A 144,179-nucleotide genomic window follows, 5' to 3' on the forward strand; every position below is an offset into this window, starting at 1 on the left:
GCATTCACCATGTAAGCTAACTGGACCTAGAATTTTATTCCTTGGAAGACTTTACTCCAAATTTACTTTCTTTAATAAATATTGGACTATTCAGGTTACCTGATTATTGTTGAATGTATTTTCGTAACATATTTTACAATGAATCAGTCCATTCTAAGGTGTTAATTAATTTAATGGTTATAAAGTTCTTCATACTATTTCCTTATTAGGGTTTGTGGTGATGCCCTTATGTTCATTTATGATATTTGTAACTTACATGTTCTTTCCTTATTTTAAGTTAGAGTTCTATCAACTTTATACATCTTTGCAAAGAACCAGGTTTTTTTTTCAGCTTTATTGAGATATAATGATAAATAATATTGTATAAGCTTCAGGTGTACAACATAATGATTTGATATACATATATATTGCTATTTTATTGGTCCTGCTCCCCACATTAGTAAAGAGCCTTCTTAACCCCTCATTCTTTTAGGTACCTCCTTTTCTTTTCTTCTTACTCGCAACAATTTGCAATTGCATAATTAGAATGGCTTTTTCTCTCAGCATCCCAATCCCTTGAAGCCATATCATTGCCTATTATCTAATTCTGCTTTACCCTTTCAACTTAAAAAGAAATGCTAACTACTATTAACCCCACTAACCTAAGACAATTTATTAAATGGACAATGTTTTCGATTGATCGCTGTAGCCCTTGTCCCTGATACACTATGTGATACAAAGAAGTCAGGAAACAAAATGGGAAATTAAGAAATGAAATAGTTATTGAGTATGAACTAGAGATAACTAATGTTATTCCTAAATTTTACCTTTCGTTATATGCCTTAGAGCAGAACTCTTTCTACACAGTCATAATCACATCCTACAGAAAATTTTGCATTATCCTTTTTTACTTAAATTTACCATAAACATTTTTTTTTATTTTTTCATAAACATTTTTTATATTCATACAGATTTAATAGTTATATTTAATGGCTGTATAATATTTAACTGAGTGACTATGGCATAATTTACTTAACTACTCTCCAATCCCGATTTACTTAGAATATAGCCAGATTTTCTCATTTACAGACAATGTCATGAAAATTTTACTGTTCATACCTTTTCATTTTCATTTTAGTTATTAAATCATGATGAATTCCTAGGAGTGGAATTTTTGTGTCAAGAAGTTTGAATATTTTTATGAGTTTTGATATATATTTTTGTGCCTGTTTGTATTTTCTTTGATCTCAAAAAAGTAATCATTCTCAAAGACTCTAGAAGATCCCCTGGCTGGTGTGGTTCAGTGGATTGAGTGTTGGCCTGCAAACCAAAAGGTTGTCGGTTCGATTCTCAGTCTAGGGCACTTGCCTGGGGTGCAGGCCAGGTCCCCTATAGGGAGCATGTGAGAGGCAACCACACACTGATGTTTCTCTCCCTCTTTCTTCCTCCCTTCTCCTCTCTAAAATATAAATAAATAAAACCTTTTTTAAAAACTCTAGAAGATGCCTCACTTTACTTAAAAATCTCATTCAGGCTATAAGCAGTGGTATGACGGCTTAAAAAACAGCTCTCTGAAAAAACACTTAAGCCCTGGTTTATAGTATTTGCCCTTGTTCATGGAGTAAATACTTCAACTAAAATTGAAATAGGCCATTTCAAGTACCAATGTAAAGTTATTGAACACAATGTTAAAAAAACCATGTATACAATTAGCTCTCACAAGTCAGCACAAGCCAGCTCCAGTACAGCCACTGATATAAGGCACCCTAACAGAGTATGGTTCTTTTCCTCTAAACAGAGGTACTTATTGTATGCTGACATGAGGTGATATCTCATTGTGGTTTTAATTTGCATTTCTCTGATGATTAGTGATGTTGAACATTTTTCTCTTTTTATTGTATTTTCCCATTACCATTTATCCCCCTTATGTCCCCTCCCCCTACAATCACCACACTGTTGTCCATGTCCATGAGTCCTTTTACCTTTTCCTCTATCCTTCCACCCTCTAACCCCACCCAGAGCTGTTGGCGTGCTCTCTATCTATGAGTATGTCTCTATTTTGCTTATTAGTACAGTTTGTTCATTAGATTCCACATATGAATGAAATCATATGGTACTTGTCTTTCTCTGACTGCCTTATTTTTTTTACTTAGCATAATGTTGTCTGGGTCCACCCATGCTGTCAAAAAGGGTAAAATTTTCTTCTTTTTTAAGACCATGTAGTATTCTATTGTGTATATGTGCCATGATTGTTTCATCCACTCATCTATTGATGGACACGAGCTGCTTCCATATCTTGGTGATTGTAAAGAATGTAGGGATGCATATATTCTTTTGAATTAGTGTTTTGGATTTCTTCAGCTACATTCCTAGAAGTGGGATTGCTGTGTATTAAGGCAGTTCCGCTTTTAATTTTTTGAGGTATCTCTATACTGCTTTCCTCAGTCCCCATTTTCTATCCACTTTCATTCTCTTGACACACCTTATTTCAGCCTTCCTCTTTTTAGACAGATGAGAACTCACCTTTCATGTTAAAGCTGAGATAAACCCCAGCATCATCTAAGATCCTTTGTACCATTCTGCCTCAGCCCTACCAGGCAGCTTTGCTCATATGGCAAACAACTGGGATCTGGATTGGAAAAATTGAGCAGTTTTCTAAAATTAAGGTAAGATTGGTTAACAATATTATATAAGTTTCAGATTTACAATATTGTAATTCAATATGTGTATACACAATAATTTGCTTGCCACCAAAAGTCTAGTTTTCATCCATCACCATAAATTTGACCCTTTTCACCCATTCCTCCCTCCTCTTAGCCCTTTTCACTTCAGGTGAATACTCATCTGACACCTGTATCTATGAGTCTGTTTCTGTTCTTTGTTTGAGTGTTTCTTTTTTGTTTCTATTACAAGTGAGTGAAATCCTTTGTTTTTTTTTTTTTTCTTTTCTGCCTGACTTACTTTACTTAGCATAATACCCTCAAGGTCCATCCATGTTGTTGCAAATGGAAATATTTTAACTTTTTAAGTCTGAGTAGTATTCTGTTCTCTGTGTGTGTCTGTATATTCCCATATTCTTTATCCAGCCATCTGTTGGAAACAGTCATATACTGTTCATGGGATTGTAAATTGGTGCAACCACTATGTAAAACAGTATGGAAGTTCCTCAAAAAATTAAAAATAGAACTACTATGTGATCCAGCAGTTCCTCTTCTGTGTATTTATCCAAAGGATATGAAAACACAAATTCTAAAAGATGTATGTACCACTGTGTTTATTGCAGCATTATTTATAATAACTAATACATGAAAACAACCTAGGTGTTTATTCAAATGGAACAGTTTTTATTAAGAGAATAAAACCCTTCCCTTGGTTTGCCTCTCCTTCTTAAGAAGGCCTGGATTCAAATTTGCCATTATGAATTTAGCAGCATATTAGTCTAGGGATCCATTTTTCATTTGTTTATTTATTCATTAATTTAATTATTCAATAGTCGTTTATTGAGCACCTGTGCTCTTAGCTTACCCTTTCCAAACATTCTCAGTCTAGTCAAGAAGCCAAGCAAGTATGTGAACAGCCAAATTATAATGCTTCTAGATAATTGGCACAATCAATACATAAACAGAGCATAGAGGGAAATCATTTCAGCCAGGGAAATTTTGGAAGTTTTCATAGAGAGGAAATAATGGGGTTGAGTCTTTGGAGTTTTCCATTATTTCATGGAATATAAGCACATTTCTGGTAGAGAAAAAGAGCATGTACAGAGATAAAAAAAGGGAGGGAGCTGGTGTGAGAAACCATGAAAAGATGTTAGGAATGGGCTCTGGAATCAGACAAACCTAAATCTGGTTTACATGTTCACTCTGTTTTCTCATTTATAAAATAAAGGTAATAAATAGCACCTTCTTCATAAGTTCTTGTGAAATTAAATAAAATAATGTAGGGCAAGTGCTTAGTGAAATATTGAGTGTGTAATGAACATTCAGAATGTTAGCTTTTATTGTAATAGTGCATCCAAGGAACACCAAGAAACTTATGAGATACAGTGGCTGAGTCTCTGTAGGGAGAGGAGTAGCAGATGTAGTATAGAAGCAAGTTGAGACCTTCCCCCCAAGAGTATTCAAAAGCCTAGAACTCAGCATTCCCTTTTGGTGTTGAAGGGATTTTTACATAATGCAGTGACTGATGTCTTTAAACCTCTAGCTCAATGAAGATATCTGGCAAATAAAGCTACATGCTCCAGTTTGCTCTCAGAACAGCTGAATGAATTATGCAGATGCTGTTTTGCTTTTAAATAAAGGAAAATTAATTTATCCCATGGAGATTATTTTGTTTTTCCTTACTAATAGGTCCTCCATCTGTGCCTTTACACAACATCACTAAGGAAAGCAAGAATGGAAAGCACTTCTCAAGCTACAGAGTCACTCATTATTGATGTTTCCTGAATTTAAAAAAGTGTAAGATTTGCCTCCAAGGCATTTGGACTTTTTCTAAGTAGCCTTTCATCTTCTAGTTGTGGAGGTCAGGAAAGGATAAAATCATTGTAGTATCACAATTCCAAGTTTGAGTTTGTACTCATTACCTACTGCATAATACTGAGAACCTGGAACGAGTCACCACTGCCTATGATGCTGTAGTTGCACAGGGATCATTGAATGAATAAATGTCTCTCTTCTGCTCGGAACCTGCCAGTGGTTCTTAATCTCAATCCCAGTTAAATCCCAAACTCTTGTCATGACATACAATGACTCCTGCTCTTTTTTTCATATCATCTCTCACCGATATCTTCCTCACTCAATTCTAGCCACAATGGGTTCTTTTCTGTTCTCCAAACAGTGCAATAATGCTCACAGTTATTACCCCAGATATTGGCATGGTTTTCATCAATTCATGCCTCCACACAAATATAGCCTCCAAATGAAAGGAGTTCCCTTATTGGTACATGCCACCAATTTCATTGCATTCCCATTTATTATTATCTTTTATTTTTTTAAATCATACCTTTAAAGAGAACACAGAAATTGATTTACTGGTTTATAACTTGACTCCCCTTACCACATTAAATTGGGAGGTTTTTTTTTGATGGCAGAAACTAAACTTGATTCTAAATTACTTTCAAGCATACAGTGGGTGATCAGTTGACTTTATGTCCTTTTCTCTTTATTTTTTCTTCGCTTGATGTTTTCTACAGTAAAGTGTCTGGCATCTTGGATGTTGTCAACTTAGGTAATTCAATTATCAGCATCTCCTGGTCAGTTCTATTCCCTTCATTGCCTAAAAAGTTTCTTCCCTTCTATTATTTTATGTCCTAAACCCAACTATTTCATTAACCAGAGTAACTAACAGTTCTCTTTCTAGCTGTCCTTAGACAACCTCTAAACCTGATTCCAGGTTTGACTTTGTCTTTTCAACAAAAATCAGCCCTCAGCATCAAGGCATCTGGCAAAGAAGGCAAAAGAGACAGATTGTGTTTTCCAAATCCCAGTACCTGATCAACATATGGCACCAAAACCCATTCCCAAGTTCAATCATAACTGGAGTCCCAGGATGATTACATGGGTAAATTAATGTAAAATTACTCCAGAAGTGGTGAATTATTATTCATAGGGAAGGAATTTGGGGTATTAAAAAAGCCAAACTTCTCTTCACTTACTTCCATGATTGGCATTAATCCTCTCTGTATGCTGTTTTTTCTAGCTCCCTTCTCTGGGGCACTACTTGTGGCCATGGTTAATATTCATACTAAACAATAATCAAGGTGGTTGGCTCAGAAAAAAAAAAAAGATCAGAAAAATTTTAATGGTATTCCTCAACCTGCCCAAAATGTTTCTGGTCATAACCTAAGGAACTTTATAATCTTGTTGTGTATATTTACCATACACCTGGGGAGGCCCATCAACATGAATCCAGGTTCTGAGGCAAAAACTCCTGAAACTGAAACCAGATCCTTCCTACTCAGCTAATAAAGGGCTTAAATTTGGAAAACATTTTATGGTCCTTTAGGCACACTTGGTGCTGCCCTTAAAAGAAGTCCAGCAAACCTTGGGCTGTCATACCATAAAGCAGAACCATTCCCACTATTAAATATAGGTGAATGTCATTGATATAAAAATGGAATTTAGGAAGAGCGATGTAACTTGCTTACTTGTCTTTGTCTTGGTCAGGCCCAATCTTTGCTACATATCCTGTTCTGCACTCTAGGTGTTAAGGCAACAACAGGTACCCCGGGGAGTGTTCAGAGGTGGATAAAAAGGTCGGGGAGTGGGTGATAAACTACCTGAGAAATTATGTTAAGGGACCTAGGGTTGTTTTTCTTGGAGGAAAAAGAAAGAGACAATTTTTTTTATTATCGTTCAAGTACAGTTATCTCCATTTCCTCCTCACTACTCCCCCAACACTACCCATCTCCACCTCTCCCCCTTGATCCTACCTCCCCTTGGCTTCATCCGTGTGTCTTTTATATATGTTCCTTAATGACACTTTCCCTTTTTTCCTTTGTTATCCCCCCCTGCCTCTCTGGCTACTGTAAGTTTGTTATTTATTTCAATGACTCTGGTTATATTTTGCTTGCAAGTTTGTTTTGTTAATTAGGTTCCACTTATAGATGAGATCATATGGTATTTTTCCTTCACCACCTGGCTTATTTCACTTAGCATAATGCTCTCCAGATCCATCCATGCTGTTGCAAAGGGTAGGAGCTTCTTCTTTCTTTCTGCTGCATAGTATTCCATTGTGTAAATGTACCACAGTTTTTTGATCCACTCATTTACTGATAGGCACTTAGATTACTTTCAACATTTGGCTATTATAAATTGTGCTGCTATGAACATTGGGGTGCATAGGTTCTTTTGAATTGATGTTTCAGGATTCTTAGGGTATAATCCCAGCAGTGGACTCAGTGGATCAAAATGCAGCTCCATTTTTAGTTTTCTGAGGAAATTCCATACTGTTTTCCACAGTGGCTGCATTAGTCTGCATTCCCATCAACAATGTACTAGAGTTTCCTTTTCTCCACATCCTCACCATCACTTGTTGTTTGTTGATTTGGTTATGATGGCTATTCTGATTGGTGTGAAGTGTCATTTCATTGTGGTTTTAATTTGCATCTCTCTGATGGCTACTGATGCTGAGCATCCTTTTGTATGCCTCTGAGCCCTCTGTATGTCCTCCTTGAAGAAGTGTCTGTTCAAGTCCTTTACCCATTTTTTAATTGTATTGTTTGTCTTCTTGAAGTAGAGTCGTATGAATTCTTCTTTTATATTTTGGAGATCAAACCCTTGTCTGAGGTATCATTTGCAAAAATATTATCCCATATCGTTGGTTCCTTTTTCATTTTGCTGATGTTTTCTTTAGCCATGCAGAATCTTTTTATTTTGATGAGATCCCATTTGTTTATTCTTTCCTTTATGTCCTTTGCTCTGGGGGACACACCAGTGAAAATAGTGCTGAATGGAATATCTGAGATTTTCTTGTCTATGTTCTCCTCTAGGACTTTTATAGTGTCATGACTTATATTTAAGTCTTTTATCCATCTTGTTTACTTTTGTGTAAGGTGTAAATTGGTGGTCGAGTTTCATTTTTTTTTTTTTTGCATGTAGCTGTCCAGATCTCCTAACACCATTTGTTGAAGAGGTACTTTTCACCTCACTTTATGCTCCTGCTCCCTTTGTCAAATATTAATTGACCATAGAGACCTGGGTTTATTTCTGGGCTCTCTATTCTGTTCCATTGATCTGTGTCTGTTTTTATGCCAGTACCAGAATGTTTCAATTACTGAGGACTTGCAATATTGTTTGATATCAAGTATTGTATTCCCTCCTATTTTGTTCTTCTTTCTCAAAATTTTTGTGGCTAGTGAGGGTCATTTATAGTTCCATCTAAATTTTTGAAATGTTTGTTCTATATCTGTGAAATATGTCATTGGCATTTTAATAGAGATTGCATTGAATCTATAAATTGTTTTGGGTAGGATGGACATTTTGATGATGTCAATTCTTCCAGTCCTTGAACACAGTGTATGTCTCCATTTATTTGTGTCTTCTTTAATTTCTTTGCTCAGTTGTGTAGTTTTCTGAGTACACATCTATTACCACCTTGGTTAGGATTATTCCTAGGTACTTTATTTTTCTTGTTGCTATATCAAATGGGATTTTTTTTCTGATTTGTGTTTCTGATATTTCATTGTTGGTATACAAAAATTCCTTCAATTTCTGAATGTTGACTTTGTATTGTGCTGCTTTGTCAAATTCACTTATTAGATCAAGTAGTTTTTTTGGTGGTCTATGGGATTGTCTATGTATACTATCCTGTCATCTGCAAACAATGACAGTTTTCCTTCCTCCTTTCCATTTTGGATGCCTTTTATCTATTTTTCTTGTCTAATCACTGTGGCTATGACTTCCAATACTATGTTGAGTAGAAGTGGTAAAAATGGACACCCTTGTCTTGTTCCTGATCTTAGTGGGAAAGCTTTTAGTTTTTGTCCATTGCGTATGATGTTGGCTGTAGGTTTCTCATATGTGGCCTTTATTATGTTGAGGCATGCTCCCTCTACTGCCACTTTGCTGAGTGTTTTTATCATAAATGGGCGCTGTACCTTATCAAATGCTTTTTCTGCATGTATTGATGTAATCGTGATTTTTGTCTTTCCTTTTGTTTATGTGATGTATTATGTTTATTGATTTGTGAATATTGTATCATCCTTGCATCCCTGGGATGAATCCCACATGATCATGGTGTACGATCTTTATAATGTATTGCTGGATGCAGTTTGTCAATATTCTGTTAAGGATTTTAGCATCTATGTTTATCAGCCATGTTAGTCAGTAATTTTTTTGTTGTGTCTTTATCTGGTTTTGGGAGTAGGATGGATACTGGCTTCATAAAAAGAGTTTGGAACTCTTCCCTCTTCTTAGATTTTTTGGAATAGTCTGGTAGGATAGGGGTAATGAAAAGCAAAAGCTTGTAAACAAGACTACTCTACTCAGCAAGGCTCTCAATTTTTGTCTTTAGGTTACTAAGGGTCTTGTAACAAGACAAAGGGAACTGACATGTTTCAGGTAGTAGAGCTAGAGCCTCTGAGTGGTAAAAGCCTCTGAGTGGTATAGGGAGACAGATTTCACTTCAACTAAATTAAGAACTATCAAAAACTCAGAGCTGTCAGTGTATGGAACAAACTGCTTTGGGAGGAAGCATGTTCTCTGCCTTTGGAAATATGCAAGAAGAAGCTACCAGCCAGGTATAGTACAGAGAGGAATCACACATTAGGTATCATGGTTATGCTATATGACCTTTCAGGCTCTTTCTAAATATTAGGAATCTGCCATGATCTACTCACTTCATCTTTTTAAAATTGATGTAAAATTTGCATAACATTATATTAGTTTCAGGTATACAACATAATGATTTGATTTTGTATATATTATGAAATTATCGCCACAATAAATCTAGCTAACATCTGTCACCAGCATCTTCATATTTGACATTTCTTCTGGCATATGGAGAGAGGTCTTAAATATGAGCAGGACTGTACAGAGTAGAGAGGGGAGAGAGAAGAATTTTTAATACATGGCATATGAATGGAGAATAACTTAGTATTTCCAAGGCATGGCCAGAGAAATGCTCAGGTCTTTGACATGTATATATGATGAAATTAATGCTATCAGGCCAAAAAAGCTTTCTGAAGCTTTGAGATGTAGCCCATGATAGGGATGATTGAGGTACTTCGGCCTTAAACCAAGTATTTCTTATATGCCCCTAGGCATTCTTTCTAGAGGCTTAGAGCCAGAAGAAAACATCTCACCCATTTCTTGGAGTAATCAGTCACCAGATACCATGGGGATCACTCTCTGTTTCTGAACTATATGTGTTGTTAAAGAAGATACAAGTCAAAAGGTACCTCAGAGATCATGTACTCCAGACCCTTTCACCACATGACATAGTTGAGAAGGTTGGGGTGCACAGGGGTATTTGTTTTTGTCCTAATGCCACACAGAAAGTTTAAAGCAAGGCCATATCTAGAATCCAAGACTCCTGATTCCATAATTACCTAACAACATAGCTTTTCCTCAGGTTTTTGAGGGATCAATAAATTATCCCACTCCTAAACCTCTAGCTAACTTTTTCTGATACCTTCCCTCTCATATGAGCTCATTCAGGTGGAAAGCTGTAAAGCTTAAAAATTAGAAGTGTGGGCTCCAGTTCTCTATTTCACTATCTTTGGTTATATTTTGCTTGTTTGTTTCATTGTTTAGGTTCCTGTTAAAGGTGAGATCATATGGTATTTGTCTTTACCGCCTGGGACGAGAGGGGAAAGAGGAGGGAATTTCAGGGGAAAGGGGGAAGGGTTTGCAGGAACAAGTATAAAGGACACATGGACAAAAACAAGGGGGGGAATGGGAGAGGGGGGAGCACTGGAGGGATGGGCTGGGATGGGAGTAAAAGTCAGAAAACTGTACTTGAACAACAATTAAAATTTAAAAAATAAAAAATAAAAATAAAATAACATGTTTAGTAAATTTTTAAAAAATTGTGGACTCCAAAATTTGCTTGTGTTCAAAGTCTGAATTTGCCATTTATTTATATCCCTGGGTAAGGTACCTAACTTCTCTGAACCTCAATTTCCTCATTTCTAAAGTAGGAATAATAATAGCTCACCAGCCTTACATCCTAGGATACTTGTGGATTTTGAGTTTGGTAATTTATGGCAAGAGCTTAGTAAAAAGTCTGATAACATGTATTCAGTAAATGGTGGATATTATTGTTTATGCAACTGCTATCCACTGTATGCCTTTTTATACCAAGGACTGGGAAATTGATGAATAATTTAAAAAATTATTACTACAGTATAGTAGTAACTGCTACCATAAACTTTGTCAGAGGCTATGATTACATAAAGAAAGTAGTATAAGGGCTTGTGTGGAGGTGACTCATCAAAATAGCTTGAAGTGAGGAAGAATGTTCTTCCAGGTAGAGCAACCAGAGATTCAGAGGCTAAGGGTTAAGAGCACCACCATGTTTCCTTTTTACTATAGCCATGTGGTCCTCAACCTTAATCTAGCTCTGAGCTATGTCTACCTCAGTTTCGCTCCAAGGTTGACCTCAATATTTTCAGATGAGTGTTGAAGAGCTGTAGTTCTTCACATATTCTGAGACTATGATAAAATAGTGGCAGGATAGTCTAGATATAAGGGCCATGTGGTCAAAGTCATATGCAGGCTGAAATGTTTCCCTCCCTAGAATACATCAACATGATTGCAGGAGACTGGCAACAAAAAATCTAGAAATTTTACCATAGTCAGGTGCATAGAACTAGTTTGCAGACAGACTTGGTATTTACAAATGGACAGAGCAGCCATAATTAAAATACAAAAAAAAGTTATCTTAAAACATCCTAATAGTGTCAAACATATGCCAAACATTTACTTTATGGTGGACATTGTTCTAAGTACTTTATACATGTTAACATTTAATCCTCACAAAAATCCTATGAAGTTGTAACTAATATTTTAATTTTACAGTTAGGAAAACTAAGGCATCAAGTGGTTAGGCAATTCTCCCAAGATCTCACAGCTAGGAAGTTCCTCAGATGAGGCCATTTGGAAACTAGAGTCCAAGCTTCTAACCAGGACACTATTCATTTTATTCTTATTTATTTAAAAAAATATTTTATTCTGACTTCCAGCCAAGATGGAGGCACAGTTAGATACACCGTACCTCCTCACATAACCAAGAGAAGGACAACAACAATTTAAAAACAAAAAAACAACCAGAAGTGACAGAAAATCAAACTGTATGAAAATCCAACAACCAAGGAGTTAAAGAAGAAATATCCATCCAGACCTGTAGGAGGGACGGAGACGGGCAGCCAGGCAGAGAGGACTTGCAGCAAGGTGGTGAATGGAGGACTGGAGAGGGCAAGGGGGTGGTTGGCAGACACAGTGAGGTGGCGGATTGTGGAGTGGGGTGCACAGGGCTGCAGTTGGCCTTCAAGGCAGCAGCAGGCAGACCAGCAAGGCATGGGATTGAGGACTGGGTGGTCCCACATTTGTGTGCAGATAAATTAGGAGAAATAACTGGGGAGCAAGACAGACTGCACAGCCCAGGGTGCCAGGGTGGGGAAATGAAGCCTGAAATCACTGATTGAAAACACCTGTGGGGGTTGAGGCACCAGTGGGAGAAATTCCCGGCCTCATAGGAGTTTGTTGGAGAGACCCATGGGGTCCTAGAACGTACATAAACCCACCCACATGGGAATCAGCACCAAAAAAGCCCAATTTGCTTGTGGGCAGTAGGGAAAGTGACTGAAATCCAGCAGAGATGGAGCAAGTGTTATTGTTTCCTCTCTAGCCCCTTCCCCACATATAACATCACAATACAGCGATGTGGGTTACCCTGCGCAGGTGGATATCTAAAGTTTCGCCCATCACTATGCAACAGGTGCGTCAAGACAAAAACAAATGGCCCAAACTAAAGAACAGATCAAAGCTCCAGAAAAAATACAACTAAGCAACGAAGAAATAGCCAACCTATCATATGCACAGTTCAAAACATTGGTAATCAGGGTGCTCACAGAATTGGTTGAATTTGGTCGCAAATTAGATGGAAAAATGAAGGCTACACTAAGTGAAAGAAAGAAAAATGTACAGGAAACCAATAGTGATGGGAAGGGAACTGGGACTGACATCAGTGGAGTGGACCAGAAGGAAGAAAGAAACATCCAATCAGAAAAGAATGAAGAAACAATAATTTAAAAAAGTGAGGAGAGGCTTAGGAACCCCCAGGACATCTTTAAATGTCCCAACATCTAAATGATAGGGGGTGCCAGAAGGAGAAGAACAACAGCAAGAAATGGAAAACTTATTTGAACAAATGAAGAAGGAAAACTTCCCTAATCTGGCAAAGAAAATAGACTTCCAGGAAGTCTAGGAAGCTCAGAGAGCCCCAAAGAAGTTGGACCCAAGGAAGAACACACCGACACACATCATAATTACTTTACCCAAGATTAAAATGAAGGAGAGAACCCTAAAAGCAGCAAGAGATAAGAAGACAGTTACCTACAAAGGGTTCCCATCAGACTGTCAGCTGATTTCTCAAAAGAGACCTTACAGGCAAGAAGGGGCTGGAAAGAAGTATTCCAAGTCATGAAAGGCAAGGACCTACATCCAAGATTGCTCTATCCAGCAAAGCTTTCATTTAGAATGGAAGGGCAGATAAAGTACTTTTCAAATAAGGTGAAGTTCAAGGAGTTCATCACCACCAAGCCCTTATTTTATGAAATGTTAAAGGTAAATAACCTTTCTTAGATAAAGGTTTCTTAGATAAATGTTTTATCTAAGAAAAAGAAGATAAAGAGTATGAACAGTAGAATGACAGCAAACTCTGAATCATTAACAGCCACACCTAAAACAAAACAAAAACAAACTAAGCAAACAACTAGAACAGGGACAGAACCACAGAAATGGAGATCACATGGAGGGTTATCAATAGGGGAGTGGGAGGGGGAGAGAGGGGGAAAAGGTACAGAGAATAGGTAGCATAGATGGTATGTAGAAAATAGAAAGGGGAGGATAAGAATAGTATAGGAAATGTAGAAGCCAAAGAACTTATATATACAACCCATGGACATGAACTAAATGGGGGGAAATGTGGGTGGGAGGGGGTGTGCAGGGTGGAGGTGAGTGAAGGGGGGAAAATGGGACAACTGTAATAGCATAATCAATAAAATATATTTTTAAATATTTTATTTTATTATTTTTAGAGAGGGGAAGGAAGGGAGAAACAGAGGGAGAGAAACATCAATGTGAGTTGCCTCTCCCATGCCCCCTACTGGGGACCCCACTTGGCTCACAACCCACGCATGTGCCTTGACTGGTAATCAAGCCAGCGACCCTTTGGTTCACATGCCGGGGCTCAATCCACTGAGCTACAACAGCCAGGGCTATGTATTTTATTTTTAAATAAAATTAATAACTTATGAGAATAACAATGAATGATTTATATTATGACACACCACTTCACATTTGTTATTTAATTGAATTCTCACAGCCATTTGTAAGAGTGACTTTAATATTTCTTTGTATATGAATGAGGGACCCAGGAAAGATTGAGGAGATAATTTTCCATGGGTCATACACCTAGAAAGTAGCAAATTGTAGACCCAAGCCAGGTCTTTTGATGTTGCCTGTAGATCATTAATGGGTTTGAGAAAAGGATAGCAAAACACTTGGACTGTGTGTCAATCATGGTACTTAGTTACAAACAGGAGAAGAAACATGTTAAAGAATAGTAGGCAGCTTGCAGGATCTCTTGGAATATGTGTGGGTAGGGAGAGTATAAGGAGCCAGGTTGAGAGGCGACCCTGCCATAAATAAGGCTGAGGCCAAACCACAAGACTACTGAGAAAAAAACCCACAGGGAACAGAAACTGCAGGTCACATCACTGATGTCATGTTTTCCCCAACCACATGCTACTATTGCTACCTCCCCAGAAGGAGGTTCCTGCTCAGCACCTATGTCCTCATAATGACCTTTTCCAAATCACATTTTCAACTGTGTACAGCTGATTAATGGATTTTAAATTTTATGTTTCTGCCCTAGCTGAAAGAGAGGATAGGAAAGCAAGTATCTGGCATATAGATTGGAGAGTTAAGACTTATTGTGTAAAATTCTCCACAAATATAGGAACATCTTGAAAGTGCTGGAAAACTGCAAAGCATGACAAATGCTTTGTCCAAGGAAAAATATGGAAAAGGACATGTGAGTATCAGATATATGGTAGAGGATAGAGGTAAGCAGTAGATGGATCATTCAAACCAAAGACAGTGTGTGTGGGGGGGGGTGGTCTGCAGCTTCTCTCTGGCCCCTATGAATTCAAATCTACAAACCCCCTTAACTCTTGATAGCAAGCACCTGATCCAGCACCTCCTGTACCCAGGAAACCAACAGTACAGAGAAAAGCTACAGTTAAGTAAAGAAATCAAGTGTCTGTGAGAATCCTTTTTGTCTCTAGGCAACCAATGTCTAACTTGCGCAGAAGGGTTGAATAAACATTATGTGTTTATGGAAAGACATGGAAGTACAATATTAACTGTCTTTAGGATGCAAATAAGGTATCACTCAATCCTCAAAAGACAATTCTCCATATTGTCTAGCTTGTACCTCTCATACAAAAATTAAAGCTCGGCACAAGAGGGGACAAGGTCGCAAAAAAAGGTCTTAGTGTGGTAGCGCCATTTTTTCTTTCAGTTTATGCCCGTTTCGCATGGCTTCCAACAGCGAAATGTTGGGACAGAGCATTCGGAGATTCACAACCTCTGTAGTCCGTAGGAGCCACTATGAGGAAGGTCCTGGGAAGAATTTGCCGTTTTCGGTGGAAAACAAGTGGCGGTTACTAGCTATGATGACTTTGTATTTTGGATCTGGATTTGCTGCACCTTTCCTTACTGTAAGAAACCAACTGCTTAAAAAAATAAGGATGCTTTAGTTAATCCATAAAACAGATATGAAGAAGAGCATTTTAGGAGGTGCAGTCTCTTTGAAAAAATGGATCAAACTGTTGAACTCGACATACTAGATGTGTTTGTAAATAAACTTAATGGCATGAATCCGTAATGCTTCTGTGAAATACAAAATGTGATAATTGGGCATCTGTGTACTTTTTTTATTTGGGTATTATTCCATTATCAAAACCTATGTGATTTAACTTGTTACTCAGTCTTAAATTCTGAGATTTTATTTAATTATTAATTGTCAGTCATTAATTACAATGTTGGTATTTCTGTTATGAAAGAGAAATGCAAACTTGACTTGAAGTCTGCACTGATTCCCCTTTTATGTAAAGGGGGAGGAAAAAGTTACTTTTAGTCTTCCCCTCTTCTTTGAAGGAGTAAATTGCTTTTTTTCATGAGGTTTTTTTTTTATGGAAAAAACTGTACAAAGAAAACCAGTAGTGTATACAGCTCAAAGTACAAGAACTTCATTTTTTTTAATCCACCTATACCCTAAAACTGAAACTTTTGTCTTAGTAAATGTGCCACTGACCAATGAGCCTTGTTTAGACTGAATAAAAGGACAATGTTTAAAATGGAAAAAAATTAAAGCTCATCCATTTCTATATTGTCTAAGAAAAGAAATGATAGCCAATGCTATTCATTCTTCTTTATACAATAACTCACTGTGAAAAACTCACAGACGACCATGAAGTTACTGAAGCTTATTACTTTCCTCATTTAAATGAGCCAGTTCTTACTCTATTGAAATAGTAAAGCACAAGCCTGAAGATTTAGCAAGGAAATTTATCGCAATGTTATTTATGTAAAGAACAAAGTGAAAATAACCTAAATGCCCCCAAATTGGGGAAATCTTGAATAAAGCATGAAAGATCATTAGGATGTAGCAAGGAAATAGAAATTTAAGTTAGGATGGTAAGTCGGGGCCTCAGTGATAAGATGGTATTTGAGTGAAAATTTGAAGGAGGTAAGAAAGTACACTATGCGACTAGCATGAAAAGAGTGTCCTGTATAAAAGGAATAGCAAGTTAAAAAAAAAAGAATAGTGAGTTCAATCCTTGGGAAAGAAGGTGCCTGGAATGTTAAAGGAACTGCAAGGAAGCCAGGGTGGCTAGAGTAGAATTATGAAAGATGTAACAGATGGTGTCAGAAAGGTAATGACACACTGAAGGAAACCGAAAACAAAAGGAAAAGACAACCTGCTGCATGGGAGAAGATAATCAGCCAGTGATACATTTGATAAGGGGTTAACATCAAAAATATTTAAGGAACTCATATAACTTAAGACCAGAAACTCATAATCCAATTTTAAAATCTTCAGAGGACCTGAATAGACATTTATCCAAAGAGGACATACAGATGGTCAATAGACCTATGAAAAAATGCTCAATGTCACTAATCATCAGAGAAATGCCAATTAAAACCATAATGGGATATCACCTCACACTTGTCAGAATGTCTACCACCAATAAATCAACAAAGTCTTGGCAAGGGTGTGGAGAAAAGGGAACCCTAGTACACTGTTGGTTGGAATGCAGACTAGTGCAGTCACTGCGCAAAACAGTATGGAGATACCTCAGAAAATTAAAAATAAAACTATCATATGATCCAGCAATTCCACATATGGATATTTATTAAAAGATCTCAAAAATAGAAATAGGAACTTATATATGTCCTGGCTGGTGTGGCTCAGTGGATTGAGTGCCAGCCTGTGAACCAAAGGGTCATGGGTGTAATTCCCAGTCAGGGCACATGCCTGGGTTGCAGGCCAGGTCCCCAGTGAGGGGCACGTGAGAGGCAACCACACATTGATGTTTCTCTCCTTCTCTTTCTACCTCTCTTCCCCTCTGTCTAAAAATAAATAAAATCTTTTTAAAAAAGAAAAAAATACATGCATCTCCGATATGTCATGGTGCCCATTTTATAGCCATACCCACCTCCCTCCCACAAAACTCACTCCCCCTACCCCATCCTAACCACTGAGAATCAATAATCTGTTCTTTATTTCTACGATTCCCTGGAGATTTTTCCAAGTAGTTTCATGAATTCCTTTTGTATTGTTGAATCCAATAATCATGGTATGGATATACCAGTTTAATTAACCATTCACACATAAAAGGGCATCTGAATTATTTTCACTTTTGGGCTACAACAAAGCCATTATAAACATTTCTGTGTAGGTTTTTGCATGAACATATTTTCACTTCCCTGGAATTAATGCCCAAGAATGTAAATAAATTGTATAGTACTTGCATGCTCCATTTCTTAAGAAATTGGCAAACTGTTCTCGAGTGATTGTACAATTTACGTTCTCAGCAGCAATGTATGAAGATGCAAAGAAATCTTTGTCCTCAGTAGCACTTGGTGTTTTCACTATTTTGTAAAATATTTTATTTATTTATTCCTTTATTTTTTTTTAACAGAGGGGAAGGGAGAGAGAGAAACATCAATGTATGAGAGAAATATCAATTATTTGGCTCTCGCACCCCCCAACTGGGGACCTGGCCCACAACCCAGGCATGTGCCCTGATTGGGAATCAAACCAGTTACCTTTCTATTCACAGGCCCGCACTCTACTGAGCCACACAAGCCAAGGCTATTTTCACTATTTTTTTTTTTACTTTAACCATTCTGATAGTTGTATAGTTGTATAACATTATAATTTTAATTTTAACTTCTAGATGCTGCTGATGTTGAACATCTGTTTATATACTTCTGATTTGTATATCCTGTTCAGAAAATCTCTGGTCATGTCTTTTGCTCATTTTCTAATTAGATTTTTAATTTTCAATTTATTGTTTCCTTTTCCTTTTTAAATTGAGGTAAAATTAACCATATTAAAGTGAGAAGTTCAGTGATATTAAGTTTTTTTTCTTTAGAATATTTTAAAATATTTATTTATTTTTAGAAAGAGGGGAAAGGAAGGAGGAAGAGGGAGAGAAACATCAATGTGTGGTTGCCTCCTGTGCGCCCCCTACTGGGGGCCGGACTTGGCTCACAACCTAGACATGTTCCCTGATTGGGAATGGAACTGGCGATCCTTTGGTTCACAGGCCGGTGCTCAATCCACTGAGCCACACCAGCCAGGGTTCTTTAGAATATTTTAATGTTTATTGAAAAGTAGAAGCATAGGGTATGGGAACCTAAGCATTCTTAACAGTCTTTAAAGTAACCAAATTATTCAGTCAGGGTTTTTTTTTATTTTTTTTTAATTGTTCAAGTACAGTTGTCTCCATTTCCTCCCCACCACTCCCCCCACCCCACACAACCCCACTGCCCACAATATTCAGTTTTTATTGAATTAATTTTTATTGAATTTATTAGGTGATGGTTAATAAAATTATATAGATTTCAGGTGTACAATTCTATAATACATCATCTGTATATTGTTTTGTGTATTAACCACCCCAAGTCAAGTCTCCTTTGGCCACCATTTATCCCCCACCCTTTACCTTATTCTATCTCTCCCTGGCTCCCTTTCCCTCTGGTAATCTTGTTTCCCTCTGGTAATCAAGATAAAGTTGCCTGGATCTATGAGTTTCTTTTCTTAATCCATTCACCTTTTTCACCCAGCCACTCAAACCTCTTTCTTCTAACAGTGGTCACTATGTTTTCTGTACCTGTAAGTCTGTCTCTATTTTGTTTGTTTATTTTGTTCATTAGATTTCATAAATAAGTGAAATCACATGGTATTTGTCTTTCTCTGGCAGGCTTATTTTTTAAAGATTTTATTTCTCTTTAGAGAGAGGGGAAGAGAGAAAGAGATGTGGAGAAACATTGATTTGTTAGAGAAACATGGACCAGTTGCCTCTTGCACTTGCCCCAAACAAGGACTAGACCCACATCTCAGGCATATGCCCTAACCAGTAATCAAACCAGCAATCTTTTCCTTTGCAGGATGATGCTCAGCCACCTGAACCACTCCTGTCAGGGCTCTGACCAGCTTATTTTACTAAGGATAATACTCTCCAGGTCTATCCATCCTGTCACAAAGGGTAAGATTTCCTTCTTTTATATGGCCAAGTAGTATTCCATTGTGTAAATGTACCACAGTTTTTATATCCATTCATGTACAGATGGGCACTGGGGCTGCTTTTAAATCTTAACTATTGTAAATAATGCTGCAATGAATATAGGAGTACATGCATTCTTTCAGATTAGTGTTTCTGGTTTCTTGGGATAAATTCTTGTTTTTCTGTTTCAAGATACATATATGTACTCAATATAAATTTTCAGTCAACTAAATACAGCCAAATTATTTTCTCCCAGGCTTTTTAATAATTCATTTCAACGTAATAAACTGAATAGTTCAAACTACCAATTTATTAAGATGACTGAAAACTCCTCATCAATGCTTACCAAGTAAATATTTTTTGCTTATACAGCATAATATGGTATTGCTTCCAACACTGCTTTAGGAAAATATACCACATTTTCAAATGGAAACTTTTATTTTGTTGATTGACATATAAGGAAAAAGGAGCAAGATATGATTTTATTTCTGTATCGTATGTATTGAGTCATCTTAAATTGGTCTAAGACATTTCATTAACATAAAAATTGAAATGATTTCCACCATATATATTATGTTGATTTAATATTCATATATATAATAATATATATTTAAAGGACCACAGAAATTGATGGTTAAAAGAGTATATCTTATTTTCCTCCTCAATATAGCCAGCCCAGTTAAATATGCTCACTGCCCTATTGAAAGTGGTACCATTCCCATGTAGTAAGTTATTAAAGAAGGAAGTGATGCTTATTTTTAATCTTTTTTACTGTTATTTTATTACAGTTTTCCCAATTTTTCCCCCTTTGCCCTCCTCCACCCATCCAACCCCCTGCTCCCACAGTCAGTCTGCACACTGATGTCCATGTCCATAGGTCATTCATACATGTTCTTTGTCTAGTCCCTTCCCCTTCTTTCCACCATTGTCCTCCTCCCCCCTCCCCTCTAGTCACTTTCAGTCTCTTCCATGTTTTTATGCCTGTGGTTCTATTTTGTTCATTATTTTGTTCAATAGATTACTCTTATAGGTGAGATCATATGGTATTTATCTTTCACTGACTGGATTGTAACACAGCATAATATTCTCCAGTTTCACCCATGCTGTCATATAAGGTAGGGGTTCTTTCTGCTGCATACTATTCCATTGAGTAAATGAACCACAAAAACTAAAAATGGAACTGCCTTTTGATCCAGTGATTCCACTTCTGGGACTATACCCTAAGAACCCTGAAACACCATGGGATGCATAGGTCCTTCCAAAGGACCTTCAAAAGGACCTATGCACCCCAATGTTCATAGCAGTACAATTTACAATAGCCAAGTGCTGGAAGCAACCTAAGTGCCCATCAGTAGATGAGTGGATCAAAAAACTATGGTACATTTACAGGATGGAATTCTATGCAGCAGAAAGAAAGAAGAAGCTCCCACCCTTTGCAACAGCATGGATGGAGCTGGAGAGCATTATGCTAAGCGAAATAAGTCAGGCAGTGAAAGACAAGCACCATATGATCTCACCTTTAACAGGAACCTAATCAACAAAACAAACAAACAAGCAAAATACAACCAAAGACACTGAAATAGAGAACAGGCTGATAGTGACCAGAGGGGAGAAGGGAGGGAATTTCAGGGGAAAAGGGGAAGGGTTTGCAGGAACAAATATAAAGGACACATGGACAAAAACTATGAGGGGGTGGAAATTGGAGGGAAGGGGGGAGGGATGGGTGTGTGGGCCAGGATGGGAGTAAAAGGCAGAAAACTGTACTTGAACAACAATTAAAATAAAAAAAACTATGGTGCATTTACACAATGGAATACTATGCAGCAGTGATCCTTATTTTAAAGGAATAATTATCTGGAGGCCATTGCAAACATTCCACAGGTTTCCCATAAACAGTTATACAGGTGAACACATTCAGACATAACATAGTATCATTACAACAGAGAGCTCCTTCACTGACTGAATCAAGGTTCACACAGTGGTCTTGAGACCTACATAAAATCAGAGGGAGCAATTTAAATACACTATTCAATAGCTACTTTACCAACAAAAACATAATGAGCTTGTCCTGGAAAATAAATGTCAAACAGAATGCCAATAATATTAGTTTAATGTCTATGATTGAGGAATATTTTCATGAAAGGCCTGTTATCTACTGAATGTAAATGAAAGCAGAACTTGTATATGAAACCTGTCCATAAAGTATCCAGCCACATGCTATGAAAAATAGAGCCATTTATTGAAGAAGATACAAGATAGAAGAAACACTGTACATAAGACAATGACACCTCAGTCCCCTTCAAAGTAGGCACCTTGGGACCTCACACAGTTCTTCCAATTGTCATCAGCTGCCCCATCGTATTTTCCTGAATCTCATCAACTGTCTGAAATCTCTTCCCTTTCAAAGGTGATTTTAGTTTTGGGAGAAGCCAGAAGTCTCATGACACCAAAACTGGGCTGTAGGAGGGCTAAGTTACTTGGGTGATTTGATGTTTTGCCAAAAACTCTACATGAGACATGATGCATGAGCCAGTACATTGTCATGATGAAGCTGCTAATCACCAGTTGCCCATAGCTGAGGCCTTCTGAATCATCTGAAGAGTTTCCAGAGGAAGGTTCAAGAGTCATACAAAATTTGATGCAGATTTGTTGCTCTACTTGCTCAGTCATTTTGAATGTGATAACTGCACAGTGCACATACTCACTCAACGGCCTCTACCACCCCCACTGACTAGTGCAGTGAAGTCACCATTGTTCATACATGTGCATTCCAGTCCATTCTCCTTGTCTGCCAGGTTACATCCATGTCATACAAACCATTGTCATTATAACAATTGTTGCGCGTGGGTCACTGGCCAGCAGTGACCACGGAACGCTGTGGATGGCTCGCCGAAAAACACGCGAGAAAAACACAAACATGCACAGAGACAAGATAGTTTCTGTGGGGAAGTAGGGACAGAATGGCCACCCCCCTAGTGGGGAGGGCCCTGATTTACCGTCCATACCTGCTTTTATTGGGCTCATTTTGCATAATAATTCAGGTAAAGTACAGGACTCATTAGGGGGAAGTAAGGAACTATAGAAAACAAGGAACTCTGCTGGTTTATTGAGTCGGGGTCAAAGAGCTGTAAGACTTTGAGGAACAAACTTCCTCCTTGGACCCCTCTCATTCAACTGAGAGCATTCTAAACAAAGAAGGTTTCACAGTAATTTACATGTTCTTTCTTAGGCCTGATCACCCGGGGAATCCACTCTTCTTCAGCACAGAGCTGCACCACCCTGTCATTGTTTCAGGCTTAGCTCGGGAACTAAGGCAATAAGGAGATTTTCTCCCAGACGATGAGAACTCAGGCTATGTCAAAGCCGAGGAGCGAGGGTCCATCACCCTCTTTTGCTGCAGCCCCCCAAGTCCTTCTTTTGGGAGGGCCTCCCAAAGTGACTGTGCCTGCCTTAGGTCGTTCCCCCCGTGGGGAATCTTACCCATCTTTGGCTAACCGACCAAGCTTTTTGGAGTTCAGTTATGAATAAAGCAGCAGAAGCAGCATTCCTGCCAGGGAGACAAGCCCTTGTCTCTTTGCTGCCTTACAGTTCTAAGGGCGTTCCCTCAGCCCTAGCCTAGGCGGGGGTTTCAGCTTCTGATACCAGTCAAGGCGGTTCCCAACAACAATAGCTGGACTTTTTCTGGACAGACCTTGTACTATAAGTTTTTTTTTTCCTTTGTGATCACCATGAGCTTGTATAAAATATCTCATTATAACAACCTATTTTAAACTGAGAACAACTTAAGTCAATAGCTGACAGACACTTTACTTTTACTTCTTCCACCACACATTTTAGGTATTTGATATCAACATGTATATCTCCTTAAATATTTTGTATCCAATAACTAATTATTGTAGTTATAGTTATTTTTCATTTGTTTTTAATCGTTTTTTAAAGCTAGGGGAATGGAGGGACAAAGAGAGGGTAAGAAACACCAATGCATGACACCTATCACTTGCCTACCACACGCCCCTAACCAAGAACCTGGCCCACAACCCAGGCATATGCCATGACTGGGAATCGAACTAACAACCCTTCACTTCATGGGATGACACCCAAACCATTGAGCCACACCAGTCAGGGCTGAGTTTTAAACTAGAGTTGCAAATGACTTATGCACCATTTAATATTAGAGGTTCTGACTTTGACTATGTATTTATTATTACCAGTGAGTTTTACACATTACACATTTACATGCTTTTACAATATTAATGATCACCCTTTTAATTTAGTTTGAAAAATGCCCTTTAGTATTTATTCTAAGGCAACTCTAGTGTGATGAATTCTCTCAGTTTCTGTTGTTTTTTGAAGTCTTTGTCTTACCTTAATTTATGAAGGAAAGATTTGCCATGTGTAGTATATCCCTGGATGAAAGTTTTTCTTTCAATATTTTGAATATAGCATCCCACTCTCTCAGGCTGCAAAGTTTCTGCTAAGAAATCCACTAACAGTCTTATGGGGTCCCTTTGTATATGACAAGTTATTTTTCACTTGCTGCTTTAAATTTCTCTCTTTATCTTTTACCTTTGACAATTTATAATGTGTCTTGGTGTAATGCTTTTCTAGTTCACCCAATTTGGGGTCATTTGTGCCTCATGAATCTGGATGTTCATTTATCTCTCCATGTTTGGAAAGTTTTCAGACACTATTGCTTTAAATTGACTTTCTGTCCAATGTTTTCTCCTCTCCTTTGGGATTTCAGTGATGTATATTTTGTTTGTCTTCCTGATAACCCACCAGACCTATAGGCTTTCTTCACACTCTATTTTTTTTTATGATTTCCTTCTCTAACTGCGTAATATTAAATGATCTATACAAGTTCATGAATTCTGTTTTAAGCTTTGTTATGTCTGCTCTTAAAGTCCTCTATTGAATACTTTAGTGCGTGCATTGTACTTTTCAGCTCTATGATCTCTATGGTTTCTATTTCTTTGTTGATTTTCTCATTTTGTTTATGCATTATTTTAAATCTCCATTTCTTTAGGCTCCATTATGAGAGCTTTACTAATTTCCACTGGTGGTGTCTTTTTACTTGATTCTTTGTGATCCTTGTATCCTTACTTTGTATTTCCACATTTAAGTAGGTAGTCTCCCATTCCAAAATTTATAGATTTACTTTGGCAGGGGAAGAACTGCACCAGTTAGCTCTGCTTCATTATTGCATGTGTCAGCTGGTAGCATCTACAAGCAGATGTGCCTTGTGACTCGTGTACCTATTATGATGAGACCACTGCCTGTTTTCTGAGGGGGATACCACTGGCTGAGCTCTATGGTTGTGTGGGCCTGCTGGGCTCTGTAGTCAAGTGTGGCCATTAGCTGGGCTCTTTAATCACCTTTTTGGGGGCCCTGCTTCAGGCTGTGTTCAGTAATCAGACAGGATTGTAGGTGAGGCTCTGTGGCTGGACAAGACTATAAATAGGGCTTGAAGGATACACAGAGTCTCTGTTTAGGTTCCATGGTTATTCAGGGTAAGAGGCTGTGCTCAATAGTTGAGAAAAGCTGTTGGCTTTCTTCCCAGTATGAGTGGGGCTAAAAGATGGTCTCCTTGACTACTCAGGTTCTTTGGCCAGGCAGAATTGCAGGCTATGTTCAGCAGTTAGGCAAAGCTGTGAGTTTGCTTTCTTGCCCAGGAGAGGCTGTAGAATGGGCTTCATGGCCAATATTCCAGATACCCAATTCAGGGAGAAGTGCCAACCAAGCTCACTGTCCACATAGGGCTACCCCTTAGCCCTGCAGATGGGCAGAACTTCTGGCTGGGGTCTCGTTAGAGTGGTGCCACAATTATGAATATGGTATACCAAAATCTAGCAGCTGGTTGCTGTAATCCCCAGCCTTTCTTTATTTCTATCTGATCCCTGGTGGTTGAGCCCCACAGATTCTCCAGTGATCTCCATGAGGCCAGAGATTAGTGGGCTTTCTGGGAAGAATCTCCAAACTCTGGAGTAGCTGGATGTTTACCTTGGGCTTTCTTTTCTCACTACAAAAAAAAGAAAAATGTAGACCTAGAGGATTCTGCTCAGTGTGGTGTTGTTCCAGCTTGGGGGAGAGGTGATATGGTCAAAGTGAAACTACTCCTTTTATCCTTCCAATACAATCCTTCTCCATCTCTTTGGTCCATTGTGGTGTTTCTGCCTCACCTCCATTTCTGGGATTTTCCAGTGGTGTCTTGTCAATGGGACAGAGGTTGGAATGACCTATGTTTCCATCTTAATAATGTCACCTTCCATGGAGGCAGGATTTGCAATGGTAACCCATTTCAGTTCTAATAATGGTATTTTGTGTCTTGTCTATTTTTATCTTTGTCACTTTTGCTAGTTTTATCAATTTCATTTTATTTGTATTGATTTTTTAAGAAGCTGTTTTTCGCTTCATTTGTTTATTATTTTTCTGCTTTGAGTTTCATTGATTTCTATTCTTATCTGTATGCTGCCCTTCTTTCTGCTTACTTTGGATTTATTATCCCTTTTGCTTACAGTTTCTTTATGTAGAAACTTATTTTAGTAACTTAACATATTTTCTATATTCTAATGCATTTTAGTTCTATAAATTTTCCTCCTAGCACTGCTATAGCTGCTTCTCACAAATTTTGAAGTGTTTTGTTTTCATTTTCAATCAATTCTCTATTTTTTAAAGACTTTATTTATTTTATTTTTTAGAGAGGGGGAAGGAGAGTGAAAGAGAAGGAGAAAAACATCAAAGTGTGGTTGCCACTCATGTGCCCCCTATTTGGGTACCTGGCCTACAACCTAGGCATGTGCCCTGGACTGGGAATCCAACTGGCAACCCCTTGGTTCACAAGCTAGCAGTCAACCACTGAGCCATACCAGCCAGGGCCAATTCCATTTATTTTTTACAATTTCCTTTGAGACATTTTTGATATATGGGTTATATAAAAAATGTGTCATTTAAAATCTGAGTGTCTAGATATTTTCTTGTTGTCTTTTGGCTATTACTTGTTTGTTTTAAGATTTTATTTATTTATTTCCCCTTTCTAGGGGAACGGAGGGAGAAAGAGAGGGAGAGAAACATCAGTGAGTGGTTGCCTCTCACATGCCCCCAACTGGGGACCTGGCCAGCAACCCAGGCATGTGCCCTGACTGGGAATCACACCTGTGACCCTTTGGTTCTCAGGCTGGCACTCAATCCATTGAGCCACACCAGTCAAGTCTGTTATTACTTTCTATTTCGTTCCCATTGTTATGAAAGAACACACATTATATGTATGACTTAAATTATTTTAAACTTGCTGATATTTGTTTTAAGGTCCACTATAGGACCTATCTTGATGAATGTGGTTGTTTAAAATATGTGTGTTTTTGGTGTTCTTTTTTTCTTTTTTGTTTTTTCATATATATATTTTTGGCCATTTTTTTATTGTTGTTAAAGTACAGTTATCTCCATTTTCCCACCACCACTCCCCCCACCCCATCCACAATCCTTGCCCTCCTTGGCTTTGTTCATAGGACCTTTATGCATGTTCCTTGACGACCTTCCCCTTCTTTCTCCCATTATCTCCTCCGTTTCCCCTCTGGTCACTGTCAGTTTGTTCTTTATTTCAATGTCTCTGATTATATGTTGCTTGCTTGTTTGTTTTGTTAATTAGGTTCCACTTACAGGCAAGATCATATGGTATTTGCATTTCACTACCTGGCTCATTTCACTTAGCATAATGCTCTCCAGTTCCACCCATGCTGTCGATAAGGGTAGGAGCTCCTTTTTTCTTTCTGCTGTGTAAAATTCCATTATGTAAATGTACCATCGTTTTTTGATTTGCTCATTTACTGATGGCCACTTAGGTTGCTTCCAGCACTTGGCTATTATAAATTGTGCTGCTGTGAACATTGGGGTGCATAGGTTCTTTTGGATTTGTGTTTCAGGATTCTTAGGGTATAATCCCGGCAGAGGAATTGCTGGGTCAAAGGGAAGCTCCATCTTTAGTTTTCTGAGGAAATTTTATACTGTTTTCCACAGTGGCTGCACCAGTCTGCACTCCCACCAACAGTGTACTAGGCTTCTCTTTTCTCCACAGCCTTGCCAGCACTTATTGTTTGTTTGTTTTGCTGTTCTTGGTGAAGTGTTTTATGTATGGCAGTTAAAGTATTTTGATTGATTTTTAAATTTTATTTATTTATTTTTAGAGAGGGAGAGAGAGAGAGAGAGAGAGAGAGAGAGAGAGAGAGAGAGAGAGAGAGACATCAATGTGCGGTTGCTGGGGGCCATGGCCTGCAACCCAGGCATGCGCCCTGACTGGGAATCAAACCTGCGATACTTTGGTTCACAGCCCACGCTCAATCCACTGAGCTACACCAGCAAGGGCCTTGATTGATATTTTTAACATTATTTTTTCAATTACAGTTTACATGTAATATTATTTTGTGTTAGTTTCAAGTATACAGCGTAGTGGTTGATTGATTGTTTTGTTAATTTTCTTTTTTACTATGGCTCTATATTTTCACTTGGACAGGTCAAAGGAAGTCACCAGTAGCTTTTGTTTAATGTAAAAAAAGAAAAGAAAAGAAAAGAAAAAAAACATACACACAAAAAACACACAAAACCTTGGGCTTAAAGGAAACCCATGTCACTAGAGAGGATTCATATTTTTAGAAAGGAAATACAGTGTAGAATTCTCTAGAGAAAAATGGCATTTTAAAGCTAGTTTAGGGGGCCCAAAATGATTTGGGGAAGGTATAAGCTTATACCAGCTAGGTATAAGGTGATGGAACAGTTGTCACTGCCCAGGATCTTGGAATGGATCTTGCTGTCACACAGTGCAAGTAAGATAGAATGAGATACCAAAAAGTAATCAAGGCACCAACCAATATTTTTGGATTAAGCATTTGTCATGTAGGTCTAAGAGGTGTAGGCATAAGCTGAGTTGGGTAGAGGTGCCAGAAACTGTCAAATAGTGGCACAGCTTGCAGCAATTTCCCAAAGCCTTGTCGCTCTTGCAGAGTGAAGCCAGCATTCTTTTTGCTTCCCTTGGGGTTGCAAAGGTCAATTTCTTCATGAGCCACATTGAGGTCCCCACATAGCACAAGGGGGCTTGTGGGAAGCCGAGCCCTTTAGAAACTTGCAGAAGGCTTCATCCCAGTGCTGTCAGTACTCCAGGCACACCAGACCTTGACCTGCGTACATAGGCTGTTACCAGCACAAATGCATCATATTCAGCCAATCACTTGGCCTTCCTGATCATATTCCTCCTCACCAATGCCATAGAAGACTTTGAGTGGGCACTGGTGAGAAAGTAGGCCCATGCCACTGTACCCTTCCTTGGCTGAAGGAGTGGACCAGTACTGATGACATAGTCCAGGCAGTTCTTGAAGCTCAGCTGGTAGTTTATTCTCTGAACATTTGGTTTCTTGCAAGCACAGGATATCTGGGGCTTCTTCCTTTACCCAATCTAAACCTTTGTACTGAATCCAGGCTTGAAGCCGATCCACATTCCAGGAGCAGATCTTGAGGGTAGCTGATTTGCCACTGGGTGAGGTCTTCTTATCTGTGGGGGATCCTCATACAGGACTGACCCCTTTCCTGCTGCCTCCTTTTTGTTTTCCTTTGTTCTTTCTCTTGCTTTACTCTTATTGGCCTCTGGCTCAATCCTGGGTACTTCTCGGTCTTCCGCCACTGATCCTTTTTTCCCAGCTTCTGCATCACTGTAACGAATGCCCTCCTGCACCATGTCACCCAGTGAAGCAGTATTTTTACTGTGTTGACTGCTAAAGTTGAAGTGGGCATCCTTCTTAACTGAGCACAAAGAATGGAGCATGCCATGTTAATTTTTTTATATTATCATTTATCCTTAGTTTTGCTTTTTCTGTATTTATTCATTTCTGATGTTACAGGATTTTTTCTTTCATTATGTTATGTTTGATCGACTTTATCTGAGCCACCCTTTAAGGGTGGGTCTGTTAGTAACAAATCCCCTTAGTTCTCCTTAGTCTGAGATTGTCTTTATTTTCCCTTCATTCCTGAGGGGTAGATTCACTCAATATAGATTTGAGATTGACAGCCCTTTACTTTCAGAAACTGAAAAATGTCATGCTACCTTTTTCTCACCTCCAGAGCTTTAGCTAGAAACCCAGTCATTCAAATTTATGTTTCTCTATAAACAATATGTTGTTTTCCTTGGAGATTTTAAGTTTTTTTCTTATCTGTACTATTTAGAAGTTAAATAAATATACTATGCTTTGGCATAGATTTCTTTGGCTTTTCCTATTTTGGGTTTACTCAGCTTTTGCATCTATAGACATTTTTTGCCAAATTTTCAACCATTGTTTCTTTGAATATTTTTCCAGTCCCTCCTTCTATTCTGTGAATCCTGATATAAATGCTGGATATATTTCTTTTGTTGTATAAGCTACTGGGATTCTGTTAACTCAATTTTGTTTATTTACATTGAATAAATTCTATTAATTTATCCTCAATTTCATTAATTATATCCTATGTCATCTCTACTGGTGAGCTCAGCCAGTGAGTTTTTTAAATTAGTTATTCTCTTTTCCTGTTCTATAATTTTCATGTATTTTCCTTTTATAACATTTCTTTGTTAAAATTTTCTATTTCTCAAGAACATTTTTTATTACTTGTTGCAGCATTTGTATGATGACTTTTAAAGTCCTTTTCAGATTATTTAAACATCTGATTCATCCTAGTGTTTGTTTCTATTGATTGTCTTTTCACATTAAAGTTGTGATTTTCCTTGTTCTTGGTATAATGGAACTCTGGGTCACATTCAAACCATCTATTTTAGGAGGTAGTCACATTATTTAAGTTTAGCACAGGGTTCTGGCATAATTTTGTATGACACTGTAATTGTCATTGATTTTGTATCTTTTTTTGTTTTGCTTGGTTTCTTGGGTGTCACTGAGGCTCCTATTGATCCCTGCCAGAGCCACTTATTATTTCTGGATAGGAAAAGGAATATTCCAGATTGCAGGCATGAAGAGTGGTTCTGGGCTTAATATGTTGAAATTTCCTTTGGGGTAGAAGAGTCTCTGGCCTGCAGAGGTAAAGAGCAACTTCCATGGTCACTTGGTGTCAGAAGGGCTTGTCCTCAGTCCCTTTTTCCAGTGTCTCCAGGCCCCCAATGTGTTGTCACTAGGATTTCTCTTTCATCTTTGGATGAATTCTCTTTGGTTGGGTGTTGGCAAGATGCCCATTTGCCCTGTTGCTTTATTTTTCTCCAGGATGCCTACCTCTCTCTATACTTTTGAGTCCTTGTTTCCTCTTTCATTATTTCTAGGCTTTGTTTATCTCCAGGGAGAGATGAGTCTATTGCATCTCATCTGAATGGGAAGCCTAATTTATATTTTTAAGACATCACTTTTCTGCATAGAGTGCTAGAGTGAATGTGAGGAAGGAGGCTACCACACTAGTGCAGATAACAGATGGTTGTGTTTTAGACTGGTGTGGTAGCAATGAAGATAAAAGCAAATGAATTAAAGATATTTTTGAGGCAAAACAAACAAGAATCACTGTTGTGTTGACTTTGAGGATTCCTGGTTTGAGCAATTAAATGGATGGAAGTGTCACTTAATTGTGGGAAAAACAAACAAACAAACTTCTCCTACATCCTCATTGGGAGCAAACTCTGCACACACACACACTATATATATATATGTATTATATATATATATATATATATATATGGCATGGGATTGAGCTTGCATTCCTCAATCTGGAGCAGTATTACATATTCAGAAAAAATATAGCCCTATCCCACTTACCTTTCTTTCCTTGTCTTAGATTCATGACCAGGCTAACAACCTCCCAGTTGAATATAAGTTATAAATATTGTTGACTGGAGTCCCCAGAGTGCACTGGGTTTTCAAAAACCTCCAAATTAATAATAGGCCAAAGTAGTTTTCCTGTTATATGCATTGATTATGCAATGGATTAAAAAGTTTAACAGTTGAGAGGAGAGGGAATTTCGGGGGAATTTCAGGGGAAAAGGGGAAGGGTTTACAGGAACAAGTATAAGGATACATGGATAAAAACTAGGGGCGGGTGGAAATGGGAGGGAGGAGGGAAGGGTTGGGTGGGTGGTTTGGGATGGGAGTAAAAGATAGAAAATTGTACTGCAACAACAATTGAAATAAAATTTAAAAAAAACTAAAAAAAAAGAAGACAAAAAAAAAGTTGAACAGTTGATTTTATAATTAGCTATCCAAACCTTCCCCTACTTCCACCACCTGCTATGTTTCTGAGATTTGCAGTAAAGTTCCTCAGAAAATTACTGACCCACTGTAAACTACAATGCATGATAGGTTATGGTCTGCATTTTTCCCTTAAAACTTCAAAATTATATGAAAACTGAATACCAGGCTTGTAGGTTTGTACATTTGATGTGTAAGGGATTGCTAACTATGCAGACAGGTTGGCTCACAAGATAGGAAAGTTGGAGTCGATATGGACACAAAAGATGGAGATTAGTGGAGCTCTCCATGTTATAGGGTGATCAAACAGGTATTTGGGGTCAAATAGATGAAGGCTTGAATCCCTGCTGAACTTATAGCTGAATGTCCTTAGGTAAAATCACTAACTCTCTGACTCTTTATTTATTCAAATGTAAAACAAAATAGTGCCCTTAGAGAATGCAAGAAGGTCAAATGCAGTCATGTATTAGATTCTTTGTAAAGTATAAAGCACTGTGTATTTCAGGGTATCATCTTCGCTGTTTCTGTGGCCCCTTCTGTTCTCTACTTGCCATGCAAAATGTTAATATGTATATTGTAGTGAGGGTAGGCCATCTCATACCATCCCTACTTTCTTGTCTGTGCTCTCTTACCAAGAGTTCAAATAGGCTTGAACTTGTAGGTAACAAAGAAATAGTGCTTTAATGTGCTAGATGGAAGGACTCTGTGTTTTAAAGAGGCCCCCAAAATTTCAAGTAGACCTTTTATACTCCCAACTAGCAAAAGATTCCATGAGATCTGTATCCACCTTTCCTTGCCCAGGGGACAGCTTTGAGCCTGGTCTTAGCTCTCTATTTTCCTCTTGCAACTTTTTTTTGGCATCCAGAAGACTTTTGGCATCTATAGGACAAAAGATGGCAACCACCATTCTGACTTTGAGGCTTCCTCTCAGACAGCCTTTTCATTTCTAAAACACAAGCTGGCAGGCTCCACAAAGGATTGACCCATTCTATATCTACTCCTCACCCCACCATTGAGTGGCCTTTGTTTCAATCACAGTCACAACCTTCCAGAGGCCAGAGGAACCATCAAAATCATCAAATTCACCCTTACATTATTCTAACAAGTACTTTAATATACAGGAATTTCTGCTTATCATATGGAGAAGACACTCAACATTCTCTTCAATGTGATTGTGCCAGGAATTTTGAGGACTGGCTTCCTCAGGAGCAGAGCTCTGGGCTCAGAAGTTAAAGTTGTTCATGGCAACCACCATCCACCCACTTTCCAAAATAGTTTCTTTCCAAGGAGAATCAAAATACATTTTGGATATTCAGATCTCACCCCACCCATTTCCTCATTGTACCCATGTTCTTTATTCCTTAGTTTAAGTATGGATTATCCTCATAGCTCACTTAGCCTTGGTTCAGATTGAATTTGCGTAGGTCCTGGAAAGCAGTAGAAGCCTATTCAATGTGTTTTACTCTTGGTATGTACTTTGTGAGAAGGATCAGTTTTTAGAAATTTCCACATCTTCCAAGTGTCAGTGAGTGATATAATCTAGCCATTGAAATTTGTGATACATAATACTGAGGGACTCATCTAGCTACAGGTTCTCAAGTAGAGCAATGAAAGTTAAAGGAAAAGAGAATGTATAGCATTTCTATGTAAATAAATAAGTGAAAAAATACCCAGACAAGTTTGATTCCCTCCTCTGTCTGCCTATCACCCATATCCCTTTTACAGTAAGGTCAGCTGCTGGTCCATGGCCTGCTGAGAAAGCATTCCAGATGTGCAGTTCCAAGATCCAGCTGTTAGTTCTTGAGAGACAGAAGCTTAAAGCTGTCATCCAGGATTGACCTCCTGTTGCGCCGTAGCTTTTTTTGACGATGTTGGTACCAGACCACACCACCAAGAACCAGAACAATGAGCAAAAGAACGACACCCGTAGCAATTAAGACAGAAGCCAGCATCTCAATATCCTTTACAGGAACCTGCATGCCCAGCATCCTCACATTGTCTTCTCTAAAGTCTCTGGAGACTGCTGTTGAAATGGAACAAGAGGAAAATGGTCACCCTGTGCTGGAGCATACTCCAAAAAGGACTTACAATCTACTCCTGAAAGAGGAGAAACAGCTCTATCCAAATATAACAGAGGAACTGTCCCTATCCTTTAAAATACCAGCTGATAAAAGCAGATTCAGAGGTCTCAGTGACTTGGAATAACAAGATGTCATAGCTGAGGAAGTCCTTATTAATCACCAAGGTCATAATCCCCCTATGGAAAGAGCTAAGGTTCAGAGTAGAAAGAGCCTTGATATATATGAAAAAAATATATCAAGGACTATAATATTTTTAAAAATCTGGATTTGGTTTGCATGGTTCCAGAAGGTATAATTAAGAACAAAAAGTAGAAATTCCAGGGAAGAAGTCAGACTCAATGATCTAGCTTATCAATGCTCTCTTTGACCATTGGACCATGACAACAGCCTGCCACTGGGCTGTCTAGTCTCTCACCTCTTTGAGTGTTAACTCTGATGTCACATTGATCTTTCAGGTGAAATAGCTAATTGTTTGAGTTCCTGGCATGCAAAGTTTTAATGATCTCCAATTAACCTAGGGAGTAAAGTTCAGACTCAAGCTAGGCATTTCAGCTCTCACAATCAGGTTCTAGCAACTCATTCTTTGTTCCCCAGAATAGGCAATCCTCTTTCTGGCCTCCAAGACTTTCTCATGCTGCTCCATTTGCCTCAACACACTTTCTTCTTCCTCATTTTTCTATCCCCAGTTTAAATGTTACCTGTCTTTGTAAAACTTTCATCAATTCAGCTTGACAGTTAATGAATGCCCTTCTTCTGTTTTCAAAGTATCTGTACCATTTGTACTCCCACAATTTACTTGCTTGGACCATGTTAGTTAATCCTCCCTCATTTCTGCACTTCAGTCACCTCTTTTTGAAAAGGGAGATAATAGCCATACTTAACTCAGAGGTTTATTGTGAGGCTTAAATGAGTTAGTATTTATAAATATTTAGCATAGCACATGGAAGATGGCAAATGCACAGTAACTGATAGCTGTTATTACTGTTTGCCTTTTTTTTTTACAACATCTAACACCACAGTTGTTTCTCTAATTCATTTTTAGACACAAATTCCTTGGAAGGTAATATCTATGTCTTGTTTCTTTGGTGTCCCTGACACTCAGAAACTGTTCAATGAATGTTTAACTGGATGAACATATGTTCTTATAGAAGTGAGAAAAAAAATGAAATACATAAATATGTATGCTCCACTCTCTCAGTCTCACCTTACCTCTTCACAACCCCTTCAGGATATACCCTAATTCCCTGGTTGTCAGTTTATAAGGTACACAGGCAGATCATTAGGAATTTTTGGAACACAACTGAAAAACTTTCAGACTAATAATCTCTAATGTCCTTCTAGTGCTCATAACTTTTTTAATCTTTCTGAGTCTTAGTTCAGGTACAAATGGGGTAAAGAATGAAAGCACTGTTTGGACCTAGGCTACATAGAACAAGGATCTATAATTTCTTGAAGGTAAGAAATGGCTAGTTCTAAAAAGCCAACTATTTGATATTTCATAGATACAAGAATAAAAATCCCTGGTGTAGACTCCATGGTATTTGTTGTAGTTTTATACTGTCCCTACAGGAAATTATGTTTGTGCTACAGCTTCTTTATGCCCAAACCACCAACAGCTTGAATTTTCTTGCCACCCACACAATAGATGGGAGGCCAAGATATCAGCCTTCAACTGAGGAAGTTGGGGGGTGAGACCAGAGTGAATAAACCTATTGAGGGAAGCTGAACCTGGGATACTTTTGAAGTCTCACAGAAATCTCAGAATGCTTTCTGCAAGTATTTTGGTCCATCTTTCAGCCATGTGAATCACATATTTTAAAGACACCACATCTTCTCACAAACACACGTTGCATACAACTACCCAGTCTGTGTATCACTCTTCCTACCTTTTCCAATCTCGTTGGTGATGGTGGTGATAATGCTTAAGTGTTCTAGAGAGAAAAAAAAAAGACAAGAGGTTAGTCCTGTTTTCTTACTATCAATCCACAGGTTCACTATGGGAGGCTGGCACAGGTTGGAGGAGGAATCTCTGTGATATAGTAACCAAAAATGAAGATACCTGGAATTAACTGACTTACAGTCAAAGTCAATATTGGTATGTAAATTTGATTTTGAGTAGTGACACAAAATTTGAGCTAGAGCATAGGCTTAGGAATCCAAAAAGTAAGCCATCCCTCTGCATTACTTACGCACTCATTGGAACTTCTTCAATCCCTGTTATTGCTCTCTTTTTTTATTGTTGTTGTTCAAGCACAGTTCTCTCCATTTTCCCCTCCAGTCCCACCCACCCCAACCACCTCCACCTCCCACCCTTGATCCTACCCTCCTTTGGTTTTGTCCATGTGTCCTTTATATATGTTCTTTGATGGCCCTTCCCCTTTTTTCCCCATTGTACCCCTCCCTCTGCTCCTCTGGTTACTACTGTCAGTTTGTTTTTTATTTCAATGTCTCTAGTTACATTTTGCTTGCTTGGTTTTTGTTGTTGTTGTTGTTGTTGTTGTTGTTGATTAGGTTCCACTTATAGGTGAGATCATATGGTATTTGTCTTTCACTGTCTGGCTTACTTCACTTAGCATAATTGCTCTCTTTGCCACCCTTTCCACTCTCCCTTCAGGAAGTCCCTACATATTCAAACTATACCCATACATACTCAACCTGTTCTCAGAATACTTCTTCCTCTCCTTGCTTTAATGAGGCTGAATTCTTCTCTAAGGACTACAGTTCCTTTACATACCCTCAATAGTGCTTTGAGATTATCATTCCTCTCCTTTTTCAAAAATTATCTTTTGAGGCTCATATTACTTAGCTAGAAAAGTCACAACAACTTCTTGTCATTGTTACCTAGCAGTTCTTTTCATTCATGGAAGTCTTTGATACCTGGCTAAGTCTTCCTCCTCCTCAGTTCTCACTATGGGTATTGACCCATCATCCAACATTCAAGCCTCACAGTTTCTGGAGCTCTTAACTCCAACAAATTTTTCACATCTACTCCAATGCTATTACTACTCCCATGGTCACACTGGACTTTTTATGCAGAACTGCTCCATCTCATAAATCTAAAATTTAACAACAGCCTTCTATCTTTTTTGTACTCTAATGCTATTTATTCCATTTCACTTGTTGTTTCTTTTCCATGAAGACCTCTAGCTACTGGACTCTTCCATTTTTTTTTCAGAACCTCCCAGCTTTATCCTATCTTTTCTTTCATTCTTGGTCAGGGTAGACTCCATGTTCTGTCACTTCAACTACAAACTTACCAGGAGCATTATAATTATATACAAAAACCCCAGTAATTATAATTTCCCTGTATTTTGTCTGGTGGATGCTGGTAGAGAAAAATCACACAGGTATAAAGATCAGTATACTTGTGTCCAATTTTAAGCCCTCACTGCTGCCTGGCAATAATTAATTTCTCATTATTCAGAGTAAACTTTTATTTCCCATTTCCCAGAGTTGTTATTTCAAACATTTGTCTACTCTTGTCAAGCCCATTAACCAACCACCTATCCTTCACTCCAAGCAGATGATTCTGTCTCCTCTATCAAAGATAAAAAAGAGGCTATAAAAGAGAAATATTCTACATTTCTGTAAAGCACCTCACCAAAACCTTGATCTTTTTATTTTCTATTTTCTCTTTTCTTTTAGGTGAAACAATGACCTTACTCCAGTCTAATCTGTCATTTTAGCTCTGGTTTTCATCTCATGTTTCCTCATCAGGAGCCCTCTTTCAACAATAAAGTCTTTCTTCCCTGTCTTCAACACATATGTGGTTGGAACAATATTGAATTTGGCCATAGTAGGTTATATATTTTAAAAAGTCAAATAGGTAAGATTTATGGGCTGGCTTATTTTCATAGACAGAAATGAACTATCCTTGTTCATGGAAGTTCCTGGGTCACATGAATTGAGATGGTCTCTTATCTATTAGATGGTCTGTATTTGAGATGATCCATTATTAGACACGAATACCTGTTATCTTAGATCTATGGAATCTTGAGGACACATCAATTCATCACTTGACTTTGGTTCTAAGGACTGACAGAATACAACAAAGAATTGTGTGCTTATATTGGTGGTGGAAAATAGTACTAGAGTAGTACATGGAAGCCACATTTTAGCTCTATGGGTTACCAGAGAACAAAGCTTTTCAAACATACAGGAAATCGTAATGTGCAATTATTTGTCCACCACCCCCAGAGGGTAAATAGCAGAATTGTAATCCCTACCATTTTGCTAAGTCTGTTTGTATGCCTGAAGACTTTCTTCCACTTTCTATTCCTGCTGACAAGAGTGCTGCCATAGCTAGCAACCCCAGAATATCTACCTGAATGCCAGCACTTTTCAAAACCATATGACACTTTAAAAAAAAAAGCACGGGGAAAAAATTCCTGGATTCCTGTGGGCCCCACCAGATTTTATATGGCCTCTTGAAAGGGAGATAATGCTGAGAGCTGGACTCAGGTCAAAAGGCTTAAAAAGTGAGAGACTTAGCCCTGACTGGTGTGGCTCAGTGGGTTGGGCACCCTCCCACTAACCAAAAGGTCACTGGTTCCATTCCCATTTGGGATACATTCCTGGGTTTCAGGCCAGGTCCCCAGTTGGAGGTGTGTGAGAGGCAACCCATTGGTATCACATCGATGTTTCTCTCCCTCTCTTTCTCTCTCCCCTTCCCTCCCTCTAAAAATAAATAAAATCTTAAAAGAAAAAAAGAAGTGAGAGACTTAACCTTTTAATAACCCAAAGGCATAAAATCCAACACAGCCTACATTTCTACATTCTTGGTGATTAACAAAAATTTATTGGTAAAGAAACTACCACAGCTATTCTCTTTCCATATTAAAAAATGTAAGAAAAAAAACTCTTTTTTTACTCTTGGTAGTAACTCTATCTGTGATAAGCTATATCAAAGGCTAATATTTCTTTCCAGCTTTAGTCAGAGTTGTGCCGGGTCAGAAAGAATTGCCTTTCACAATCCCACAAAGAAAATCAATTAAGGGGTGATTATTAGAATTATATTTCTTCTTATTTTTATAACCTGGATTCATTAGCAAAATTCCATGAAATAGTCTGTGACTCTAATTAATTATAAATAATAAATTTATACATAAAATAAATATATTTCAAAGGAAGAAAATCTGTACTAGGCATCAATGTGAGAACCCAAGCAATTCCAGACTGTATTAATTGATTTGAGCTCAACATGTGTCAAAGAAATTAGAAGGAGGGAATAGCAAGGGGGCAATGGTGAATAGGAAATATTAAATGGGAGAACACCTAGGGGATATGTTCTGTCTTAAGTTATGGTTCTTCTAGGATCAGAAGGACAGGTGAGACTTTTTAGGATTATGTGGTTTCAATAAGCTATACAAATGCTAGAGGATGGTACAGCTTGGGTAGTAAGTCCTCACCTCTTTGAGACAAGACAGTAAAGAGGGTCTCCATGCCAGCATGGACATGGTCAGCAACATGGCAGTGCAACAACCATGTCCCAGGGTTGCTGGCCACCATCTCCACAACCTCAAAGGTCCCTGGGAACAGATCCACCACATCTGCCCGGTAGCTCTCTCCATTCTGCAAGAGAAATTTGGGGTGAAGAGGAAGTGAATGGTATAGAGATCACATACCAGTTTTAAAAAACCAAAAGGCTTGGAAATCCACATCAGGGACATGGAACTCCAATTCATAGATCAGAGAGCTGTTTAAAAATTCTACCTTATTCATCTTTCCAATGAACCTGCCCACACAAACTAAATCAATAGAGGGTACCCCCTCTCTCTCCTCCTACTTATTCTTAAAGTATCCCAAAATAAAAGACAGCACAGTTACTTCTAGGAAGCTAAAAACTAGTGTCTCCATACTTTTCAGCAGGCTGATATCTGGGGAGTTTAGCTTAATCCTTGACCTGTGGGAAAGAGCCACATACTTTCTTTAGCAATGAAACTCAAACTATTTTATCCTTCATATCATCACCTTTGTCAGCACTTCCAGATCTTCATGTCTATATATCAATGACTCTAACTTTGCTCCTTCTCCTAAAACTACATGTTTTTCCATGTAGCTCCTGAACAGAAATTCTTATAATGGACTAAGTGTTTTCAGAGATTTAGACAACACCCTGAAATTCCTAGACCTTGGAATAACTGCTCATTATGTGTCAAGTACTTACTGAGACCCAATTATATTGATTTCTTCAATCTCCTTCCCCATTAATAAGTCACTTATTTCTTCTATATCTGAGTGTAAAGCTAAAGCCTAGAGAGAAGAAGTGACACTAGGATACACAAAGTAGAATTTCCAGCTTAATGCTCCATGTACAAGACCTCTCCTCTTTAAACTGATTATTATCTTATTGTCTGTTATTCTGTTCTTCCTCAGTGTCTATTAAAGCACTCCTCTAATCACCCCTGAGGGACACAGCCCTCTTTCCAGCTCACCCGATAGAGGAAGCTCTCTGCATGGAAGTGGACAGTATGCAGGTCAATATCTTGGCCCATGGCTAGCATGTACCAGGCCACCCGTTCTCCTTGGTACATGGTAAGACCTTTGAGGTTGGCATAGAGCTTTCCATTAATGGCTGTAAGAGAATACAAAGTCTTATCTCTTTTATTTTGACTTCCCATTGACACTGTCCTAAGGTTAGCCCCTACCATCTCTGATAATAGCAATAACTTCCTAAATGTTCTTATATCTGCTCTATTTGTAGTCTTCCAGTCTATCTTCCACATTGGTATTATAAGAGTGGTCTTCTAAACAACTAATATGACCATGTCATTCTGTTGTTTAAAATATCTCTCTCCTGCCCAAAAGATAAAGTCCATGGCTCCTTAGCTCAGAAAACATGGTCTTTAAAAGTATAGCCCCAAAACATTTTCCAAGACTCTTTTCCCATTATCCAACACACTTACTCCAATTAGGGTAATTTATTCATCATACCCCACATGGCTCAATATGCATGTTCTTTGTGTCTTTTCTCATGTTTTTGATCTTCCCTCCCCAAAAACCTGCCTCTTTTTATCCATCTGTTTAAAGCCTAGTCAAACCTTCACCTCTTCCAAGAACACTTCTTTGATGAGCTACTCTCAAGCACTTCCCATTTCCTGTGCCCATATTCCCAACTAGACTCTAGGTTCCTAGTAAGCAGGGAATGATTGTACTATAGCACTCTCATTTCCTTACATTCCTCAGAACACCCAGAAGACACCTGAGTTTATAATAAATATTTTAAAAGACTTGTCACATTTCTGGAATTAATAATGATATTAATGCATGGGCCTCATCAATTGCCTCTTCCTAGGCTACACCCTATATTCTAAAAATAATAAACTACTCATTGTCATATTAATTAACACATCCAGGACTATGCCCAGGATATATTTCTCCACTTCTCATTTTCTCAGAGAAGAAAGGTAATTTCCACTCTACACCTCAAGAAGAAAAATAATAAAAGGAGTATTTATAGCCATCTCTGTTTTACTCCCTCCAAACTATGAATTTGAGAAAAGGAACTAAACATGCACAACTTAGCCTTTTCTGAATCTTCCCTCTCTCAAATCTGTCTGACCATAGAAAGGGTGCAAATAGATTTACTATTTCATTGTGGGGAAGATTTTGCCCTTGAAAAAGAAGGATGGCTAATGTTGGCCACCTATGTCAATGATAGGGTAGAAAACCTATCCATTACCAGAGGAATATTAGCAAGGCCATTTAATTAAAGAACTAAACTCAGTTTTACAATTAGTCTTCTCAATAAGCCCACATTTTATCTCAAGCATCTCTCTCTTTCTCAGTTGGTTCATGTATCTGAAAGGGAAGGGAAGGATATTGTCCATTTGCCCTCAGACCCCAACATTAATTAATTTTGATCTCCAGTGTCAGCACTCAAAAAGCGCTCAACCAATACCTGATAAACTGATAAGTAGAGCAACTGATGCATGAAGACTTTGGATGAATGAACATATAAACAAGCAGATGGAAATGGGTTTTAGCCCAACCCCTGCACTAGTATAATCTAACTGTGTTTACATCCTTTTTGTCCTGGACAATTTATTTCTCTGATTTGACAGGACATAAAGTTCACTTTGTAGTTTGCAAAATACCTGTTCTAGTGCGAATTGTTTATATATCTATCAAGCAGAAATAACTAGAATTCATGTGGCGATATAATACTACATTTGAATTTCATTAGAGTCACTATCAGTGTTACACCTTATGCTCAGATAAAAGAAATATTGTATTAGAAGGGATAGTGAGAAATCACTTCATCCATTTCACTGCATTTAAGTTCATCTTATTTGAATTTTTGTCTTGTTTTTGTAGAGATACACATATTTCTAGTACAAAGGGAGGCTTGCATGCACAATTTCTTTCTAAAACCTACTCAAGCATCAAAAAACTTTTCCTTGTACATAATATAACCAAGTATGTTTCTCTTTGAGGCTATCTTTTCCAATTCTTCTATCTGTAAATTGAACTTTATTTTAAAAAATAGACTAAAAGACAAGCTGTCCACTTGTCTATATTGAAAAAGCAGATATCAGATTTATAATGGTTAATAAATACAATGATATTGAAAGACTAAATCCAGGATTTTCAAGCAGAGGACTCCTCAGCAGCCAGTTCACCAATACATTGAAGGTCACAAATGTCCATCTTGCCTTTTGTAATATGTTCAAATGTGCTGGTGTCACCACAGAAACTTTACAGAGTTAGCTTCCTGCTTTCTGGGCACCTGATCTACTATAGATCACATATTTGCTTATGTATATTAATGCAAAATAATAGCAAATATTTCTTCCACTTTGTCCTTATTCCACCTTCCTACCTTTACATATTTTCAGGAATGATGCTCCCTTAGTAATGGGTCTATCAGGCACCCCTATATAATTAGTAGGTACTTCTATGGAAGAGTTAGATTATTTTCCACAGACCATGCATTTTATTACTCTCCAAAAAAGTTTCATCCTGTAGGTTGATGCGGCCTGTCTCCTGGGGCGCGTGGGTTGCCACATTCTCATCCAGATACCAAGACTGGTTCTCATCAAAGATCAAGAATAACAAGGCAAATTCTCGGTCCATGTCATTCCGTCCTCCATGGGGCTCCAAGATGCCCCTTCTGCAGATGACCAAGGGCCCCACCAAGCCACTATACATGTCCTGAAAATAGGAAGAAGTGAGAGATAGTGAAGGATATGAGGTTGTTCCTGGGTGGCAGTGCTGCACAGGAAGTCAAACTGACATCCAAGCCCCTCTGCCCTGAGAACTTCATCATAATGTGCTACATTTATAAGCATCTTTACCATGTTATCTAAATTTATCCTCACAACCATCTTGGGATACAGGTAAGATGTGCTATATAATCTATGTTTTACCTCGGCTAGACTATTCATTGATCTCTAAACCCACCAAGAACTTTCAAAAGTTCTTTGAAAGAACTTTCTTTTTTCTCATGTTGTCTCTTCTTCCTGTAAAGTCCTCCCCTCTGCCATATCTCTTATCTTATGGTATATTGTTATTCATCTTCCAAGACTGAAAGTACGTGCAACTTCTATTCATTATGAGGCTTTATGCAGCTTCCCTCTCATTCATCCCCTTCTCCAAGCTGAAGAAATCACTGTCTTGTGGACTCACATAAAACTATTATGTGGTTTTCACAATGAGATACCACTTCACACCAGTCAGAATGGCCATCAAAAACAAAGCAACAACCAAGTGTTGGAGAGGTTGTGGAGAAAAGGGGACCCTAGTGCACTGCTGGTGGGACTGCAGACTGGTACAACCACTATGGAAAGCAGTATGGAACTTCCTCAGAAAACTAAAAATGGATCTGCCTTTTGACCCTGCGATTCCACTGCTGGGACTCTATCCTAAGAATACTAAAACACCAATCCAAAAGAACCTATGCATCCCAATGTTCATAGCAGCACAATTTACAATAGCTAGATGCTGGAAGCAACCAAGATGCCCATCAGTAAATGAATGGATCAAAATACTATGGTACATTTACACAATAGTATTTTATGCAGCAGAAAGAAAGAAGGAGCTCCTATCCTTCGCAACAGCTTGGATAGAGCTAGGAAACATTATGCTAAGCGAAACAAGCCAGGCAGTGAAAGACAAATACCATATGATCTCACCTTTAACAGGAACCTAAACAACAAAACAAAGAAACAAGCAAAATATAACCAAAGACACTGAAATAGAGGCCAGGCTGACAGTGCCCACAGAATAGAGTAGAGGGAATTTCAGGGGACAGTGGGAAGGGTTCATGGGAACAAACTTAAAGGACACATGGTCAAAAACTAGGGGGAGGGTGGTAATGGAGGGAAGTGGGGAGGGGTGGGAGGGGGGGCTGGATTGGAAGTAAAAAGGAGAAAAATATATTTGAACAATGATTAAAATAAAATAAAAAACTATTATGTGGTTTTAAAGAACTGCTAATATATATAGCTAGCATTATAGTTTATATTCATCTGTCTTCCCAACTAGATCATACTCTTTAAATATGGGAACTCTACCTTACATTTGTATGATCCAAACACCAAGTAATGGCAAAAATGCACTAGGCTCTCAATAAATGATTGCTCAGGTCTGGCTGTAGATAGGTGGCTAGATAGATAAACACATTTTCTAGATGAGGACACAGAAACAGAATGACTGATTTAAAGTCACTCTAAAGGCAAGATAAAACCATATTTGAGACTATAACCCCAATCTCTTGACAAGCAATCTTAGGCTTTTTAAATGAGGGCTTACATGATCCAAGAAGAAACAAGGAAGAAAATGCTCAGGTCAAACATGTGGTGCTACCTATTCCCTTAATTCCTTTTCCTGTCTCTTAAAATAAACCATAGATTTAAGGAATTTTCCCCCAAAACTTTGGCTTCAGTATTTCAGGGTGGGCTTCTTACTATACCAATGTAATAGCTTCCTTTTGCCAGTTAGCTTGCCAGTTTATGAGACTCACCTTCAGGAAACTAATATTGTATTTACCTTGATGGGATCTACTGCAGAATAATAAATCCTGGAAACACAAGCAGAATCATTGGGTCCAGGGCCAGACCTTTCTGGGATGCTCCATTTGTAAGTAAGAACTTCACCTAGGAAGAGTAATATGGATCTCTAGTTGAACCAGGTAAGAAATTTCTTCCAACTCCCTAGTCTTCCCAAAAGCTATGGTGGATGAATCCCAAGACCTTTAAGATTATTCTCCATCATTTTCATAACAGTTTTTATTTTATTTTGCGTGATTTTGCTTTTCTCCTTCCTAGAACATCCTCAGCCTCTCTTCTATGAGCCTTGTTGTTCAAGGCCGAGGTCTAACCATCTGTTACTATACTCTCTGCTTATAGTGTCCTCCCTTCTTTGGCCCTGTTTTGTTCTTTTCTTGCTGCTTCCTTCTGTATGGGCTTGTCTCCCCAAATTTCTGCCTCTAGTCTTCTTCTACTCTTTTTCCCTAGTCTCTCCATAGAAATTCTCATCTGCCCTTCTGATATCAATTACTATCCATGTATTAATGATTCTTAATACTAGTCCCACCCTCCCACTTCAAGAAAGAACTAAAGGAAATGAAGGCAAGCAATCTACAAGATACGGAGTTTAAAACAATAGTTATAAGGATGCTTAAAAAAACTTAGGAGCAGGATAAACACAGGAATAAACACAGAGATAGTAAAAATAAAAATAAATTTAGAAAACATAAAAAACAATCATAAATGAAGTGTACAAGGAGAGGATCCAAGATGGCAGCAGAGTAGGGGGAAGTTACACTTACTGCCTCCTGAGATGAACTGGAATTACAAGTAAAGTACAGAACAATCAGCATGCATAACCAACTGAAGACAAACTAAACAGAAGTCTTGCTAGAGATTTACAGAAGAAGCCACATCAAAACTGGCAGAAAGCAATGGCCACAGGTTGGCACAGGCAGCAACTGGGATTCAAAAGGGATATCTCAGCTGCAAAGGTTCTCCCTGAGGAACATGAGGTCTCAACCCCATGCCAGGATTCCCAGCTCAGAGCCCTGAAGAGGCACCCACAAAATATCCTGTTGTGAAAATCATCACAGATTCTGTCCACCAGGGAGAGAGGGAGTTAGCTAAAGGCTCAGAATACCTCTTAAAGGGCCAGTGCACACAATTTCATTCACAGCCAATTGCCCTAGGATCCAGTGGAAGGAGTGCAGAACATATTAGAGTCCTGTGAGGAGAGACTACAGTTTGTGGCTCTGGGAAGAAATTTAAAGGGATAGCCACTATGGTCCCTGTGCCGAGTCTCTCTCCCGCACAGCAGATGCCATATTTCTTAGGTGGAGCATGTCCCTCCTTACATCATCAAACTAGGGGGAATGCAATAGCCCCACCTTCTGGACTGTCTATTGAACCACCCTGCAGAGCTAATGCCCTGTGGAGAAATCATGGGCATGGGCCTGGGCTGTAAAGTCTACAAAGATTCAAGAAGTATCTGTGATTGAGTTGTCTAGTTCTGGGGCAGGGGCCATTTTCCCCAACTTTCTAAAAGCCTGATCAGTACATGCCACTTACAGAAGATCAACTAGCCCCTCCATCCATATTCCCAGCCACATCCAAGTGCTGAACTTCAGCTATTCAAGAGGTACAGGCTGAATCAAGGACAGACTGAGTTATATGGCCCAAGGATGAGAGACATTTTTCTCTTGCACATCTGACCAATGAAGAGATCTCCCCTTACATGGCTGAACTTGGTTGGTTTGAGCCTAATGAACTCTGCTAGCTTAACCCCGATGACTCTCTGAGACCCAGCTCCACCACAAAGATCTGTTAGCCCCTGGTGGGTGGCATCTAGCCTTTGCAGACCTGGGACTTTTGCTGAGTCACCTCAGATTCAGAACTGGTAATGAGATTGAACCTGTATTAATATGGTGAACACCATTTGCCCCTACCTGGTAAATCACTGAGAATGTACTTCATGAAACTCAAGTACTGCCAGAGGTTCTTTCAGTGATGGGGCCTAACAGGCAGCTGAAAGGCAGATACCTTGGGCCTTTTGCTGACCCACCCACAAGCTGGGGGCTGGTGAAAGCTGACCTTGGTGCACAGCTTTGTCCTTCCCACACACAGGCAGCAAACCCAGGAGAGGAATCCATAAACTATGGCTTACTTTGTAGCTCCAAACAAGTTGTCATGGGAAGCTTCTGATATTGACCTGTACCAGAGTCCCTCCCAAGAGGCCCTCTAACCAACACATCCAGTGGTGAGCTTTAGACAATATCAGAGCAGGATCCAATTAGCTTCACAAGAAGCACATGCAAAGGGAAATAATGGCTGGCACCAGACCCTGCTGAGGCAAATTCTGTTTTGTGTGGTCAGCACTTTCAGAGCAGCTCATACACTGTGGTCTGGGTCAGTCTTCACAGTTAGCCAGCTTGAGGGTTTACCCCACACATAAACAACACGATAGCAATCAAGATGCAATTACACAAGAGATCTCACATAATCCACACAAGGCACAGTCTTAGAGCACCCATCTCAGGTGATCAAGGAGATCACACCAATGGGTTCCACAGAACGCCTATTAAATAAGGGCACCTTATCAACACCAGAAGACATAGCAGATCTACCTAACACAGTGAAATAATCACAAAAGGCAGCAAAAATGGGGAAACAAAGAAACATGCTCAAGTGAAAGAAATCTCCAGGAAAAGAGCTAAATGAAATGGAGGCAAGTAATCTACAAGATATAGAGTTCAAAAAAATGGTTATAAAGATTCTCAAGGAATTTAATGAAAATTTCAACAGTATGAGAAAATACATAGAAACTGTAAAAAATATCAGAAATAAACAATACAATGCCTGAAATGAAGAATACAATAGAAGGAATAATCAGTAGGTTGGGTGAAACAGAGGATTCAAACAGTGATTTGGAAAACAAGAGAGCAGAAAACACACCCAATCAGAGAAATAAAAAAAAGAGAATAATTTAAAAAATAAAAATAGTTTAAGCAAATCTTAGGACAACATGATGTGTGAAAACATCCATATCATAGAGGTACCAGAATAAGAATTGACTTCTGGCCAAGATGGAGGCATAGGTAGATGCACTGTGCTTCCCTACACAACCAAAAGAAGGACAGCAACAATTTAAAAATAAAAAACCAGTACTGACAGAACATCTAACTGTATGGAAGTCCAACAACCAAGGAGTTAAAGAAGAAATACTCATGCAGACCAGTAGGAGGGGCAGAGACGGTCAGCCAGGTGGAGAGGACTCACAGCAAGGCTGTGGCTGGAGGACTGGGGTGGGCAAAGCTGCAGCTGGCAGGCCCAGTGAGGCAGCAACTGGTGGAGAGGATAGTCCCATATTCACACACAGATAAACCATGAGGAACAGCTGGGGAGCAAGACAGACCATGCAACCCAGGGCCGTAGCATGGGGAAATAAACCTTTAAACCTCTGATTGCAAATAGTGGTGAGCATTGAGGTGGCAGTGGGAGAAACTCCCAGCCTCACAGGTGAGTTCTTTGGAGAGACCCACAGGATGTTATAATGTACACAAGCCCACCCACCAGGAATCTGCACCAGAAGGGCCCAATTTGATTGTGAGTAGCGGGAGGAAGTGACTGAAAACCAGCAGACAGAGGAGCAAGTGCTATTGTTCCCTCTCGGACCCCTCCCCCACATACAGAGTCACAACACAGCGATGTGGGTTGCCCTGCCGGAGTGAACGCCTAAAGCTCCACCCCTTACTACATAACAGGTAAGAGACCAAACAAAAAAAAAATGGCCCAAACCAAAGAATAGATCAAAGCTCCAGAAAAAATATAACTAAGCAATGAAGAAATAGCCAACCTATTAGATGCACAGTTCAAAACATTGGTCATCAGGATGCTCACAGAATTGGTTGAATTTGGTGGCAAATTGGATGGAAAAATGAAGGCTACACTAAGCAAAATAAAGAAAAATATACAGGAAACCAATAGTGATGGGAAGGAAACTGAGACTCAAATCAATGGAGTGGACCAGAAGGAAGAAAGAAACAACCAAGCAGAAAAGAAGGAAGAACCAAGAATTCAAAAAAAAAAAAATGAGGAGAGGCTTAGAAACCCCCAGGACATCTTTAAATGTCCCAACATCTAAATGATAGGGGGTGCCAGAAGGAGAAGAACAACAGCAAGAAATGGAAAACTTATTTGAACAAATGAAGAAGGAAAACTTCCCTAATCTGGCAAAGGAAATAGACTTCCAGGAAGTCCAGGAAGCTTAGAGAGTCCCAAAGAAGTTGGACCCGAGGAAGAACACACCAACACACATCATAATTACCTTACCCAAGATTAAAATGAAGGAGAGAACCCTAAAAGCAGCAAGAGATAAGAAGACAGTTACCTGCAAAGGAGTTCCTATAAGACTGTCAGCTGATTTCTCAAAAGAGACCTTACAGGCAAGAAGGGGCTGGAAAGAAGTATTCCAAGTCATGAAAGGCAAGGACCTACATCCAAGATTGCTCTATCCTGCAAATCTATCATGTAGAATGGAAGGGTAGATAAAGTGCTTCTCAGATAAGGTCAAGTTCAAGGTGTTCATCATCACCAAGCCCTTGTTATATGAAATGTTAAAGGGACTTATCTAAGAAAAGGAAGATAAAAAACACATACAGTAAAATGACAGCAAACTGACAATTATTAACAACCACACCTAAAACTAAAACAAAAACAAATTAAGCAAACAACTAGAACAGGAACAGAACCACAGAAATGGAGATCACACAGAGAGTTATCAACAGGGGAGTGGGAGGAGGAGAGAGGGGGAAAAGGTACAGAGAATAAGTAGCATAGATGGTATGTAGAAAATAGACAGGGGGAGGATAAGAACAGTATGAGAAATGTAGAAGCTAAAGAACTTATAAGTTTGACACATGGACATGAAGTAAAGGGGGGAATATGGGTGGGAGGGGGTGTGCAGGGTAGAGGGGAGTGAAGGGGGGGAATGGGACAACTGTAATAACATAATCAATAAAATATATTTTGAAAAAAGAATAAGAATAGAAAGAGTAAAGAATGAAGAACCTATTTGAAGAAATAATGACTAAAAACTTCCCTAACATGGAGAAAGACAAAGCACAGAGGCCCAATCAAGATGAACCCCAAAAGTCCCACACTAAAGCACATCATAATTAAAATAGCAAAGGTTAAAGGAAAAGAGACAATTTTAAATGCAGCAAGAGAAAGACAGTTACCTACAAGGGAGCTTCCATAATACTGTCAGCTGATTTCTCAACAGAAGCACTTCAGGCCAGACGGCATCATCATAAAATATTTGAATTAATATAAAGCAAGGACCTACTACCAAGAGTACTCTACCCAGCAAGGCTATCATTTACAATTGAAGGCAAAATAATGAGCTTCCCTCACAACAAAAAGCGAAAGGAATTCATTACCACCAAACCAGTATTAAAAGAAATGTTAAATTGGACTCTTTAGGAAGAAGAAAGAAAATAAACAGTAACATAATTGTAAAAATTAAAGTGGCAATAACTATGTACCTATCAATAATCACTTTATTTTTTAAATATTTTATTTATTTACTTTTAGAGAGGGGGGAATGGAAGGAGAAAGAGGGAGAGAAACATCAATGTGGGAGAGACACAGGGATCTGTTGCCTCTCACACACTCCCAGCTGCTGACCTGGCCCAAACCCAGGCATATACCCTGACTAGGAATTTGTTGGGAACCGCCCTGACTGGTATCAGAAGCTGAAACCCCCACCTAGGCTAAGGCTAAGGGATCGCCCTTGGAACCGTAAGCCAGCAAGGAGACAAAAGCTTATCTCCCTGACAGGAATGCTGCTTCTGCTGCTTTATTCATAACTGAACCCTTAAAAGCTTGGTTGGTTAGGCAAAGACGAGTAAGATTCCCCACGGGGGGAATGACCTAAGACAGGCACGATCACTTTGGGAGGTCCCCCAAAAGGACTTGGGGGGCTGCAGCAAAAGGGGGTGATGGACCCTCGCTCCTCAGCTTTGACATAGCCTGAGTTCTCATCGTCTTGGAGAAAATCTCCTTATTGCCCTAGTTCCCTTGCTCAACCTAAGCCTGAAACAATGACAGCGTGGTGCATCTCTGTGCTGAAAAGGGCAGATTCCCCGGGTGATCAGGCCTAAGAAAGAATATGTAAATTACTGTGAAACCTTCTTTGTTTAGAATGCTCTCAGTTGAATGAGAGGGGTCCAAGGAGGAAGTTAGCTTGTTCCTCAAAGTCTTACAGCTCTTTGACCCCGACTCAATAGACCAGCAGAGTTCCTTGTTTTCTATAGTTCCTTACTTTCCCCTAATGAGTCCTGTACTTTACCTGAATTATTATGCAAAATGAGCCCAATAAAAGCAGGTATGGACCGTAAATTGAGCTCCCCACTAGGGGGGTGGCCATTTCGTCCCTTCTTCCCCACAGAAACTAGTTTGTCTCTGTGCATGTTTTTTTCTCGCGTGTTTTTCGACGAGCCATCCACAGCGTTTCGTGATCACTGCTGGCCGGTGACCCACGCAACAGGAATTGAACTGGCAACCTTTCAGTTCACAGGCTGGCACTGAATCCACTGAGTCACACCAGCCAGGGCTATCACTAATCACTTTAAATGTAAATGAATTAAATGTTGCACCAAAAACAGAGGATTGCTAAATGGAGAAAAATAGAGGGCCCATGTATATGCTGCGTACCCAAATCAGTTAGAAGTCCAGACATACAGACTGAAAGTAAAGAGATGGAAAAAATATTTTATTCAGCCCCAGAAATTATGAAAGTGGGAAGAAATTTACTTAAATATACATGTGAGGTAGACGCTCTTCACTGTCCACTCGGAAGATATTTTCCTAACCTTTTGCCTGCCAATTGAACCTCAATACTATTCAGCCATAAGAAAAGATGAAATACTGCCATTTGCAACAACATGGATGGACCCTGATAATATGATGCTAAGTGAAATCAGTCAGAAAAAGCTAAGAACTGTATGATTTCACTCATATGCAGGATATAAAACTCAAAGCAACAAATGAACAAATAAGAAAAATAAATACTCATAGTTACAGACAATAGTATGGTGGTTATTGGAAAGAACAGGGTGTGGGAGTAGTAAAGGGTAAAGGTGGTCAAATATATGGTGATGGAAGAAGATTTGACTTTGGGTGGTAGGCACACAGTGCAATATACAGATCATGTGTCATAGAAATGTACACTTGAAAGCTATACAATCTTATTAACCAATGTCACCCCAATGAATTTTATTTAAAAATAAATGCATAAACCATGATATTCCTACTGTACTGAAATTTTCCTCTTTTATATAACAAGCAAAATAAACATTTACTTAAAGAACAAATTTAGATACCTTATACACCTGGTTTTATTTCTAACATCTTGCTTACTTTTTTCTCAGGCTTACTTTTTTAAAAAAGATTTTTATTTGTTTACTTTTAGAGAGAGGGGAAGGGAAGGAGAAGGAGAGAAACATCAACGTGTGGTTACCTCTTGCATGCCCCCTACTGTAGACCTGGCCCACAACCCAGGCATGTGCCTGACTGGCAATCGAACTGGTGACCCTTTGATTCGCAGGCCAGCACTCAATCCACTGAGCCACATCAGCCAGGGCTCAGGATTACTTTTTAATTTGTGCATTCCCTTAAAAATTAGTCTTCCCCAGGGTCTTTTCCTAGAATTTTTACTGTCTCATTTTATATACTCTTTCAGGGTGACTGTGTTCATTTCTTTGCCTTAAATTACTACAAAAATATTGATGCCTCTTACATAATTCCTTCAGATCATACCTTTCTCCTGATCTCCTGAGCTTTATGTCTTTTAGATATCTATATTAGTTGTGTGGCAGACATACAAAATTCAACTAATTCAAAAGTGAACTCATCATCATACAATCTCTTCCACCCCAACTCATGTTCCCTGTCTCCTTCCATGTGTCTTGGTGAATGGCATCAGTATTTACCGGGTTGTGCAAGTCAAAAACCTGGGTGTTTTCAGAATTTTTTTTCCAAAAACATGGATTTTTTTTAAAGAATCCTTCTCTGTCTCACTTTCAATGTCCAGTTAATCACCAAATCCTGCTTATTCTACCTCATTGGTCTTTTTAGAACCTATCCCCTTTCCTCAGCTTAAACTTTCATCTTTCTTATTTACTGGATCTTTACATATTACATCCCCTACATCTGGAACTTCCTTTTACTTGCTTTTGTCCCACACTATCCCTTTAACTGTATGCTTCTTCATCAACCTTTAGATCAGTGGTTCTCAAAGTGTAAGTTCCTGGTACAGAAACATCAAAATCACCTGGAAATTTGTTTAAAATAACATTATTGAGCTCCATCCCACACCTACTTAATCAGAGCCTCTGGGGGTTGATCCCAGATATCCATTATTTCATAATCACAAGCTTTCCAGGTGATTCTGATACAAGATAAAATTTGAGAACTATAAATTTAGATCTCACTTGAGGTATCACCTAATCTGGGAAGCCATCCATGACCATGACCATCCAAACATATATTAGGCATCCTCTTTTACACCTAACTACCACACTTAAAAAACTCCTATTTAACACTTAAAACATGACATTATAATTACCAGTTTACTTGTCTCTCTGTGATAATAGCCAAAGCTTTTAAAGAGTAGGAACAAGTAGTATTTCCCACTGTATTCATTCCTTCTAATTTTGTTCCTGCATCCAGTAGGCTTCCAGTAAGTATTTATTCAATAAATGAATGAATGTAAGAGAATGTGGTCAAGATTATGATCACCCTACATTTAGTATCAGGAGTTCAGTATGTTACTGGGATTAGGGTTCAGTCTGTACTAAGGGGACAAGAACTTTACCCGGGTCAGGGATCAGTTTGCGGCCTGAAACAGGTAACTACCCATGATTAGGAGTTCATACTATAGCCAAGGTTTAGTTCAGTCCTAGAGAGGGTTAGAAGCTAAATCTGTATTCAGAGTTAAGGCCAGTATAAGGCCTTACAAACAAACAAAAACTAAGGTAGCCTGTTTTAAGACTGAGAAAAATTAGTATTTCATAGAGACAACCTCAGGCTGTGGCTTAGTCCTGGCTAATACTTCTGTTTCAGTTCTCTAACAGTATATTTTTTAAAAGGAGCAAGGCAGAGGGCTGGAAAAGTGCTGCACATCCTTTTCCCCTTCGCTAAGTGTTCCTACTCACCAGGCTCAGCAGCCAGTGGCCAGCCAGGATTAGATTCTAGCACTCCGTGGGCATGCACAGAGTAGGGGCGGCTTGCATTATTCTTGAATACCACAGTTATGATATCACCAACCTCTCCTCTAAGAAGTGGACCTAATATATGCAAAAGAAGGAAAAGTATCATTAGTGGAGAAGTGGAACAGGGGCATTAAAGGTATTTAAAGAAGGGGACATACATAGGAGCTCCCTAGAATTAGGGGTTTGCCATAAGAAATGATCCTTCTGAGCTGAAAATAATGACTGGCTTCATTTTTAAATTCAGAAGCCCTTAAAGTGATGCTGCTACACATATAATAGCACTCCATCAACAGAATTGTATCTCCAATTACCCCTACTTTTCCCATCCCAACTCTCTCTAAATAATACCCAAATTTTTAGAGAATCAGGGCTCTGAGTAATAATTGTTACTTAGGAGCGAGAGCTTGACATATAGTACAGAATTTCTGGGCTCTCTTAAAGGGCTAGTGGATCCCTTCTGTACAAGGGCAAAATGAGGAAACTCACTAGCCCCCACAAAATGAAGAAACTGCACCAATAACTAAACTGGGTACAAGGCTAATACTGGTTTCCTGCACCATTTTTCTACTTTATGATGTTTCTGCATTCTTTTGCCTTTAGCATTAAAAAAATCTATCATCCTCAGAGATCCATAGATATAGAGACCTGGAAAAAAAAAAAAACCTAGCTCGGATTGCAGCAGAATTCATGAATTCCTCCCTTTGATTGCTTATTTTCATGGCAGTTTTGTAAAATATGACTATAGTTCCAGTACATCATAAAGAAAAACTGATAATGGGAAATGGGAGGCCTTCCTGATGTGACATAGCCCCTCTGGGATCAGTAAAGGCTTCTAGACACTAGGAAGAAAGTGGAATTCCCTTACCCAAGATTCCTAAGTGCTCCTCTGGTCCAGTCCTTGGCCGAGGGATCCTGAATGTACCATCAGTGTATTCCCTGAATACAGCTTTCTTGTATCTGGAACCCAGTAGCCCATCCTTGTTGCTCAGAAAGATGTGACCATAACTAGAGGAATCCAAAGACTGGTATCAGCTCCTGACCCTCAGTGCCTTAAGCCCACAGGGAAGTGAGGTCAGATCCAAGTTCATGTCACAGATAGAAAAAGGAGGGGCCTACCTCTTCTAATACAAGATTCCTGAACATATTGGCTGCATACATGCAATTATAGATGGTAGATTTCAATATCTACTTATGTTATCTTGTTTGCTATCATCCAAATAGGAATTTGTATTAAAATTTATATGGCGAGAACACTGGGATGACAATCAGAAGGCCTGGTCTCTAGCTCTAGCCTTGATGATATCTTAGATGGAATTCATTTGATGAGAGGACAAGGTACATGTGGCAGGAAAGTAGTAACTGCTTCTGCTGCTGGAGGGTAAGGGCTGGGGACCAGTAGAAATCTTACAGATTTCTCCTTATAGGATGCTTTCCTATTTACAAAGGTCTTTGTTATTTATTTTATCATTTTACATTACCAATAGGCTAGTGAGGTAGGTATGTCCCAGAGGTGGATTCAGAGGTCCAGAGGTGACAGGACATATCTTCATTGATACATCAGCCAGAAAGAGAGCCAGAACTTGAATTCAAGTCTGCTGTTCCTTCTCTACCTCCTTCCAGTCAAGTTATTTCAAGTATACCACATCATTTTAAAGATGAGTAAACCAAGTCTCAGAAAAGTGTAGTCGCTTTTTCTAGGTAGATTGCATAACAAGTTAGAAAATAGGCTTCAACCTTTAAGAACCAACACAAACAGCAACAATTGGGAATTGAGAGTGCCAAAAATAAACTCTATTGGAAATTGTTAAACTGTACCTCAGTTTCTATTCTTCCATTTTTCTTTTATAGTAGTAGAATCACCTAGGTTTTAATTGAGTGCATGGCTGCCAAACAAGAGACCACTTCCCAAACTTTCTTGTACCTAGGTATGGCCATATGAACAAGTTCAGGATAATGGGGTATGAGAGAAAGTGATGTACACAATTTCCAGGTCATCTAACCAAGTGCTGCTTTCCTTGGACTTATTTCCCCTTTCTTGATATGTGGGAATGATTATAACTGGAACAGGCAACTTAATTCCAGAGATGAAAGCAAGTGTTATATGTGACTAATTCATCTACTGGCCCTGCTCATGTTTATTCTATTATGCAAACAAGAAATAAAATTCTAACTTATCTAAGCCACTCTATTTTTTTTCCTGCTACACAGAATCACCTGTCCTTTAATGACATTTTTTCAAGGAATAGTTGACTTTGGGGTTTTCAGTTCCTTGAGTAAGTGCTATATAAAATTTAAGTCCCAGTAGAGGTGCTTCTGACTAACCAAAAGAAAGAAGGTGAAGATTAAGAACATGAGGGTGTGTGTAAAGTCTTTTATTTCCACCTCATAGTACAGCAATATAGAGGAAGCAATGAATTCCACTTTACCTGCATTCTATTCCCTGTACCAGAGACTAGATGTTGGTATCTAATCTCTGTTGGTATGTTATTAGGTTAAGTCCTTCCTTATTTCAGAATCTCAGTATCCTCCTTATTTGTAAAATGATACAGAGTGTCTGAAAGTGTGGCTTCTTTTCTGAAGCCTTACCTGTCCTTCTCAGACTGGTTATGCCATTCCAATTCCCAGCTTCTGTCAGGGCAATAGTCCCACTCCACCTCTTCTGCCATGATATAGTAGACTCTTGCAGCCTGGTAGCGTTGGCGAGGGGCAGCTTGGTGGGCAGGACACTGGGAGACATTATAGATAGCCTTCATCCCTGCTTCTCTGTGGCTGCCTTCCTGGCAGTAAATCTCAAATGTCCCTGAGAAAGAAGAAAGAACAAAACCTTAATCAGAAAGCCCCTGTGGGAACCTGGGGGATTCCATGCTTCTCTCTAGGCATACTGTAGAGAATGGGTACTTACAGATAAGATTAATATATGCATTACATAAAAATTATTACAAGTGTATTGAGAGCAATGAGCACAAAGGTTAAGAGTTCTAGCTCCAAATATGCACTGTCTGGGCTTAAAACTAAACTCTGCCACTATGATGACTAGTTCTTCCCTATTTATCCAGGGCTTTCTAAGTTTTAGCCCTAAAAGTCTCATATCCCTGGAAACTTCTCAGTTATTAACAAACTAGGATGTTTGGTAACCTTATCTGACACATTAGCTATATCATCTTGAGGCAATTTTTCCACCTATGTATATTTCAGTTCCCTTCTGGTAAAATGGGCATAATTTCAGTTACTTCATTGGGTTGTTGTAGATTTAAACAGAATAATATACACATATTGTTTAGCATTGTATATAGTAAACATTCAATAAGTGAAGCTATAAATAATTAACTAAAGCTGTAATAATAATTATTCCAAGAAAGGTCTTGACCAGTTGTCTGTCTTTCCAACCATGTAGCAAAGAAATAAAGGTGGGCTAAAGTAGTTATATAAAAAAGTGAACCTTTTGCTAAGTGAAATAAATAAGATGGAAAAGGACAAGGATCATACAATTTCATTCATATGTAGAATATAAAACAAAAAAGCAATAAAAAACAAACTCATAGACATAAACAACATTATAGTTGTTACCAGACAGGAAGGGAGATGGGAGGAAGATGAAGAGAGTAAAGGGAGTCAAATATATGCTGATGGAGGGAGACTAGACTATGGTTGGGGAGCATACAATGGAGTATACAGATGTTGTATTCTAAAGTTGTATACCTGAAGGGAGATCTAAGATAGCAGAGGACTGAGTGGGAGTTATACCAACCACCTCCCAGGACTAATGTAGAATTATAACTAAATTGGTGGAGAAATTGCCCGGAACAAACAACTGAACCATAGTTAGAGAGAAGCCTTATAACCATGGACAGACAGAAGAAACAGCTTTAGTACAATATGGCTGGTAAGGAATACACAAGAGATGCAAGAGGGCTGGTGGGGCACCCACAGGTGGCAGCTGAAGTGCTGGAGGAATATTTAAGTGGCTGGTTGGATCCCCCTGAGAAGTGTGGGATCTAAACCCTAAGCTAGGATCCCCAGCCTAGAACACCAGAGCCCTAAAGGTACACAGATAACATCCAGCTGCGAAAAGTGACAGGGTTTCTCTATGCCAGACATGGGAAGCTGGAGATGTAGAGTCATTTAAAGGGCCAATGCATAAATTCATTTGCAGCCACTTATCCTGTGCTCTGGTGAAGACAGAGAGGCAGAATGGACTAGAGATGCTTCAAGAAAGACTGGGGATGGAGATTTGGGGGAGAGAACTGAGGGAGCAGCTGCCAGGATCCCTGCGCTGAGCCATCACCCATACTGCAGGAACCATCATGCTCAGTCAGTCCACTCCCCTTCGAGTGGCAGCAGCCTGAGGGGAAGCAATAGCTCCAACTCCAGGGAGGATTCTGCCCCACCTATGGTGCTTAAGCTTGACAGCTGAGTGCACAGTGACTAGATTGACAACTGAAGTAGTCACCCATAGATGGTGGATCCCTTGTAATCTCCAATGGGTTGCCTAAGGCCAGACTGGGACACCATTTGACATCAGTACAGGTGGATCCAGAAAGAAAAAAAAAAACAGTGGTAAATACTAGATGCTACCAAGATGAAATCCACAGTGGTCTTATCCGTGATTTGCAATATTTTTGTTCTTGCATAGCTTTTTTTAAAAGATTTTATTTATTATTTTTAGAGAAAGGGAAAAGGAGGGAGAAAGAGAGAGAGAAACATCAATGTGTGAGAGATACAGTGATCCATTGCCTTTCACATGCTCCCAACTAGGGACCTGACCCACAACCCAGGCATGTGCCCTGACTGGGAATTGAACCGGTGATTTTTCAGTTCACAGGTCAATGCTCAATCCACTGAGCCATACCTCCCAGGGTATCCTGCAGAGCTTTTTAACATTAATTTATTGTCCTTCAAGTTTTTACATATTAAGCCACTAAATGTTTATTTCAATACATATATTTTTCTCCTTCCTTCTCTTGTCCCATTTCACCTTATTTTTTCCTTTTATTATTTTTGTTTTAATTTTTGTTTTCTCTCTTGCTACAACTTGTTTCCATTCCACACTCTTACTATTTCTCCCCTGTCCAGTCTCTGAAAACCAATTTTCTTGTCAAAGGTCATCTCACATTCTCTTTCCCACTTTTAGAATACCTGCATGCTCTTTCCACCTTTAACAATTTTTGTTTATTGGTTGTGGATACTGTATTTGTTGCATTTTTTCAATTTTATCTTTAGAGCTTCACTATTTTTGTATTTCAAATCTCAAATTTTACTATTCCCCTCTCCTGAGCATTTTTTTTAATCTCAAATTTTAATTTTTTCCTGTCTTAGCCTGTTTTTTTCTTTTTTTCTCTTTCATCCTGCTCTTTTTTTCCTTTTCCTTTCTTCTTTTGCTTTTTGTCTCAAATCTTAACTTTTCCCTGTCTTAGCCTAGTTTTTGTTCCTCACTCTTAATATTTCTTCTCTCTTTATCATCTCAAAATCCCTTCCCTTTCCTCTAGACATCTCTTAAGCTTTTCTTTCATTTTTACCTCTTACTCCCATTCTACCTCTATTAATTTTACCTCATGTGTTGTTCATAGTGCTGTGATGGATCTTTTTCTCTAATTTGGTTCTTATTTTTTATTATTTATTTACTTTTTTCCTTTTTCTCTCTCACTTTATTTTATTTTATTTTAAAAAAATTCTCCTTAAACGTAATACTGTATGCTTCACTTCTCTCATTCCATTCTGCCTTCTTCGGTCTCTATTTTATTTATGATGTAAATTTTACTTTCCCTCTTCAAATTGCTCCAAACCCTATTCTTATTAGTGTTCCTTCCTCTACCCTCTCAAAATCATTTTTCTTATAGTAGGTCATTTCATATTTCCTCTTTTTTCTTATAATAGCCTTAATCTCTTTACACCTTTATTAATACTGGTTCATTTGCTGTTGATAGTGGGATTGTGTGTGGGAGTTATTTCTTCAGGTGTGGGTTTGTTTCCTTGGCTTTGTGGTTTTGTTCTGGCAGCATCTACACAACAGCATACAAGATGTGATGGGTGGAGTGACTCTCAGTCAACCATATGGAAGGAAGGACCCACTAAAGAACCACCCAATAACAATAAAAAACAAATTACATCCAGAGAGCCAACATAAATGGCATAAAGGGCATCCCTAGAGCATCAAGTTCAGGTGATCAAGGAGACTGCACCACTGAATCACACAGGTCTCCTATCATAGAAGTTCACACCACATAGACAGGGAGTCAAAGCATATCAGTTTAAGAAGCAGAAGCAAATAAGAAGAGTTTCTCCTACAATGGGAAGACAAAGAAACAACCCCCAATTGAAAGGAAAGGAGGAATTCCCAGGAAGAGTGCTAAATGAAATAGATGCAAATAAACTATCAGATATTGAATTCAAAACAATGGTTATAAGGAAGCTCAATGAGCTCAGTAAGAATTACAAAAACTACAGGGAAAGTACAAGGAACTTACTGCAAACTACATCAGAATGAAAAAAGACAGAAAATATCAATAAGAGACAGGAGGAAATAAAGAATACAATTTCTGAATTGAAGAACACAGTAGGAGGAATCAAAAGCAGGCTACATGAAATAGAGGATTGAATCAGTGAGCCGGGGGACAAAGTAGGAAAAAAAAACACAGAAAGAGCAAGAAAAGAAAAAAAGACTAAAAAAGAATGGAGATGGGTTAAGGGAACTGCAGGACAACATGAAATGTAATAATATGCATATAGTAGGGATACCAGAAGGAGAAGAGGAGCAAGGAACAGAAAACCTGTTTGCAAAAGTAATGATGAAAAACTTCCCTAATTTGATGAGAGAAAAAGTCACACAAGTCCAGGGAGCACAGAGGGTCCCAATCAAAATTAACCCACACAGGCCCACTCTAAGATACACATCATAATTAAAATGGCAAAATTCAATGACAGAGAAAATCTTAAAGGCAGCAAGGGAAAAACAAGAAGTAACATACAAGGGAGCCCCAATAAGGCTGGCAACTGATTTCTCAACAGAACCACTACAAGCCAGAAGAGGATGGCCAGAAACATTCCAAGTAATGAAAAATGAAGTCCTGCAATCAAGACTATTCTACCCAGCAAGATTCTCATTTAAAATGAAAGGGGAAATAAGGAATTTTACAAACAAAAGAAGGCTAAAAGAATACACCTCCACCAAACCAGCACTGCAAGGTGTGCTAAAGGGACTGCTATAAGAAGATGAAGAAAAATGAGTGAGAGAGAGGGACACAGGTACAAAGGGAAAAATGGCAATGAATAAGTATCTATCAATAATAACTTTAAATGTAAACGGATCAAATATTCTACTCAAAAGACATAGGGTAGCTAAATGTACAAGAAAACATGACTAGCTTATATGCTGCTTACAAAAGACCCACCTCAGAACAAAAGACCTACACAGACTGAAAGTGAAGGGTTGGAAAAAATATTCCAAGCAAATGGACAGGAAAAAAATGTTGGGGTAGCAATACTTACGTAAAACAATATAGACTTCAAAACAAATGCCATAAAAAGAGACCCAGAAGGTGACTTCATAATACTCAAGGGAAGAATCCATCAAGAAGACATAAACATTATAAACATATATGCACCCAACATGGGAGCACCCAAATATAACTTCAACCATTCTCCATATAAGATCTAATATTATCTTTGACAAATATAATCCATAGCACATTGCTCCTTTGCTTTAAATGTTCCATTTATACTCAGAATACAATCCAAACTACTGACTATAGTCAACAAAACCTTACAACACTTTGGCAAGTCTCTGGCCAACCTGTATGACCTCATGTCATTTCACTCTTCTCCTAGCTCACTACATTCTAAACACACTGGCCTTCTTTCTGACCCTAAAACAAGCCATGCTTTTTCCTACCTTTGGGCATTTGTACTCACTGGTCTCTCTGTTTGAAATATTCTGCTCAGATATCTTCATATAGCTCCTTTCTGCTCATGATTTAGGTCTCTGAGTAAATGTTACATTCTCAAAAAGGCCTTCCCTAAATACCTTCTCTAAAGTAATCACTATCATATCATTGTATTTCATTTCTTTCATAATATAGATCATGATCTGAAATTACCTCATTTTATATATGTGTTTTATGTGTTTATTGCAGATATCCCCTTACAGTAATGATTATGTCCATCTTTTTACCCACCTTCTCTAGACTTAGTACATGAATGGTGTGCAATAAATATGTTGAGTGAATAAATATTTTTGCAAACGAATGACTAGATTACACTATCAAAAAGCCATGCCTCAAGGATTGGTGTGGAGAAGAAAGTGTGATTAACTGGAGGGGATGGAAACAAATAGAAGATATTTGGGGAAAGGCATGTGACCTTGGACTAACACATTATCAGAGTTTTCTCATAGGGACATTGTTGCCTAGGCTATTTCTTTTTTTAACACTCTTCTGCCTTGATATTTGAGTCTCCTCCTGCCACTTTAACCAATTATTTTCTGCCTCCTTATTCTGGCTTCTCTTTTCCCCCCTACCTCTTAAATGTGTATTTTTTGCCTTAAGTTTTCCTTCCTATCACTTTATATGTGCATATACTTGGACTATGAAGATATCTAAATTAGTCTAGTTCTATAAGCTTCAAATTTCTATTCACAACTACCTACTGTGAAACCTACATGACCTGGATTTCATCAGGATCTTAAATTTAGCACACCCCCAAATGATAACTTTTGACCCAAATCTTACTAACCCACCCATGCTTCTCTATTTGCTCACTTGATTAAAGATACCACATCTAGTACACAAGCTAGAAACCTCAGACATCCTTTTTTCTTGTGCAGCACCTCAACAAAGTCCAGTCATCCCTCTTAAATATCCCTTAAACTCTTTCCCTGCTCACCATTGCTATTGCTCCCACTCATCAGCAGGACTCTCATCTTCTCTTACAAGAGCCTGCTATTCAACCTTCCCTTAAACCTTACTTCTTGGTATTCCTCAACAGAGCAGCTATTAGAATTTTGCATGAGACTGTTCTTCATTGCCTAATAATATCCTACATATTGCAGAAAGTTTTAACATCTCTGACTCTTACCCTTTAAATGACAGTATAATTATCACCATATTCCCAGTCATGTAACTAAAAGTACATCCATACATTTCCAAACACATTTTAGCATACTACCTTGAGTTGACAAACATTGAATCAAATCAGTGTATGAAACATTCTCCAGGTAGACACTGTTTCCAAGCTACTGCCTATATGGTTTATACTGCCTAAAATGCCTTCCTCACAACCATCCCCTTTCTTTGCTTGGTGACAGTTTATTTATCCTTAAAAGGTCAATTTGAATGTCTGCTTTCAGAAAAACTTTACAAGTCAGGCAGAAATTGTTATAGCTTCCTGTGTGTTACCATAGCCCTTGGCAGACAGCATCATCATAGCCTTATGAATATTGTTTGCATACCTATCTCCCTTTCACACTAAATGTTAGCTGCCTTATTCATTTTCACATCCCTAGCATTCATACAAACAAGTAAAAGAAAACAGATGTTTATTATGCTATAGGGAAAATGTAATTGTGATAGAAAAGGAAAATAAAAGGAAAGAAAAAAGAAGGAAAAACAGAAAGAGAAGGAGAGAAAGAGATACAGATTGAAGAAAAATGGGAGGAAAGAAGAGAAAAAGAGAAAGGAAGACAAAAAAACAAAGAAAGGGACTGAAAGAGAAGAAAAGATGAAGGATAAGAAAAAGAAGGAAGAAAGGAAGTATAGAGAGGAAAAATAAAAAGAGGTATAAAAAAGAAGACAAGAAAAAAACAAAAAGAAAGGATAAAATAGGAATAGGGAAAATGAGAGATGAGCCCTGGCTGGCATAGCTCAGTGAATTGAGTGAGGCCTGCGAACCAAAGCATCGCAGATTCTATTCCCAGTCAGGTCACATGCCTGGGTTGCAGGCCATGGGCCCCAGCAACTGCATATTGATGTCTCTCTCTCTCTCTCTCTCTCTCTCTCTCTCTCTCTCTCCCCCTAAAAATAAATAAATAAATAAATAAATAAATAGTTTTAAAATATTTAAAAAAAGAAAATGAGAGGTGAGAAGAAAGGAGAAAATACATTGTTCTACCCTTTTTATCTGCCATTTTCCCTGGCTATTAAAGCTCTAATATCAGTAGTTCTGTTGAACAGTTGATGTATATTATACAGTATATTTTAAGTACAACATGCCATTTCTATTCAATGAAATATAGACTTATTAAAATTTAAAGCACAGTAAAAAGAGGATAAAAAATTACCAACAAACCTTCACAACTGAAACACTTTGAACAATTTGCTGAGTTTTTTTCTGAGTATTTGTTTCTCTATTTTGTTAAACATAATTGTGAGCCTCCAGCACACAGCATCTTGAATCTCTCTGGTGATGCATTTAAGTAATCTGAAAAGCTGCTCTATTACATATGTATATTTAGCAATCTCTATCACTATTCCTTTTTCTAGAATCCTAAAGCCATATTCTGATCCTGGCTTTTCCATTAACTGGGTACTTTTGCCCTGTCTTTAGAGAGCTACTCACAATGGTCTCTCTCAGTCTTAATCAGAGAGAAAGCCCCCAGGAGAAGAATGAAGGAGACTTCAGAGTCAATATATCATCTAGGAGAGAGAATCAATAGGAGTTGGTGGAGAATGGGCAAGAGGAAAATGAAGAAAAATAGAACCAACATGTCTAATCTGAACAAAGCATTTTCCCTTTTCAGATCTCTCTCTTCCTCCCATTAATAAAATAAGTGAATTAAAATGATCTTAAATGGCTCTGGCTGGAGTGGCTCAATGGATTGAGCACTGGCCTGCAAAGCAAGGGGTCACTGGTTCAATTCCTAGTCAGGGCACATGCCTAGGTTGCAGGCAAGGTCCCCAATAGGGGGTGTGTGAGAGGCAACCATACACTGATGTTTCTCTTCCTCTCTTTCTCCCTCCCTTCCCCTCTCTAAAAATAAATAAATAAAATCTTTTTTTTTTAAAAAAGATGATCTTAAATGGGGTCTAACATTTCCAACATTCTATGACTCAAGAATTCTTCAGAAAGCAGAAAGAGTTTGAAAGGTCTGGAAAGTGCAATGGTAAGATAAATTTTGACTTTTGCTGTTAAGAAAACTCAGGAATCTTAAAGAGTAACCTTTTTTACTCTTATAAACCCATTCACACCTTCTCCTCCCCATACCAGATCAGAATGTTTTTAAGCAATCTAAAGCCATCATTCTTGGGTCTCAGTGTGGCAAAGAATAATTTCATTCATCCAAAGTAAGAGCAAGCCCTGGGGAAGCACATAGACATGGCTGCAGAGCCTGCCTAATTTTGTGAAGCGATTAAGCCTAAGATTTGGCTTTGAGACCAAGGCTAGAGAGAAAGGTCTTTATTTAGAAGTTCCCCACCACAGGCCTTACTAAAAAGCACTTGTTTCTGTTGTTCCTTTCAGCTCTATTAACTATCGTTTCTAATTTGCTAAATTATCTCTCAGACCAAACAAAAATATCTGAGGTAGATAGGCAAAAATGAGGACCCAGATGTCTGTGGAGACCAGCTTTGTGTCAAATGCTTATTAAACACAGTGCCAGGATGAAATTAATAAATTGCCAAAGAGACTTGTTTTGCTTAGGGACTTTTTCAAATATAAATGGAATCTACAGAACTAAAATAAAGTTTAATGGGAAATGCATGGAACTGACGGATTTTCCTTACAAACGCTATTGCCATCTACTGCCTAGAAAAAGTATATACCTTAGGAAATGCAAAGTGAAATTACTGCTGCATTATTAAATGTTAAATATAGATGGAATCTGAAGAAACATTCAAGTCAAATTCCTTAATGAAAGAAAGACAGAGAGAAGGAGAGGGAGAGACGTGGGGCGGGGGGGAGAAAAGAAAGGGGAAGGAGGGAGAGGGATAGATAGAGAAAGAAAGAAATCTATCCACAGAGAGTAGTGATTAGACCAAAGTTAAACAGCAAGTTACTGAAAGAGCCTGGACTAGAAGTTTCTGTGCTCTGATTCTTGGTCTAAAATGGTTACAGCTAACCCCTACCTAATTCCCAAACAAAGTTTGCAGAAATCCTCACAGAACATCAGAGTTGGAAGTGCTTATAGTTACATGTTATTGACCTCCCCCCACCAAAGCAAGGACTGTAACTATGGAATCTCTAGATGAACAAGGAGCTACAAAACCAAGTCCATCTTCTGCATGTATAAAAATTGCCCTTTTTGTTGTGACACTGTTACAGATGTCTCCCAATTCCCCCCTTTGCCCTCCTTCATCCAGCCCCCACCTTTCCCCCTGGCCTTTACCACATTGTTGTCTCTGTCCATGGGCCATATATATATATGCACATGTTCTTTGGCTAATGTCTCCCAGTGCTCCCTCATGACCCTGGGCAGTATCCCCATTTCTCAAATGTTATGCCAGAAAGAGCTTCCTTACTATTTCACTCTAATTTGCCTGCAGCCAAGATGATAATCCAAATAACCACAACACAGACTGCATGTTCAGGAGGGAGAAGGCAACTGTGCTTTGAAAATTTCCTAAGTACCCTCCACAAGAGTCTTCTTTTCTTTTCACCAGCCCCCTCACCCAGCCCCATGCCCAACAAAGTCTCTCAGCATAGGGTCAGCTGCTAAGGTACTTACCAAGGTTGTCGGGCTGCATGATGGCCATGGCAAAGGTGTGAGGAAAGAGCATGGCAGCACTCTTTCTCATGCCCTGAATCTGTACAGTGTTGCCTTGGAACATGACCCCGTGCACATCACTCTCTGTGCCCAGGCCAAGCAGGTGCCAGGCCACTGTGTCACCTTTGCACATGTCCAGCCTGGGCAGGTTAGAGAATAGAAACCCGTTAATAGCTGGAAAACAAAAACACAGGACAGGATAGGGAGATGAAACCGGACTACTCGGGCACTGGCCAGCAGCATGGAATCAGCTCTGCATTATAAAAAAAAAACTTTAAATTTCTGAGTCATCCACAACTCCTCTGCCCTCTCCCCTAAGCCACTTTAGTTCTATTCATAAAGATCTGACCCTTTGAGATGAAGGCCCAACCAGACTTTCTGGCCTCATCTACTGCCCCTTCTCCACCACATTTCACATCCTTGAAAAACGGAACTACTCTCCACTACTGCAACCCCTTCGCACGTATACTAAAGTACTAACTCTCTTATTCCCACTCTCTTGAAACTCTCCTCCCTTGACTTCTGTAGCACCACATTCTCCTGGTTCTCTTACAACCTCCTTGATTGTTCTTTCATTTTCTTCTCATTCTCCATCACTCTGTAAAGTGTTGGGGTTCTCCAAGTTTCCATATTCTGTTTTCAAACTATGTCCTCTTTTTTTCTATGCTACCACTACTCTGGCTCTAGCCCTCACCATATCTGGCCTGAACTCCTGCAAAAGCCTCATTCCTGGTACCCCTACCTGCAGTCCATCCTCCAACTTCTTCTCACACACAATTATCCTGTGAGCTCTACTTGCCTCTGCATGCCCAGAGGCTTATTAGACACTTGTTGACTGCACATTCTCTTCCCTGCACTGCAATATATTGTACTTTCCCTCCGGTCTCTCTACACAGCAAACTACTATTCATCTATCCATCATGCTCCAACTCAAATGTTACTTCCCCAGTGAAACAGAGTTATTATTCTGTCTCTGGTTTCCATAAAACTTTTCCTCAACAAAATTCTGCCATATGACTTACCACAGGAGCCAGTGATTTACTTACAGATCTATCTCCCCCTACCCGAGATTGACCTAAGAGGAAGAACACTTTTTTCTGTATATGTGTAGCTAAGTACTTAATGTGTTACCCAATACTAATCAGGTGTTCCATAAATTCAAACTGGAATGAACTTGGTTTGCAAGATGGTCTTAGTTTTTCCAGCTCATGTAACTGACTGGCTCCAACCAAAAGATGGAGCCAAAAGACAAAACACTTGTTCCTTATTCCCTCACACCTTCTATACTCCCCTCAAAAATATAGAGAGGCCTGCTTGAAGCTGGCCCCTTTTCAATGTTCCCACATCCACTGGAACTATCTTTAATGGGTAACCAACCCTATTTGGTAATACCCTGAGATGCTGATGAGAACATTGCTAACCTTCTGATTCTGCTTCACCTACCTATAATGTCTGATTGCAAATCTATTCAGCCTTCAAGACCTAGTTCAAGCACTCCCTTCTTCCATAAATCCTTTCATGGCATTGTTCCTCATTAATGTTCTCCTCCTTTGAACTCTTAAAATGTCACTTAAAACCTGTTCCACACAATTTAGCATTTAATTATACTATGTCTTGGACTCTTCTAGATTGTTTTATGGGTGTTAGTTTCATATCACTGCAAAATGATGGGAGCTCCTTGAAAACTGGGACCATGTCTTTCCATTCATTCACTCATCTGCCCACCTACTCATTGATTGGTAGTTCCTGTTTATAATTATTCACTGTGTACTAGACGGTGTAGAGGATACAAAGATAAGAAACAAATCATATTCACCTTTAAGGACATTACACTTTAGCAGAAGTAAAAAACAATGTAACAATTAACTAAAATATAGGTGGGTACATGAAACTTGCTATTAAAATAGTCTGATAAATATGCAATAGTGTAATAGTTCAGAGGAAGGTGTCATCATCCTGGGCTTGGGTCATAAAAAAAAATTGGAGCTACCTTTCGAGTACAGCTTTAGAGAATAAAATTCCCCTGGCTGTGGGCAAAGATATTTGGGGGTTTCAACCCCCAAAAGCAGGGGGTTTCAACTTGAGGGCAAAGCATTGCAAAAGCATGAAGTTAGAAATGTACAAAGTACATTCATATAGACAAAAATAGTCCCATTTTGCTGAAGTATGAAGTTGTGGAGCAAGCACAATGGAAGAAAAAGGTGAAGGATATAAGTCTGGAAAATTGTCATCTCAGCTTACTCTTCTCAGTCTATAGGGGATTTCTTCTGTGGAATCCTCACTTCATAGTACCTTTAACCAGTGACCCCTTATCCTGCGTAACATAGGAAACAGCCCATGAAAAGTGCTAAGTATAAGATCTATTGTCAGGTTTAATCCCTCAATCTAGCTCATCTCTTGGGTATAGCTTACCAGTAGAATCAATATTTTCAGAGATGGGTCACAATTAAGATTCAAATTTACTTATAACCTCTCAGCTGTAGCTCATAACAAAAGCACTCATTCCCCATACCATGCATCCGATTGGAGTCTTGGAAACCCATGACATCCTCTGAGAGTAGTCGGGAATCCAACATAGCAGCTTCTTGATTGGTATTGCTGTACCAGCTCTTGTTCTCATCCAGCACAGTAAAAAGGAGAAAGAATTCTTTATCCACCCCTTTCTGTAGGCCCAGTATGGGAGAAGAGAGGGAGAAATGACAACAGTTTCAGCAGTTGTAGACTCAGATGCTCCACACCCAATGATCCTTGATTCTTTCTGATTCCCTGTTCCAGACACAGAGCCAAGCTCATATCTCCCGTATATAACTGCAGTTGTTACTAGGCAGTTTTTCCTCAGGTAACCTCAAATAATAGGTGGATGAAGGAGATCAGAATAAATTGAAAAGACTAGAAGTGAGGAATGTACAAAATGTAGCAGGAAAGATGCAGGAAAGGTGTGGGTTATGGAAAAAATACAGAGTGTGATAAGAGAGAGCCTATATTCACCTGGGGAGTAGTAAAGGTAATTAGGAGACCAGGGGAAGGGCTCTGGGGGCTTTGAAAATATGAGACAAAATAATTATAATTATTAATATGCTATTAATTATTACTACTACTAACATTTACTGTGTTATTACTATGTACCAGACACTGTGTTAAGCATTTTATATAAATTATTACAATTAATCTTTACAGATACCCAAAATATCTTCTTCCACTGTTAACCCTTTACTATAGATGAAGAAACTGAAGAAAAGAGAGGTATAGTAACTGGTAATCTAGCAAGACTACACAGCTAGAAATGGTGGGGTGTATCTAAAAGAAGACTAGCAAATACTAAAGAGGATTTAGGAATTTGGAGCAAGGACTAGGGGCTACTGAGGCTAAAAAATATAAAGGATCAAAGACTAAGTATGATGTGAGTGAAAGAATAACATACAAGATAGCTTGAAGTCACCAACTAAATTCTGATTCAACAGCTTGGTTATTTTTTTTTCTATTCTCTCACCTCTAGAATTTAGTCCCATGCTTAACTCCTAGTTTGCAACCCTGTGTCAACTTCCACCCAACAGACTTTCCAGCCAGAAACCTTGACAATACCTGTTTGCTATCTGCACCCAAAGCACCAGCCTTGCACACTAGTAGAGGGCCCACCAGACCAGAATTTGTATCTTTTATGGGATCTACAGCAGAAAAGTACATCCAGGTCAAACAGGCAGGATCCTGAGCACTGGGGCCTGCATGGGGGGGTACTGTCCATCGATATGTTACTTTCTCAAAGGGCTTGGCCACCAAACCGGGATGGGGTGAGCCTGCAGGGAAAACATGGAACTCATTACTCATATGGGTTAGACTAAAGATCATCAACTCCAAACAGTGGGGTAAAGATCATAAACTACAAAGGCATTTTGCAGTAGCAGCAGGAACAAAAGTAACATGGAATATTGAATATTTAAAAGAATCCTAGGTAAGAGTCAAGACACTCGAGTTTGGTTCCTAGTTCTTCCAAACCTTGTTATATAAACAGGAGAAATTTAAACTTCCCCAAACTTTTCCAAACTCATGAGACCTAGAGGAATAAAAGGGTGATTTATACTTATTTGGAATACCCTTCACTTAAAAACATATTTATCTGCTTTTATATCCCTACCTCTGTTTAAAAATTTCCGGAGTTGGGAGATTCCCTACCTGTCATCATAGCCCATTTCATCTTTGAGTGGTTCAGAAGAAGATATCATCATTCTGGGCTTGGGTGATTAAAAAAAATTATACATGAAGGAGTTAGCTTTTGAGTATGGCCTTAGAGAATGAAAAAAAAAAATTTCCTCAGGCTGGAGGCATGGTATTAAATTATCTATTCACTCATTGTTCCTAACTATTTAAATTTTCAAACATACAGAAAAAATGTAAAAGTTAGTATAATAATCACCCTACCACCTGGAGTTGATTGTTAACATTTTGCATTTTTTAATTCATCTACATTTATATGTATGTTTATCTACACATATATAAACTCACAATTTGGGTTTGTTTGCTTTTGCTAAATCATTTGGAAGTAAAATGCAAGCATCATGACATTCTATTTCTAAATAATCAGTAAGGATTTCCTGTATTACCACAATAACATTACCACACCTAAAAAATACCCTAATATCGCTAATGTCATCTAATATCCAGTCTATAGTAAAAAATTTTTAATTATCTCCGAAATGTCCCTTAAGACTACTTTTTAATAAACAGGATCAGACAAGGTTTGCATGTTGCCTTTGGTGTTGTCTCTAACTTTTTTCCCTATGACATTGACTTCTTAAGTGGACTAGACCAGTTGCCTTGTAGGATATTCTTTCAGAATAGATTTGTCTGTAACTTTGCCCTTTATGATTTTATTATTTTTGATATTTTGGCTTTGGATTAGCATCTGTTAATATTATTTTTAGAGAAAGCAAGAAACTAATTACTCAATAATCTCATTTCTATTTCCCTCCTGAAATAGTAATCCAAACCATATGCATGTATTAATTTCACACATCCAATGATTTACAATATTATAAAATAATAAAAAATTTACATGTATAAACAAGAGGATAAGGTAAATATGTTATGATAAATCCATGGATGGAGTATTACATAATCATTAAAAGATTTACAGTATCACTATGGGATGGAAAAATGGACAAAATATAATGGTAACTGAAAATATGACACAAAAGTGTACAAACCATATGATCTCAAATCTATAAATATATAGATTTTTATAAGCACAGAAAAATATTTAAAGGAATATCAAAATATAATGGCAATTTATCTATGAATAATTTTAGTTATTTTATAATTTTCACATTTTCACAATTCATAATACATATTTGTTATTTTATAATCAGAAATATTTAAAACATATATCTTATTGAATCCAGCTCTGCCTTGCTATAATATCATACATTTATTCAACAATATCCACACATGCCTATTAATTCTGCCTCCTTCTCCCTCCTTCACTCCGTATTTATATTTCCTCTAGACCTACCTTCTATTACCTGCAGCCCACATTAGTTGGAGACCCTGCCTGCTCACCATCATTGTACATAGTTCCCTCGTAGTCTTTCTCATAAAACACCCCATGAGGCTGTATACTGAATGGCTGGGAGGCACGATTGTAGAACATCACCTGGATGGTGTCGCCCACCTCAGCCCTGATTACCGGCCCTGTTAAACGGGAAGGAGAAACAATGAAAATGAAAACAGGCATGACAAAGGATGATGGAAACAGAAAAGAGGAAGGGAAAGAAAAGGGATATGAAAAAGATAGGGAACTCCTCTCTTTGCAATAAGAATAATCCCTTCCAAGTATATAAAAATTTATAGCCATAAAAATGCATTAAAATCCATTATCTCAATTTGATCCTCAAATATCATCCCAAGGTATACAGGGCAGGGGATATCTACATTTTACAGATGAGGAAACTGCAGCTCAGAAAGATGGAATTGATCTCAAATTCAAATGATTAGGAACACAGACAGGACCTAAAGCTAGGGCTTTCTCCCACATGACTGTCAAGTCCAATTCTATTTCTCCTGCTTTTATTGCCCCAGTTTCCACAGTTGCATTTTCTTGAAGGACCCATGTAAATATCCAAGCTTGCCTCAATTCTAAGTAGATTTTGAACATATAAAATTATTATACCTTCTATCAAGGCCCTGGACTAACTAACCTAGCCATGACCACTGGATTTTTCTTTGCTCCTCTACCTACTATCTCTAACCTAGCATAGGTCACTTTTGAGACCAATCAGAAATAGCAAGACAACCTGAGGACTTATGCTGACTGTAACCCCAGTTCAGAGCCTCTGGAATGGTTTCTACTCAATGTCCACACCTAATGCTTCCCCTCTAATCAAGACTGGGGACCAATATGCCACTTATAATAATGGATAAAACAACCAGACAGAAGATGAATAAATAAATAGGAGACTTAAATAACACAATAAACCAACTAGATCTAACATATACAGAACACTGTACCATACAACAGAATACATATTCCTTTCAAGTGCACATGGGACAAATGTGCACATGAGGCTTACCTCAATAGATTTAAAAAGATATCATCTAAATTATCTTCTTCAACCAAATGGAATAAAGAAGATCTCCAGAGGAAGCTCTGTGGACATCCCTCACCATCTTCTACCCTAGTGTTTAATGTATTGTTTCCTAACCTTCCTGCTGATGAAATCAGCTCAGTCTGTTTAAATCAAGGATGACATAGGAAGGAGCCCTTTGTTTTCCACAGTCTCATTTTGGATTGTTTTCTCTTCTAGCCCTAACTTCAGTAGAAACCTCAGAATCAACTACCCAGGTCTCAGACTCCCCTCAGTCTCTCCTGAGCACTATCATGACAGTCAGCTCTGAATGCACTAGCCCAGAGATGAACAGGGAACAACACAATTTTTAAAGAACCAATGGATCAAAGAAAAAGTCACACAGTAAATTAGAAAATACTTAGAGGCAGATGAAAATGAAAACATAACATACCAAAACATGAGATGCAATGAAAGTGCTGCTAACAGGAAAATTTATAGCTATGAACACTTACATTAAAAAGAAAGAAAGATCTCAAATCAACGACCTAACTTTACAAGTAAAGAAATCAGGAAAAGAAAAACAGACTAAACCCAAAGCTAGTAGAAAGAAGAAAATACATTAATGATATGTGAAATACAGAATAAGAAAACAATAAAGAAAATCAGTAAAACCAAAAGTCGGTTCTTCAAAAAGATCAACAAAAATTGACAAATCCATTTTTTAAAGATTTTATTTATTTATTTTTAGAGACGGGATAAGGGATACAGAAACAGAGGGAGAGAAACATTAATGTGTGGTTGCTTCTCATGTGCCCCCTACTGGGGACCTGGCCTGCAACCCAAGCATGTACCCTGACTGGGAATCAAACCAGCAACCCTTTGGTTCGCAGACTGGTGCTCAATCCACTGAGCCACACCAGCCAGGGCAAACTGACAAATCTTTAGCTAGATGGACTAAGAAAAAAAGGGATAAAACTCAAATTAATAAAATCAGAGATGAAAGTGGGGACATTCCTACCAATACTACAGAAATAAAAGATTATAAGAGAGTACTATGAGCAATTGTATACCAACAAATTGAATAACCCAAATGTAACAGATACATTTCAAAAACATAACTCTTTTGCACAAAACACTCATCTGTTGGTACTCACTTTGGGAGATGCAGGTCTAGAGTGTGCCTCTGAGCTGCCCCAGGCTCCAGTTTCTAAGTCCTCCCCAGTTCTCATGGCTCTAGTCAATTAATTTCATAAGTTAAGGATTCCTCACCCAGGATTCCAAGATGCTCATCTTCCTCCAGCTGTACCTTTTCTTGGAATGTTTCATCTTGGAAGGCCTCATATCGGACTTTCCAGTAAGTGCCCCCAATTCTGCTGGAGCCCTTCTGGAAGAATTTATCTGGGCCACTGTCATATAAGGAGACAAATGTCACATGATTTAATTGTGTATCAAATAGACTCCAATATGACCCTTGGTCTCAAGTTATGGATATTTATGATTAGGAAAGAGCTCAGATCATCCAGTTTAGCTTCCACCCATTGGAGGTGACACCACTAATAGAATATGCAGCCTCTGCTTCAGCCTTTTCAAGATTAGGGGACTCACTTTCAGAGAAAGCAATCCCTCTTACTGTTGGATATTTTTAATGATTACAGTTATTTTTTTACAGTAGGATGAAATCTTCTTGCTTGCAAGTTCCAGACATTAGCACCAGTCCTGCCCTTCTGAGTTGTATAGACTTACATTTGTCCTTAACCATCTTCAGGTACTCAAGATTCTTTCTCCCCTTCATTAAGAATATCCTTAATTCCAAAATGAAAACCCACTAACTCAGAAAACCTGGTTAGATATTCCAGAAGCCATGCTGAGGCCCAAGTGCCTACTTTCCTGTTTTCTGTAGATTCATCACATTATTTTTTTGCTGGAAGAGTAAACATGATTTGGTGCCTTAGGATATTCCCCCAAACTCTCAGTCATCTACCAACTGCCTCTTCTGTGAAAAACCTAGAATCACTGGTATGTCAGTGAGCAGGTATAACTTAAGGCCTAGCAACTGAATAGAGAACTAACCAGCTCTATTGAGAAGCAGGAGAATTTGGATAAATTCCTCCAAAATGATGGCTGTGGAATGGCCACAAGGTGAGTTGCTTCTCCTTCCTACATTTCTCAGAGTCCTTTTTTACACTCCTGCTTATATGCATCCTTCAGACTATGAAAAAGAAAGGAAGGTGCAAGGAGGTAAAATAATGGGTAAAATAAAGAAGAGTTGGAAAAATGGTATTTCAATGGATCTGGTCCCACAAGAAAAGGTCTCCTTTTCTGAATGTGGCTTGGGATTATAGCAGGAACAATCTCAAACACTGCTAGGACCTTTTGCTGTGGGTATGCCATAACCCTATAAAAAGCTTTGTAGCTCCCAAAAAGCAAGCTGTCCAGGGAGGGCAAAAGAATTTAGTTAACAGTTGTGCTATGTAACTCCAGTCAGACAATGATTGGGACCCCCAAGTGAAAGTGAGAGATTTCTGAGAGGGAGTAGTAGTGTTTAGGACTGAAACCAGGAGTAGGGAGAGGAAGCCTACTGCATCTTACCTGCCTGGCTCCCTCAAATCTTTCCCAGTACTCCCATCGTAACCCGTTGGGCCGTAGTCCCACTGAATCTCATGGGCTTCAATGAAGTACTGCCGGACTTTTCCTGTTAGTTGGCTCACTCGGGGGGCCACAGAGCAAGACTTGACCTCGTAGAGTGCTTGCATGCCATCTGGAGGAAGAACATCATGGCTGGCCCCACTTCAACCAACAGGTCTTTGACCCAGACAACCCACCTTCCTCTTCCTAAAGTCTTTGCTTCCCACCCTCCACTAGGCTCTTTACCCCCTACCTCCAAATGAGTCATCTTTTCTCACTCCTTAAGAACCTGGCTGAAAGAAGGGGAGCCCAGGTGGAAATTAAAGCACCTCTACCTGCTAAACACCACTGATACATTTACCATATGTTCATTCTTTTGCAAAAGGCTCACACTATACAAATATCACAGAGGATGAAGTCTGAATACCTGAGTATAAGTCCATACTTTATCACTGTCTGTAGGACCTTAGGCAAGCCAATTTCTAGATGTAAAGTTTAACCCTTCTTTTTTAAATGGGGACAATAGGATATACCACAGTGGGTTGGTGGGAGCACCAAATTAAAAAAAAAAAAAAGAGGAATAAGTAATTTTAAGGAGGGAATCTCCCCAAATAATGAAACATCTCCTATACATAGAGATCAAGCTTAAGGTTTAGGAGTGTTTTGAAAATGTACATTCTAAGTAGAATCTCTAAAATGTGAAAAATGTTACATTGAGTTATAATGGTAATGATGATATTGTCTTATATTTGCTTGGCATCTTATAGAACGCATTCAGATTATTATCTTATTTGAGTCTCGAAGAGATTTAAAATTATAAATTAGAAACCTGAGATACAAAAAAGGATGAGGAATGATATTGATTCTTATTGAATAAATATATAGCCCAGGACCTGTGTCAGGTGCTTTACATATGTTATCTGTTTCAATCCTTATAACCGCCCTGTGAAAAAGACTTTTTTGGAAACAGACTTTTAATATCCCCTTTTGCAGTTAAAAAAAAAAAAAAAAACCTAAGGATCGGAGAGGTTAAGTAACTTGCTCAAGATAACACATCTAGTCAGTGGAGCAGTTGAGACTTAAGCTCCTGTTTTTCAGCTGCAAACTTGAGTGCTCATTTTCTTCTCATATCCACTAGTTTGGTCTCAACATTCTCCTGGTCTTTAAGACTCAAAATCATATTATCTTTCTAAAACCTTATTATAACTTTATGAGGTAGGAATCATTTTTGCAATCATTAGTTGAGGAAACAAAGGCTCAGAGAAGTGGTATGACTTGCCAAAGCTAACTAAGCAACTGGTGGAATAGGCTTATCTGGCTCTAAGCCCCTACTTGTTCTACTATTGTGCTGCATTTCTAATTTCCATCTGGATTCATATTCACCCCAACACCTTGGGGACCAAGGGCAGATTCTGGATGATGGAGCATGGGCCCCTACTGGGGAAAATCTACCACCCAGACTCATGATCTACCAGTCTGTAACTTCTTGCCTACTCAAATCCATTTTCACATACTCACATATCAGTTTTCTGACATCCATCTAATTTACCATATATTAACTAATTCTAGAAAGTGACAGATGAAGAGGATCTTAGAGACTATTTAGACCAAATCTCCCTTTTTATAAATGCAGCAGAGGCGTCCTAGAAATGGAAAGGGACTTTTCCAAAGTTATTACAGTGAATTTTTCATGGAGCTGAAACAACTGAAACCATCTAATTACTTATCTAGTGCTCTTTCCATTGCCTCATATGTTCCTCCTCTCCTTTGATGCTCTTCAGTGAACTGTGCCATTACTTCAGCCATTCTCCCTATGAAAATCATCTTCTGTCCATATTTCTGTTGGGCCCCAACTAGAGTGTCAGCACTTGCCCACGGTACTCCATGATCTCCTGCAGAAAACTTATACTTTTTAAACTAATCTCTCCTTTACTTCCTGTTCAGTAAGTTACAAATAACGTCAGGTCTTAATTCCTTAGAACTCTGAGATATGTATATATATATATATATATATATATATATATATATATATATACACATATACATATCAGCTTAAAAGTCCCCTTATTAATCATCAATCCCTATACCATCTTATGTTACAGATGAAGATAAAACCCAGAGGAGAGATGTGGCTGAGGTCACCCTTCGAGTTAATGGCTGAGCCAGGAAAGAATGTGGGTCCCCAGAATACTAGTCTAGTTTTTCATCCTTTTTTCCTCACTGTCTCACCTGAAAGACCTATCCAGAATCCCAGGTTCCTGATGACCATATTGCCACCACCCTCCTATACCTCAATTGGATCTTACCTTGCAAGTGACTATTCACTTGACAGCTAATTAACCAGGTGCCAAGTTTCTGGGGCACCATCTCAGCAGTCACAAAGGTGGCTGGAAAGATGTGAGCCACATCAGTGCGGTGGCCCCGGATGGTCAGCATCTGTCCATGGAAGAAAGCTGTATGGACATCTACTTCATTGCCCATGCCAAACAAGTGCCAAGCCACACGCTTCTGTGCACACATGCTCAGCTCTGGTAAGTTCCCAAATACAAAGCCATTGATTGCTGAAAAAGGAAATCCAAAAAAAATATCAGAACTAGGAAAGGACAGCCCAATGGGAAAAACCTTACTATCTGACAATAATACTAAGTAACATTTACATGAGATTTTAAAGAGCACACTGTGCTGACAATATCCATTATATCATTTAAATCTCAAAGAAAATCTTAGGAAACAGGCAGGTATCAATGGTCCTCTGCAAAAAGTAAGAAAATCAAGGCTTAGAGAGGTAAAGTTATTCTCTCCCAAGGCCACAGAGCTATTAACTGGTAGAGCCAAGATTCCAACCCAGCAATGTAAGGATGCTTTTTAAGGAATGTGGTTTATTTTATAAGCAATTCTTTCCTTCCAAGCCAATTCCCTTCTAAAATTTCCATAGGACAATTGTCATATGAGCTGACTAATTACCATGGTTATTATAAGCAATTGGTATAAAATCCAAAAGAAATTTGAGCTGTCCAAGTTATCCCTTACATCTTCCCTCTGAGTTTTTACTTTGCATTGGGACAGTTTGGTTTTGAGCCCACCTTTGTCACCAAAGGTCAGTAAGTCATTCCCTTAATTAAATGAAAGTAAAAGTAACTTGTTTCTCTTCCTAAAAATCGCTTCCCTGCCCATACCTCAGGGCTTTTGTGTTTTTACTTAGTTTTAAATTTAATGAACATGATAGATTCCCTCATAGGTAACTGTTTTTCTTCACAAAGTGGGAAATTCTTCCAGCTTGCATGAGTATATGGAATCAACACCCTACGCTATTCCACACTGAGGAGGCAGGGTACCTAATGCAGTCAGACAGATTAGGATTGGATTTTAGCTGTGCCATTTATCTGCTATGTAATCCTCAGTTTCTCCATAGGTAAAAACAAGGTAAAACTACCTGCTACTTCTGGTACTTGTAAGGATTAAAAAGGACTGATATGTGAAAGTACCCACCAAATACTAGACCTGGGAGAGACCCCCTCATCTGTGTTTACTGTCACAGTGTGGTCACTACATCCCAGCTCACCATGCATCCTATTACTCTCTTGAAAGGCCTCATCTTCTTTGTCCACTGAGGCAGGGTCTGAGCAGTAACTGGCAATATTCTCGTCGATATGCCAGCTAAGATTCTCATCTACCACACTGAAGAGCAGGAAGAAGTAACTGTCCACGTCTTGCCGCCAAGGAGGGGAGTTCCCATTCAAGGTTCCTAGTGCAAGGAAGAAAGGTGCCCTTAAGAACCTCCTATCCTTAGCAACAGTAAATTGCAAGGGGTATTCATAAGAAATAAATAGGAAGAGAGGTAGCCTAATGAACAAACTGAACTAACAAGGAAAGTGGGGGAAGAGTCATAGATGGAGAGTAGGAGGACAGCTATTGGGGGAGAGTTAGGGGATGGAAGGATTGAGCAAAATGGACAAAGGACTCATGGACATGGACAACAGGGTGGTGATTTCTGGGGGGGCAGTCAAATGATAATGGAAAAATACAATAAACATGTTTTTAAAACAGTTTGTCAGAAACAGAAAAGCAGATGGAGACTTCCCCAACCACCAGGGCCTTAAACTGACTATACTCTTGTAACATCTGGGTCTTTAGGCCTTACTATACCTTAGACATAGACTGTTCCAAACCATGTCCACAATCCTTCCCAAATCCTGATGACTATTCTTTCAATCCTATCCAAATTTAACCTCTTACCACATAATTTACTTTTATGTGATCTGACTCCCATCATTACTAATTCAAATTTTTAAGTGATTAGAAAAAAAGTTTTAAAAGTAGAAAAGGGTTTTTTGTTAGGAAAAGAAGGTAATATAATAGAAAAAGAATAGTGAAAAGGGCCTGGACAGTGTGGCTCAGTTGGTTGAACATCATCCCCACAAACCAAAAGGTTGCAGGTTCAATTCCTGGTCAGGGCACTTACTCAGATTGCAGGTTTGGTCCCAGTTGGGGCACGCACAAGAGGCAACCAATTGATGTTTTTCTCTCAAATGGATGTTTTTCTCCCTCTCTCTTTCCCTCCCTTCCCCTCTCTTTAAAATCAATAAGTATGTTCTTGGGTGAGGATTTAAAAAATTGTAAAAATGGAGTTTGGCATTGTTTATTCCTGCTGATAAACAATGGTTCCAAATTAACACTCCTCAGATTGCTGTTTAACATGTACGCAGTTCAGCTGTATCACTGCTACCCACAGATATTCCAAACTATATCTCATAGCTCACCCTTGGAGCCTATACCTCTTTTACAGGTGATAAGGGGTCCAATGAGGCCAGTTGCAATATCTCGTGGAGCATCTACATGAGAATGGTAGATCCAGGTGAGGCATGCTGGGTCAGCATCAGTGGGTGCATGACTTTCTGGAATTGTCCAATTATAGATATGGTAGCCTCCCGGGGGAACAGAGTCATCAGCTTTCAGCTGACCGGAGGAGCCATCTGGGTAGAGGGAGCCTAGAAAATGAAATTGCACATGCCCAGTCCCAGGGTGAGTGAGAGGGACCCTGGCAAATAAAGAAGTGAAGAGAAGGCTGACATATGAGACACCTAGGTCCAGTCTTATGGAAAAGGTAAAGTTCCAAGGTCCAGCACATTGTTCCTCACAACCTGAGGAAGGCACACATTCAGGTAATACCTAGCTAAAGAACTCCAGACTTCACATCAACAATGGGTAGAGAGGTGGCAGCCACTGGGGAAGGAGCTGTGGCCACAAAAACTTCTACTAGTAGTAACCTAGTGCAGGGCCAGTGGCATGGAGGCACAGGAAAAAAAAAAACAAATTCTCTTTCTGCAAGCACTGGCTTTGGAAAACAAGCATTAGAATTTCATTTTAAAGGCAACTTAACGATCAGTTGGTCCACTTCCCCATTTTATGAAAGAGAAGCTGAGGAAAAGTAACTTGCCAGAAGTCATACAGAGAGAATGAGTGGCCAAATCAGGAGTTTCTGATTTCTCTCTTTATTCCCCTCAGTCACTGTGGTATCTGTATTATAGGTCACTGGCCTGGGATAGTGAAAGATACAGATGAGTAAACTGAACTCCCTCTTAAAAAGAAAAATTAGACCTTTTGGAAGACTCTGACCCTAGAATAATGCTCCCTTATACTCAGTGCATTCTCTTCTCTTTTCAAAGCACAAATATTTTATGGAAATGCCATTTAAGTAATTCTTTATGATAAAAGGTAGATTTGTATTTTTATTTTTTGTTTTTCAATCACAATTGACATTCAATGTTGTTATATTATTTTCAGGTTTACAACATAGTAGTTAGACAGTGATATAACTTACAAAGTGACTCCCCCCCATATTTCCAGTAGCCACCTGACACCATACATCATTATTACAGTACTGTTGACTATATTCTCTGTGCTATACTTTACATCCTCATGACTACTTTGTAACTACCAATCTGTACTTCTTAATCCCTTAACAGTTTTCATCCAGTCACCCAACCCCCTCCTCTATGGCAAACATCAGTGCATTCTCTGTATCTACGAGACCTTCTATGAGCCCTTTGTATCTATTTACCTTCTGAGTCCTTCTCATAGAAAACGCCATGGGGGTGGATGGTATAGGGACGAGTAGCAAAATTCTTCAGGTGGATAAGGATGACATCTCCCACTTCAGCTTGTAACACTGGCCCAAGGAAGCCCAACCAGGCAGGCTGGGCCATTTCATGCATGTATGAGCCATCACTGTATTCTTTGTAGACAGTCTTCTTGTAGCTGCTCCCTATCCGGTTCTTGTCAGACTTTAGGAAGCTGGAAGCTACTCTGGGAAGAAAGAAAGTCACAACTTTGCCACAATCTTCAAACCTCTGGAGGGTTATTTTCCAGAGGAGACTGACCAAAAAATGTCTATCTTTGTTTAGGGCAGAACAAGGGGAAATGGGACATACTGATCAAAACATGAAAACTTTAAGTTAGAGTCTAACTGTTTCATAACGGGAAATATTAAGTAAAAGCATATAAAATTGGTGATATTTGACCACTTTTAGCCTACAGGCCTACAAAAAAGACAATTTAACATGGTTCAATTTAATGTATAATAATGGGAAAACAACCAACTAAGGACTTCATTCCTTTTAAGTGACCAACTCCTTACCCATATTGCCTAACTTAGTATCACCCGGCTATATATGGGAAGTTTTATAGCGAAATGGTTAACATCTCAAGGTCTGGAGCCAGGATAGTTCAATTAAATGCTGATATTACCACTTCCAAATCTGTGGGACTTTGAGCAATTTATGTAACTTCTCTGTGTACAATTTCCCAATCTGCAAAATGGAGATAGTCACAACACCAAACTTAGACAGGTGTTGCTGGTGATAAAATAATTAAAACACATAAAGAGCTTAGGACAGTGCCTTAAAATAGTAAAAGCTTAATAAATGTTAACTATTACTTCATAATATTGGGGATGGGGATAACAAGTTATCCCTCAAGGATGATTTTAAAACAAAGACTCTGTGACTTCAAAACCAGATGGCTAGAAAAATGATTTGTCAAAAAAAAAGAGCTGTTATTCTTACTCTAATTCTTCCTAGAGAGCTCTGAGATGTTACAGTGAACTTTGGAAAACAGGCTTTGGAGAAACAAAGTGATTCATGATCAGAAAAGATTCTTTAATACATTCATTCACTTTTTAAAAAGAGATGTTTTTGAAGCATCTACAAGGCTCTAAAATCAAGAAAGGTTAATCCCGCCCTGGCTGGTGTAGCTCAGTGAATTGAGCTCGGGCTGCAAACCAAAGCATCGCAAGTTTGACTCCTGGTCAAGGCACATGCCTGGGTTGCAGGCCACGACCCCCAGCAACTACACATTGATGTTTCTCTCTCTCTCTCTTTCTCCCTCCCTTCCCTGTCTAAAAAAAATAAATAAATAAAATCTTTAAAAAAAAGAAAGAAAGGTTAATCCCACCAACAGTTTAATCTTTGTTTCTCTGAGTTTGTTTTTGGTTTCCTTTTGTTTGTTCATATGTTTTGATTTTTTAAAAATTCCAAATATAAATGAAATTATGCAATATTTGTCTTTGTCTAACTCATTTCACTTAGCATAATACCCTCTAGGTCAATTAATAAAATATCATATGCCAATTATACTTTAATTTGAAAAAGTAGCTTTCCTTTGATATCTCCCCTAGATTTTTTCATTTAAATAATTTAGGATATAAATAAAGCAAAAGACAACAACAACAAAAAGATTAATCCTGCGGGGTCTGTGAGAGATAAAATGGTGAAGGAGTACCAATTGTGCATCCACATTACCCAGGTTCAAATCCTAGCTCTTACATTTATTAGCTGTGGGACTTGAGTTATTTGATGACCCTGGCCCTCAACTTTCTCACCTAAAAGACTAGGATATTCAGACTCGCCTCCTAGAGCCTTTGTAAGAATTAGGCAAGACTAAATATGTAAATGTCTAGTATGGTGCCTGCCATAAGCAGAGTATTAGACAAATGATACCTATTACTGTTCTTTCTTTGATTTTAAGATTTTATTTTTACTAATTTTACATACATGAAATATAGTTCCACCACACACATCTTACAAACACTGTGTATATTTTATGTTTCTTTCTTTTTTTAAAGATAAAGAACCATTTTTAAAACAGCATTGTGGATGTCCCCTTAGCACCAAAGGAATATGAAATTACCATTAGGACCTTAAAAATGCTGAGACACCTCAGTGTGGAAGAGCAGACTCCACATGGAATTCTGGCTCTTGAGTCAACTAGCCTTATTCTCAGCAAACATGCCCCTAAGTGTATGCTCCAGAGAGATCAGTAACTGACTGCTAACACACCTTGAAAAAAGTTCTTCAAGAGGCTACCTCCTGACCTCAAGGATGCCCCCCCAACTCTAGTTCTAATTCCACAAGAGATTAAACCTACGTGTCACTTTCCAGAGGCTGGTTCGTGATGACATTCCTTCCCCTGGGAGCATAGTTCCACTGCATGTCCTGAATGCCCAGGTAGTAGACTCGAGTAGCCCCATCAGTCCGTTGGAGCCACAAGGGTTGTATGAACAGCAGAGCCCAGAGGAAATGGCCTGGCTCCATGGCCCACATTACTCTGGGAAACAGGCAAATGAATAGCTCCTGGTATGCAAGAAAGAGAACAAAGGGGCTTTGCATGTGTCTGGAAATTAAAGAGGCAAGAGCCAGATGGAATGACTGAGAAAACAAGAGTGAATTACCCCAGAATCTATACCTTACCTTATTACTTTCAGTTCAACAAGTGTTCAATGATCTGTACACATTGGACTTTGGAGGGCAAAGTTAAACAGTCACTTATACTGATAATTATGCATTGCTTCCTTCAAAAAAGAAATCTGGATCCAGTTCCTTTACCTTGGCTCAAGAATCAGGAAACAGACACCAGAAGCCTGATTGGGTCACTGACTCATTTAGTACCTGACTCAAGTCACTAATTTTCCCTGTGCCTCTGCTTTCATTGTTGCCACCTTCCATCCCCTAAGATATGTGTTTAAAAATAAATGAGAATTCACCAAAAGGCATTTTCTAGAATGTTAACAGACCCAAAATGGAAACAGCCAAAATGTCCATGAACACCAGAATGAATGAGTAAATTGTGTTTTATTTACACAATAGACTTTTATATAACAATGATAGTAAACAAACTACAATGACACATGAAAATACAAATGCCTCTCATGAACAAAATGTTGCAGAAATAAATCAGATGCAAAATAATACATACTCTATTATTTCATTTATGTAAACAAAATCAGGCAAAAATAATCTATGTTTTTAAAAGCCAAGATAGTGTTTATCCTTGAGGTAGGAATCAGTCACTAATAAGGGAAGAGGAGAAATATTCTAGTTAATGTCCTGCTTCTTGATCTACATACTGGTAACATGAGTGTGTTCAGTTTGTTAAAATATATTGAGCTATAAACTTAGCATTTATGTGCTTTTCTGCGTGTGAATAGCAAAAAGTAAAACATGAAACAAAACAAGTGAGAATATGTCACAGAAATAATAACTTATAAGAAATGTTCTCTGCTGGTTCTCTGCTATGTACAAACTCATTTCATGGGTCCAATCCTGGGTCAGAGTCAGAACTAATTCTCTAGCATTTCATTTCAGTACATCGGCCAGGAGGTTAGACTTCTTGGGACTGGGATGAAGCACTCAGTCATACAATAAACAGCTACAGTCAAACTTAGAAACACAGACAACATAATATAAACATATATATATATATATATATATATATATATATTCACTTACATACACATAGGCACATGAAATCTTACCCAAAAGAAGACCTGTACACACTTGCATCCACATATAGAACCACATTGTCACACAGAACCTTTGTCATTTTCAGAATAATAACAATAATAATAAAATCAACATTTGTCATGTGTGCATAGCAGGCCAAACAATTTTTTAAGTGTTTTACATATATTAAATCATTTAATCCTCACAATGACACTACAGAGAAGATTTCATTAAAACCCCCATATTACAGAAAGAAAAACTGCAGAACAGAAATGTAAAGTAATTTGCCCAAGGTCACTTAGTTAACAGCTGATATAGTTGGGCTGTGAGTCCAGGAAGAATGGTTCCGGTGTCTATGTTCTTAATCACCATGCCATACTACCTTCCAGAAAACATACTTGCACACTCACATGAGTATATACAAAGAACATATATACATCCATCATTATAACCATATCTGGGAAAGCCCTATATACTATGAAACATGCAATCATATAGCATTTTGATCACTTCTAGAAACACACATATGTTCATATATATACAGGCAAAAATACATCTAATCAATATCATTCATAATGATAATAATGATAGTAGTTACCATTTAATGAGTGATTACAACATACTAAACACCATGTTCAATAGTTTATATAAATTATTTAACTAAATCCTCATCCTAAGCACATGAGATAGGGACAATTAATAAAAAATCAAAGATATGCACAGACTTACATATGGATAGAAAAATCCCCAGATATTTACCTGGGCTAGGCCTAGATATTGACCCTGATTAATAAACAGACCTATAGACTTCCCTACAAAATCTCAGGCCCCTCTACACACAGCACTAGTGCAAGTGTTGATCTCCAGTCTTCATATGACATTCGGCAGAAAGCCCTTGATATAGGGGAGAACGTGTTTTGGGGGTTCTCTTTCCAAAACCTGGATCTCCTACTGACCACTTGTGTAGACTTGGGTAATACTTAATTACTCTGAACCTATTTTCTTACCTATAAAGTATATATAACAATATCAGTTTTGAAGAAATAAATTTGAAAACTTACAAGAAAGGGGCAGAATATAATTAATGCTCAGAACAAAATAGACAGTAACTGCTGGTGTCTTTCTTTGTCCTTCTCCCTCCTGGCTACCATCTCCCCCATATCCTACATTCTATATTTCTACTCTAAGAGCTAACTTAAATCATAACTGCCCCAGAAGGTCCCCTCTAGCCTTTTCATACCAATGTCTTCTTAAAGGACTACTTACTCCCTATACCACCCAATTTCATTAAGTCAAACTTTGTATTATTGTTACCTTTCTACCTATGAGCTACCTCATGAACTGTGTTTATTTTCCAGATTGGACTATAAACTCCTTGAGGGTTAACATCATGTTTTAGGAGTCTTTATGCATCTATTGCCAGACACAATAATATAGGCCTATAGGTGTGCCATGAACAGCTACTGCTAAAGTGACATAAAGTGACACAAACACATATTTTCCCACCAGTTGGTTCTAGTTCAAGTTTGCCACTGGTATACAGAGTGACTTTAAGAAAGTCACTGTACCTTAGTGAGCCTGTTTCCCATATATAAAATAATAGAGCTGTACTATATAGTTCTTACCTTTTTGGTGTCATAGATGTTTGAAAACATAATGACATGAAAAAAGGTAGAACCACAAAATTTTTTATATAGAGTTCTCAAAGAGACTTTCTAGTTCTCATGCTTTGCCAGTGTTCCCATTCACTGATGAAACACAGGTACATTCACATGCACCTACATGTAGTACCACACATGGTCAAACAAATTGCCATACCTTAGAACCTTCAATATGGAGGGTGTGTCCTTGGTTCAATGGAAGACTGAGTGCGACATGGACCTCCTTCAAGCTTTTTTTTCAGGAACTTGCCAGCAAGGCCGTTGTAGCTCAAACTCACTTATCTAGGGAGAAAACTGTCCCAGGTAAGAGTTTCACGATTGGAGAAGCACACAGTAACCCTGAAAATATTCCCAGAAGAGAATGGTGCAGATCTTCAGCATGCAATGAATAAGCACTCAAAGGTGACTAATGACCAAAAGAGCTAGACAATAAAACCTGAGGGAAAACAGTGCTAGCTAGTGTTTGCCTATCATGTTCCACTTTACAGTATGTTTTTCATATCTGCCTTCTCATTTAATTATCAAAGTCTTGGGAGATAAGGTTGCCTTCCCCATTTTTTTTTATCTAGAGTATAGCCTTTGGAATCAGACTACCTAAACTAATCCTGGCTCGACTTTTCCTAGCTATATGACTTGATAAATTGCTTCACTTCTATAGTCATTGAGTTTTATCTTTGAAGTGAAATTAATACTTAGTTATATCTCAAGTAGTGTGAGGATTAAATGAATTAATATCTGTAAGTGCATAAGATACAAATCTGTGGTCAAGTGTACAAGTGATCAGAAAGTATTAGTGGGTATTATTAGTATAGGTAAGGAAATAGCTTTAGAAATAAAGCTTGCCAGGATCTCAGAACTTTAATATTTTATGTATAGCCACACCACATACATGTTCAAAAGTTCCTATATTACAGTAGCACATACGAAGCATACAGGTACAAGCATATGACTGAGATTAGTCTTTTTGTGATATAATGAAAAGATCCAGAAATTTTGAGTCAAACAAACTTAAGTTTGAGCACTGTTTTCAGTTCTGTTTGAAAGGACTAGAATTGGAGACTTAATAGTCATCTGATAAATATTAGCAGTTTTCTTTATTTCTAATCACTGGCTTTTTTTCTTTCCAAAGCTGCATTTGTTGTTGTTGTCATTTTTTAACTTGATTTTTTCATAAACGATTAAAACAGGAAAAAAGAGCCCTGGACAGGTTGCTCAGTTGGTTGGAGCATCATCCCATTCACCAAAAGGTTGTCAGTTCAATTCCTGGTCAGGGAACATACCTATGTTGTGTGTTTGATCCCTGGTTGGGAGGCAACTGATTGATATTTCTCTCTCATCTCTCTCTCTCTCCCCACCCCCCCACCTTTCTAAGAAAAAAAAAATCAATAGTAACATATCCTTGGGTGAGGATTACATTTTTTAATTATATAGGTTTCAGGTGTACAATTCTCTAAAATCAATAAAAACATATCCTCAGGTAAGAATTAAAAAAAAAAAAACAGAAGAAAAAGAAAATCCATGAAATTTCTTTAAAATCATTTAGATATTTCATGATAAAATTGAAAGACTTTAAACCCTAGAAAAATAGATTCTAGTTCTGAACTCATCATTTATTAGTTGTATGACACTGAGTAAGTTACCTTATTTCCTGAACCTTAGTTCCCTCATCTTGTAAATGAAGATAATCCCTGGTTTGGGTTCCTCATTAGTTTACTAAAATGATCAAATGAGATGAAGGATACAAAAGCCCTGTGTAAACTTTTCATTTGAATAGGGCTACTTTCTCTCAGCTGAACCCACAGGAGGAAATCTTAGAGAAAGGCCAGACTGAGGAAAAAAATAAAAGGGAAATATAAAATGACAAATGAAATAGGTAACATGAGCCAGAACCCTGGGATAAAGTAAAAACAGAGAGGGGAGAGACAGAGAGCGAGAGAGGGAGAGAGAGAATGAATTTCTGCTCTACTTGGACTTAGACATAATATAGTTAATATACACTGAGACCAGTCTGGGGTGAAAGTCAGCCAACAACAAATCAGGCCTTCCATACCTTTACCCTACCATCCTGTAATCTAAACATAACCTGGGCTTGGTTACCATGATCCGTAACAATTTGCATCACTGTTTTCCCTCTAATTTGCAAGTTGTTCCTTTCATGTGATAATGCAATTCTCTCATTCTCCCTCTCATTCTCTCTCTCTCTCTCTCTCTCTCTCTCTCTCTCTCTCTCTCTCTCTCTCTCTCTCTCTCTCTCTCTCTCTCTCTCTCTCTCTCTCTCTCTCTCATTCTCTCTCTCTCTCTCTCTCTCTCTCTCTCTCTCTCTCTCTCTCTCTCTCTCTCTCTCTTTTTCTCAGTTGTGTTACACTGAGATGGACAGGCTCCTACTAAACGAAGGCTCACTCAAATGAACACAGGAATGCTGAGCTATATTTTGGGTCCTGTCTCCAATCTCAACAAAATAAAAGCATCCATCCATTTTGGTCCTCTGCTTTCTTAATGCTTTTTGGCTCTTTCTTCACCCTGTGTCTCAAGATATATTCCAAAGGAGATTTTCTCACCTTCCTTGGCTATAGGATTTTTCTTTACTAGGAGGGAAACTAGAAAGTTAAAATCTACACAGGGTTATGGATACTACAAGTAAAATTTATATTATTCTTTAATCAGTTTCACTGTACCCTACAATGTCAGAAGTGATGAAATTGAGACTTAGGAAGGGATTTACCTGAAATCCTGATGCTGGAACCTAAGAATGTTGACTCCCCATCTTAGTAATCATGTCCAGCATATCATCACCATACCATTCCTTGGAAAATATTATTGCACTACACATTTTCCACTTGTACTAATGAAGCTGCTTTATCTGCACACACTCCAGTTTTGGTACCATAGAAAGCATACTTATATGAACTCAGAAGATCTGAATTCAAATCCTATCTTTTTCCTGTAATAGCTATGTGGTAGCCTCTTAATAAGTCACTTTCAACTATTTGAGCCTCAGTTTTTTTCATCCAAAAAATGGGGATGATATGTATCTCACAGGATTGTTTTGAGACCCAAGCAAAAAGCTTGAATGCAATAGATGTTCAGTAAAAAAAATGAATGCATCATAGATTCATATATCCATAAAGACCTTTAGAAACTATCTTTTTCAACCTCTTAATGTGACATATAGAAAGCTGAGACCAGAGTGAAGGGATTTACTCAAAGCCAAGCAGCCAGTTACTGGCAAAGCCAGAATTTGAATCCATGTTTGCTAAAATATTTCTGGTCTTTAGACACTGTGACAAATAATTTAGATTTTAAGCCAATAGCTTAGTTCACCCATCATTTGTTTATTGTATACCAATTTGGATCACAAAACATAAAACCAGGTAGTTGTTTTTAAGCGTTTGAACCTCTCATTTATGTAGTTCTCAGATCCATCACATCAACAAACCTCTCAACCTGTGAAATGGAAAATCAGCATACTATTTCAACAGAAAAAATAACTACTCTTTACAACTCCAGGATTGTCCCTGAAGCAGTCAAGCCAGTGTGGTCCTGGCCATTTTGGAGACAAGAACAAAAGAAGCCTATTGTTCGCTTTAACTTCCCTGAGCACCCAGCCAAGATTCCTTTAACTTTTTTAGCAACTTAGTTTCTCTCCATTGGCCCAGGACTCCCCTAAACCCAAATGAATAAAAGTTTTTTACAAAGAAAGGAAGGTAAGGTAGGGTTTGGAAAGAGAGAAAAGAGCTTACCTTTGCTAGAGAAAACCCTTCTATATTCATGTCAGCAGCCTAGTGATGCTGAACTGCAGACCCCAGCGTGAGTCTGCCAGCCCTGCTCAGTCAGTATCCTGGGTTACAGGGCCTTTCTCATAAATTAAGTCCAGGGCTCCAATCTGGCGAGTGTTACTGGGATAGGGTGAATGGAGGAGGGGGTAGTGCTGGGTGCTGTCCTTTCCAGAAACTAATCTACTGGAATGTATTGTTCCGGTCTGGTTTGGTACAAAACCCGGGACGGTTCTTTGACCATATCCGGGTGTTTTCCAAATCCTGGTTAGGATCTCAGGAGGAATTACAAGGGGGTGGGCTGCCTTTCTGTCATCGCAGCTTGCTAGTTGGCCTTTGCTGAGAGGGGGAGGAGAATGCACTGTCAGTGTTGCCAGTCAAAGCTCACAGGGGGATTCCAATAGCCCCATTTATGAAATGGGGTCTTTCGTAAGTATTACTAGATTTAGGAAGAGCACCCTCCCATACCAATTTTTTCCCTTCTTGCTATGAAGCAGTTATCAGCCCTGCCTGTTATCCTGAGGCCATGGTTGCTTGGTGATAAGGAAAAATAAAACTGGTAATACAACAAACAACTTTCTATATGCCAGGCCCTATGTTAACCACTTTACATGCATCCTATCATTTAAGTGTCTTGATACCCTGTGAAATGAACACCAATTCTCCTTATTTTACAATGGAAGAAAACCAGGCTCTAAGAGAGAAGGTAACTTGCTCAATGTCACACAATTAGCAGGTAAAATAGGGAATTTTACTGGGTCTACCCAGTAAATGGTTTACTACCATACTGTGTTGCTTAGAGGAGAAACAGAGAGCCCTTTTGAGATGAGGGAGGCGACTTCACCATTATTGAGTGCCCACTGTCCACCACTCACTGCTAGATAATTTTTTCAGTGTATGTTACCTCTGCTTCTGCCATTTCTAGCAGCTCCTAGTGTGAAATCTGAGGGCTGTATTATCAACAGTTTCCATAAAGGGGACTGGATACAACTAGAAGATAATCTGGATTGATATGTCAGCATCTTAAAAATAAAGAAGATCCAGAAGAATTGGAAATATTACATTTTTGAAAAGTAAACTGAAAAAAGGGGCCCTAAAATTTCTGAGTGAAACTGAAATCTGGATTTGTTTAAAATCAAAGGCCACCGTTATTTCTGTTGGAAAGAGAAGATAGTGAAAAAACGCACTGGCCTGAGACAAGCGACCTAGGTTCAAGTGCTGGCTTGCTCTGGCAGTAATCAGGTATATAGGCTTGACCCAGGCTCTTCTCTTCTCTGGGCCCCAGTCATTTTACTCTTATGAGGGCCCCAAGCTAGCTACAGACCTTCCTGGCTCTATAAATTTACATGTACAGCATTCCATGAAGAAGGCGCATTCTTGATATTGAGTGGAAGAGAAAGAGGTTTCAAAGATGTGAAGTATAACGAAAGAATGAGTGGGAAAAAAAAAGATGGAGAACTGCATGCATGTTTGGAAAGGACTGCATCTACCTACCAGACCCAGGTATAGAAAAGAGACAAGTATAATGGTGGTTCTACCACCTAGTATTCTTACTTTATGATGAGGAGACCTTGGCTTGGAGCAGATGCTGTTCTCTACACAGGCTCAACACATTTTTCTTTCCTGAATTTAGTGTCTGGGGCAGGGTCCAGGGAGGAGGACTTTTAAAGACTGAGCTAGTGGGGCAAAGTCTCTGTCATAAACTCCTGGAGGTGGTTAAAGGTGCCTAGACACTTAGGAGCTACTGCGTAAACTGCAACCCACACCAAGCCAAGTAGAAGCATCAGTGGGGAGAATGAAGAAGACACCAGCCTCAGCTCTCTCAGAAATGCTCAGTGATCGAGTGAAGTTGGATCAGGACACAGCAGTTACTGGGGTCATCTGCCTCTTCCACCACTTGGCAAAGAAGGGGACCTTTAAGTTAGAAGGGGAAGGAAAGGACCAACCCCATTAAGCTGGGATCCAAGTCCAGGCTCTAAAGCATTTATGACAGGGAGGGGAAAGGATAAGGTCTCTGCTCTGACTCATGAAAGACAACAAGAAGTAGTTCATATAGAGACACTTGAGTCAACACAGTAAAAGCTGCAGGAAACCAGTTATGGCAGGTTTCAGAGTTTGTATTATTCATTAAGTAATTCACTGAGTGGGCATATAGTACCTTCCTCTTCTGCAAATCCTGGATATATTTCTGATGACTTTCATTACCTAAAAAGAGTTTAAGTTTATACCAATAAACCAGCGATTGGTGAACTATTTCAGTAAAGTGCCAGTTAGTAAATATTTTATTTGCAGCCCCTGCCATACCTACTAAAATAGGTCAATGTAACATATTAGACATATCCATGTACCAATAAGAGTAAGTTTACAAAAATAAGCAGCAGGCCAGATTTGACTCTAGATTGGAAATTATCACTGTAGACTGTTTTGCAATTTAGACGTTTGCAATATGGCAATATTATTAGGAACATGAAAACTACAATCAGATATTTTAGATTGAAATACCAACTCTGACATTTTCTGATTCTACAGCCTCATAAAATGTATTCAATTCTTCTAAATCTCAGTTTTACCTCTGTAAAATGAGGATAACAATAGTACCTATTTCATAGGGCTATTATAAGGAATGAAATATAATTATTCATCTGAACTATTTACACAGTGACTGGCTGGCACATAATAAGTGCCCTAAACTGAATTATCATTTTAAAATTTTCAATTAAAAAGAAATCTAAATTCTTTTTTCCTCATTCTTAAAAAATAAATTGTATTAATCCACAATGAAAAAAAAAAAAAAGGAATGTTTGTAGCATCCTGGCTTTGAGTTCTAATTATGCTACTAAAGAAAACACAGTAATCCTGGACAAGTCAGTTTGCCTTTTGGGACTTTGCTGCCTCTCTTGTAAAATGGAGAAAATGTTTTAGATTTTTTATTCTTCAAACTTATTTTTGGAAGCAGAACTATTTCCCCAAACAAAATTTCACAGTATACACCCACTATGAATGGAAGATGAAAGTACAGATCTTCTGGTAAGGGTAGGAGAAAGAAAGGAAATGGGTGGGGCTTAGGGGACCTAAGGACCTTGTCCTTTCTATGCCTGTCCACCAAGAAAATGTGGTTAACCCTGGTGCACCAGCAAGAAACTTCAATGGCACTAAAAGTATATTCATTTGAGAAGCACAAGAAGACAATGTGCCTAAAAGTTAAGATTTAAATTTTGTCACTAGCCCTTCTCTTATTTATTTGCCCACTCAATATTTTCAGGTTACCTGTGTATGACCAGTCACAAGGGCATGCCTTTGAGATGGCTACAAAATGAGAGGATCACAGGGACCTTCATGTTAGAGTTAACACTAATATGAGAAACATGGGGTTTGGAATCAGAAAAACCAGGGTTTGGATCTTTGCTGGCTCCGTCTAAACTGTATGACCTTGGGCAACTTATCTAAGTTTTCTGAGCCTCTGGTTTCTCCTCTGTATAGTAGCAACAATAGTACTTCCATGAGTGAAATACTGTGAGAATTAAATAAACTACAATGTCCATGAACACTTAGCACAGTATGCAACATCCTGGGGGCCTTCAATTAACTTTCCTTTCCTTCTCTTCCTTCTCACAGTGAAATTTAGTGACAGTATCAGGTACCTGGTGAAAACAGAAGGCTATGGACAGTGCCCTACCATAGCCAGTCTACCTGCTTTATCTCAAGACCCTCTGATGAGCTTCCTTAACAGTTCTTAACAAGAAGGCCTCTGGGAGAGGGTGGACAGGTGCATGGAACAAGAGATTGTTGCCTATACACCACACCTCTCAAGCCACTGCTCTCCCTTTTCATTCCCTACTACCACTTATGACCATCAGGCTCCATCAGGCTTTGAAAAGATTGATATACACTGCTGTGATGTGTGATTGTCCTGGGCTCCCTCGGGGTACACTGTCTCATTCTTTAACTCAGTTCTTAATTCTACTTGCTGTTTTCTTCAGTTATCCAAGGCAGTAGATCTCATGCTTGTGCATGCATTAGAATCCCTTTGAGGGTTTGTTAAGACACCAAGTTTTTGCTTCAGTAAATTTTGGATGAGGCCTGGTAATTCACATTTATAATAAGTTCCCAGCTGATGGTGCTGGTCTGAGGAGCACACTTTGAGAAGCACTACTCAAGCTTAAGGGACTTTTGTTCTGAAACTTACCCCCTGCCAGCCAACTTCTTTCTACAGATTGATCCTTGAGCTCTCACCAACCTAGTCTTCAAGTATCCTATCTTTGGCCCCAGGTCAAAAGTATGTTTCTTTCAGTCTCCTGGTACCTCATTCATGTAGACTCTCCCTGAGCATCCTTCCAACACCTATTTGCCTACTCTTTTTCCCCCAGACCCTTCTTGCCTGCCTGTGTGAGTCTCCCTTTTTCCTCCATGCTCAGTTGACATGTCTTGTTTTCTGGCTGCCTTCCTTGAACAACTCTATGAATGGCATCAAGTCCTCCTGCCAACTCTCCTCCACATTCTCATGTGGCTTCCTCATTGTGGGCTCTGGACACAGACAGTCCTGGTTTGAAACTTGGCTTTGCCTCTCTCTAAAGTCTGTGATCTTGGGAAAATCATTTGAGTTCTCCAAGACTCAGCTTGTCATCTGTAAAATCAGGCTGTGAAAATAAAATTGAAGAATGTCCATATAAAGGCCTGCTGCATCACCTATTACATAGTAAGTGATACATAAATGCTAGTCTCTTTTTCCTTACTTCCTCTACTTTTTTCACACCTACCTACATTAACATTCACTACTAAGTATCTGGCAGCAAATAAGGATGATAACAGAATGCAGGAATAAAGTCCTTCATGAGTATGAAAGGCACGGTAAATGAGAGAAAGGAGGTCTATCCATATAAACTGATATAACATTTAAGAGAAGGAACAGATCATTTTCAATGGGTGTCAGGATCAGTTTAATGAACAACTAAATGATATAATTTTCCCTCATACTTCCATCTCTCAAGCCAGAAACTTGAATGTCCTCCAATATCCCTGCCTTCTCTCTCACTCTCTATATCCATTTCATCAGCAAATTTTGCCATATTTATATTCTAAATATCTTTTGAATCTACCTACTTTTCTCCATCTCTACTGCCATAGCCTTGGTCTGAGTAATGTTTCCCTCTGAGCTGGATCGCTGTAATAATCTCCTCACTATTCTTTTTGCCTTCATTATTGTCCCCCATGGTCTGTTCTTCAAATAACAGCCAAAGCTATTTTTTCCAAGAACATCAAAGTGATCATATATTCCCCTTACTTAAAACCCTCCAGCTGTGGAGTTTTATTGACTGAAATTGGAGTAATACAGAGATTAGCAGGGCCCCTAGGTAAGGACAGCATTCAAACTGGTGAAATGTCCTGTGTGTTTTTGTTTGTGTGTGTTTTTGTGTTTGAATGCACATTGGAAATAACTCTAAGATATAGCATTAAGTTAAAGGCAAAGTACAGAATAGTGACCATCCTGTATTTGCTTCACACACACATACACACTTCTATGTATATACTTATATGAGAGGATAAATTTTTCTTATTCTGGAAATCATCACTAAATTTTTTTGTTTTGTTCAACATTTTAAAAATTATTTAATTTTTTAAAATTTTTGTTCAATCACAGTTGTCCTCATCCCTCCCCCCATTACTAGTGTTTTCCTTTACAGAGAGTAGCCTGGTGGGGAAGAGGGTGAGTTTCATTTTCATTTTGAAGTGTTTGAATTTTCAAACTTCATACCTTTTTAAAAAAAGGTTCTCTGGAAAGTACATATTAACTCACTTGTGTTTCTTTCTTTGTATTTCTATGCATGAGGAAAAAATGTATACATGCTATGTTTAAAAATTAATGACCTCTCATGGTTACTAGGATAAAGGTCAAACTCTTTAACATGGCATATATGGCACTTTGTGATCTGGCCCCTCCTAATCTTTTTAGATCATAGTTTTCCCTTCTTCACTTCATATTCTATGCTCAACCCATACCACACTTCTGTCAGTTTGTTAGTTTTCCAGGGTACTATGGGCTTTTTTTAATGTCCAGCACTTATATGTTATTCCATCCAGCTTAAACACTCTTACCCCTATTTTTTCTTTCAATCATCATTGGATCTAAGTTTAGAATTCCTTTCCTCCAAGAAATTTTCCTTGATTTCCTTTGTCTCTGGGTTAGGTGTTCTTGCCATGTGCTCCCAATGCACCCTGTATATTGCTTGTTTGTATACAGCAATTTCTTGTTAACTGCCTGTCTTCATAATTTATAATAGAAGCTCAAGAGTCGAATATCTAATCTTGCTGGTTTCCTATTGTAGCCTCAGAATCTAGTATAGCACCTAATACAGACTTGGTGTGCAGTAAATATTTGCTAGATGAATGCATGCATGATGAACAAAAGAATGAATAAGACAGCCTTTAATCTGGGCTTCATAGTCAGGAAAAATTTACTAGAAAACAGCAGCATTTGTAACCTTCATGTTTGGTATGATAACTTAGATAAAATTTTTTCATTTTTAAGGTCGACTTAATTGTTCCTGATAATTTTACTAACCAAAAAGCTTGTTCCCAAAAGACCTATGTGTATGTCACTACCAGCCCCTCTTCTATCCTAATTTTTAATTGAATTTATTGCAGTGACATTGGTTTACAAAACCATACAGGTTTCAAGCATACAACTAAAAATAATCATCTGCACACAGCATTGTGTGCCCATTGCCCCCAAAAAAGTCTCTCCATCTCCATTTCCCTCCCTTTTGCCTAACTCCACCTACCTCACCCCTTGTTTGTCTATCATTACACTGTTGTCTGTGTCTATGTGTTATACATATATAATTTTAAATATATATAAAATTTGTTCTCGTGCCAATACTTTTTTCATTCCCAGGAAACTGTGGTAGAAAATGCCACAATGGTTGCTCCTTAACCACTGGCTGGAAGAAGTGTTCATTTCTATATAATATGATTTAAGGGACTGAATAAACTCTTTCCGGCCTCCAAAAATTACAGCTTACTTTGGTGAAATTAGACCCAGTACTGAGAACTACATTTCAGTTCTCACTATGCCACAATCCTCTATATGACTTATGGTGTGCTATCTTACTTCTTTGGCCTCAGCTGCTTCATTTGTAAAATGAGAGCTGTGTATTAGCAGGGCTTTATGTCCCTTCAAAGTGTCACATCTTATATTTCTATGATTCGGGCTTTTGGGTTAGATCCCACAAGCAGCCAGAAAGTGTGTGCAGGTGTCTGAACACAACTACTCTGTGTTTGCTGGAATGACTTTAAGGCAAGTTCACCATTTGAGAAAATCCAGTTTCATACCCTGGATCTCCATTGGCATGAAGAAAACAAAGGCAACCTCACAATACAACTGCTCTTCCAGAAAATGCAAACATAATCAGAGTTCAGGGTATAACTCAAGCTGTAGCAGATGGATCTCTTCTCAGCCTTACTTTTTAAACTAGTTGTTTTATTCCTTTAGCTACTTGTTATTGTGTTACAGTGGAAAAGAAAGTGGATTGTGGGGTGAGATAGGCAGAATAATGTTTCCCCCCAAAGATGTTCATGTACTAATCTCTGGAACCTGTTAATATGTTATATTACATGAAAAATAGGAATTAAGATTGCAGCTGGAATTACTGTTGCTAACCAGCTGATTTTAAAATAAAATTATTCTGCCCTGGCTGGTATGGCTCAGTGGATTGAGCACTGGCCTACAAATCGAGGGGTGGCAGGTTCAATTCCCAGTCAGGACACATGCCAGAGTTGCAGGTCAGGTCCCCAGTTGGGGGTGTGCGAGACACAACTGATTGATACATCGATGTTTCTCTCCCTTTCTTTCTCCCTCCCTTCCCCCTCTCTCTAAAACATAACTAAATAAAATCTTTAAATAAAATAATTCTGAATCACCCAGTGATCCCAATATTATCATAAGAGTCCTTTGAAGTGTTGAAAGCAGAGAAGGTCAGAGTGATGAAGTGTCAGAAGGACTCAACTGGATGTTGCTGGCTTTGAAGATGGAGGAAGGGAACTATGAGCCAGAGAATTGAAGTCTCTAGAAGTTGAGAAAGGCAAGTAAATGGATTGTTTTATACAGCCTCCACAATACATGCAGCCCTGTTGACACCTTCATTTTACCCAATGAAACCTCTTTTTCACTCCTAAACTACTAGAATTGTAAGATAATAAATATGCACAATTTTAAGCAACCAAGTTTTTGTTGATTTGTTGCAGCAGCAGTAGAAAACTAAATACAATGATCAATAGACTTAACTCTGAGTCTTGCTATTGTCACGTACTAGCGATGTGATATTCAGCAGATTTATTTACCTGTCTAAGATTTAGAGTCCTAATCTGTGAAATGAGGAAAAACCACCTTGCTTGCTAACATCAGAAGTAGCCCTGAAGATAAAATGTAAGGTGGGATAGTTTTGTACAACAAAAACTTCATAAGAAAAATGAAAATAGCAGTAGAACAAAAACAAGACCCATATATATGCTGCCAACAGGAGACCCACCTCAAAACAAAAGATAAACACAAACTGAAAGTGAAGGGATGGAAAAAAAAGTCCATGCAAAAGGAACTGAAAAAAAAAAAAAAAAGCGGAGGTAGCAATACTTATATCACATAAAACCAAAGACCTTAAACCAAAGCTACATTAAAAGATAAAGAAGGACACTAAATAATACTAAAGGGATTGATCTAACAAGAGGACACAAACCTTGTAAACATACATGTACCCAATATAAGAGTATCTAAATATATGAAGAAAATCTTGGTGGACATTAAGGGAGAGATAACAATACAGTCATGCTAGGGATTTAACATACCACTGACATCAATGGATATATCTCCCAAACAAAAAAAAAATCAACAAGGCAACAGCAACCTTAAACAACACAGTTGACCAAATGTATTTAATTGATATTTAAAGAACATGTCATCCCAAACCAGCAGCATATACATTCTTCTCAAGTGCACATGGAAATTCTCAAACATAGACTGACTACATGTTAGGACACAAAATAAATTCAAGAAGATGGAAATCTTATCAAGCATCTTCTCTGACCACAATGGTATGAAAGTAGAAAGCAACTACAGTGAAAAAACTAAAAAACATTTGAACACCTGGAGGCTAAATTACATATTTTTTAACCAATGAATAGATTCACAATAAGACCAAGAAAAAATAAAATGTTACCTAAAAACAAATGAAAATGAACAAACAACAACTGAAAATCTGTGGGAGCCCTGGCTGGTGTGGCTTAGCAATTGATCACTGACCTGTGAACCAAAGGGTCCTTGGTTTGATTCCCAGTCAGGGCACATGCCTGGGTTGTGGGCCAGGTCCCCAGGGGGGCACAGGAGAGGCAACTGCACATTGATGTTTCTCTCCCTCTCTTTCTCCCTCCCTTCCTCTCTCTCTAAAAATAAGTAAATAAAAATAAAAATAATTTTAAAGAAAATCTATGGGACATGGGGAAAGCAGTCCTAAAAGATAAGTTCAGCCCTGGCTGGTGTAGCTCAGTGGATTGAGCTCGGGCTGCGAATCAAAGCATCGCAGGTTCGATTCCCAGTCAGGGTACATGCCTGGGTTCCAGGCCATGACCCCCAGCAACTGCACATTGATGTTTCTCTCTCTCTCTCTTTCTCCCTCCCTTCCCTCTCTAAAAAATAAATAAATAAAATCTTAAGAAAAAAGATAAGTTCATAGCATTACACACCTAACTCAAGATGCAAGAAAAATCGCAAATAAACAATCTAATACTACACATGAAAGAACTAGAAAAAAAAAAAAAAAAAACAAAGCCCACAGTAAGTAGAAGGAAGAAAATAAAACAGATCAGAGTAGAAATAGATGACATAGAGACTAAAAAAAGAAACATAAAAGATCAGTGAAGCCAAGAGCATGTTCTTTGAAAAGATAAACAAGATTGACAAACCTTAAATCAGACTTATCAAGAAAAAAAAGAAAACTCAAATAAATAAAGTCAGAAATAAAAGAGAAGTAACAACCGACACCACAAAAATACAAAGAATTGTAAGAAAATATTGTAAACAACTATAGGCCATCAATGTGGACAACCTGGGTGAAATAGATAAATTCCTAGAAACATATAATCTTCCAAAACTGAATCAGGAAAATTTAGAGAATATGGACAGGCAGATTATAACCAGTGAAATTGAAGCCAGAACTTAAAAGAAATCTCAGGAAACAAAAGTTCTGGACTGTATGGCTTCACAGGTGAATGTATCAAACACTCAAAGAAAAGCTAACTCCTATCCTCCTCAAACTATTCCAAAAATTTAAAGTGGATGGAAGACGTTTAAGCTCTTTTTACAAGGCCAGTACTATTCTAATTCCAAAATCAGATAAAGACACTGCAAAGAAAGAAAATTGTTGGTTAATATCCCTGATAAGCATAGGATCTAAAATACAAATATTAGCAAACCACATCTAGCAATATATTAAAAAGATGACTTTTGGACTTCTGGCCAAGATGGAGACATAGGTAGACACACTGTGCCTCCTCACATAACCAAAATAAGGACAACAAAAATTTAGGAACAAAAAAACAACCAATACTTACAGAAAATTGAACTGTATGGAATCTGACAACCAAGGAGTTAAAGAAGAAACATTCATCCAGACTGGTAGGAGGGGCAGAGTCAGGAGGCTGGATGGAGAGAATTCACGGCAAAGCGGCAGCTGGCAGACCCTGGACACACAAGGTGGCAGCGGGTGGACCCAGCCAGGTGCAGGATTGTGGAGGGGCTTGGTGTACAAGGTGGCTGGCAGACTGGGCAGTCCCACACTCACACTCAGACAAACAAGGCAAAACTGGGGAGTGAGACAGACCGTGGCAACCCAGGGTCCCAGCACGGGGAAATAAATCCTCAAAACACAGATTGAAAACACCTGTGGGGGTTGAGATTCTAGGAGAGACTCCCAGTATCACAGGAGAGTTCGTTGAAGAGATCCAAAGGCTTCTAGAACCTACACAAACCCACCCACCCACCCAGGAAGCAGCACCAGAAGGGCCCAGTTTGCTTGGGGGAAGCTGTGGAAGTGACTGAAATCCAGCAGAGAGCAGAGCAAGTGCCATTGTTCCCTCTCGGACCCCTCCCCCACATATGCCTCACAACCCAGCAACTGGATTGCCCCACCAAGGTGAACACCTAAGGCTCCGCCCCTCACTACATAACAGGTGCATCAAAACAAAACAAAAAAAAAAATGGCCCAAATGAAAGAACAGATCAAAGCTCCAGAAATAATATAACTAAGTGATGAATAGGTAGCTAACCTATCAGATGCACAGTTCAAATCACTGGTGATCAGGATGCTCACAGAATTGGTTGAATTTGGTCACAAATTAGATGAACAAATGAAGGCTGTGCTAAGTGAAATAAAGGAAAATATACAGGGAACCATTAGTGATGGGAAGGAAACTGGGACTCAAATTAATGGAGTGGACCAGAAGGAAAAAAGAAACAACCAAACAGAAAAGAAGGAAGAAACAAGAATTCAAAAAATGAGGAGAGACTTAGGAACCTCCAGGACATCTCTAGACATTCCAACATCCAAATTATAGGGGTACCAGAAGGAGAAGAGGAAGAGCAACAAGTGGAAAAGTTATTTGAACAAATAATAAAGGAGAACTTCCCCATTCTGGCAAAGGAAATAGACTTCCAGGAAGCTCAGAGAGTCCCAAAGAAGTTGGACCCAAGGAAGAACACACCAACACACATCATAATTACCTTACTCAAGATTAAAATGAAGGACAGAATGCTAAAAGCAGCAAGAGACAAGGGGACAGTTACCTACAAAGGGTTCCCATCAGACTGTCAGCTGATTTCTCAAAAGAGACCATACAGTCAAGAAGGGCTTGGAAAGAAGTATTCCAAGTCATGAAAAGCAAGGAGCTACATCCAAGATTGTTCTATCCAGTTAAGCTTTCATTTAGAATGGAAGGGCAGATAAAGTGCTTCTCAGATAAGGTCAAGTTAAAGGACTTCATCACCACCAAGCCCTTATTATATGAAATGTTAAAAGGACTTATCTGCCCTGGCTGGCGTAGCTCAGTGGATTGAGCACAGGCTGTGAACCAAGCATCACAGGTTCGATTCCCAGTCAGGGCACATGCCTGGGTTGCAGGCCATGGCCCCCAGCAACCACACATTGATATTTCTCTCTCTCTCTCTTTCTCTCTCCCTTCCCTCTCTAAAAATAAATAAATAAAATGTTTTAAAAAGGGGCTTATCTAAGAAAAAGAAGATAAAAAACATGTACAGTAAAATGACAGCAAACTCACAATTATTAATAACCACACCAAAAACAAAAAGAAAAACAAACTAAGCAAACAACTAGAACAGGAACAGAACCACAGAAGTGGAGAGAACATGGAGGGTTAGCAACAGGGAAGTGGGAGGTGGAGAGTGGGAGAAAAGGTACAGAGAATAAGTAGCATAGATGGTAGGTAGAAAATAGAAAGGGGGAGGGTAAGAATAGTATGGGAAATGTAGAAGCTAAAGAACTTATAAGTATGGCCCATGGACATGAACTAAAGGGGGGGAATGTGGGTGGGAGAGGGTGTGCAGGGTGGTGGGGAGAGAAGGGGGGAAATGGGACAACTGTAATAGTATAATCAATAAACTATATTGAAAAAAAAGATAATACACCATGATTAAGTGAGATTTATTCTAGGGTTGGAAAGTTAGTACACTCTTTGAAATCAATTATTGTGATACATCACATAAACACAATGAAATATAAAAATCACATGATCATCCCAATAGATGCAGAAAAAGAATTTGATAAAATCCAGCACCCATTTATAATAAAAACTCTCAGCAAAGTCAGAATACAGGGATCATATCTCACCATAATTAAGCCATATATGAAAAACTGACAACCAGCATTATAGTCAATGGGCAAAAACTACCAACAATTCCCTTAAGATCTGGACCAAGACAGGGATGTCCCCTTTTATCACTCTTATGCAACATAATACTAGAAGTCCTGACCACAGCAACAAACAAGAAGAAATAAAAGGCATCTAAATTGGAAAGAAGGAAGTAAAACTGCCATTAATTGCATATAACATGGTAGTGTACATAGAAAACTCTAAAAACTACACCAAAAATAAAACCCTACTACATCTAATAAATCAATTCAACAAAGTAGCAGGATACAAAATTAATGTTGAAAATTTGGTGGCATTTTTGTGTGCTGATAATGAACTATCAGAAAGAGAATCTAAGACAACAATCCCATTTACTATTGAAGAAAAAAAAATAAGGTAACTGAGAATAAATTTAACCAAAGAGGTAAAGGACCTATGCTGGGAAAACTATAGGACACTGAAAAAAGAAATTGAGGGAAGGTGAAGAGATTAGTCAAAAAACATACATGAAGGACCCATGGATATGGACAACAGTGTGGTGGTCTCCTATGAAAGCTGGGGACAGGCTGAGTAGAGGGGGTGAAGGGGGGAAAATGGGACAACTGTAATAGCACAAACAATAAAACATTAAAATATTTTTAAAAAGAAGTTGAGAAAGACGCAAATAAGTGGAAGTATATACCGTGTTCATGGACTGGAAAAATTAATGTCATTAAAATTTCCAGCACTGGCTGGTGTGGCTCAATGGATAGGGCACTGGCCTGTGAACCTGAAGGTCATGGGTTCAGTCCCAGTCGGGGCACATGCCTGGGGTGTGGACCATGTCGCCAGTAGGGAGTGCATGAGAGGCAACCACACACTGATGTTTCTGTCCTTCCCTTCTTCTCTTCCCCTTTCTCTAAAAATAAATTAAAAATCTTTTGGAAATGCCCATATCACCCAGAGCAATCTACAGATTCAAAACAATTCCTATTAAAATAACAATGACATATTTCATAGATCTCAAACAAATATTTCAGAAATTTATATGGAATCAAAGAGACCCCAATAGCCTCAGCAATCTTGGAAAGGAGATCAAAGTTGGAGGTATCACAATACCTGATATCAAATTATGCTACAAGGTCATTACAATCAAAACATCCTGGTACTGGCACAAGAACAGGCATAGAGACCAATGGAACAGAGAGCCCAAAAATCAACCCACATCTTTATAGTCAATAAATATTTGACAAAGAAGGCAAGAGCATACAGTGGAGTAAAGACAGTCTCTTCAACAAATGATGTTGAGAAAATTGGGGACAGGTACATCCCCCCAAGATGAAATTAGACCATCAAATTACACCATATACAAGGATAAACTCAAAATGGGCAAAAAACTAAAATGCAAGTCGTGAAACCATAAAAATCCTAGTAGAAAACATAGGCAGTAAAATTTCAGATATCTCTTATAGCAATATTTTTGCTGGTGTATCTCCTTGGGCAAGGGAAACAAGGTAAAATATAAACAAATTGTACTACATCATATTAAAAAGTTTCTGCACAGATAAAGAAACCTTCGTCAAAATAAAAAGGGTACCCAGTGTATGGGAAAATATATTTTCCAATGATACATCTGATAAGGTGTTAATTTCAAAAAATATATAAACAACTTATACAACTCAACACCAGGAAGACAATCCAATTTTTAAAAAAGGGCAAAGGACCTGAATAGACATTTCTCCAAAGAAAATATACAGATGAAGAAGAGACATCACTAATCATCAGAGAAATGCAAATTAAAGCAACAATGAGATATCAGATATCTGTCAGAATGACTACCATCAATAAATCAACAAACAACAAGTCCTGCAAAGGATGTGGAGAAAAGGAAACCCTCATGCATTGTTGGTGGGAATACAGGCTAGTGCAGCCACTGTAGAAAGCAGTATGGAGTTTCCTCAAAAAACTAAAAATGGAACTGCTGTTTCACTCAGTTATCCCATTTCTGGGATTATATCCTGAGAATCTAGAAAATCAATTCGAAAGAACATAAGCATGCCTATGTTTTTAGCAGTGTTGTTTACAATACCCAAGATCTGTAAACAGCTCAAGTGTCCATCACTAGACAGGTGAATGAAAAAATCTGTGGTACAAAAAGACTTAAATATAAGTCGCAACACCATAAAAGTCCTAGAGGAGAACATAGGCAGAAAAGTCTCAGATATTCCATGCAGCAATATTTCCACTGACGTGTCCCCTAGAGAAAGGGACATAAAGGAAAGAATAAACAAATGGAACCTCATTAAATTAAAAAGCTTCTGCATGGCTAAAAAAAAAATCAGCAAAATGAAGAGGGAACCAACTGTATGGGAAAGCATATTTGCCAATGATACTTCGGAAAAGGGTTTGAGCTCTAAAGTATACAAAGAAATAACACAACTCTACTCCAGGAAAGATAAACAATTCAATTTAAAAATGGGCAAAGGATCTGAACAGACACTTCTCCAAGGAGGGCATACAGAGGGCCCAGAGACACATGAAAGGCTGCTCAGCATCGCTAGCCATGAGAGAGATGGAAATTAAAACCACAATGAGATACCACTTCACAGCAGTCAGAATGGCCATCATAAACAAATCAAAAAACAAGTCCTAGTTAGGTTGTGGAGAAAAGGAAACCCTAGTGCACTGTAGGTGAGACTGCAGACTGCTGCAGCCACTGTGGAAAACAGTATAGAATTTCCTCAGAAAACTAAAAATGGAACTGCCTTTTGACCTGGCAATTCCACTGCTGGGAATATATCCTAAGAACCCTGAAACACCAATCCAGAAGAACCTATGTGCCCCATTGTTCACAGCAGCACAATTTACAATAGTGAAGTGTTGGAAGCAACCTAAGTGCCCATCAGTAAATGAGTGGATCAAAAAACTGTGGTCCATTTACACAGTGGAATACTACACAGAAGAAAAAAAAGAGCTCCTACCCTTTATAACAGCATGGATGGACCTGGAGAGTATTATGCTAAGTGAAATAAGCCAGTCAAAGAAAGACAAATAGTATATGATTTCACTTATATGTGGAATCTACTGAACAAAATAAGCTGAGTAACAAAATAGAAACAGAGGAATGGATACATGGAACAGACTTACAGCTGTCAGGAGGGAGGGGAAGTGGATACTGGATGAAAGAATGCAAAGGGATTAGCCACAGAATAGATATGTATGACCTGTGGACAAAGACAACGGTGTGATGATGGCCATAGGGAAGGGGTGTGAGGGCTAGATGGAGATGGGCAAAGGGGGATAGGCAATGGGGACATCAATAATAGAAATAAAAATAAATAAATAAATTGGCAGAAAAAAAGAAGCCTGGTCTTTGTTTTAGTTGTGATGGCTGTGAAATGGCCTCCAATATGTGAAATAGGAGAGTGACAGAGAAACCTAATCTAAGATGAACCAGTTGGTATCCAATTTCATTGAGAAAAGAATTGTGTAGAGATAGTTCTTAGTTCACTTCATATTGTTGGTCTCATTCAGAGTAATATTTAGACATATGAACTGACCAATATCTAAATTGAGTTTATATTTGGGCATCATTGGCTTTCATATTCTGTTGGTGCAAGTTGTGATCTTGGTAGATTAAAGGGGACCATCAGATTTTCCTTCTAATTTTTTAGAAAATTGAAATTTTAACTGCTTGTGTTTGAAATATTATATTGACTTGTTAGATTTTTATGTCCATTGGCTTACTAAATATTTAGGCAAATGGTACATGGCACTCACAAAACAGATGAATGGTTTCTGGCCTTAAAAGATGACAATTTCGTTATTATCACAAAGTTAAAACAGATGTCTGGTCAATTCTAAATGTGATTGCTCCCTCTTCTGAATCCTGATAAAAATGTATCATCTGTGCTGCTCACTCAGCATTTATCAGCTGCTGCTTTTCACTGCTAGTCATCTATTTTTTATGTCTATATGTCTAACTTACTTTCCTGATTTGTTAACTCCACAAAGGATTTTTGACAGATAAGGTCATTCTTCAAGTACCTTTACAGCAGATAAAAGCAAATTTGGAAGTCCCTATTCGAATTTTCCAAGTTTCAACTTGAGAAAATTGAGTCTGTAGTCCCTTGCTTGCTAGAACCCATATTTATTCATATTAGCGGTATAATATAAAGCTTCATTTAGAGAAATTGATAATATAATGTTTCTTTACTTTTTAGTTTTATTTTTATTATTTCTGTTATGTGTTAAATTTTTGAATGAAAATTTTACTGTGTCCATTCTGTAAGGTTCTGAGAAAAAACACTTATTTTAAGATATTTTAAATATGGTGATTATACATCCTATAAGCAGGCTAAAACAGTGCAGATCCAAATCATTAAATCATGTCTAGTCACCACCTGTGGAAATAATTACAACATTGCTGTTCTAGACAATATTCTGCATACGAATTTCTTTAGAGCTTCATTTTATGAAATACCTAGTTAAATGTACTCTTATCCCCTTGGACCTATAAAATTAAACTATAGTGCATTTTGGTTTATTTCTGAAAATTACCCTCAGTGTAGATTATTCATAAGTTAAAGCCTCCACCCCAAAACTGCTCATAATTACTTCCAACAAGAAAGAACTGGAAGAAGGTCAGAGCTAAAGTCTGCACAGAATGATACATGTGTGTATGGGTATATTTCTAAATAAATATATTTTCTACATGTACAAGTCACATTTAAATGATTTTAGATTTTATGTATTGAATTATAGGGGGTTTTTTGCTAGCTCAAAGTTTATTGGTATAAATTCAGATCATACAGAGGTTATTTAATCTCTTCTAATTTTTTGTTAGGGGATTTAGCAATCTCTTTAAGTTAAGGGATTGGTCTTGCTCTTTGGGATCATTTTCTAGATTTCAATCTATAATTTAGATTTTGTTCTCTTTTTTATTTTTTAAAATTTTGTAGCATTTTTTATTGTTGTTTAAGTACAGTTGTCTCCATTTCCCCACACCACATCCCCCGACCCACCCATCTCCAGTTCCCACCCGCAAACCTACCTCCTTTGGCTTGGACTATTGTATGTTCATTTTTATTCGTTTCCAGAAACTTTTTTATTTCTTCCTTGATCTCATTATTAACCCATTCATTGTTTAATAGCATGCTATTCAATATTGAATGTTTTTGCATTTTTTTTCCTTGAGGTTGGTTTCCAGTTTCAGGCCCTTGTGGTCCAAGAGAATGATTGATATAATTTCAATTTTCCTGAATTTGTTGAGGCTTGCTTTGTGTCCTATCACACGGACTATCTTTGAAAATGTTCCATGTGCATTTGAAAAGACTGGATATTTTGCTTCTTTGAGATTAAAGGATATATATATATATATATATATATATATATATATATATATAATCAGTTAAGTATATTTGATTTTGGGTGTTGTTCAATGCCACAATATCCTTGCTGATATTTTGTTTGGAAGATCTATCCATTGTTGACAGTGGGGTGTTAAAGTCCCTTACTGTTAAGTGTGTTGCTGTCTAGCTCTTTCTTAAAGTCCTCCATTATTTTCTTTATATATTTGGGTGCTCCTATGTTGGATGCTTATGTTTTCAATATTTATGTCTTCTTAATGGATTCTTTCCTTGAGTATTATGAAGTGTCCTTCTGTGTCTCTTTTATGGCCTTTGTTTTGAAGTCTATTTTATCTGATACAAGTATTGCTACCCCAACTTTTTTTTCCCTGTCCATTTGCTTAGAATATTTTTTTTTCCAACCCTTCATTTTCAGTCTGTGTAGGTCTTTTGTTCTGAGGTGAGTCTCTTGTAGGCAGCATATGTCCAGGTCATGTTTTCTTATCCATTCAGTTACCCTATGTCTTTTGATTGGAGCATTTAATCCATTTACATTTAAGGTTATTATTGATACTTATTCATTGCAGATTTCCCCCGTTGTACCTGTGTTCCTCTCTCTCTCACTCATTTTTCTTCATCTTCTTATAGCAGTCCCTTTAGCATATCATGCACTGCTGGTTTAGTGGAGATATATTCTTTCAGCCTTTTTTCTGGAGCAATCCTTATTTGCCTTCCATTTTAATTGAGAGCCTTGCTGCGTAGAATAGTCTTGGCTGCAGACATTTGTTTTTCATTACTTGGAATATCTCTTGCCATTCCGTTCTGGCTTATAGTGTTTCTGTTTAGAAATCAACTGCTAGCCTTATCAGAGCTCCCTTGTATGTTACTATCTGTTTCTCCCTTGCTACCTTTACGATTCTCTCTTTGTCTTTAACATTTTGCATTTTAATTATGATGCATTTTGAAGTGGACCTCTTTGGGTTCATATTGATTGGGACCCTCTGTGCTTTTTGAACTGGTGTGGCCTTTTTCCTCTCCCTTAGGGAGTTTTCTGTCATTTTTCTTTAAAAAAGGTTTCCTTTCCTTTTCTTTTTTTTAAATTTTATTTTCTTTGTTTCATATCCCTTGTTCCTCTTCTTCTCCTTCTAGTATTACTATGATTCGAATGTTGTGTTTCATGTTGTCTTGCAGTTCCCTTAAGCTATCCTCATATTTTTTAGTCTTTTTTTGTGCAGCTAACTCTACCTGGGTATTTCTTTCTACCTCATCTTCCAGCTCACTAGTTTAGTCCTTTGCTTCATTCAGCCTACTTGTAATTCCTTCTAGTGTGTTTTTTTATTTCAGAAATTGTATTCTTCATCTCTTTCTGGTTCTTGTTTATAGATTCTATTTCCTTTTTCATACTGTTGTAATTTTCACTCATTTCTGCGCAGTTGTCTGTGAGTTCCTTGAGCATCCTTATTATAAACAATTCTTTTGAATTCTGTATCTGATAGTTTGCTTGCCTCCACTTCATTCAGCTCTTTTAGTGGGGAGTCTTCCATTCCTTTCCATTGCAGTTTCTTTGTCTCCCCATTTTAGGTGAGTCTTTTTGTTTGTTTCTGCAATTCCTGATGCTCTGCTTTGCTAGCTGTCTTTGTAGGGTGAACTTCTATGGTAGGAGTTCTGTGGGACTCAGTAGTATGGTCTCTTTGATCTTCTTGTCTCAATGCTTCAGGGTTGCCCTTTTTTCCTTTGTGTGGGCTCTCTTGTTACACTTGGGTTTTACCTGTTGGTGGCTCCTTTGTTGGTGGGTTCTCTCCTCCAGTGGATTTACTGGTATGCACAACTCCCACATTATCTTGTTTGTGATCAGGGGCTGGGCCAAAGTGAAATGGATTAAAATAGCAAGAAAGTATTTTATGAGACTTAAAGTATCAACAAATAGAAAACAGATAGGAGATCTTTTAGAGAAGTACAGCGATAACTGTGATATTTGACCCAACTAGCCACTTTTTATAAAAGATGAAAAAGAGGTAAGACTCTTATTAGAGTGTGAAGAGAATGTGAGCTGACTCCAGAAAGCAGGGTGCTTATGCTAGGTTAGATGGTGAGATATAGTGAGAGTAAGGGCTAGAAACTTGGTGTAGTGTGCAAGAGAATAAAGTTAACCACAACAGTAATAAAGCTCAGAAACATAGTGAAATACACGAAGACCAGAGAAGGGTGTTATGTGGGACTGGAACAACAATAACATGACAACAAATACGATCTGAATAAAAAGAATAAAAAGTAAAAGACCAAGAGTAGTGTGTTATTGGAATATGACTGAAGTGAGAGAAGAAAGATTAAAATGAAATATGAAAGGGAGAACAAAGAAAATCAGTCAAACAATGAAATCAAACCAAGAAACAAAACAAAGAAAATTAAAGGGAAAAAGGAGAAGTAAAGCCCTGGCTGGTGTAGCTCAGTGGATTGAGTGTGGGCTGCTAACCAAAGCATTGCAGGTTCGATTCCCAGTCAGGGCACATGCCTGGGTTGCAGGCCATGGCCCCCAGCAACCACACATTGATGTCTGTCTCTCTCTCTCTCTCTCTCTCCCTCCCTCCCTCCCTCCCTCCCTCCCCTCTCTAAAAATAAATAAATAAATTCTTTTAAAAAAAGGAGAGGTAAAAAATTAAAACAATAAAAATAACATATAATAATAATAAATAAATAAAATGCAAGTTCTATAGGATAGCAAAGTGAAATTTTTCTCAGTTGTTGGTGTTAGCCTTCTGATCTCTCTCTGGATCTGTCTTTGATCCTTTCACAGCTCTATGTCTTGTCTCACACTTGGAAGAAAGAAAACAAGCCTCCTGCTGACTAAAGCCACCAACCAGGTTTTGCTGGTCTTCCTGGGTGCTGCAGGCCGAGGGGGGCTGGGCTGTTTTTTCCCTTTCCTGTGGTTGTTTGAAGATGGGGACTCTTCTGTGTTACAGTTTTCACAGGTGCCCAGCCTCCCGTCCAAGCCCTCAGAGCGCTACACAGTCCCCAGTGTTCTTATGCTCCAGGCTGGCACCTTTAATCCACCTTGATATGCCACCGTTTGATTAGGTAGGTGGTGAGGTGTACCAAATGGGAGCAACTTAAATTTCTCCTCCTCCCTCTTTGCTAGCCTGGACACTGTGAGAATGCAAAGTTCCTTCAGGGCAGTTTAGTTCCCTCATTAAATTAAGTCTCTCTGGGTACTGCTACCTACCTGAGCCCTGCTGCCCTCCTTTGATCAGTTCTGGAGGCACCCTGATTTGGAGCAAACTGAGCCCCTCCTACTCCCTCTGTGCTGGCTTGGCACAAGAGGTCCTTGCACATCAGCTGTGAGCCTTTTTTTGAGAGAATTCCCCTTTGTTGCAGCTGGCCATTCTCAACAAAGTCTGGCTTTTCACACAGCCCAACTCCCTGACCAGTCCCCAGACTATCTGGGCCAGAGTCAGTCACAACCCAGCCCTCCTCTCATCTTCAGGTGTAACCCGGCTCCCAAATTTCTCTGGTTACTGTCCCACATTGACCACAGTCCCAGCTGGGGAATACCCCTTGCTGTGTGCCTCCCACTACATCTTTATCCCCAAACCCCAGAAACTTCAAGCATCCAGGTCTCTCCTAGTTCGGGACTGGCCTCCCTGCTCTGGGAGGGGAGGGAGCTGTGAAGTTACAATCACTAACCCAGCTCTCCAAAGCTCCTACAGCAGCTGTGGTCCCTGGCACATGGCCTGGGAACACAGCAGCCCCAGTCCCAGGTGCAAGGCCTAGGGACCTTCCCGTCAGCCTAAAGGATCTCCTTTCCATCTGTTCTTAAACATCCTCTACAATCTTTGGCTTCCAAACTTCATATAAGCTTGGATTCCGTTGGCTGTTCACTCTGTTCTTCAGAAGATCGGTTACATGTACCAGTTGGGTGCAGGAGCAATTGGGTTAAGTTCCTACCTACCTTGCCACCATCTTCCTTCCCCTAAATTATAGTTTTTAATAAATATTTCATTATCCCTGTAGCATATTTTTAATTGTTAGTGATAGAAACTATGACTTATTTATCTTTGCATTCCCTTCACAGTTCTTAAGGTGCAAAATATACAAAAAAACATATGCTGAATTTCATAAACATTTATTGAGGATCCACTATGTGTAAGACATTGTTCTAAAAAATTTGGAGGAAGGATGGGGTACACTATAGTTGTAGTCTTCTGGGAGCTTTCAAATTAGTGGAAGAGATGAGAATGTATGTAACTTATAAGGCATTCTGGATTTTGTGTAATAATAATAGTACATTTATTTACTTCAGTCTACTCTTTTAGATTAATTTTACCTCTTTTACTTTCCAGTAGTTCCCATAATGGAGAGTTGATGGTATGCGAAATTTTTAAGCAACCTAAATGTACACTGTTTTTATTTTAGGTGCCAGAAATAAAAGTTGAGGATGTCAGAATCTACCCTAACAAGTTCCAGAGAATGATGGCTGAAATGCAAGAAATGAGAGAGAAGTGGAGAAATATGAATGCCAAATTTATAGAACTGAAGAAGTGAGTGTTTATCAAGATTTCCAATGCTTGTTTCCAAGGTTTTTAAGGTTGATTGACTCTGAGTTGAGAATCTCAACTCTTGTTTTCCATGGCACGTTAGTGAGGTTTCTTTTAAGTAAAACCATAACACTGAATCAAACACTTCAGTATTTGGCCTCCTGTTAAGGTTTCAATGGCATGGATCATATAACTCTGGCTGACTAGCAGACTACTCGGTAAATCAGAAATAAAGGCACCAGCATCCAAGAATGACCATGCAGACATGAGTAATATAGCAGATAGCAATTTCCATTTGACACTAGAGAAACGGAAAAAGATGTTAGATATATAGGTTCAGTATTTAAGTACTCTAAGCTACATTCTTGGCTTATTTGTTAATTTTTTATGAGTCCAGGGATAACCTATGATTCCTTTCTTTGGTCTATTTTTTTTACTTTGTTTATAAAATGGGTTCTTTAATATATTTTCCAGTGCTCTATAAGGAACCAAAGAGTATATATTACAGCATACAGTGGCTCTAATATTAGGGTCTTTGCTCAGGCAGTAGTGTTCAAAGACAAAATTTAAATGGTTAAATCATTGCACAATAATACTTCTGATAAAATTTATAATACATTATTTACCTTAGAGAAATAATGCACATATGTTCCAGCAAGTGTTCATCAATATTCAATATAGCCCTTAATGGTGTGGCTCAATGTGTTGGGCATAGTCCCACAAACCAAAAGGTCACCAGTTGGATTCCCAGTCAGAGCACATGCCTGGGTTGTAGGCCCCATCCCTGGTTGAGGGCAACCAATGGATGCTTCTCTCACACACAGATGTTTCTTTTTGTCTTTTTCTCCCTCCTTTCCCTTCTTTGTAAAAATAAATAAAATCTTTAAAAAACCTTTGATTACTTAAATAAATGATAGTTTAATTTAAAAAAATATTCAGTCACCGTGGCTGGCGTAGCTCAGTGGATTGAGTGCGGGCTGCGAACTGAAGTGTCGCAGGTTCGATTCCCAGCTGGGGTAGATTCCTGGGTTGCAGGCCATAACCCCCAGCAACCAAACATTGATGCCTCTCTCCCTATCTCTCTCTCTCTCTCTCTCTCTCCCTCCCTTCTCTCTCTAAAAATAAATAAATAAAATCTTTAAAAAAATTCAATCTAAAGTTGAACTCCAACACCAAACTTTCAATGAAGCACAAAAATATCTTTAATTTCATGATTCTCTCTTTTGTAACTGACTTAGTAAATTAAGCCTTTTGTGTCAGGAAGGGGAGAAAAGAAAGAATAAATGAAATGGTGGAAGTATTTTTCTTGCCTTTCACCAACACTGAATCAAGACAAGCTTTCAAGATTTCTGTTCACATTGACCATGAGTCAACCTTTCGTGTTCATCCTGGAAGTCAGCCTTATTGTAGAATGAATATATATATATATATTTTTTTTCAATCTCTTTATATATATATATATATATATATATATATATATATAAAGAGAGAGAGAGAGAGTCAGTCATGTGATTAATGATGCTCCAGTGGGTTCTGGTTTTATACATAAATCATACCAAAAACTTTTGGGGCAGTAGTGAACTAGATGGCCTTCTGAGTTTCCTTATAATCAAATATTTGTGAAACTTTCCCACTGTGGAATGTGGATTATTAGATAACATGTAAACCTAATTCCATATAAGAAATTTGTGGTCTCTAAATCTAACAAAAAAAGTTTCTTGTCATATCACTCACTGGAAGTACAGATATGTTATTTTGGTGTAAATGCACTGGCCTTGTCATTTAGTTGTTCTTCCAGCCTTTTATAAAGTGTTTTTCTACCCCTAGGATTGTCAGTGAGGGATTAGCATTAGTGTCATCTTGGTTTGTAAATCTAGAGGATTATTAAGGTACTCTGTGCTTTCAGAAATGTTAATGTGGTAACTCTATAGACTAATTCACTGATTGAAAGATCATAAGGAGTTAAATTTTAAATCCAAAATATTCAGGAAGGGTGAAAAAGAAAGAATTCTCATGAAGAATATTGTAAATGTCAATTCAAATAGTTCAATATATCATTACATATTATATTTTCAAAATTTGGTAGATATTTTCTATCTTGGTTCATTTGTGGCATCGGTTTGACTTGAAATGACAAAACTAAAACAGAAATACTGTGAACGACAGCAGTTTCTAACCAGATACTAGTTCAGCCTTTTAAAATCTTATGTTTACTTTTCTGTTAATTGTTGGTTAGAAGATTCTTCAGATTATGTTGAGATTGATGAGTGGGAACTACATACAGACATGAATAGGAAAAGTTGAATTTATTGAGTCAAACAATTTTCTTGGTTACAGAAGGTCCCTTTATTCTCATATCTCACAATTTTTTTTCCAAGCTCATTCTTATCTTTTAAGGTCAGAGCAGTTAGTCAGCATGTATAAATTGTGTCTGACATCCTGATAAAAAACATACCTTTTAAGGAAAGCCAAACATATCATATGTTCATTCTATATTGTTTTTCCTTTTGTTCATACTTTTAAGATAATACACACTAATTTGCCACTGCGTGGTCATGATAGGTGTACCCTGGTTGCTGGCTGTTGGTTGTAGATTGCTTTTCTCTGTATCTTTAAGGTGGTAAATAAAAGAGCCATTAAGAATTAAGGTAGGGCTAGGATGTACCAGCCATTCTAAGGCTTCTATTCAGCACTGAGGAGCTAGATGGAAATAGGTGACTTCTGACATCTGCCCTAACATTCTCACAAAATAAATTGGAAGATACCCCTAAACTTTACCCTCTTAAGGAGCCATGGAACTACCATAGATGTTTTTTATACAAAGGTTTTACATGGGTTGCCATTTTCTTATGTAACCATTGTATAATATCAAAATCAGGAAACTTTCATTGATTTAGTACTAATTTCTAATTCCAAGTCTCTACTCAAATATTACCAGTTGTCTCAATGATGTTCTTTAGAGCTGGCACCATCCCTTCTCTCTACTTACAGTTTAGAATTTAACCCAGGATTACACAGTGCATTTAGTTGTTATATATCAACTCTCCTTTAATCTGGAGAAATTTCTTAGCCTTTATTTGTTTTCCATGACCTCAACATTTTTAAAGAGTGTCTGGTGTGGTCTCATGAATAGAATCAGATTATGTATTTTGGGTAGTAATACCAAGAACAGATGTTATGTTCTTGTTGGTGCATCATATCAGAGAAAACTGATGTTTGCTTTATTATTCATAATGTTAACTTTAATTATTTCATTAATGTGTGCTCGCTCAGGTTTCTCTACTTTTACAGTGCTATTTTAACCTTTGTAATTAATATGTAAATTGTGGAGAAAGACTTTGAGTCTACATAAATACCCTGTTCTTCATATATTTATCCATAATTTTAGCATATATTGGATACTCTTTTTTTAAGATTTTATTTATTTATTTTTAGAGAGGGAAGGGAGGGAGAGAGAGAGAGAGAAACATCAACGTGTGGTTGCTGGGGGCTGTGGCCTGCAACCTAGGCATGTGCCCTGACTGGGAATTGAACCTGCATATATTGGTTACTCTTAATTATATATTACTATGATGTCTGTACAAAGTGACTTTCTAGTTCCAACATTCCTCTATATTTTCAGCTTGCATCTTACTATAGAGTTTTTATTTTTCCCTGTGTATGTATTTATTTATATCATTACAGAAATATGGATTCCTAATTTACTTAAAAGGTTTTAATTCATATATTCTATAATATACCAAATGAGAGATATATCCCCATATTTTGAGTGTTTATTTTTGACACAATAGAATATTGCAGGCTCAATTTACACTTGGTCTGCCCTATCCCTGGAATCAGGAATTGCTTCAAGAAGACTGGTATCCTCTTTTTTCCTTTTCTTTAGTTTAATCTGACCAATGTATGTTTAAAAAATTTCAACCTTTTAAGATTCCTTAGTGTAGGCACTCAGGAAAAAGTTAACCTAATAGGGATAATATTAATTCTTCTAAACTACCCACCATTTAAATATCCTGGGTCATTTTCTTTTCCCATTTTGCTGCTCAGATCCCAAAAGTTTATATCTAGTGAGAATCTTTTTGAGAAGATGATCAAAATTTAGGATCCATACAAAAGAGTCACTGACCATTGCAGCATTAAGGTAGCTAATGACAATGAAATATGGGTCTCATACCAGTCACATCTTGGGCTTCAGCTTCAAAATGAGCTCATTAATATTTACATATTTCATCAGAGAAGAAGAAAGAAACTTCAAAGTTCTGAGATAAGATGGTGAGGTAAGGGAGTGAAAGAAGAGCATTTGCTATCGGTAAAATTTTCAGTACTTATTGCTATTATTATATATATATATATATATATATATATATATATATATATTCATTGATTGAGTTCTATGTGCTCTGACCAGGGATTGAAACTGCAACCTTGGTGTATTGAGATTATGCTATAATCAACTGAGCTACCTGGCCAGGGCCTATTTGTTGCTGTTATTTCTTTTTTTTTTTAAGATTTTATTTATTTATTTTTAGAGAGGGAAGGGAGGGAGGGGGGGAGAGAGAGAGAGAGAGAGAGAGAGAGAGAGAGAGAGAGAGAGAAACATCAATGTGCGGTTGCTGGGGGTTATGGCCTGCAACCCAGGAATGTACCCTGGCTGGGAATCGAACCTGGGACACTTTGGTTCCCAGCCCGCGCTCAATCCACTGAGCTACGCCAGCCAGGTGTTGCTGTTATTTCTAATACCATTGTTAAATATTATCAAAGGGAATAAGATTAAATATGAACTGAGAAAGACCAGATGTATAAATATTATCACAAATAAACTCTTGTTTCCTCTAACCCTCCTATTTAAATGAAGATATTTAAGAAGGGTTATTCACTTGCTGAGGAAAAAAATAAGAGTCTCCTAGAAAGCATCTTACCTACTTCGAAAGATGAATCCAGACTTCCGGCCAAGATGGAGGCATAGGTATACACACTATGCCTACTCGCACAACCAAAAGAAGGACAACAACACATTTAAAAACAAAAATCAACCAGAACTTACAGAAAATTGAACTCTATGGAAGTCTGACAACCAAGGAGTTAAAGAAGAAACATTCATCCAGACTGGTAGGAGGGGCGGAGAGGACTCACAGCAAGGCAGTGGCTGGTGGAGCAGGCAGGGCAGCTGATTGCATACTGTGCGGGCCCACATTCACATGCAGATAAACTGGGAGGAACAACTGGGAAGTGAGACAAACTGCTCAATCCAGGGTTCCATTGTGGGGAAATACAGCCTCAAACCTCTGATTGAAAACACCTGTGGGGGTTGAGGCAGCAGCGGGAGAAACTTCCAGCCTCACAGGAGAGTTCCTTGGATAGATCTACAGGGTCCTAGAATTCACACAAAACTACCCACCTTGGAATCAGCACCAGAAGGGCCCAAATTGCTTGTGAGTAGCGGGGTAAGTGACTGAAAACCAGCAAGGAGTGGAGCAAATGGAACTGTTCCCTCTGGGACCCCTTGCCCACATACAGCATCACAACACAGTGACGTGGGTTGCTCTGCTCTGGTGAACACCTTGGCTCATCCCCTTAGTACTAACAGGTGTGCCCAGACCAAAAAAAAAAAAAATGGCCCAAATGAAAGAACAGATCAAAGCTCCAGAAAAAATACAACTAAGTGATGAAGAGATAGCCAACCTATCAGACGCAGAGTTCAAAACACTGGTAATCAGGATGCTCACAGGATTGTTTGAATATGGTCACAAATTAGATGAAAAAATGAAGACTATGCTAAGTGAAATAAAGGAAAATGTACAGGGAACCAACAGTGATGGGAAGGAAACCAGGACTCAAATCAATAGTGTGGACCAGAAAGATGAAAGAAATATTTGACCAGAAAAGAGTGAAGAAATAAGAATTCAAAAATATGAGGACAGGCTTAGGAACCTCCAGGACATCTTTAAATGTCCCAACATTCAAATCATAGGGGTCCCAGGAGGAGTAGAGGAAGACCAAGAAATTGACAACTTATTTTAAAAAATAATGAAGGAAAACTTCCCCAATCTGGCAAAGGAAATAGACTTACAGAAGTCCAGGAAGCTCAGAGAGTCCCAAAAAAGTTGGACCCAAGGAGGAACACACCAAGGCACATCATCATTAAGTTACCCAAGATGAAAGATAAGGAGAGAATCCTAGCAGCAGGAAGAAATAAGGGGACAGACACCTACAAAGGAGTTCCCATCAGGCTGTCAGCTGATTTCTCAAAACAGATCTTACAGGCAAGAAGGGGCTGGAAAGAAGTATTCCAAGTCATGACAGGCAAGAACCTACATCCAAGATGACTCTATCCAGCAAAGCTTTCATTTAGAATGGAAGGGCAGATAAAGTGCTTCTCAGATAAAGTTAAAGGAGTTCATCATTGCCAAGCCCTTATTATATGAAATGTTAAAGGGACTTACCTAAGAAAAAGGAGGTAAAAAATATGAACAGTAAAATGACAACAAACTCACAACTTTCAACAAATGAACCACAGCTTGGCTTCTCCTGAGAATCTCCAAACCTGGCACAAATAGCAGCCATCTCAGATTGCTTTATTGCTCATGCAGGGTGGCCCCTGAGAGAACACAGATGGGGGTTGACATGGTCCTGCACCACCCTGGAAACCCCAGAGCCCACACATACTGTGGACAGCTACAGACCACATTGGAGCACCACTACCCTACCTCTGCACAGCTGATCCTCCATGGAAGGTGGAGGTTGGTAGTCAGCGGTCGCACCCAGTCCTTGCAGCTGAATGGCCTGGGTAAATCCCTCCCATTGACCCACCAACATCAATTAATCCTCAACTACAAGAGGAGTATGCACTCAGACCTCATGAAGGGTGCACGTCAAGTACCCAGCTTGAGTGATAGGGGAGGTGGCGTCACTGGACCACACAGGACACCTACTGCATTAGACCATGCTACCAAGACACAGAGTCCAAGAAGCTCTACCTAAATCATAGAAACAAACACAGGGAAGTTGCCAAAATAAGGAGACAGAGAAACATGGCCCAAATCAAAGAGCAGATCAAAACTCCAGAAAAAGGAGCTGAACAAAATGGAGATAATCAACTTGTCAGACACAGAGTTAAAAACATCAATTATAAGGATGCTCATGAGACTTAGTGAGGACCTCAATAGCATAAAACAGATCCAGTCAGAAATGATGGATACACAAATTGAAATAAAGGATAATTTACAGGGAAGCAAAAGTAGAGTGGATGAAGCCAAGAACCAAATTGATGACTTGGAACATAAGGAAGCTAAAAGCAACCAATCAGAACAAAATGAAAAAAAGAATTAAAAAAAATACCCCACCAAGGATAGTGTAAGCAGCCTCTGGGACAACTTCAAGCATCCCAACATTCTCATCATAGGAGTACCAGAGGGAGAAGAGAACGGGCAAAAAATTGAAAATCTATTTGAAAAAAAAAATAATGAAAGAAAACTTCCATAATTTTGTGAAGGAAATAGACATGCAAATCCAGGAAGTACAGGGTCCCAAACAAATATATATAAAGAGGCCCACTCCAAGACACATCATAAATTAAATGCTAAAGGTTAAAGATAAAGAGAGAATTTTAAAAGCAGCAAGAGAAAAGAATTTAGTCACCTACAGTGGAGTTCTCATAATAGTGTCAGCAGTTTTTCTCAAAAGAAACTTTACAGGCTAGAAGGCACTGACAAGCATTATTCAAATTCGTGAACAGCAGGGACCTACAGACAAAATTGCTCTGCTTAGCAAAGTTATCATTTAGAATGGAAGGGCAAATAAAGATCTTCCCAGACAAGAAAAAACTGGAGGAGTTAATCATCACCAAACAATTGTATGAAATGTTAAAGGGACTTATTTAATAAAAAGAAGATTAGAACTATGAACAATAAAATGACAAAATATATAATTATATCAACAATTGAATCTAAAAAACAAACTAAGCAAACAAGATGAACAGAGAGAGAGTCATTCATATGAGAATGTTTTGATGGTTGCCAGATGAAAAGTAGTGTGGGGAAATGGGTGAAGATATGAGGGGATTAAGAAGTACAAATAGGTAGTTATAGAATTGCCATGGAGTTGTGAAGTACAGTATAGGAAATGGAGTAGCCAAAGAACCTACACATGACACATGAATATGAACAATGCTGTGGGGATTGTTTGAGGGAGATGGGGTACTGGGTGGATGGGGACAAAGGGGAAAAATTAAGACAACTGTAATAACATGATAAAATACAATTAAAAGGAAAAAATAAAAAAAATAAAGTTTATTTTGTCAGATATAAGTATTGCCATTCTAGGTTTTTTTTCTTTTTCATTTGCATGAGATATCTTTTTCCATCCCCTTACTTTTAGTCTGTGTGCATATTTTGTCTAAGGTGGGTCTCTTGAAGACAGCATATATATGGTTTTTGGTTTCTTATCCATTCATCTATCCTATGTCTTTTGATTGGAACCTTTAATGAATTTAGATTTAAGGTTATTATTATAGGTACTTATTTATTTCCATTTTATTTTTTTAACCATGTTACTCTGTTTTTCTTCATCTTCTTCATCTTTGTCTTCTTTCTCTTTATCTTCTTTTTCTTTAACATTTGTTGTAATGCTTATTCATGGTAACAAACTACCTTATTTTTTCTTTTCCTGGGAAGCTCCTTTTTTATGTTTCAGTTTTAAATTATGGCCTTGTTGAGTAAAGTAGCCTTGGTTGTAGGTCCTTGCTTTTCATCACTTTGAATATTTTATGTCAATACCTTCTGGCTTAGAATGTTTCTGTTGAGAAATCAGCTGACAGGTTTATGGGAGCTTCCTTGTAGGTAACTGACAATCTTTCTCTTGCAGCTTTTATGCTTCTCTCCTTGTCTTTAAGCTTTGTCATTTTAATGTGATGTGTCTTGGCGTGGGTCTCTTTGGGTCCGTCTTTTTTGGGACTCTGCAATTCCTGGACTTGTGTGTCTTTTTCTTTCACCAGGTTAGGGAATTTTTTGACCATTATTTCTTCAAGTAGGTTCTCAATCCCTTGCTCTCTCTTTTCTCCTTCTGGTACTCCTATGATGAAGATGTTGTTACACTTCATATTGTCCAAAAAGTAAGTTAAACTGTCTTTGTTTTGTTTTGTTTTTTATTCTTTTTTGGTTTTATTGCTCTTATTGGGTACTTTTTCCACCTTGTCTTCCAAATTGCTGATTGAACCCTCTACTTCATTCTACCTACTATTTATTCTTTCTGGTGTATTATTTATTTCAAGTATTTCATTCTTTGTTTATGACTGGTCTTTTTTATGGTTTCTGTTTCCTTTCTCATGCTGTTGATCATCCTTATAATTATTATTTTGAACTCTTTCTGGTAAATTGCTTGCCTCCATTTCATTTAGCTCTTCTTCTAGAGAGTTCTCCTGTTCTTTCATTTTGGGCCTGTTTCTTTGTCTCCTTGTTTTGGCTACTTCTTTGTGTTTGTTTCTATGTATTAGATAGATCTGCAAAGACTGTGGTGCAGACCTATGTCAGGCCCTGCCTGTGACTGGCCCTGGGCAACCCATTTGGGGCTACCAGCAACCCACAACTTGTAGTCCGTCCTGCTGGGACTTGTGGCTTGTAGAAAGAAATGAGCTGTGCACCAAGGCCAGCTTTTATCAGTACTAGTCCCAAAGAACCCAGAAATCTTCTACCTATAGGCTTTCTGTTAGGCTTGGTCCCTGAAATAGTTTTTGGCTATACTCCTCAGCAGCGCTTAAGCTCCACAGGGTTAGGTAAGAGGATTCCTGTGGTTGGGGCTGTTGCTTTCCCCGAGGCCAATGTCACATGGAGGGGAGTGCTCTTTCTGATAGAGGTAGATTCTGCAGTATGATAAAATGACTGAGCACAGGAATATTGGTGGCTAACCCTTCAGCTCTTTCCTTATAGTCACCAACCCCAGACTCTCCTCATGTTGGTCTTGTTCACTCTGACTTCCCTCTGCCAGAGCCCAGGGTAAGTGGCTGCAAACAAAGATTATGTGTTGGCCTTGTAAGAGGGTGGCTGCATCTCTAGCCAGTTCTCCCTTATGGACAGAAATCTGTCTGCTTTTCACAGCCACATGTTATGTAGGCACCTTTCTCAGTTTTGGTGGCCTAAGCTAGGGAAACTGGCTTTGTGTTTTGACCCCACACTTCTCACGGGGACCTCCCTCCACAGCTGAGATCTATCTCCAGAACTTCAACTGACTCCTGTGGAAGCCCATCCAGCCCTCTCACGCCTCTGAACTTCCTACTAGTCTTGATGTGGGTGGCTTCTTTTGTAAAGTCTGTGGTTATAAGGCTTCTCTCCTGCTAGTCTTTAGTTGGTTATTCAGGATGATCGTTCTATAATTTAATTGTAATTCTAGTTTGGTCCTGGGTGGTTAGTGTAGCTTCCACCTAATCCATCATCTTGGAATGGCACTCTATGTATCATAAAAAATTTATGGTATTTGCTAATATATTTCTTCAGGATTTTGCCAATAGGAGGATTTTTTTCCAATAAAAACTTTAATTCTCTATTGTTGACACGTGGCAAATATATTAATTGTATACAGATATTTTATATTAAGGAAACTATGTTTTAATATCTTATTTCTTAAACAATCATTATGCGCGCACACACACACGTATGTATTGACAAAATACAAGTCAAACTAGCTACTTTTCAAACAGGTTTTGGTGGTTTTAAGAGGGACTAAGCAAAAATATGGACGGAACTACATATCACTACTATTAAGAAACAAACTCAAATGCATACTATAGATATTGACATGGTGTTGGAAGAGTTATTTTTTAATTGAAGCCAAATATTATTTATTCACTTAAAAATAAGTTATGCCCTATGTTTTAACATAGTTGCAGATCATATTATATTTCATTACCCATACATGACCCATAAGGTTGCTTACCCATAATTTCTACTTGCTTTATCCATAGGTGGCACTAAGTTTTTGGATTCATCTTTCTTATTTTTTAAATATGTTTTATTGATTATGCTATTACAGTTGTCCCATTCCCCCCCTTTATTCCCCTCTGACCTGGGCACTGCCTCCCACCTGCATTCCCCCCATTTAGTTCATGTCCATGGGTCATATATATAAGTTCTTTGGCTTCTACATGTCCCATATTATTCTTAACCTCCCCCGTCTATCTTCTACCTACCATTTATGCTACTTATTCTCTGTATCTTTCCCTTCTCCCTCCCCCTCCCAATCCCCCACTGATAACCCTCCACATGATCTCCATTTCTGTGGTTCTGCTCCTGTTCTAGTTGTTTGCTTACTTTGTTTTTGTTATTGTTTTAGGTGTGGTCATTAATAACTGTGAGTTTGCTGTCTTTTTACTGTACATGTTTTTTATCTTCTTTTTCTTAGATAAGTCCCTTTACCATTTCACATAATAAGGGCATGGTGATGATGAACTCCTTTAACTTGGCCTTATCTGAGAAGCACTTTATCTGCCCTTCCATTCTAAATGAAAGCTTTGCTGGATAGAGCAATCTTGGATGCAAGTCCTTGCCTTTTACGACTTCAAATACTTCTTTCCAGCCCCTTCTTGCCTGCAAGGTTTATTTTGAGAAATCAGCTGATAGTCTAATGGGAACTCCTCTTTAGGTAACTCTTTCCTTTTCTCTGGAAGCTTTGAAGATTCTCTCCTTGTCTTTAATCTTGGGTAACTTAATGATGATGTGCCTTGGTGTGTTCCTCTTAGGGTCCAACTCCCTTGGTACTCTCTCAGCTTCATGGACTTCCTGAGAGTCTATTTCCTTTGCCAGATTGGGGAAGTTTTCCTTCATTATTTTTTCAAATAAGTTTTCAATTTCTTGTTGTTGTTCTTCTCCTTCTGGCATCCCTATAATTCAGTACTGGAACATTTCAGGTTGTCCCAGAGGTTTGTAAGAATCTCTTTACTTTCTTGAATTGTTGTTTCTTCATTTTGATCTGGATGGATGTTTATTTTTTTCTTTTGTTCCAAATCATTGCTTTGAGTCCTGATTTCCTTCCCATCACTGTTGGTCCCTTGAACATTCTGATTTATTTCACTTTGGGTATCCTTCATTTGTTTTTGTTTTTTTTTTCATTTTTTGATCAAGCTCAATCAGATCTGTGAACATTTTGATTACCAGGGCTTTAAAATCTCCATCAGATAGGTTGGTGGTCTCCTCCTCACTTAGCTCATTCTGTGACTCTACTTTGTTCTTTCATTTGAGCCATATTTCTTTGTCTTGGCACAGCTGATAGGTTGCAAGTTGGAGGGGCCCTAGGTATTCTCCCCGCCCCAGGCAGGGCAACCTTCTTTGCTGCACAGCGATGCTGCCAGTCTGGTTGTTCTGGTTGATTTTTTCTTTAATTCCTTGGTGGTTGGAGTTCCATGAAGTTTGATTTTCTGGCACTTTTTGTTGTTCATTGATTTCAAATTGGTTACTCTCCTTTTGGTTGTGTGAGAAAGCAAAGGGTCTCTACCTACACCTCCATCTTGGCAGGAACTCCTGGAAGTTTTTGTTTACTGTTTCAATTTCATTAGTTGTTTTTAGTCAGCTCTGATTTTCTATTTTTTCTTTTTCAGTTATGGAAGATCATATATTTCCAGGAATCTCTCTGTTTCTTTAATATTGTTCAGTTCTTTGGCATATAGTTGTTTTTAATACTTTCTAACCATCCTTTGAATTTCTGTGGTGTCAGTGGTTATCTCTCTTTCATTTCTGATTATATTTATTGGGTCCTCTCTCTTTTTTTCTGTATAGGTCTGATTAAATGTTAATTGATCTTGTTTATCTTTCAAAAAACTAGCTTTTTGCTTCATTGGTCTTTTGTACTTCTTAGACTCTCTTTTGTTTATTTTCCCCCTGATGTTTATTATTTCCTTTCATTTACTCATTTCATACTTTGTTCATTGTTCTTTTTCTGATTCCTTCAGGTTAAGTTTAGATTGTTTATTTGAGATTTTTCTTGCTTCTGGAGGTAGGCCAGTAATGCTATGAATTTCCTTCTTGGGACTGCTTTCACTGTGTCCCATGTATTTGGGGTTGTTGTGCTTTCATTTCATTTGTTTCAAGGTATCATTAAATTTCTTCCTTGATCTCATTGGAAACCCACTCATTTTTTAATAACATGTTTTTTAGTATCCATGTGTTCATGTGTTTTTCAGTTTTTTCTGATAATTAATTTCTATTTTCATACCATTGTGATCAAAGAAGATAAAAGATATGGCTTCAGTCTTCTTAAATTTATTGAGAATTGTTTTGTTATCCTAACATGTGGTCTATCCTAGAAAATGTTCCATGTGCACTTGAAAACAATGTATATTCTATTGTTTTGGGATGAAATGTTCTGAAAATCCATCTATTTTATGACATCCACTAGAGTGTCATTTAAGTCCACTTTTTTGGTTAACTTTATGTCTGGAGCTCTGTCCATTGATGTCAATGGTGTGTCAAAATTTTCTAATATGACTTTAGTAGTGTTGATCCCTCCCTTTTGTCTATCAGCTTTTGCTGTACAAATTTAGGTACTCCAATGTTGGGTGCATATATTTTCAATAAGGTTTATATCCTCTTGCTGGATTGAGCCTTTATTACTATGTAATGTCCTTCTTTGACTTTTATTATAGCCTTTTTGAAAAGTCTATTTTGTCTGATGTAAGCATTGTGCTACACCCCCTTTTTTCCCATTTCTATAAAATATCTTTTTCTATCCCTTTACTGTCAGTCTTACTTTCCTTCTGAGGTGGATCTCTTGTAAACAGCAATATATGTGGGTCTTGCTTCCTTACTTATTCAGTAACCTTGTGTCTTTTGATTGGAATATTTAATCTATTTAAGTATAAAATGATTATTGATATGTATGCATTTATTGCCATTTATTTATTATAATTATGTTCCTCTTTTTATTTTTGTTCTTCTTAAAGAAGACCCTTTGACATTTCTTGTGATACTGGTTTGTTGCTAATGAACTCCCTATCTTTTTCTTGTCTTGAAAGCTCTTTATTTCTTCTTCTAGTTTAAGTGATAGCTTTGCTGGGTAAAGTAGTCTTTGTTGTAGGTCCTTGCTTTTCGTCACTTTGAATATCTATGTCAATTCCTTCTGGCCTGAAGTATTTCTGTTGAGAAGTCATCTGACGATCTTATGGGAGTTTCCTAAAACCAATTCTATTTCTCTTGTTGTTTTTGTGTTTATCTCTTTGTCTTTAACATTTAACATTTTAATTATGTTTTCTCTGTGGGCCTTTTTTGGGTTCATCTTGTTTGATGTCTTCTGAGCTTTCTGCACTTGGCACATTTTTTCTTTACCATGTTAGGGAAATTTTCAGTCGTTATTTCAGTAAGTAGGTTTTCAATCTCTTGCTCTTTCTTGTCCTTCTGGTATGCCTATAATGTGGACATTTTTATGCTTAATTTTGTCCCAGAGGTACCTTAAACTATCCTCGTTTTTTAAAATTCTATTATTCTTTTTTATGCACTGATGGTTTTTGCCTACCTGGTCTCTAAATGACTGATTCAGTCCTCTGCTTCATCTAATCTGCTGTTGATTCCTTTTAGTGTATTCTTAATTTCACATATTATATTCTTCATCTGACTCATTATTCATGATTTCTATGTCCACTTTATTCTTGCTATATTTTTGTTGAAGTTCTCAGTAAATTCTTTGATCATCCTTATAACCATTGTTTTGAACTCTGTATCTAGTAGATTGCTTGTCCATTTTATTTAGTTCTTTCACTGGAGATTTCTCCTGTTCTTTCATTTGAAGCATGTTTCTTTGTCTCCGCAGTTTGGCTGCCTCTCTGTTTCTGTGTATTAAATATATGTACTCTGTCTCTCTGTTTGGTAAGGTGGCTTTATGTCATAGGTGTCTTGTCAGACTTAGTTGCATAATTTCCCTAATCACCTGAACTGGGTGATCCAGGAATGTCTATTGTGTGAGTTATGTGATCCCTCCTGTTGTAATTGACTTTTGATTGCTCTTGGCCCATCTTTGGACAAGTTTTATCCTCTTGCCCAAAGATGGGCCAAGAATGACAATTGACCCCAAACATTGTATATAAGCAGCTGTGTGGGGACTGACCACATGAAGCAGAATTTGCTTCAGCAGGATCTGGTACCTGCCAACATCTCCCTTTGGGTGTGCTGCTTATGCAGTTTTAGGGTTGTTCTGGGAAGTAGTATGAGGACCACCACTGTGTGTGTTGGTTCTGGGGCTTCTTGGGAGGGACTCTGATGCAGGTCAACATCAGACAGTGTCTGTGACTGGCCCTGGACTATTTATTTAGAGCTACAAAGTGATCAACAGTCTGTGGCTGTCTCTGTTGGTCCTGAGTGCATGTGCTAGTGCTCCATCTGCATGCCAAGGCCATCTTCCACCAGCACCAAGCCTGGGGGCAGGACAGTAAGAGGCCCAAGTCACCCCAAGATTCACCTTCATCTTCTGGGTGCCTGTTAGGTTCATTCACTGAAAAAAGGAAAAAAAGAGGATCTGGCAATATGCAAGTTGCATGAGGTATGCTCTCGTGAGTAACTAGGTAGTGGTGAGTGGTGTTCACCAAGTTGATCCAGATTCAGACTTGGCACCAGTACTGGTTCTGAGCCCACTCAGCAAATTTTTCAGGATATACAAAGGTCACTGTGAGGGGCCTGTGAACCCTTTTGAGGAGTCATGGTCTCAGAGAGTCATGAGTGAGGCCAACCGAGTTCATCAGGCTGAAGCAGACCAAGAGTTGGCCTTGTGGATGGAAGGCCCTGCCTAGGAATGACGGCACTGACTGGGTGTGTGAGGGAGAAATGGTCCCCACCCTAGAGCCACACAACTTATTCTTTCCACATTTGTCTCTGCCACCTGCTAAGTCTGTCTAAATGTTGTTCAGATCCTTCCCAGAAAATCTTCACTGTGAGAGAAGGATGACTGTAGCTACCTGACTCTTCTGCAGGGCATATTCTCAGCAGAGTGGGGCCACAGAGACCTGGGAAGATGGCACTAGTACATTCCCCCAGGCTGATGCATTATGGAGGGTGTGTTGGGCCCAGGAAAGATGGTGTGTGTGGGCAATGGGGGACAGGGAGTTAGCACAAGAAACTAGGTGGCTGTTTCTCCAGCCCTGTCCCCAGAGCCATACTATGCAGCTTCTCCCTGTATGACTCCAGCATGCTCAGAGCTGCCTTTCCTCTATCAGAGCCCAAGGTGAGTGGCTGTAAACAAAATTTTGAGCATTGGCCATTTAAGAGGATGCCTGGATTTCTAGCAGACTGCCATCATCCCCTGGCTTGGAAGAATCCCTGGTGCTTTTCACAGCCAGATGTTATAGGGTTATTTCTAGCTCTGGTGTTTTTGGCTTGGGATCCCAGTGTGAGGTTGAGCTCTTTTCATTTTCAGGGTTGTGGAACTTTGCAGCTCAGCTATCACTCTGGATTTTCAAAGGCCACATGAGGGTGTGAGACCATCCCATTTCACAGAGGCAGTTCTTATCTTGTTCCACCCTTCCTACCATTGTCAATATGGCTCTGTCTATAAATCCTTGGTCATAACAATGTGTTCAGTTAGTCTTCAATTGGTTATTCAGGTTGGTTGTTCTTTAATTTAGTTGTAATTCTGGTTTGGCCTTGGGAGGATGTGAGTGTGATGTCTATGTTGTCTGCTGCCATCTTTGATCTGTTTCTCTAGTGTCATGTCTTCCCAAGGACAATGATCCAAACTTCATCAAAGACAAATCAGACACTCAATATAACACCATAATAGACATGCAATCTCTTCCTTCTTTTTTATATGAATTGTTGTTCCAGTACAGTTTTCTGTCTTTTACTCGCACCCCAGCCCACCCCCCAGCCCTTCCCACCTCCCTCCCATTTCCACGCCCCCCCCATAGTTTTTGTCCATGTTTCCTTTATACTTGTTCCTGTAAACCCTTCCCCTTTTCCCCTGAAATTCCCTCCCATCTCCCCTCTGGTCACTGTCAGCCTGTTCTCTATTTCAGTGTCTTTGGTTATATTTTGCTTGTTTGTTTATTTTGTTGTTTAGATTCCTGTTGAAGATGAGATCATATGGTATTTGTCTTTCACTGCCTGGCTTATTTTGCTTAGCATAATGCTTTCCAGTTCCATCCATGCTCCACTCTAAGAAGACAAGCAACCTAACTGAAAAATGGTAAAAGGACTTGAACAGACACTTCTCCAAGGAGGACATACAGAGGATCCAGAAACACATAAAAAGATACTTAGTATCACTAGCTATCAGAGAGATGCAAATTAAAACCACAATGAGATACCACTTTACACTAGTCAGAATGGCCATCATAAACAAAGCAACAAACAAGTATTGGAGAGGTTGTAGAGAAAAGGGAACCCTAGTGCATGGTTGGTGGGATTGAAGACTGGTACAACCACTATGGAAAACAGTATGGAATTTTCTCAGAAAACTAAAAATGGATCTGCCTTTTGGCTCAGCAATTCCACTGCTAGGATTATATCCTAAGAACCCCGAAAAATCAATCCAAAACAATCTTTCCTTCTTAAACCTGGGTGTACTCCACTTGTTTTTAAAGAAGACTATTTTTCCTTTCTTTTTTTTTTTAGTCTTAAAAGTACTTTGGATAGGGTTGAAGAAAGGTAAGGATATATTAACAATAGCTTGTAGAGTCTTTAATAATTACCTTTGCCCACTGTTTTTTTTTTTTCTGAGAAGCCCAAGAACATTGTTTAGAATAGTGAAGAGAACTTGAAAATCCAAGTGCATAGCTAATGATTCCCCAAATCTAGCTCAATGGTAGCATAATTTTGTGCTGTACTTTGGTTGTACAGTTGAATATTGAATCTACACTCACTTTGAAACCTTTACTAATTATGCTTTTTTATGGGAAAAGCTGAATTATGGTCAACAACTTATATCAGGACTTAGCTCTAATGGATGTCTTGTGTTTCTGAGGAAACCTGGATTTTGATTTTCAGACACATATTATTCTAGGATTAAAAAATTTCCTGTTAGCCCAAAATGTAATGTATGGTTAGGATAGTGAAGCATGATTAAAGAAACATTTGCCTTGTAACTCCACTCCCAAATATTATCCTTTTTCCCATAATACTACAGATTCACTTTTTGCTTCCCCCCATTTGTTTTCTTTTAAAAATGAGAGCCAAACATTGATAGTGTAAAATCCACCCTACATCTTAATTCTGAAATTAGTTTTTTTTTTTTTAAGTAGGGTGAACTTCCTGCTTGGCACAGAACTGTAGGAAAAAAAAATGATGTCTTCATTTCCTGAAACTAGGATATTGTGTGTGCTTCAGCAGAAATACTACTAAATTAGAGCCACAAAGGCACTATCATCAGCAAATCTATTCCCATGAAAACCCTGAGTGGCACATGGAAGAGGACTGTCTGCTTAAGTTTCACCTTCATCAGCAGTGTTACATTTGTCTGTTTACATGTTTTATCATTTTATGTTTATGCTATTCCCTAATACTGACCCTCTTTTATTTCTCAACCCCAAGGAGAGTAAGACCAGTTATGGGCCTTCATGTTCTTTTTGCATAAATAGTTTCCTGAGAAACATACCCAAAAAGTGGCTCTGTGATATTTCTGAGCCTGATTCCAATTTCACTGTAGACCATACACTTGGACCTGTACCAAAGGGGACTAATCTAGACAATAAAATAACCTTCATCCTTCAGGACATTGGAATTCCTCAGAACCTTAACTGATCATAGCAAGTCGGTCAATCGGTGATTATTTTAAATAGCTTTAACACTTAAATGCTTGAGTTGGCCACAGAAGTTGAGTTCAAGTTTGGCTAGATGGATAATACTATGGAGAAGACCAAAGGCTCCCTGTGTTAGTGAGCTGCAAAAATCTAGTGGCATCTGGACCTCCAGAAATCAGATTAATGGTTGACAGAAATACTATAAATGGTCTTAAGAGTACCTGATTTCCCTAATGAATGTTACCATAAAATGTGCCATATAGTCAAGTCAAAATATGCAACTTTTTTGCTCACTGGCAATTGATAAATGTTTCCCTCCCCTCAAATCTGGGGACCTCATGTATGGATGAGGTTCAGATTGAATGCTGTTTGCTGGGAGAAATACAGTCACATCTCAAAGCCTAGCTTACACATGTATAAAATCTTATAGACAGGAGTTCCCTAGAGGTTATTTCTATTAGCCAACTACATTATTGCAGTACTTTTCACTTTACTCTGTTCTGATTGGGGGCAGTCAAATAATATATTGTCTTTACCTACACCACATGAACAAAAAAGCATCCTTTGGGCCAAGTACTTTCCTTGGTTGAAGAGTACTTCTTATTCAGGGTTTGTATGGCCTAATCTAGACTAATGTGTTTTTTCTTCCATCCTTATTTTCTGGGCCTCTCAAGTTACAAACTCTGGCATGTGTTACTTGGAAGAGGGCTATTCTGCCTGAATTATAACCAATAAATTATGTACTGAAATCTTATGAATAACAGTATGCTTTATTGTCTGGAAGTGAAATATTTGTAACTGGAAAATGCCATATGATTTGTGGTTTCTTGGTCTAGGACCTTCCACAATTTGCAAAATTTATTACGTTTAGCGTTTTTGTTTTCCTTAAAGATTGACTCTGGTACTAGTATCAGGGTTGTGTGTCTCTTGGCAGTTAGATTACCATTTTCTCCATCCTGCTTGGCAGCAGAGTTCATTAATTCCCTACCCCTCCATTTGTCATTTAAGAGATGAGACCCACATACAATGTGTTGAGGCTATTCTTGCAGAGCAAAAATCATTGCTATTTAGGAATAAAGTGAATTATGACCCTGATCATGTCTGTGAGGTACCCTATTAATTCATTTTTGAGCCTTTACTGCATTTATGGGGGTTCTTCAACAAAAAGAGGATGGTCTATGACAACTGGCACTGAGTATAATATTAGGCCTTAGAATTAAAAAAAATATTTGAATTATTGCCTTGTCTTTGTTACTAATTTAGCGTATATGATGTTTTTGTCTTCATTTTATGAACTGAAAAATGAAGGAGCTATTATACAATAGTTTCTCTTCCCTATAGTAATACCATGATTTATTTGTTATCATGTGGTGTGTGGTGGTTTTAGTTGCTCTAACAACTTAAAAATAGACTATATGAAAGTTGCTATTATACAGATTTGTGATGCTTTAATAATAATTTTTCATGTATCCAAAATTCCTCTTCTTGTCACATTGTCCTACTTGACACAAAGCTATTGTGTGAAATAGTTTTTCTCCATGATAACTAAAACTTTAGAATTTAAGTAATTGTATTTAGAAGACCTTGTTTATAATTTTTTTCAGGTGGTCAATTCTTGTAACTGAAAATACATATTCAGCTGCCTGCCACAATGAAAGCCAAACTCATGAGACAGATGCTGGGGCAAAAAGAAGGAAGGTTTATTCAGGTGTCATGACCTGGGGGAACAGTGGACTTCCATCTCAGAGAACATCTCCCTTTCCTGCTGAAGCCCATGGTTCTTATGGGGACAGGGAGAGGAAGGTTTTTTTTTTTTAATCCAATTATATTGCTAACTTTCAGAGCACTTGGGTCCTGTCCATTCATCTTTCTCGCTTTTGGCTTGCTTGAGACCTATCCATTCATCTTGCTAGCTTTGGTATGTTCAGCATAAGAACACCCTGGTACTCCGACTGATTGTCTACAGTAACATTCTGAACTTCCTACTTTTATAACGAGTGAAACTGAAACTGCTCAATACAGAGGTCATGGCAAAACTGATGTTCCATTTCTCTACTTTTCCATATTGCTTTTTATATACTACCTCCTTTAAGGAGCTGTATTGCACCTATCCAGATTAAGATTGCAATATGAGATAGTATGTTTTTAACAGGAAAACTTTCATTTAAGTGAATTAAGCAGGATGGCTTAATGTATGCCATCTACATCCTCCCACTGCCTTACTCATGCTTTTTCTCCTTTACCTTAATATTTACTAGTTACAGAAATTCTCAGTCTAAATTAGTAATTTTTTTCAATACTTTATTATTTCAATGTACAGACAAGATACATCAGAGACCAGCTTAGTGAAGCAGAAATTCTTTGTTAACACATTTGCAAATGGCTACTGATAAAAACAATTGACAATTTCTTCTCTTAAGAAAACTGTAACTCTTCCTGGCTATTGCTTTCTTTATAAATTATACAAAGAGGAAGTTCATTTTATTGTCTATCTGATCACAAACTGAAAAGTATGTGATTCAATGTGATTTGACTCTGGTTACCATATTGAGTAACAGAACATTCTTGAGTACTTGCCTCTTGTGGCCAAGGGGACTGTGGAGAGTAATGTGCTAATGCTAGTGATATTTCAATCACTAGCATTAGGGTAACCCTTTACCCATATGGTGGGGTAAATGTCTTTGCTATTTAAAAAGAAAGTGATTTATGACCCTGATCATGTCAGTGAAGTAAGTCTATCGATTCATTTTAAGACTTTACTGAATTTAAGTGGATTATTCAACAAAGAGAGAGAGAGAGAGACACAGGCAGAGACAGAGAGAGAGAGAAGTATATGACAACTGACACTGAGTATAATATTATGCTTACAATTCAAAAATATTTCAATTCTCACCTAGGCCTTTTTACCAATTTTGTGTATTTTTTATACTTAGCATTACTTAATATCCCAGGATATTGACTCTATCTCTTAAACTATAAGTTTGTGGCCACAGATGGTATTTTAACGAGAACATTTGATAAAAGAAGAATCTGAGCACTGTGATATGGTTAAGTATCTGAATGGTAAATATACTACTGTACAAATATTGGATAGGTAAACAAATTTAAGCTATAAAAATCAATCATGCATTTTGCCTGGACTGAGTCAGGTAGTAAATGGCCATAATTATAATGGAAATTGTAAGAGCAGGGCATTTGCCTTTTAGAACTGTCTTTATTGAGCTCTTCCTCAACTTCCTGTGAAGAGCAAGGAAACTTAATTCCTGGCAGATAATAGTCTTTAATACTGTTCCTACAGGTTTCTTTCCCATAGCTTAATATGGTCTTACTTTTGTTTCTATTTTGAGACAAAATAAAATAAAATAATAAAATAAAATAAAACTCTTTTACTTTCCTATAATTATTTTCTCCAGCTATGGAAGATCTAGATAGAACTGTTTTTGTCATTGATAAGTAATGGAACTACACTTGATATTCATGGTTCTTGCTACATTAGTTAACCAAGATGACTTGGAAAAAGTTATTTTCTTTCTGTCAGACACACTAGGCATGTTTGATGAACTTCATCATTTAGTTTCAAAGTTTCAGGTTCAAATCCAATAGTTACTATGTTTGCTTCTGTCTGGTCAATTAGATATTGGTCAATATTAGTTCAAGCTAAATGACAACTAGGCTTGCATGCTACAGTTGACTGTCACCAGACCATCCACTGATTCTCCCCATCCTGTCTAAAGAACAGTTAGTGACTTCCGGCAAGATGGAGGAACAGGTGGATGCACCGTATCTCCTTGCACAACCAAGAACAGAACAACAATAATTTACAACAATGATTTGCAGTCATAACATCAGAACTGTCAGAGGATTTATCTAAATGGCAGTCGGACAGCCAAGAAGTTGAAGTAGACCCGTACATCCAGACTAGTAGGGGACGACGAGTCGAGCGGGCGCGGGGCTGGCGCGGGTCACGGGCGCGCGTAGGTCGGGGGAAATTTGGCGCAAAATCAACGTGACAGCAATCTGGGGCGCAGGAGCACAGCGGTGCAGCAGTGATCCCTGAGTACGCAAGCAGCGGCTGGGGGAATCAGTGGGGCAGTGATTGTGGACCAGGGCAGAGCTCACGGCCCAGAAGCCCAGGGAAGTGTCTGGCTCCAGGAGAACGGAACGGTCGCCATTGATCCCTCCTGTCCCCGCTCCCACCCCTGCCCCCACATATAACGTCACAATCTAGCGACTGGGGCGCCCAGCCCCAGTGAACACCTAAGGCTCCGCCCCCTACCATAACAAGAGCGACCAGACCAGAGAAGAAATAAATAAATAAATAAAATAATAGGAGAGATAGGGAAAGACAGAAGACATGTTTCCAGCAGAACAAATCAGTCCCCCAGGACTCATTCTTTTGAGTGACCAAGAAATAGCCAATCTATCAGATGCACAGTTCAAAACACTGGTGATCAGGAAGCTCACGGAACTGGTTGATTTTGGATGCAAATTACATGAAAAAAATGCAGATTACCATAAAAGGGATGCAGGAAGATACACGGAGGAGAGCCAATAGTGAAAGGAAGGAATCTGAGTCTCAAAACAACACAGTGGACCAGAAGGAAGATAGAATCAACCAAGCAGGAAAGCATGATGAAATAAGAATTCAAAAAATCGAAGAAAAGCTTAAGACCATCGAGGACACCTTTAAACGTTCCAACATCCGAATTATAGGGGTACCAGAAGGGGAGGACCAACAAGTGGAAAAGTTATTTGAACAAATAATAAAGGAGAACTTCCCCAAACTGGCAAAGGGAACAGTATTCCAAGAAATCCAAGGAGCGCAGAGAGCCCCAAAGAAGTTGGACCCAAAAAGAAACACACCAAGGCACATCATAATTACATTAGCCAAGGTAAAAATGAAGGAGAGAATCCTAGAAGCAGCAAGAGATAAGGGGACAGTCACCTACAAAGGAGTTCCCATCAGACTGTCAGCTGATTTTTCAAAAGAGACCTTACAGGCAAGAAGGGGCTGGAAAGAAATATTCCAAGTCATGAAAGACAAGGACCTACATCCCAGATTGCTCTATCCAGCAAAGCTCTCATTTAGAATGGAAGAGAAGATAAAGTGCTTTTCAGATAAGGTCAAATTAAAGGAGTTCATCATCACCAAGCCCTTACTTTATGAAATGCTAAAGGGACTTATCTAAGAAAAGAAGATAAAGAAAAGACATGTATAGTAAAAGGACAGCAAACTCACAATTATTAACAACCACACCTAAAGCAAAACCAAAAGAAACTAAGCAAACAACTAGAATAGGAATAGAACCACAGAAATGGAGGGCACATGGGGGGCTAGCAGTAGGGGTGGGAGGAGGAGAGAGGGGGAAAAAGTATAGAGAATAAGTAGCATAGAATGTAGGTTGAAAATAGATAGGGGGAGGGCAAGAATAGTATGGGAAATGTAGAAGCTAAAGAACTCATAAGTATGACACATGGACATGGACTAAAGGGGGGGAACATGGGTGGGAGAGGGGGTACAGGGTGGAGGGGAGTGAAGGGGGAAATGGGACAACTGTAATAGCATAATCAATAAAATATATTTTTAAAAAGAACAGTTAGTAAAGAAACTACAGTATTTGAAAATAAATAAGAGGAAATACTCTTCCTTCAGTTTTTTAATCTCTTAAGAGATCAAATATTTTTACCCAAACTATGTAGCTTTGTCTCTAAAAATTATTGGCCAATAAAGATACCAGTACTTTCTCTTTCTATCTGTAATCCAAGTTTAATAAAAATTGAAGGAGAGGTAAGTGCCTTTGAAGCCAATGGGCAAAAGAGGTATGAAAGCATACCTGAACATAGATCAGAAGATTTATTTCCCAGTCCTAGCTCCACCAGTTACTACATAGATGACTCTAGGCAAGTTGTTCAACCTCTATGAATTTCTGTTTACTCTTGTGTAAACTAAGTATAATAATAACTGCTTATCTTGTGACATTTGTGAATATCAAATAAGACAATATAAATTAAAATCCCTGAAAATTAGTATAAAAAAACTAAGAAAATACATTATGATGTTTCTGAATTTAAGACAAATCATGAAAAAAATACCAAAGCAATGTGCTGTAATAAATTTGGGTTTTGCACATGCCACCTAAAGAAGTTCTTTCTTAGAAAGTACCTCTTTGGTTGTTTACTAAGCATAGTCCTCCATAGCCTGCCTTGGATTTTATGGTAAGCACATCCTGCAGAGGTCTACATTTTAGTAGTTAGTACTATTCTGAAATCACTGCATATTGAAAAAAAAAAAACACATGAAAGATCTTTATTCTGATCCTATAGAAATATCAAGGTTGAAATAATGCATTCATATATTAGGGAACGCTGATATTAGCTTCTAAGCCCAGAGATGAAAGTACATTATTCATAATTGATATGCCCCCCACAATAGCCAGTTCAGAGAGTAACGATTCAGAAGAATGAGAGAATAATTCTAATGCTGTGCTGTGATGCATTTAGCAGTATAAGACTTGTGAATTATAATTTGTTTTAACCTTATTTTTCTCACATTCTGTATAACAAAGCACTACCTTCCTACAGACAAGCAGGTAGCACAATACATGAAAAATGCCGAGGGACTTCCGGCAAGATGGAGGAATAGGTGGACGCACCGTACCTCCTCGTACAACCAAGATTAGAAAACCAATAATTTACAACAATAATTTACTATCAGAATAACACCCAGATCTGGCAGAGGATTTATCTGAATGGAAGTCGGGCAGCCAAGAAGTTGAAGTAGACGCGTTCGTCTGGACTGGTAGGAGAAGACGAGCTGGACGGGCGCGGGGCTGGCTTGGGTCGGCGGCGCGCGGAGGTCAGGGGAAGGTTTGGCGCGAACTCGGTGCAAAAGCCATCCGGCGCTCAAGAAGGCAGCGGTGATCCCTGAGTACGCAAGCTGCGGCTGGCAGACCCAGAGGGGTAGCGATTGTGGACCAGGGCAGAACTCGCGGCCCAGAAGCCCAGACAAGGGTCTGAGTCCAGGGGAACGGAACTATTGCCATTGTTTTCTTCCGTCCCTGCTCCCGCTCCCGCCCCCACCCCGCCCCGCCCCCACTTATAACGTCACAATCTAGCGACCGGGGTGCCCAGCCCCGGTGAGCACCTAAGGCTCCGCCCTCCACCGTAACAGGAGCAACCAGACCGGAAAAAAAAAAAAAAAAAAAAAAAAAAGAAGGAGAGACAGGGGGAAAAAAATATGTTTTCAACAGAGCAGATCAGTCCCCCAGGACTCATCCTTTTGAGCGACCAAGAATTAGCCAATCTATCAGATGCGCAGTTCAAAACACTGGTGATCAGAAAGCTCACAGAACTGGTGGATTTTGGACGAAATTTAGATGAAAGAATGCAGATTACCATAAAACAGATGCAGGAAGACATGCGGAGGAGAGCCAATAGTGAAAGGAAGGAATATGAGTCTCAAGACAATACAGTGGACCAGAAGGAAGATAGAATCAACCAAGAAGGAAAGCATGATGAAATAAGAATTCAAAAAATTGAGGAAAAGATTAAGAGCATCCAAGACACCTTTAAACGTTCCAATATCCGAATTATAGGGGTACCAGAATCAGAAGGGGGAAAGCAACAGATTGAGCACGTATTTGAACAAATAATAAAGGAGAACTTCCCCAATCTGGCAAAGGGAACAGTCTTCCAAGAAATCCAAGAAGCTCAGAGAGCCCCAAAGAAGTTGGACCCAAGAAGAAACACACCAAGGCACATCATAATTACATTAGCCAAGGTAAAAACAAAGGAGAGAATCCTAGAAGCAGCAAGAGGTAAGGGGACAGTAACCTACAAAGGAGTTCCCATCAGACTGTCAGCTGGTTTCTCCAAAGAGACCTTACAGGCAAGAAGGGGCTGGAAAGAAATATTCCAAGTCATGAAAGACAAGGACCTACATCCCAGATTGCTCTATCCAGCAAAGCTCTCATTTAGAATGGAAGGGCAGATAAAGTGCTTCTCAGATAAGGTCAAGTTAAAGGAGTTCATCATCACCAAGCCCTTATTTTATGAAATGCTAAAGGGACTTATCTAAGAAAAGAAGATAAAGAAAAGACATGTATAGTAAAAGGACAGCAAACTCACAAATATCAACAACCACACCTAAAGCAAAACCAAAAGAAACGAAGTAAACAATTAGAACAGGAACAGAACCACAGAAATGGAGGGCACATGGAGGGTTAGCAGCAGGGGGGGTGGGAGGAGGAGAGAGGGGGAAAAGGTATAGAGAATAAGTAGCATAGAATGTAGGTTGAAAATAGATAAGGGGAGGGCAAGAATAGTACAGGAAATGTAGAAACTAAACTCATAAGTATGACACATGGACATGAACTAAAGGGGGAAATGTGGGTGGGAGGGGGGTACAGGGTGGAGGGGAGAGAAGGGGGGAAATGGGACAACTGTAATAGCATAATCAATAAAATATATTAAAAAAAAAAAGAAAAATGCCCTGCTTTTCCTGTTTAATAAGATGCCATTAGTGACTTTGGAGATAGACTTCAAAATTCTAATGACCTCATTTTGGATAACTTGATGAATCTATCTAAAGTCTTACCAAATTTACATGACCAGGATTCTATATCCCAGAATAAAATATTCTATTTTATTGAAGAGTCCACTAAAATTGAGACTTCTACTTGAATGTGACTTATGAGAAATGAAAATGACACATTTATAGTCAACAAATTCTCTACTATATCTCCCATTTCCACAGTCTCTATAGTTTCTTCAAGTACACTCTGATTATATATATATATATATATATATATATATAATTTCTTTAAATTTAATTATACTTCAGAAACACTGTGGTAGTTTTGACCAACCTGGAACAATTTTCATATAAACTTACCTACAGCAGCATTCATATTTGTGCAACCATTGGGCACGACTACACTTGGAATCTGCATTATCTATTGGTAAAGAGAGCATTTAAAATGTTTTACTTGTTCAACATGAATATTAACTTCAAGCTGAAAGTTTTAAAAGATGAGATTGTACCATTTTCTTACTCTTTTTCTCCCATCTGCTAAACTGCCCCTATAGATTCATTTATTTTATGCTTCTTCCATAGCAATTTCAAAGGAAAAGAAAGCTTTTCTCATTCTCTTCAATCAAATAAATCTTAGAAAGAACATGTTTGTTTAATTAAATATAATGGTTTACAAAGTCTTTAAAATTCTGAAGGTCAGACTTCATATTACTCAGGACTGGGTTTTTGATATGTAAGAGTGAATCTAACATATTTTATAAATTCAAAAAATTGTGTTGTCACCATAATGTTGTTCCAAATGTTACACAATTAATAAAGAACTTAGTATGCATTTCATGGTGTCTTCTTCTTTGAGGTAGAGTGAGCTCTATGGCAAAAAATGTACGGCTTCTAGACATGTGTGCATATAGGTATGAAAGATGTAAATTATAGGTATGTATGACTTTGTATTTGAAACATTTTTTCAACTTCAAAGCTATCTAGATGGAGTACCCTCTGACTATATGGTTCTATGCAAGGCAAAAACATCCCAGAGTCATCTGTGTCACAAAGCAGCATGAGCAAAAGTGAGCTGGATTGATAGGTACTACTATGTTAACTGGATAAGTAAACTTAAGGCTTAGTTTTTAAAAGCTGTTGAGAGTTTTAAAGAAATAGCAGAAGGAGAATTGGAAGTGAAAATGGCATAGCTGGGGCAAAACTTACAGATAGGAACAAAAAGGTGAGTAAGGTATGCAAAGTAAGACAGTATTCCCAAGTCAATAGTTCAGGAGTTTATATTTTGAAATGATAAGCAATAGGAAGCAATCAAGATGATCTGAGGTGTAAGATGAAATGAAATTGGCATGCTGTATGAATAATCCAGTTGTACTTAGCGTTAAGAGTGAAATATTAATAAATTTACTAAAAAATGTTTTCTGTTTTCCCAGAGTCCACAGTTCATACCAAATAGATAATGAAATAGTCAACATACTAGCCTCAGACAAAAGATCAAATGACAGAGAGGTCTTAACGTTTACCAAGTAAGTTTTAAACTGAAGTTGTCTTGTCTATTTGTTTTGGTAAGATCTTTTTTTTAATTGTTGTTCAAGTACAGTTGTCTCCATTTTCCCCCCACCACTGTTCCCTGCCCCACTGACCCCCACCTCTCACCCTCAATTGCACCTCCCTTTGGTTTTGGTAACTTCTTTTCTAAACCTGTCACTGCATTGCTTTGGACAGCCTATAGAAGACAGAACAAACAAACAAACAAACAAAAACTACTGCACTGAATGGTATGACCACCACAATGTAATCTGGGAAATTTTTCCTGTTATCAGATTACTAAATAAATTGCAACAATGTGGGCCTTGCTTCTCTTCTCCCTTCAAGAGCCATGGTCACTTTTCCAGGCCAGGCAAAGGCCCAAGTGCTTTCATGGACACTCCTATAAGGGCACATGTCTGAAAAAGTTTTAAATTTCTCATTAGATAAAATCTCAGTTATGTACAGGGCAGCAACACTCCTCAAAATAAAAACATCATGTACATTCTGAAATGTATAATGAAATATATTTTGGCATTAACGTACTTGCTTAATGAAGACTTAGATGTTACTAACAGCTTCCTCTCAACAGCTTTTAAATATGAAAAGGTTTCTCTCATACAGTTGAAAGCTTTGCAACAAGTACCTTACCTTATTTTACTTTGCCTGTGTTCAGGGAATTGTCCTTTAGAAATGAAAACTGGTAGTTCTGACTTTAGAACAATGGAGAAATATCTTTGTTCCCTCTCCTCAAGGGCCTTAAAAGAATACAAAATCTTTAGGCAAAGATAAGTCTTTACTGACTGTTAGACTTTTGTGCTATTGACAAAGACAGAGTAAAATGAACAAAGCAGTAAAAACTCATCAATTAAAAAGGTGATAAACCACCGCCTACCTTTCTATTGTTATGAGTTTTTGAATTTAACAAATATTATTAAGTGCCTACTGTGTGCCAAGAACTGTGGATATAGTGGTGAGCAAGACAAAGCTGCAGTCCCCATGGACTGTTGTCTAGTAGCAGAGTCATATTAATCACACAAATATGTAATTGTGTGAAATGAAAAGAGGAAATGTAGAACAGGAAATTTATTTTGTTTACAAAGTTGACTAAAAAGTTAATTCCTTAAAATGTTAAGTAACATTGATTTTCATTAAAAACATAAATTATAAAAGGAAACCATATAATAGAAAACTTAACAAAAAACAATTGCCTGGTGAGTTCCTGAATCTACATTTTGATCACATGCTCACCAAGGGCAATATTTAGTTTGATTTTACAGGATAGCAAGTTTTTATATATGCCCATACCAAAAGAGGGGAAGAAAGAAGATGGTAATCCCTGGAAATATTTCTAGTTATATGAGGTCTGTCCAGAAAAAGTCCAGCCATTGTTAACAAGAACTGTTTGCATGACACTCATGTTACCTGGCAGCCAAGAAGAGTGGACTGGAATGAGCACGCATGAATAATGATAACTTTACTGTAGTAGTCATTGGGGCGGTAGATGCCATTGTGTGAACTTGTGTGCCATGTGGCAG

General features: G+C 38.4%; 2 protein-coding genes, 1 non-coding gene and 1 pseudogene across 4 annotated transcripts; 2 read left to right on the forward strand and 2 right to left on the reverse strand.

Annotated features, from left to right (window-relative positions):
• Positions 1 to 15,226: 15,226 nt before the first annotated feature.
• Positions 15,227 to 15,584, forward strand: LOC114504923 (cytochrome c oxidase subunit 7C, mitochondrial-like). The gene has a single exon (XM_036017175.1). It carries the CDS (start codon positions 15,242 to 15,244, stop codon positions 15,461 to 15,463), a length of 222 nt encoding a protein of 73 aa, XP_035873068.1. The 5' UTR covers positions 15,227 to 15,241; the 3' UTR covers positions 15,464 to 15,584.
• A 12,318-nt stretch (positions 15,585 to 27,902) lies between these two features.
• LOC118498464 lies at positions 27,903 to 31,136 on the reverse strand (annotated as a pseudogene).
• A 957-nt stretch (positions 31,137 to 32,093) lies between these two features.
• On the reverse strand, positions 32,094 to 91,306 carry HEPH (hephaestin). 2 transcript variants are annotated; one of them, XM_036016429.1, is made up of 22 exons: positions 91,078 to 91,306; positions 87,495 to 87,676; positions 84,322 to 84,527; positions 81,959 to 82,203; positions 80,673 to 80,885; positions 79,460 to 79,642; positions 78,204 to 78,458; positions 75,862 to 76,030; positions 74,542 to 74,678; positions 72,266 to 72,397; positions 70,295 to 70,506; positions 69,225 to 69,375; positions 66,674 to 66,886; positions 56,608 to 56,821; positions 54,887 to 55,026; positions 53,965 to 54,096; positions 44,769 to 44,875; positions 42,707 to 42,932; positions 40,214 to 40,353; positions 39,188 to 39,350; positions 35,666 to 35,710; positions 32,094 to 33,721 (listed from the first exon to the last, which is right to left on the reverse strand). In XM_036016429.1, the coding sequence occupies exons 3-22, from the start codon at positions 84,495 to 84,497 to the stop codon at positions 33,492 to 33,494; spliced, it is 3,483 nt and encodes a 1,160-aa protein (XP_035872322.1). In that variant the 5' UTR covers positions 84,498 to 84,527; positions 87,495 to 87,676; positions 91,078 to 91,306; the 3' UTR covers positions 32,094 to 33,491. The 2 variants fall into 2 exon arrangements, with proteins under 2 accessions (XP_035872322.1, XP_028378815.1); XM_028523014.2 differs by lacking the exon at positions 87,495 to 87,676.
• Positions 91,307 to 96,393: 5,087 nt separating this feature from the next.
• On the forward strand, positions 96,394 to 96,502 carry LOC114505842. Its single transcript, XR_003685306.1, has one exon. It is a non-coding gene; the product is annotated as a U6 spliceosomal RNA (small nuclear RNA).
• Positions 96,503 to 144,179: the final 47,677 nt, after the last annotated feature.

This window comes from Phyllostomus discolor, chromosome X (genome assembly GCF_004126475.2).
Source record: "Phyllostomus discolor isolate MPI-MPIP mPhyDis1 chromosome X, mPhyDis1.pri.v3, whole genome shotgun sequence".
In the NCBI taxonomy this organism is placed as follows: Eukaryota; Metazoa; Chordata; class Mammalia; order Chiroptera; family Phyllostomidae; genus Phyllostomus; species Phyllostomus discolor.

Bases quoted from the DNA above. Each gene is read 5' to 3' on its own strand.
- LOC114504923 (XM_036017175.1), top strand. From the start codon at position 15,242: ATGGCTTCCAACAGCGAAATGTTGGGACAGAGCATTCGGAGATTCACA.
- HEPH (XM_028523014.2), bottom strand. From the start codon at position 91,107: ATGAATATAGAAGGGTTTTCTCTAGCAAAG. The intron at 56,822-66,673 runs GTAAGTACCTTA...CTTCTTTCTCAG, and splicing joins CATGCAGCCCGACAACCTTG to GGACATTTGAGATTTACTGC. The intron at 35,711-39,187 runs GTGAGGACTTAC...TTTTCTCTCTAG, and splicing joins TACTGTCTTGTCTCAAAGAG to AACACTTAAGCATTATCACC.